Genomic DNA, 119108 nt, shown 5'->3' with positions numbered 1-119108 from the left:
ATCTATTAAAAAAAAAGAGACAGTGGATTCAAGTCCCAACCTGAGTTGTGCGGTTTCAGTCTTTAATCTACGCCTAGTTTGAGACCAATAACTGGGGGGAAAGAAACTATATTTGAAAACCACATGTCAAAATTTTCAAAAGTCAGAGAATTTTGCACATAATAGAGCTTCAAATAAATGCAAGTTGTTACCATTTTCACATCACACAGGACTGTCAGTGTAAAATATACAACTTTTTAAGAAATGCTTCTAAGTCATTATGGTTCTGAGGTGAGGGAAGCACTTCACCTCTCTGAGCTCACTTTATTCATCTGAAAACATACTTTACAGGTTAACAATGAGCGTTCATGGCATGATATCTAGATGTTCAATAGATGTTACTTGAATCTAAAATGGAAACAGCTAACCCTCAGTTTTCTTCCTGCCATTGTCCACCCCCAAACCATAAAATACACAGAGCAGGAACCAGAAAAGGAACTCAAGTCAGTCCACTCAACCGTTTGGTTAGAAGGTTTGGTTGAGACACAAGATCACGACTCTGGATTTACAGGTGGATAAACAGCCCTCAGTAAGCCTGGCCCCATTAACATGACAAGGAGTCATGGCTATATTTAGAAAAATATCTGCCTTTTCTTTTGACATTTAGGAAAGAGAATTTGCTGATTTTTAGGGTTTCCAAACTGTGTTCTATGAAACAATAAGATTTTGGAGGGTTCCCAGGGTAGTAATATAGGGCAAAGAGGTGGGCTTCTGTGTCCCCCATCTGTGGTTCAACCTGAAAAGCTGCATTTTATAAGATTTTATTTGGAAGGCAAAGTTTCTGCTTTAAGACAACTTAAAAAATATGACCAGGCTAGACCATGGCCCTCATAAGGCCTGGTGGCAGGTCCCATCCTGATTAGTCGGGCCTTCTGACATGTTCCAGAAGTGGCACCATGAATGCCAATGATTGGTCTAATCAGTGAGGACTGATGAGGCAAAGGGAAGAGCTTGAGGAGAAGTCTCCCGGAGAAATCAGTCAAGCAGCTGACATGCACTATATTACTTTGTGCCAACCAATGACTAACGCCCAAAATTAATTCAGCTGATGCTCATAACAACTGTGACTTTTGGTGCCAAAGATTGCACCCTTAACCTCTGTGCTGTACTGCTTAACCATACAAATAGATCGTGTGAATAACCGAAACTATAAAGAAAGACCATCAGCTCTAGTGTTGTCAGGAGTGTCACATTGGTAAATGAGGGATCATAGGCCACTACAGGATGGAACATTTAGTCTGAATACATTTCCCTAAATTTCCTACTGAGGAAGCCCTAACTGTGAAAAGGCTATCGTGCTGTCCCTACAGCAGGCCACTGCAAGGGAGAAGTTCTTCTGGAAGATTGTTTTAGCCTAAAACTTCACATGTGGGCTTCCCTGGTGGCACAGTGGTTGAGAGTCCGCCTGCCGATGCAGGGGACGCGGGTTCGTGCCCCGATCCGGGAGGATCCCACATGCCACAGAGCAGCTGGGCCCATGAGCCGTGGCCGCTGAGACTGTGCAAAACTTCACGTGAAATCATAATTTATAGATGGGATTTACATATTTTAAAAAATATTTCAAAATTAAAATGACTAGTAACTTATCAGTGAAACTACCAAACCCACCTCCCCTTCACTCTTCACCACCAGACATCCAATAAAGTCACCATCCCAGACTCTGCCGTGTTCATCCCATGGTCTCATGTCACCCCTGTTGGGGAAATACAACTGCCCAAGATGGGAAATCTGTCTGCCATGGCTTATTGGGTATGTTTTGGAACTCTGTTATATTAAGGTGTTCTCCCAAACAAATCCCACACTGCTGGACCTCCTTTCCCTTCAATGAACTAAGGGTAGGGCAGAGATATCTTCGCATTCTAGGAGAGGTGGATTTTCCATGGAGTTTATGAAGCTTAAGGTTCAGGGCCCTTACTTGTACAGTAATGTGTCAATGTAGTCATAAGATTTGTAAAGCTTGCAAAAGAAAAATCGTTCAACCCCAATCAGTTAAGGCCTCTGTCTCCTTTCCAGTCCTAATTTCCCTCTGATACATCTCCCCTCTTGTCAGAGGGCAGTGGCGTGGCCGTGGGCATTTGGGGTCTGGCTAAGGGGAGGTAGATCCAGGGGCATGTGATCTGTGTGAGGTGTATCCCTGTGGCTTGCAGTCACTTCTGTGCGTGGTAGTTGCTGTGGTTCACGAAGGGCTTCCAGGAAATGCCCGGCCCTCTCCACGCTGACCCACCCTCCAGTGTTGGGGTGTGAAGACGGGAGGGCAAAAGTCAAACGAGATATGAATGTGGTTCCACAGCAACCAGTTTTTAAAGTATTCATAGTGGAAATGAACAAAACCAGAATTTTCTCTGTGGAAAATTCTTCCAAATCTTAAAGTTCATATTTCAAAGAAATTTTTGAGATTTTTTTCAACTCTGAGAATCTTGAAAATTTACATGGCATAACCAAAAAGAACCAAAAAGAAATTTATAAACTGTCAATAATATTCTGCTCAACGATGTTAAAGGAAAGACTAAATTATCTATTATCTCTATAAAAATATACCACCAGAGTCGTATGAAGAAGTAATCAAAGAGTATGTAGCCAAAACTACAGGAAAAACCTATTTCATAGGTGTGTCGGGCAGTTAATGAGTATAAATGTCTTTATTGGACTTTGATGCTTACACAATTTGTCAACTTTTACAATTTTGTCATTTCTTGGGATTTTTATTCACATATTCACTTTTGTATCTAATTTTATATTCTCTCTTAAAGCGGGTGGCTAATTTTCATAAGCTTCAGACCCCATCAGTCTGCATCTGCCCCGATTGTCTCAGTGCCTTATGACCCAATTTCCTCAGAGCATTTATATGCCCTTTCCTCTGGAATAGTCTTACCCTAGAACGTTGCCTGTTTCACTCCCTCACTTCATTCATGTCTTAGCTGCTCGAGCTGCTATAACAGAATAACATAGGCTGGTGACTTCTAGTCAACAGAAACTTATTGTTCACAGTTCTAGAAGCTGAGAAATCCAAGATCAAGGTGCTAGTAGATTTGATGTCTGGGGAGGACCCACTTCCTGGTTCTTACATGGCTGTCTTTTCACTGTGTCCTCACATGGTAGAAAAGACAAGGGATCTCTACGGAGTCTCTTTTATAAGGGCATTAATTCCATTCGTGGGGGGCTCCCCTCTCACGACATAATTACCTCCCAAAGGCCCCATCTCCAAATATCATGACGTCGGGCATTAGGATTTAACATAATGAATTTGGGGGAGACAGGAACAATCTATGGTAATTCAGGTGCTTCCTCAGACGTCACCACACTCAGGAATCCTTTCCTGGCCACCCTATCTAAAATAGAATCCCCTTCATTTCCCATCTCTCTCTATCACTTTACACCACTTATTTCACAGCACTTACCACCTGCCACATTTGTGTGTAGGATAATATACCACCTGCCACATTTGTGTGTATGATAATATAAGCGCCACAAGAGGGCTGACATGTGTCTCGTTCACTGCTTTATCTGCATTGTTGATATCAGTGCTGTGGATGAAAAATGTCACCTGCCATATCAATAAACAAAGGATGTTGTGGCCATCAAGCAAGCAGCCACTGCAGTCACCACCAATTGTGCACCCGGAGGGGATTCTGGATGGAGAAAAGCAGGCTACTGGCCCTAGTAGTTAGGGTGCATATCAAAGGGATGATTTCATTGAGCCCAGACTCTTGCATCTTCCCATCCAGAGAAAAGCACTAAATTCATTAACTTAAGATGTCTGGTTTTCCTTCAATTAACAGTAATCTTGTTTTATTTTTTCTTTTTTTGGTCATGCTGCACGTCTTGCAGGATCTCAGTTCCCTGACCAGGGATTGAACCCAGGCCACCATGGCAGTGAAAGCCCAGAATCCTAACGTCTAGGCCACCAGGGAGCTCACAATCTTCTGATGTTCTGACTACTTGGTTTTTGTGGTAACACTTCTGTAACTCTGGCTCCTCCCTTACCTCTTCAGAGAAATCCCTCAGAGCTATCTGAGAGGCTGCCATCCAGGATTAAGTCCTCAATTTTGTCCACCAAATAAAACAATTCTCACCTTTTAGGTCATATATTGCTTTTCACAATGCCTAGCTCATAGTGGGCAATCAAAACATATTTGTGGGTTGAATGAATAAAAATTGTGTGTGTGTGGATATAAAGACAGAGATATATGCCCAAATCCATTAAAGAGTTTATCTGCCTGATGGGAAATCTTTGGGCTCAATTAACATTGTAAAATTCCAATTCAGAGGAAGAGGAATCCTCATCTTTCTGTGGGCCCCATGCCTTTGCCCAGTTGTGTCAGTTGCTTTTTTTTTTTTCATTTTAACAGGTGATAATCTACCTTCACCCTTCTCAGAGAAGCTCCAGGTGAAAAATCTTAAAACAATAAGAGAATTATTTTAAAAACTGGTAATTTTTAAAGGCAAGACCCAAATGTCTTGGCAGTCACTCGCCTCTCCCACAAAGAGAGTCAGTAATCGTTGCAACGAAATCCCCCAGGCAGATTGTAGGCGGCTCATTAGCTGAGGAAACGTGGAGATGCCTGAGACAGGACAGCTTCTCTAAGCGGGCAGCGCAATCCGGGACAGTCTCCAGGCCGCCGGTTAGTGAGCTGAAGCGTTCCTAAATCTACTCCCGCGCAGAAAAAAAAGCCCTAAAATAGGGTGTAATCATCTGATAGAGAAATAAGGACCTAGATTCTCCACATGGCAACAGCCCGGATTTTCTCCTTATGAAGCAATGATCATTTAAATTTCCTGTTAATCCTTCAGCCGCTCTCCTGTTGGACTTAGCATTGGGGTGTGCCCAGACTGCTAATACTGGACTGATCGGTGATTTAAAAACTAATCAGAAAGTTATCAAACATGAAGGGGAAAGGAAAAAAACAAAACAAAAAAACCTGGTGGATTTTTTTTCCCCATCTTGTGCCAACACTGCCACCTATTGTTAAAAATACATAAAAGGAACGCTGCAAGTAAATCCTTCCAAAGAAATGGGGAATTAGGAACATAGTTGCACTCTCAGCTGTTATTTATTGTTGATTTTCTAAAATTGTGTCAACCCTGTATCATCCCAAAGCCGAAATCGAGTTTTTAGAAGATTGATTATTTATTCTTTCTTCCAACACTCAGCGTTTGCCATTCAGCTGAAGAGCTAACGTGCATTATCTGTTTCTATTGGCAAAAGCCACTTTCCTAAGGGCATTACGTGAATTGACTTGGGACTGTTCTTGGTCACAAGAAGCTCATGAGATATAGATTATTAGTAATACTCATATTAACTTTGTTTTACACATAACTGAGGTACGGAGAGGGAAAGTAAGTCACTCAAGGTTACACCTCTGGTAAGCAGGGAGCCACAGACCCTGTGACTCAGCACTGTTGTTTTAACCATCACAACGTCCTGCCCCTCATTCTAAGTGCTAATTGCCATGAAGGTGATACAAAATATTTAGAACACTTGGATCCAACCATCAACAAGTTGGGGGACAAGTAAATACAGCTCTTAATGGAAAAATGCAAAATTCAGGATGAGACCGAGTGCTTTATTTGATCACTAAAGGCTTTTCACACGGCGATTTGTGTCTCTGAAAGTTCAAGTTTCTACCCGATGTGTATTATAACCAAACAATAGAGTGAGTCCCACTGCTAACGCTCCAATTCTCCAACAGATGTGTGTTTTAGTGCAATTCCCTTCACCTGGAGTAATTTTAAAAATACATTTAATGTAAAATAGATAGCTAGTGGGAAGCAGCCACATAGCACAGGGAGATCGGTGCTTTGTGACCACCTAGAGGGGTGGGATAGGGAGGGTGGGAGGGAGATGCAAGAGGGAGGAGATATGGGGATGTATGTATATGTATAACTGATTCACTTTGTTATACAGCAGAAACTAACACAGCATTGTAAAGCAGTTACACTCCAATAAAGATGTTTAAAAAAAAAAGATTTAAGATGGGAAAACCCCAAACAGGACAAGACCTAAGTTCCAGTTCTGGTCTGAGATACTTTACTTCTTTCGGTTTTAGTTGCCAGAACTGTAAACATGTTTATTTTATTTTATTTATTTTTAAATAAATTTAGCTAGTTTTGGCTGCGTTGGGTCTTCGTTGCTGCACAAAAATAAAGCCTTTCCTCCCTTAAAATGTTTATTTTTCTAGATATTTTTATGAACACAATATGACTGAATATTCTGACCTTACAAAATATCTTGATTGGTGATACAAAGATTGGAAGATTTTGTCGTGGACTAATGTACAGGCATCCTTGGTGTGCATGGCTGGCACAAAGGGACAGGTGGAAGGAGTTTGACCCTGGCTGGTTTACTGAGTCACACTAAGCAGCTACTCATTGCTCAATGGCATCTACCATTTAGGTAGACGTTTTGTTAAAGATGAGCTTGGGGCTTCCCTGGTGGCGCAGTGGTTGAGAATCTGCCTGCCAATGCAGGGGACACGGGTTCGAGTCCTAGTCTAGGAGGATCCCACGTGCCGCGGAGCAACTAGGCTCGTGCGCCACAGCTACTGAGCCTGTGCGTCTGGAGCCTGTGCTCCGCAATGAGAGGCCGCGACGGGTGGCCCCAGCTCACTGCAACTAGAGAAAGCCCTCGCACAGAAACAAAGACCCAACACAGTGAAAAAAAAAAAAAAATATATATATATATATATATATATATTTTTTTTTTTTTTTGCGGTACTCGGGCCTCTCACTGTTGTGGCCCGTCCCGCCAGGCTCCGGACGCGCAGGCTCAGCGGCCATGGCCTACGGGCCCAGCCACAGCAAAAAAAAAAAAAAAAAAAAGATGAGCTAGTTAATTTCCATCCCACTACTTCCACTCACTGAGTCCTCTGCCTTTTGTGTATATTTAAACAAATTGGTTCAAATTCTGCTAAAAATATATCACTTGAAAATACTGTTAAACATTTTAGTTTCTGATGAGAAATGTGTGTAATATTTAGGGGTTTTTTTGCAACAAAACCATATAATAATGGAAACTTTTGACACATTTAATTTTCAAACTGTTCTCTCATAGCATATGTTTCTTTCAAAAGGGGTTATGCATTGTATTTGTTTTTATCACTTTTATTGTACAAGAAGATTATTAAGCTTGTTTTTGTATTTTAAATATCTACTAGGAAAACTACAGGCAGCCACCTTGGGAAAAGGTCAACAAATTTGAAACCCCCCCTTTTTTTTTTTTTGCAAAGGAAAATCTGCAGAATATCTTCAACCACTGCCAAAGTAATGAAAACAAAGCCATCAAAGGTTGTTGCCATCAAGTGTAACAAAAAAATATTTTCATGGTCATTCTCTATCTCATTACAAAATGTTATTTTATTCTAGTAAAGATCTTGTTCTGGTTTTTTTTTTTTTTTTTTACAAGTCTTTAATTAAAAAGCTCAACAAGGGGCTTCCCTGGTGGCGCAGTGGTTGAGAGTCCTCCTGCTGATGCAGGGCACACCGGTTCGTGCCCCGGTCCGGGAAGATCCCACATGCCGCAGAGCGGCTGGGCCCGTGAGCCATGGCCGCTGGGCCTGCGCGTCTGGAGCCTGTGCTCCGCAACGGGAGAGGCCACAGCAGTGAGAGGCCCGCGTACCGCAAAAAAAAAAAAAAAAAAGCTCAACAAAAATATATAATCAAGCATTTTACATAATGCATACATTCTTAATATCTGCAGGTAAGATAAATAACAGAAGGCAAAAACAGATATACTAATTGTATTGCTTCTCTTTGGCAAGTCACCAATATTATCCCCTGCAGAAACATAGGATATGTGTAAAAAATAAACAAAAAGCAAAAATACCCACTACAGTCATAAAATAATTGTCCCTTAGTAGAAACAACAAAATATTTAGCAATAATGCAGTAGACAGATTTTTCAAATTGACTAAAATTTATTATAATACTTTATTTATACCACAGGGGTGAAAGTAGCCAGCTGCTTTCCAAAATTAAGGCCCACAAGCAGTAGTTAGGAAAAAAAAAAAAAAAGACACCCTTTTTTCCTGGTTGTATCCTGGCTACTTTTCATTTAATAATGTCACATTCAAATTCTACCTCTCAGCTGCCACTCCTAAGGAAAACAAAATCCTTCCCTAGACAAAAGCTGTTTTACTTGAAGGTCAGTTGTCTGACCACCCCCCAACCAAATACACATTTTGTTATGAGGCATTCAGCTTTCTTAAGTCAGTATTTACCATCTAACTCAGTGTCCCAGAATGAAAACATTCCTTCCACTTTACAGCAAAGATACATATTGTGGCTCTACTGAAGCAATGTATACATGTTGGAACTAAAAATTAGAAAAGCAAAAGGGTCCATTCAACACACAGCAGCTTATATCGAAATATATACATGTATGTATATGTTCTCACAGTTACATTTTAGAAAAATATTTACATTTGATATGTTCAGAAATATTTCTCCTAAGGCCTATAAATAATATTTTAAAAGCTCAACTGATGAAAATGCAATACAAGAATGTATCAAATTAAATAAATCTCCTAAACCTTGAAGTCAGTAAAGCTTGAGGTTTGTGTAAAGTGTGTTGTCAGTCCCTAATACTAGGGAAGACAGCAACCTCTAAACACGGTAGGAGAGGAACTCTAAAACTTTGGAAGGAATCGGCAGCTCCTGGACTTCTTGGGTGGACATCACTCTTCGGATTGATATGCGACATAAATGTTGAAGGCTAGGGACTTGCCTTGGAGTGGCCCCAAAATACACACTTCCATCATGTGTCCCAGCGGCTAAAACACTGCCATCAGTAGAAAAGGCACAGCAAAGACCATTGCTCAAAGGTGTAACTTGTACTGGATAATCTTCATCAATTCTCCAGAACCTCACCATTTTATCATCAGCAAGGCTTGCAACATGCAGTCCATCATGACTAAACGAGACAGATCGTACCCATCGGTCATTTGCTCCTCCAGCAAATATTGGAGTGGGTGGGGAAAACAGGTGCCCAAATTCCATCAGAATGTCTCCAGTGTGTGGATCCCTGATATAAACTCGAGTATCGTAAGAGGCCATAGCCAGTAATGCTCCATCAGAAGAAAAGTCACAAGCTACAACATCATGGTGATGTCCTTCTAGTTTCCGTATCATGGTATATTTATCCATATTCCAAAGGAAAACTGCCTTACTGGCTCCCACTGAACACAGCATAGAAGAGTCAGGAGAGAATGCACAGCTGTACACCCAGTTCTGATGGCCCCTCAATACTTTCATCATGTTTCCGTCATCTTTCAGGTCCCACACTCTCAGAGTTTTTTCTCTTGAAGCTGACACCAGGATCAAGCTCCCATCTGGAGCAAAAGTTAAATCTCTGACCACTTCAGTATGACCTACCAAGTTAAGGAGGAGTTTTCCTGTATATACATCCCATATTTTGATACACCCATTGTTTAACCCTGTGGCAAGGAGTAGCTGATCTTGTCCAAATCTGAATCGATGCCATTCTATGTTTACACAGCGACTCTGTTTTTCTGGAACTGAAGATCCAAAAGCAAGACTCCAGACTATATCGCCACAGTCTATAATATGTTCACGAGGCTTATTTTTTTGACCACCATCACTGTTTTGTCCTGACAATCTTAAACTGCTTGAATTGGTGATATTCTTGGTGCCATGCAAGAGAAAGTTCTTAAGGCAAAAGCAACAGTCCAATTTTCACGACCACATTTCTTGTCAAAAGGAGCTGCAGGAGCTAAGAGTTCACCTGTAGTACGTGATCTCACGATCTCTTACTCGTTGACCATCGGGGGAAAGCTGGCCATCTATGGGGCACCGTCTGATTCCGGGGGCGCGATGCGGCGTGACGCGGGCTGGGTCCCTCCCCGTCCCGGGGACGGAGGGGAGGGGCGGGGCGGTCGCGGCGTTTTCTGCTGACCGCCCCGGGAAAGCTCCGGGAGGCCTAGGACCAAACTACGGAGTCAAACACAGACAATAGATGCTGTTCCCTTCCTCGCGCCTACGGACCAAGACGCTTCCCTCCACACAACCGACTGCAGACGAGAGACTGGAGCAAGATCTTGTTTTTAAAGAGTAGAAGAGTGGTTGCCCAGGGCTGTGGGTGGAGGAAATAGGGAGATGTTGGTAAAAGGGTATAAATTTTCAATTATAAGATGAGTAAGGTCTGAGGATCTAATGTATAATATAGTGACTATAGTTGATAACACTGTATTGTATAGTTGAGATTTGCTAAGAGAGTAGAACTTAAATGTTCTCACCAAATAAAAAGGATAACTGTGTGAGGTGATGGAGGTGTTAATTGACTCCATGGGGGAAATCCTTTCACAATGTACATGTGTATCAAATCAGCCCGTTGTATACTTTAAATATCTGGCAATTTTATGCGTCAATTATACCTCAATAAAGCTGAAAAAAATCCTGTTTTTTATAAAATGAACCACATTTGCTAATTTCTGACTACAATTTGAGACTAAAACTTGTAATAAATGATGCAGTAAAAATAATATAGTAATATTATAGAGACTCTGTAACTATTTTCTGGAATCTCTTTTTTATTCCAAAATAGTCATTCCATCAATGGGTAAATGTACCCAGTTTTACCATAAATTGTTTTTAAATTTATTTATTTTTATTTATTTATTTTTGGCTGCATTGTGTCTTCGTTACTGCACGCGGGCTTTCTCTAGTTGCGGCGAGTAGGGACTACTCTTTGTTGCGATGCACCAGGTCTAGGCACTCGGGCTTCAGTAGCTGTGGCTCGTGGGCTCTAGAGCGCAGGCTCAGTAGTGGCGTACGGGCTTAGTTGCTCCACGGCACGTGGGATCTTCCCAGACCAGGGCTTGAACCCGTGTCCCCTGCATTGGCAGGTGGATTCTTAACCACTGTGCCGCCAGGGAAGTCCCTTGTTTGTTTTTTTTTTTTTTTATTGGCAAGTCTTATTTTTTAATATAGATGTAAACATTCTAAACAAAATATTACCAAAACAAGCCCAAAATGTATTTTTTTTTTTTTTTTGGCTGCGCTGGGTCTTGGTTGCTGTGCGCGGGCTTTCTCTAGTTGCAGCGAGTGGGGGCTACTCTTTGTTGTGGTGCGCAGGCTTCTCATTGGGGTGGCTTCTTTTCTTGCGGAGCACAGGTTCTAGGTACGTGGGCTCAGTAGTTGTGGCACACAGGCTCTAGAGCACAGGCTCAGGAGTTGTGGCCCATGGGCTCTAGAGCACAGGCTCAGTAGTTGTAGTGCACAGGCTTAGTTGCCCCGCGGCACGTGGGATCTTCCCGGACCAGGGATTGAACCCATGTTCCCTGCATTGGCAGGCAGATTCTTTTTTTTTTTTTTTTAACATCTTTATTGGAGTATAATTGCTTTACAATGGTATGTTAGCTTCAGCTTCACAACAAAATGAATCAGTTATATACATACATATATTCCCATATCTCTTCCCGCTTGCGTCTCCCTCCCTCCCACCCTCCCTATCCCACCCCTCCAGGCGGTCACAAAGCACCGAGCTGATCTCCCTGTGCTATGCGGCTGCTTCCCACTAGCTATTTACCTTACGTTTGGTAGTGTATATATGTCCATGCCTCTTTATCGCTTTGTCACCGTTTACCCTTCCCCCTCCCCATAACCTCAAGTCCATTCTCTAGTAAGTCTGTGTCTTTATTCCTGTTTCACCCCTAGGTTTTTCATGACATTTTTTTTTTTAAATTCCATATATATGTGTTAGCATACGGTATTTGTCTCTCTCTTTCTGACTTACTTCACTCTGTATGACAGACTCTAGGTCTATCCACCTCATTACAAATAGCTCAATTTCGTCTCTTTTTATGGCTGAGTAATATTCCATTGTATATATGTGCCACATCTTCTTTATCCATTCATCTGATGATGGACACTTAGGTAGTCCCTTGTTTTTAATAAAGAAGTAACTTACTGTTGAGTATCAGTCTCCTAAAACATTTTAATGGCTCATAAATAGTTCTTTTTGTATTTCATCATTGAAACAATTTAGCAAATACCGTAAGCTGAGATACGATGGAGACACCTGTATTATGAAGCAAACGTCTCACACCGAATTATTTGTTCTCATTCTTGTTTCTTCTCTACTTCAGTGATGTTTTCTGTGCCTCTTCCAGCAATATTTGCTGACAAAGGAATATACTTGTGTCAGTTTCCATGTTATTTCCAGTATTTTATTTCAGCCATTTTAACCTCAGTAAGAAGAGCAAGGGGATTTGCCGTTATATGCATCTGCTATTATGTAAGCTCAGAAGATGCTTGTAAACATTTATTACTGTATGTAGTATGTCAAGGAGAGATTAAATCTTACTTGACTTTAAGCATCACTGGAAAAATTGTAGATGTTCTTCTTCGTGTTCCTCATGTTTCTAAAAATCTTGCTTGCAAAGTGATGACATAAATAAATTGTAATATATCACAACATGCCAAATGAAGAAACCATTGCGGGGTGGGGTGCTCACTCAGCCCTCAGGACATCTACGTACTACACTGTGCGTTCTGCACTGCACGTGACTAACACAGCCATAACGACAAGCGTGTCTGTGCCAACCCTTCTATGAAATACCAGAAATGCTTAAAATGTTTCCTTTCAAATATAAAAACACATACAAATAAATTTTCTAATATGTTCTTCATACAGCACAATGGATCATCTTGCCCATCACTGTAGAGACTGCTCCCAAAGAAATGAGGCAAAACGGGCAACGCAGAGGTCACTGGAACCACCACTATCCCACTGAAAATTAAGCCTACTGAGTCGACAAATGTCATTTTATTACACCTTTTAGTGATGAGCACACATTTATAAATATTATTTGAGAAAAAACTTTAACATTTTTAGTCAGAATCATCCTAATGATCTCTTTTTAAATAGTGGCAAAAGGGGAGAATACTAACTCCTGGTTTTAGTTGGTAAATATCAAAGTGACTGTGGTATGCCAAATAATGTTCCCATCCTAATCCCTGGAAGCTGTATGTTTCCTTATGTGAAAGAGGGACTTTGCAGATTTGATTCAGGATCTAGGGGCAGAGAGGACCTTTGGCTGACAGAGCAGACCTGTTGACCCAAAGAGATGACCTGCCTGAGATGAAGGGCTGAGGGCTGAAGCTGAACACTGGGTGACCTGTGCTGCATGGTCCTTCAAGCCATGGATCAGGTGGGAAAGTTGACACCCCAGTGGATGCCATCGTGAAGGGCTAACCAAGTAGAAAGACCAGACAGGATGCTAGGTGCTGCAGTGATCACTGGCATAGCAATGAGGTGCATAGAACAAGGTGCTTCCACAGGTCCAACACGGGGCCATGACTCTGTCGCCATGTAAACCAAGCCAAGGTCAGACAACAACTGTGGGGCAGAAGAGGGGTTAGGGAATATCCTGATTTGATTGGACTTAAATCTGAAAAAGCTGGAGAGAAGAAATGGGCAAGATTAGATTTGAGTTTTCTTGCCTTCAGGTGGAATGGGGCTCTAAGTATATATTAATTTTGACTATAAAATTGTAAATAATTTTAATTATAAAAACGTTAATTTTCATAGCTGAATTCATAGTTATTTTGTAGTATGAAAATACCACACTTGTACCGTGTCCCTAATACACCTGGCACACAATGAATACTCAATAAAGACTTGTTAAGGTGAACTCAGGTCATGGGAGAGGCTCTTTCTTGGCTTCTCTCTGCACTTCCATTGGCCTCCTCTTCAGCTGTGAGCTATATTCCTGACCCTAGAACTTACATGTATTCAGAAAGAAGGCAACATGGATATCCTAAACCTCATTATACATCCGAACTTGAAACTGACACAAAGTCAGTATTTTACGACTAAGGGCTCCCAGGAAGCTAGTCTGATTTGGAGGTAGAAATGGATTTAAGAACACAGAGGACTTGCAAGCTTGACCCAGGAGCTCTCTTGGCCATCTGTGATGGATGTTTTCCTGCTGCCGTAGAACAGGTTGAAAGGGCAAATGAGCTTCTGACAAATGTAAGAAGAACTCTCTATTTAGCCTGAAATGGCAACAGGCAGACCAACGCTTCCCATGCAGGTCTGTGACAATGAATTCATTACAGATCTAATAAAGCACTTTAGCTATCAAAAATACATAAAAAAAATTTAAGTAACAGCAAGTAGCACACAAAAATATGTAAGTTAAAAGCCTGGATGTAACCTAGAAAGCACTGCTCCATCCTTTTCCTGATTCTAATAGGTCTCTCCTATGGAATTTTCAAGAAATCCTATTTTTCCCAATCTAATTTTAACAGCAAGGAGTTTTGATAACCTTTCACAGGATTGTGTTATAAAACTGGTGTTGAAAAATACTCTCCATGACGAGCTTTGAGGATCTTTACAGTGTAAGCATTAAAGAGCTTCACACAGAATCGTCAAACGGAATCATCAAGAGAATTACTGGGTCACCTAAATGTATTAAATGATCTCATGGGATTACAGTACCTAAAACCCACAATCTTAAGTTTCAAATTTAATCATAAGAAGATGAGCATTAAACCCACCATTCCCTTTCATGAATTTTTACAGAAAAAACCTGAAAAAGTATGAGACTATTTTTCACACTTTATATTCATAAAGTAGTCACAAGTATTTACAAATTATCCAGGTTACCAATTTTTCACCTCATCACCACCATGATCTCTTCATGATTGCTTGACCAGAACAAATTTTCTCAAGTACTCTCTCACATGATCCTTGGTGGGTACGACAGAGGAAATATTCTTGTCCTCTCCCCTGTGCTCTCTATATTGTTCCTTAAGAAACTCGCGGACTTACGAGGTTCTAATTTTGAAAGACAGGGTCTCACATCATATTGATACAAGTATGCAATTTTTGAGAGAATTCATCAAGGCTAACTATGGTAAATGTTGTGGTTAACCCCGAACATTAACTCCACCAAACTCCCATCAGTCAGCATCACCAGGTGATTCTCACTTAAGGGGGCCCCCTGGTTCAAAACTGGGCAAATAACCCAAGGCTGGCCTATGAGAAGACAGAAGTTTGGCCAATGGCCTCTGGAAAAGGTCCCTTATACGCTGAAGAGCAATGAGGGCTCAGCATCTCTTCCAGTGAATATGAAAAAAGAAGCATGGAGCCTGTCTGCCATCTTGCAACCGTGGTAAGAAGCAGCCTTAGGAGCAGCCAGCGTTGTGATGGCCAAACAGCCCGAGATGAATGATAGGGGTCTTTGATGACACTATTAAACTGCTGGATGAACTGACCTTCTTGACTTTCTCTCAGGTGAGGAAATAAACTTATATCTAAGTCAATTTGAGCTTGCAAATGAACCAACTCTAATGGATGTCGTTTCTTTCTAGTTAAACCCAAACCCCTATTTCCAGCTACCTTCACCTACTTCTTCTCTATGTATGTCAACCCTGGAGTACTGTGGCATGTCCAAAACAGAACTCATTTCCTTTTTCAACAATATCAGTCTCTACACTACCCAGGCTTGGGGTCCTACAGTTATTCTTTTGCTTCTCTTTAGGTCGTGTCATGTCTTTGAGTCATGATCTCTCATCCATTGACTTATTCCTTTTTGCGGTCTCACCACCCTACGTCAGATCTTCACCACTCCATGGAGACATGATCCCACATAGTGTAACTAGGGATCTCCTCATTCCTCTGCGAAAGAGGCCCAAGTGTGTATGCTTTTGATGGAATACAACGTAAGGGAGGCACCTCTGGGGATTTGATCCCAACTCAGAAATGGTATTTTGTTCCTTCTGCATGCTCTATCTGCTAAGATTATGTCTGCTCTTAAAGATGTAGTTCAAATATCAACTTGGCTGTGAAGTTGCTTCACAACTGAGTAAATGTAAATGCAAATGTCTCATGGATTCTCACACACTGGATTTCTCTCATAGCCCTGGTCTTTACTACCAGGCACTAGAATCCTTTGGGTATGTGCCTTTCCCCTCCATGAGAATAAGGATTGCTTTGTATTCATCAAATATTCCCTCCATGTTTTATGACATTAATCTGAAAATTGCTTTTTTCCTGTCCTGTACACACGGATTTTAAACACATACTAGGGTTTTTAAATGCCATTTTTTAATGTCTTTATTGGAGTATAATTGCTTCACAATATTGCATTAGTTTCTGCTGTATAACAAAGTGATTCAGCTATATGTATACATATATCCCCATATCTCCTCCCTCTTGCCTCTCCCTCCCACCCTCCCTATCCCACCCCTCTAGGTGGTCACAAATCACCAAGCTGATCTCCCTGTGTTACGTGGCTGCTTCCCACCAGTTAGTTATTTTACATTTGGTAGTGTATATATGTCCATGCCACTCTCTCACTTCGTCCCAGCTTACCCTTCCCCCTCCCCGTGTCCTCAAGTCCATTCTCTACATCTGCATCTTTATTCCTGTCCTGCTCCTACGTTCATTAGAACCGGTTTTTTTTTTAGATTCCATATATATGTGTTAGCAGACGGTATTTGTTTTTCTCTTTCTGACTTACTTCACTCTGTATGACAGACTCTAGGTCCATCCACCTCACTACAAACAGTTCAAATTCTTTTTATGCCATTTTTACTGGTATAAACTGGGACTTGCATTAGCATACCTTAACACCTCTTCCAGATTGCAAGGATTGATGTTAGAGCAGTAAATAAAATGAGTAAACTCCCAGCCCTGGCATACACACTATTAGAGATGTCTCTCAACTAACAATCAGGCAGTAGTTTTTATTCCAGGCCTATTCCTTGGAACCCAGCTAGTTTCTTTCTTTCTTTCTTCTTTTTTTTTGCTACTTCTCACACCGTGATAGAAATGAAAATTAAGTATTGAATAAAATGCCTAGATTACATTCTTGAATAGAACAAATTTAATTTTCATGCTACTTTCCTTTCTGAATCTAGCACTGCAGAGGCTCCGGGTTTTAATGACTACAGGGGATAAAAGCATCCTCTTCCCTCCTCTACCAGTCATGCCTACCCATAAAATAAAAACGTTTGATTTCTCAAAAATATTGAAGAAATCATCTCTTCCTTCTACTCCTCTCACTCACTCACTCCTCCCCACTACCTCTTTGGGACAGACTGGATGTTAGAATTAGCCACTCACAAATGGCCTGGCCCCTCAATCCTTCCTTGGCCTTGTCCAAGGAAGCTGCCTGTCCACCGGCCATGTGCCGTCTTCTCCCCCCATGTCGTTCTCCCACAAACACAGAGGACAGAGAGCTCTTCTCTTGGCTACTCAATGGCTAAGCTCAATTCAAGTGGGAGGAAGCAGGACGTGTACCAGCAGAAATGACGGTGGTATTTTTTGATCCCGGCCTCTTGTAAAGGTTCCAATGGACCCAGCACTCTGATTATTCCTCGCCATACACACACAGATAATTCTCATGTGTAAACAAAACAAATGAAAGGCTAGAGAATACACATGTGCCTACTGCCTCTTTAAGTCGAGATTATAAAGGGTAACTTTAAAGAATATTTACGAAATTTTAAAACGCAGAACTTTCTTATGTCTTAATATGGCATCTAGGACTTCCCTGGTGGCACAGTGGTTAAGAATCTGCCTGCCAATGCAGGGGACACGGGTTCGAGCCCTGGTCCAGGAAGATCCCATGTGCTGCGGAGCAACTAAGCCCATGCGCCACAGCTACTGAACCTGCGCTCCAGAGCCCGCGAGCCACAACTACTGAGCCGGCGTGCCACAACTACTGAAGCCGGTGCGCCTACAGCCCGTGCTCCGCAACGAGAAGCCACCACAATGAGAAACACGCACACCACAAAGAAGAGTAGCCCCCGCTCACCATAACTAGAGAAAGCCTGTGCGCAGCAATGAAGACCCAATGCAGCCAAAAATTAATTAATTAAAAAAATATATGGCCCCTAGACGGCAGTTTCTGACTTGGCCTCTCCCTGCTTCCCACAAAGCACACATGGAGACATTGAAAGGGATGAAAAGCCTCAACACTGAGATCTACCACTGGCAACGCTAGACTCCGGGGGTGGGAGGGTACAGAATTTCAATCAACTACCATGAAACTCAACTGTGAATCATAATTTAAGGACCAAAGCTTGTCTGTAGCTTGAAGTAAGGCAGAGCGACCAAGTCCGGGGCCTCAGCCGAGAGACCCAAAGTTTGCGTCTCAGAACACGGCAGAACAGAACCCAGCTGGCTGTCTCTGCCTCTGGAAGCAGCCAGTGCACTCTAACCCCAGTACCTCTGTTTCCAGGACATTCCGAGAGTCCCCCAAAACTACAGGGCAAGTGGTGAAGGGGAAGCAGCACGCGTGTCAAGGGAACTCACTCACAGCACACTGGGAAGTGCAGCTCTGATTCCTAACATACCATGGGCGCGGGGCGGGCGGTACGGACAGAACGTGGCCTGGAGATGGCTTTCCAAGCTCTCCCTCAGTTCATCTCACTGGGTAAATAGACGACACATCAGGACACTCAGAGGTTGCTAGGCACTGGAAATTGGGCTGGGTGCTGTGTACGTGAAAGACCGCCCAACTGAACATCTGAGGTGGTCAATCCACCAACACCAAAAGGTACATGATCTCCAGTCATCGACTGGCTTCTCATCTTACTGCATCACTGGGTAGCCTTTGACACAGCAGCTCCCTTCCGCCTTGAAATATGCCGTTGACTTGATTTCCAGAACACCAGTGTGTGGGTTCTTCTCCTGCCTCTGCCTCTCTGATCTCCAATGCTGGAGGACCCCAGGAATTGGTCCTTCTGAGATATTCTTTGCTCTAATTACAGTCAGAATCCAGGTGATATCCTCTTGATTCTCAGCTTAAATTCCATCCATATACTGATGACCCTACACTTACGTCCCCAGCCTGGACTTCTGCCTTGAACTCCAGATTTGCACAGCCAGCTGCCCACTCGACACTGTCATTTAGTTTATCTAATACTGTTCAGACCTCACCATGTTTAAAATCCAAACCCTGATCTCCCTGCCCCACCAACCCCAACTGGGCTCCACCTACCACCTTATCCATTTTAGAAAGTGGTGGTTCCATGTTCAGCTCCTTAAGACAACACTTGAGACTTGGACTCTTCCCTTCCTCTTATGCTACATCCAACCCATCACCAAATTCTGTCACTTCATCTTCGAGATACATATGCACACTGCGTAATCTGTCACCTCCTTCCTCATCACCTCCCCTGCTCCCGCCCTTCTGAAGGGAACATCTTTCACCTGGACAATTTCCATAGATTACGAACTCGCCTCCCTGCTTTTACCTTTACTCTTCTGCAACCTATTGTTTATGTGGTGGTCTGCAGTCATTTTAAAACATAAGTCAGTTCATTTCACTCCTCAGCTCAACCCTCCAATGTCTCTGTCCTGCTCAGCAGACCTGCGTCTTCCTGCCCACACCTCCTTGCTCACATCACTCTCACTTGATCCGTCCTAACCACATGGTCGCTTTCTGAGCACACCCAATATTCTCCTGCCTCAGGACACTTGAACTTGCTATTCTCTATATCCGGAATGCATTCCCCTCAGATATCTGTAAGGTCTGCTCCCTCTGTCCTTCAGGCTTTGGCTCAAATATCACAGAGGATGTCTCTACAACCCATATAAAAAGGCACCACGGAACTTTCACTTCCAACACTCATGGAGCCTCCTCGCCCCGCTCATTTGTGCTTCAACCCCCTTACCTCCACACGCATGTTACATTTTATTGCGTTTATCACTGTCTCCCCCAACTGGAAATCTAAGCCCAGTCAGAGACAAGACTTTGTATTTCTTCATTGCACTATCTACAGTGCCTAAAACTATGCCTGGCGCATACCGCTTGAATAAAGAATGTTGAATGACTGAATCTTTCCTTGTTCCTAAATGAAGTTACAAATTCTCATGGGCATATACAAAGGTGCTATAACACCGGTGTCTCAAAAGAAAATCTCTGAAAGCTGTCCTAACAACTTGTACTAACAAAATTATTATCACTTAACAAGATAATATGAGAGATGAGGAAAAAAGTCATAAGAATGTACAGAGAAGAAGAAAAACAGTATACAACGTTAAGATGAAAAGACACAGGATTTAGATGAAAAGGAGTACTGATCAGTAAAGATGTTGGATGAGAAAACTAAAACTGTGAGGTAAGAAATAAAGCTTGTACTAGAGGTAGGAACAAGCAGAATTAACAAGACAGAAATTGAAGCAGTGGTTTATTTATTGATTTATTCAGCTACTGCATACTGAGGGCTACTGTATGTCAGGCAGAGAAAAAGGCAACGGAAATTCCTGTGTGGTGCTAGTGGGAGTCTAAGTTGGTAGCATCTTTCTGGAAACCACTGTGGCAATATGCATCGTGACAGCCTTAAGATGCATAACCTCTGAGCCAATAATCTCATGTCTATGAAAATAATATAAAGAAATAGATATGATCATGGAGAGTCCATCACAGACTTTATACTAGAAATATATGCATACATATAGTATATATAACCATGTTTTATATATCACAGGGAGCTCAGCTCGGTGCTCTGTGGTGACCTAGATGGGGGGGGGGCGGGGGGAGGGAGGTCCAAGAGGGAGAGTATACAGGTATACATATAGCTGACTCACTTCATTGTACAGCAGAAACTAACACAACACTGTAAAGCAATTTTACTCCAATAAAAGATAAAAATAATGGGGAAAAAATAAAAGTAACTTATATCACTTTGAAGAGAATAAAATCTATTTGTTTAAAAAAAGTGTTAAATATTAGAAACAATTGAGATGCACGCAGTAGAGGAACTATCAGGTAAGTATTAACAGCACCAAACAATGGAGCGTTATGCAACCATTAATAAAAATATACAGAAATGGTTTTAAGAACATGGAAACATTCACAAGCCAATGTTAACCAGGAACACAGGATAAATAACTGTGTACGGACTGAGTTTAAACACAGAGCTCTTGTCTTTGAAGTTTGGAATTGAGAATTATATTCCTTACGCTTTAGGTACTTGATAAATTTTCATCAAAAAACACACATTACTCTAATAATCAGAAATAAAGAATACGAAACAAAAATAAAAACTGGAACTAAATTTTTTATGTTCTCCCACATTACAGCTTCTTATATACTTCTAACCTATCCCAGTACAGTTCTCATATCCTAGAATTAACCACTCCAGTTTCCTTATTATAAAGGATTCAAGCAAGCTTATATTTTTGCTCAAAACATGCTAAAGTCTTGCGTTCTTGCACTCTCACTCCAGATTTCTAAAACATTATAGATTTTTTTTATCCTATAGATTTTCTAAACTTATCACTGAGGAAGTAAAAGAATATGTAAAGATTCTATGCACATCATCCAACAGTTCACCATTCACTTCACCTCTCACCATAAAAACGTATTGCATTCAAAAACAACTTTCCATCAAAAATAAAGTTTCTTGTTAAAATTTTTCAGGAAAAATGATATCAAGATTGCAGTCATAGTTTCATAGGTATATACACATGTCAAAACCTGTCACTGTGCAGTTTAAATATGTGCATTTTATTGTATGTCAATGTATTCCTCAGTAAATATGCTAAATAAAACACAGTATCAAGAAAAGCCACACACTGAAACATAATTAAAAGGCTTGGAAGGTAGACAAACACAGACACACACAGAAGAAAAAGAACCACTCTTTAAATGCATCAGCAAGTTTATTTACAAATGCAGTTGAACAGAAAGGCTCACTAGTTTCTGGAGAAAACTTCTGGCATACAAACCATGATGATTTTCCATGAATGAAAAGAAGCAATTTCTACTGGGAATTGCTTAGTGACAATTCTGGTGAAGAAAATAGAGCTCCCCTCATCAAGCAAATAAAATGTCATATAAGCTAAAAAAAAATTTAATAATATTACATAAATGAAAAGAAAGATACAGAAAGCAAATTTGGGGGTGGATTTTAGTGAAATTTTCCGTATTGTTCTGCATTAATTTAGAATACATTATAATAAACAGAGCAAATGCAATTACATATTTATATTAACTATTTCAAATAATGTTTCCAAAACTTTAAAAAAAAAAAACAATAAAATAACCCTCCTCAAAACACCATTAGAAAGTCAAACTAGATCATTATCAGCATCAAAAAAATATTTCGAAGTTCTTATTTTTCCCCTGTGCTTTTATAATGCTGAATTCAAAAAGGAAATACTGCACTTTTCCCCACACATAATTACCTTCTTATAAATAAACAACAAAAATACAGGTTCTACCAAGACTATAATGCTCTGATGTAATCTAAAGAGGCCAGAAAAAGTATTATTCTTTTTAAAAAAGAGAGCAAAAGGACATACAACGTGTATTTATAGATCTATACCAGCAGCAACCACCTCTTCTTCTATCTGCAACAGTGCTTTCGTGTGGAGGCTTACATCACATGGCGGTTGGCCGTCCAGCTGATCAGGCAAGGAGAGAAGAAAGAAAAGCGCTTAGATTCAGAAACACTCGAATATCGCCACCTGGGATACATAGCAGGAATCGTTCAGAGAATGACCCCATGAGGTAGAAAGAGTTACCCTGTTACTCACTTAGGATAAAGCTGGGCAAATCACACCTCTGGGTTCTACAAGTCTTTCTTTGCAAAAAAAATGGAGTAAAAATTAACTGCTGATATAGAAACAAGTTACACTCAACTCTCTATTATTTGTACTGGAGGAGAGAAAAGGCATGGGCAATTTTTCCATGATGATTCCAAAAATCAATTATATTTGGCTTTGGAATTTTGACTAAAGAGAGAAAAGCTCACACACATACACACACTCCCTCCCCATTCCATGCCCAGCCTTGACACTCTCCCACCTCAGTGCTGGCATCCAGGAAAGGTCTGGACCAACGGGGTGAGAAGGCTCAAAACACGGTGACAGATAAGAGAGAGTTGACTGGGCTGAAGCCATTTCCAAAGCACTCTTCACATAAAGGCCATATAAATACCTCAGAGCTCAAAAGCATATGGTTTGGCTGATACCACTTGTAACAAACACCCTTTCACAATAAGGAAGAAACACACGTTACCAGCATCAAGGCTCAAAATATAAAAAGGAGGAATGGTTGTCTTTATGTAGCTATAAACGATATGCAATCTACTTACGCTATCCTATGTTTATAACACACTTACAGGCAAAAACAGGCTTAGACACAGAATAGCATGTGAAGTTTTCGAAAAACGCAATTTTTCCAAAAATGACACTGAAACACTATGTCATCAGAATTAATGCTTAAATTATTGTATAATTTGATAGCATATGATTATAGAGTAACAAAGCATACGCTGACTATTCTTTATTACCTTTTTAAACCACAGTTTTTAAAGTTGGTCATATTCTAAATCACATAATCAGACCCCATTAGTAAATAATAGAAATCAGCTAAAATGATGAGAGTTTCTTAGCCAAGAAACTGATGAGAGTCTATACAGAAGATTCATTTTGACTGTTGGTCTTGGTTGGTTTTTATGCTTGAGTCATCAGAAGTTTCTCCAGACTCAGCAGACTGCACAGCACACCGTCCTGACTCCTGGCACGCATCCCTCTCTGGTTCCTTGGTCCCACACCCACCCTTGTGTGGCTGGAATCCTGAGCACTGACCCACTGACCCGCTCACCGGACCCTCTTTGAAGGGGATACTCTGAGATTCCTGAGGCCTGGAGCTCTGGGGCAGGGAGCTTGAAGGGGAGCTGGTGGCAGGTTCAGGGAAATGCATGGGAACCCGTGGTCTCCGTAAAAGACAAGAAATTTTCTCCCTGATTTGCTCTCTTACATTTGAATCTGAGATAGCAGTCGTTGCAATACAGTTGGTTGTTTCGGATTCTGACTTCGGCTCCTGAGGAAGAGCCTCCGAGGTCACGATCACAGGCCACACACTGGGAGACAAACAAAAAAAAGCAAAAACAGGAAACGTCCACACTTAGCTCAAGAAAGCTTGGGGCACTCCCAGAAAAAAAAAAAAAAAAAAAATTTGAGCAAAATGCAGCTTCTAAGCTCTTAGATACATTTCAGCAAAGGAAGAAAAAAAAAAAAAAAAGGCCCAAAGATAATTAGATGAAAAGGAAACCTGCCAGATGAGACATTAAAGAATTCATAAAGCCAATTTTAAGAGCCAAGATATCATTCTAAATATACCAAAAGAATAGAAATGATTCGTTGATTGGTTTAAAGAAATTGCATCTTCCTTTCTCCCAGCGGAATGGAGAGGATAAAGCACCACAGGAAGGAACGGGTGAAGGGCACCAAGACTGGGTGTCCGGCTCTCTGCCCTGGGGTGGGTCACCACAGGCATTCCCCCCAGCACCAATTCGGTGGGGTTCACTCACAGTGCTTTCCCTTCAAGGCTGGGTATTTTGGTTCCATGTGCTCAAACACTAATAATTTTGACTCATTCTGCTATGCCTAGGAACAACCCAAGCCAGAGATAGACAAGCTTAAACAAGCTGAGCTCTAAAGGACTCCAGGATCAACCACCGGAATCTCTCTCTCTGGCCCAACGCAAGTTGAAGAATCAAACAGATGTGTCTCTAAAGACATACTGCAAACTAAGGGAGTCATAGAGCCCTACTTCTTTCTTACGTGCAAGAGCCCCTGAGGTACAAGCAGACTGTGCAACTGTAAAAATACATTATTTTTCCTTTCATACTCTCCCTATTCAAAGCTAGGGTTTGGACACTGTTATAATTCATGTCCCCATGCTGTTAATAACCGTGGCAGCATGTCAGAGAAAGCATTTACGCACGGTAAATTTTACTTATAGAATCTTAGATTGGAAATAGGAAGTGCATAGTGCTTCCGGCTTTAAGTTTTGAAGCCAGGTTCAAGGTTTGAGAACCTAGTAGCAGTAGCAGGCCATTTGTGATTCAAAGTGCAGCACAGACCAACAGAGGCAGCACCTAGCTTGTTAGTGGCAGGTCCACACCCAGCGCTGCAAGAAGCCATGCTCTCTCCAAGCAAAGCAATGCGGGCCTGTAGGCTGTCTGGCTCAGTCTCACCTTAAAACAATGCAAATGATAACAAAGACCCAGGGACTCGATGATCATGGCGGCTCCTTTGCCCAGAATGTTATGACAATAGGAGCACATGCGCTTCCCACTGACCGACCTAGACGTAGAACGAGAATGGAAGGGTGGCTTTCATCCGAGTAGCTCAAAGCTCTTATCTAAAAATCACACTCTGGTATTAACGTGAATCATAGTTTACGAAACTCTTTATTTTATAAACCTGTGGCAGGAAAACTTTCACCAGCCAACCAAAGTATGCCTTGATTATACTGTACCTTGACGGATCTCCACGACGGCTCTGGAACCCTTGACACCTAGTCACATACATGAAGGATTTCCGTGTAATCAGTCCATGCTGCACTTCGCGGTGCTATCACCCTCAGACCACATCTGTACTCGGCAACAGTCCCCCTTCCTCTAATGCAGCCGACATCATCTTGCCAGGTAAACCCTCCAAGGCACAGCTCTAATCATGTCTTCTGCTCATCGAACACCGAAAGAGCAGCCCCGCTTCGGAGAGGTGTTGCAAGTCTATTCAACCTACCGCCTCAACCTTATTTTCTCAACCTCTTTCTCATTCACCCGATATTCTAGGTCAACAGAAGTATCAGTGCTTTCCTGACTGTACCTCTGGTTTACAGGGCTGCCTCTGCGGAGAATGACATGAAAACTGCCTGACAGCTACCATTTAGATAGGTAAGGCAAGTTTCTACTTCGCTTTATTTACAAGGCTTATCTCTTCTCCCAGGCCGAAAGGTGAAGGCTACTTCTTATCTTTGCATCCCACTGGACTGGTACAGCACTTCAGTGACATTGGAAAGGGCAGAGCTGTTGAGTGCCTCACGTGAGAGCACCACGTGCTCTAGATAGAGACCTTTTCAGGGCAGAGAAGTCCACAGCCCCGTCTCCTTTCTGCTATCCGAGGGCAGGGTTCTCAGTAAGGAAACAGGTACTCTCTCCTCTGGCTTCTCCCCGACTCTGCAGTCCCTATCTTCCCTCCAAATTTACCAAAAATCCTCATCTCTTCTTCTCTTAATTTAAGCTCCCTGATACACATTTTATAAATCCTGGCATAAGCAACATTTTTAGCTAGATAAAAATATCTTCTCCGAATGAAATCCTTTAGCTGATAGCTTAAAAAAAAAAATCCAAATATTAATCATTGTGTTTCTACTTTTCAGTATTTCAATAGTGATGAAAAGTAGCATAGGCCAGTAGCACTCCCTTCAGGTCTCAACAGAAACACTGCTGTATGTGGCTTTGTGAAGCATCAGTGATCTGTGGAGAAGCTACACAGATATAGCACCCCAACACAGGCTGATAATCTGAGCTTTAACCCATACCAAAAGGCAAGTGTCAAGACCCACCATTATAACTCTCACACAGTTCCCGCGGCATATGACCTGCAGAATTCAGTTGATGTAGTCTGAGTAAGATGTTGGAAAACCAGATAAGAGACAAGCGATGGTCTTGGAAATCAAAAACCCAAAATGCCATATCTAACTTAAGGATTTTTTAAGCCAGCTTGTTCAAAGTTCCACAGACGATGGGTCTGGGTTATAATGCTTTCCTTTCATACTCAGTTCCTATAAAATGATTTTATATTACAGTCTCATCAAAACAGTCAAACATTTTACAATACTGCTTTTACTCATCAATTTGTCATGCATTCTTGAGCTACTGTATATTTTTACGATTCCACAGTGAGAACTGTTCAGGTCCGTCTGCATCTAAGACGCTGACCACAGGCCCAAGTAAACGAGGCAGTGGCAGTGAAGTAAACATTTTAAAGGTCTCCAATGGCTTCATAAGACATCCATAAATGCCCTTGGGTTGGCATGGAAAGATAGCAAGGAACTGATTTGGGAAAGGAACACTGAAACTGACACACTCAAAAAGCCTTGTTTTTCTTTTTTCATTGGAAATCTTGGACAAGATTCTGGGAAATTTTTAATGAAAAACAACCCCTTGAGACGAAGGGAAGAAGAGGGAAAACCCAAAGGGCCTCACCTGTTGCGTGGCTGGCAGCCGGGCTGCGGAACCGCAGGGGAATGGCTGCGCAGTATGGGGGACGGGGTGGTGGTCTTCCCGGAACCCGCTGAGGGAGGGGGTACGCCGGAGGAGGGGTTCCGCATGTAGGCACGGTTCGAAGTGGACAGCAGCTGAGGTGGGGGGCGACTGAAGTCTTGGACAGAGGAAGTGGCATAGACTCCTGAAGGCTGGTTGAGCCAAGGGGGCTGTCGCCAAGAACTGGCTCTCGGGGAATCCAGGTTATCTAGAGATTCACCTCTGAAACACGGAGAGGGTTCATCCAAGTTATAGAACACATTCAACTAGAAATCCACTTAACACCATTACAGTCATTAAAATATCCATGTATTTGATAAGCAGGTATGAATCTAACAAGGCCAGTTACATATAAAATTACCTTTAACAGCTAAAGTTCCTTTTCATCAAAGGCATCATGATGTTTCATATTCAATTAACCTTCATTTATTTTTTTTTAATTTTTTAAATTTTTATTGGAGTAGAGTTGCTTTACAATGTTGTGTTAGTTTCTACTGTACAGCAATGTGAATCAGCTATACGTATGCATATATCCCCTCTTTTTTGGATTTCCTTCCCATTTAGGTCACTACAGAGCAAGAGTTCCCTGTGCTATACAGTAGGTTCTCATTAGTTATCTATTTTATACACAGTATCGATTGTGTTTATATGTCAGTCTCAGTCTCCCAATTCATTCCACATCCCCTTCCCCTTTGGTATCCATACGTTTGTTCTCTATGTCTGTGTCTCTATTTCTGCTTTGTAAATAAGAGCGTTATGTACTTGACATTAATTCTGACCTACAAAGATTGACTCCAAATTATGAGGGTTTTTTCCTACCTGGTCAATTTTGTTGTTATGACTTTTAAAACTTCCTCTCTTATCCCAAGTTTGAAATATGTATTTTTTTCAAATTATAAAAGTATTATATCATCATGATGAGAAAGACCCAAGCAATCCAGCAGGGTATATACACTTTTACTTACAATTTACCTGCCCTAATCCCCAGAGGTAACCACTGTTGACTGTGTATCCTTCCAGACTCTTTCCTCACACATGCAAGTATATATTTACATACATATATAAATTTACATATGTACGTATAACCATGTCTATATACATATGTAATGTGTTCATATGTTTAACATGCTTAAACAAATGGGATTATTCTACAACTCATATTCTTCATAACTTGCTTTATTGCATGTAATATACCTTTTCTTAGAACTATCTTCATGTCAGTTCAGGTGATAGAAGGTACTTTGGTGGCCCCCAGTGGATCATCTTCCTGGTATCCACATCCTTGTGTGGTCCCCTCCCACTGATCCTGGGCTTAGCCATGCGACATGTTGGTCAATGGGACATTAGCAGACATGAGACAAATGGAGGTTTGATAAGCACTTGCACATTAGGGCTTATACCTCTTGCAAGGTTTCCTCTTTAAATCCAGGTGCCAGGTTATGAGGCAACCCAAGCAGCTATGTGGGGAGGCCTATTTGGAGAACAGCAGCTCCCAACCAATAGCTCTAGCTGAGCTCTCAGTGGAGTATCAGAGGTCAGCAAGTTATAGCCCACTGCCAGGATACGAAAAATGCATGAGCTAAGGTATTTTATCTTTTCAGTCATTAAAAAAAACAACAAAAAATACATGACGCAGACTTGGGTGGCCTACCAAGCCTAAATTATTTACAATCTGGTCCTGCGTGCAAAACAAATTGCCAACCGCAGCTCTAAATGACTACAGCTGCCAAGTGCCCCAACCAATACATGCAAAGACCTGCCCGGCCAACGCTCAGAATTTTGAGAGTAGTGAATTGTTATTTTAACCCACTCACTGTTGAGGTGGCATATTATGGAGTGATGTCTCTTTCACTCTTTAATAGTTGTATAGTATTCTACTTATCAGGGTGCCACTATTTATTTAATGAGCACCAAGTACACTCTTATTTGTACATATTCTAATTATTTCTCTTTTTTGCTACTGCCAATACTATCTTTGCATACTTATCCAAATATACCCAGAAGATAAAGTGTCAGAAACTCAAGTGCTCACGGGGTATACGCAAAAACTTTTGCTTAATAAACACTGAGAAAACTGCCCACCCGGTTGGGAACAAGAATTCCTGTTTCCTTATACAATTGTCAATACTAGATTTAATCAATACTAGATTCAATCAATACTAGATTTAAGTTAATTTAATCAATACTAGATTTAATCAACCTTTTAACTCTACAAATCCCACCAGCGAGGCATACCACTGTTGTTTTAGGAGAAGTGTTGATCTGTCATATGCTTACTGACTTTGTTTCTTTTTCTATGAACTATCTGTTCACATCACTTGTCTATGTTTCTATAAAGTTGTCAGGGTTTATTTACTGATTTTCAAGCGTTACTTTTACATTGAGGTAATTAGCCCTTGGTCTGTAATGTGTTGTCAGTAATTTTCCTTGGTTGGTCAGCTGTGGAAATACTAAATAGAAGTAGCTTCAGTATTCACTTACCCAGGAAACATCTGTTTAGTTCATCCTCTCATCTCCAATTAATTTATATCTCTGTATTTTCCTTTAAGTTACAAAAATTAGGTGTCCACACTTTGTGAACACTACCTTCATGATTCCAATCTAACCACTGTCTCATTATAAACAGAGGTTTAATTTTTTTTTTTGGTTCAGCATCATTCACGGAAACACTAAGAGCACATCAATTATTTAAGTACCTGAATCACACATCAGAGCTCCACAGGCAGCCTGGCAACCTATTAGCCGTGTGGTTTTGTCCGAGTGCACTGCTTGCTCTAGTCACAGCTTCTTCGTATGGAAAAGCAGAATTACTATCCCTGCCTCAAGACATTCTTTCCAGATTAAGTGAGATGATGTAGACAAAGCACCTGGCACGTGTCTGGCACTAAGCAGTGCTCTGTGACAAGTGCCCAATGACATCTGCTCTCCTTCTCTTTCCCCCACTAAATCTTACATAAGAAAAGAAATGATGACATCTCTTCTGTCCAAAGCAGCCAGCACGTCTAGAAATTAAATATCTGCACCTCAGTACAGAAGGAGAAATAATTCCGAAAATGTCTCTCACCTTCTCATAATCCCAGGCAGACAAATAGGCTCTTTATTGACACTGGAACTGCGCTGTCGGATCCAGCTGTTGTCATCATAAAGGGACGTTCTCTTCCTCATTTCTTGAAGGATTTGCTGTCTCTCCAACTCCGCTCCTGATGGGACTTGTTCCTTCTTGGAGCTTTTCTGCGATGAGCTACTGCTCCCAGTTCGGTCTAGATATCTATTGCTTCCTAAATTAAAAACATCAAAAGCTCTGGGATTAGCACATTAAAAAAAGGCATAGTGGATAAATCTCCAAATACAGTGGAGCAAAAAAAAAAAGTGACATTGGGCACATATGCTCACATTATCAATTCTCAATGAGACTACTGCCTCAGAACATAAAGGAACAGTCTCCTGTCCCTAGAAATTCCAATTCCACACCCAGAGGCATTCCAGAGAGCTGCCTAAAAAGGAGACAACCAGCCTTCATTTCAGCAGTATTACATTACAAACTGCTCATCTAGAAAGTTTCTCTTCCACTATTTCCTTCCTTCCTAAATTAAAATCAATCAAGCACCTGCTCACTGAATGCTTGCTGTGACAACTCTGCAAGGGAACAGGGCACTCTGTTCTTTCAAAAAACGTACTCTCCCCCTGCAGAGAGAGCGAAGACAGAAACGCATGCATCTCCAGCTAACATGGCTCGAGTCTTCATGGTATAAGTCATGACCAAATCATAGGAATGAGAGCATATTCAATGACCGAAATGGCTTTTGTGAAATTGAAAACTAGCCAAGTAATCCAAATGATAAGCAAGGAATGTTATCAGACTTGTATCTCCTGTAAAGGAACTGACAGAACTATAATTTGGATGAGTGACAATTAAGTCAGGTTTTATCCTGAAGGCGTTGTCTCCTTGGATTTGCTGATTAATTCCTGATATGGGTAAAACATCCCTAACTTTGATGTATCCTCCCCATCTCAATTTGGATTAGAAAATTTCACCTAAGGATTTATTTTCTTTTGCTCTCCAGATTCACTGCTATTGTCTTTCTTTCAAAATTCATTCTGCCTGTTTATCTTCCAGTAAGCAATGAACAAGGCCACCAAAGGTTTCTTATACACGCCTATGTTTACATTGGTGTATGCACACAGCTTATCAATTTGGTCAGATTTGGAATAAAATGTTTTCTATTTTAAAGATGCCTTACTGGCATAGCCAAGTTTTTCAATAAGATATTTAATAACGTCTACCGTGTGCTATACAAGAGCTTACAGTTAGTAAAGGGGAGAAAACATACATAGAAGAATAGCCAGATTAATAACACTAGTCACAAATATTAACAAAACTATTTCTGAGAGTCACACTTGTTATTGCTAACAGGTCCCGTGTTTACGTTCAAGAGAGAATATGATCACTGCAGGTTAAAAATGTTTCATGGCAGATTCAAGTACTTAAACATTAATTTTAATGGTGGCTTAGGGGCAAATTCAGGGGAGAAGAAACTGGAAATCCAAACAGGTGAGAGCAGAAGAACTAGATCAGAAAGCATCTGATAAGTTGGAAAATGAGAGAGAGAACAATTTGGTTATAGTTAAGGGCCCCTAATGGGGAAAACAGCAAAATACGCTGGAAAGTTAAACTAGGACCAGACGATGGAAGGTCCTCTGTGTTAAGGGGAAAGGGGTGATTACAAACCTATTAGAAACTGTAAATTCTACAAGCTTTAACCAGAGCTGCCATCAGACCATTGGGGCCTGTGGATGTTGTTTTGTTCACAGAGGGCTGTAAATTTTTTTTCATGGCTCACAGGCCCAGCCGCTCCGCGGCATGTGGGATCTTCCCGGACCGGGGCACGAACCCGCGTCCCCTGCATCGGCAGGTGGACTCTCAACGACTGCGCCACCAGGGAAGCCCCATTTTGAATTTTTTGAATCTTGTCATTTAAATGTCCAATTTCAGGTTTATATGCAATTTCGGGTTTATATACAATTTCCCTGGTACTCTGCAGAAAACTTTTCTGTCCCAATTCTTTGGAGGCAAGATGAAATTCACTATACAAAATCGTATCAGCATCACTTTGCAAAATTTCCACAGATTTCCTTAGCTATTTATAATCATTTTAATCTTGCAGTACTCCCTCCATCATAAAATAAAGCCAAATTAAGCACAAGATAATTTTGTTCTTATACACAAATGGGAAGGGGTGCTAAAAATCTGTTGTACTTTAAATATGTAATCTTAATCAACCTGAAATACCTTGACCTTAAAAATACTGATCATAGGGTGTGATAGCATAACTAAGCAATTGCGCTGAAGAATTCTGAAAAAAATTCACATTTACCATTTTTGTTTGTGGGGTAATCATCCAGTTCAGTAGTGGATTTGGATTTATTCCTAAAACACAGAACAGATTACATACATCTCATTAAGAACATCCTTTTCATATTTATGAAGTAAGAACCCCCAAAAGATTACTTTTTAAAGCAGCTGATTTATTTCCCATGTCTGTTGAGAGCCATATTTATTTTCATATGAAGGCATTTTTCATGTTGCACAAACTAGCAGAAAACAAGACATCTCTAAAGAGAAAAGAGCTTGATGCTAGGAACAGAAGCATGTGAAAATCCTCTCCAAGTTGATGTCAGTTAAAGCCTATGATTTTCTGACCAGCTTGAATACTTCGACTCTCTTCTATTCCAGACATCAATCTTCCCAGGCTGTACAAAGCATCTGTCATCAGATCACCTAACATCAGACTGTCAGCACTTCCTTCACGCTGCCCGAGGGTCAGGAAGTCATCTTTGGGGGCATTAGGGTCCTACTCTGAAACAGCAACTCACCAAATGTTATCCTAGCATTCCAAAGAGGTACTGGAGCACACTGGCATAGGCAACTTCTGAAAAGGCCTAAACCTTGGGGCCATATACCAATCCATGCTCATCTCTTTCTCACTCTCCTAGGCACAATAACTTCAAATACTAGTAATAATAATGAATAATAATATATTATATAATAATAATATACATTGTCATACATAGGTATATGCAAACATTTATAATATATCAATACAACATATAATTATGTGTAACACACAATATATCACAACTGTTAGCAACATCCATGAATGGTTTCATTTGTATTAAGGTAGAAGAAAACATTTTTAATGCATGATGTCTAGCTACGCTCCTTAATGCCTCTAGGACATGCTTTATCACAACTACCTACGAGCGTTTCATACTTTCCAGGATTCCTTAAGTTTCCTTTCCCTAAAATCTACTTATTTTCTCAAGGTAATGAACCACATACATCAAGCTTATTTCTATATATATAAATAAATCAAAGCTTTAAAAAAGAGAGATACACATTTTAATGATCTAAAGTTACCCAGAAACATTCGCTATAAATAAGGTTATCCACCACTAGAATTTTTTGTCAAGCTTAATGTCAGCCCATTAGTACTTTTATGTATGTTGTTTTTCTTTTCCCTATCTACTCTGAGCCCTATTTAGTCATCCTGATTGCCTATAGAGATGAGTCCTTCCTTATTTCTAAGGTGAACTTCCTAAAGGAGAAATTTTAGCTGTGAAAACACAGATTAATGGTCATACACTGGATATATATATAGACAGACTTTTCAGAAGTCCTTAGTGATTTCAAGAGTGCAAAGCATTTTTTAAATTCTTTTAAAATATTAAGTTTAATGTTTTAGGAAATATATAACTTTTCAGGTATCTGAAATCCTATCTTCATTCCCTGAAACTGACTAGTAGTTCTAATCAAACTAAGAGGAAGGCTACAATTCTCATTTCAGATGTCCGCATGGAACTTTTGGTAAGCTTATGCCATTGCTTATAACTTCTTTAAAATAAAGCTTCAGGTAGATCGCAAAAATGAACACAAGTCTTATTCTGTGTCCATTACCCTTGCACTGTGGCTCCTCCCACAAAGAGAGAGGGTTTTTCTCCTCTCCGTGAACTTGCGCTGGCCTTGTGACTTTAGATAACAGAATGTGGCAGAAGCAGTGGTGCACCAGGTCAGACCTTAGACTGCAAGGTGCCTCGCACGCTTTCTCTCTTTAATTCTCTCTCTTTTCTCTGTCCAGCCACCATGTACAGAAGACTGCACTGGCTTGCTGGATGTTGAAAGACACATGGCTTAGTTGTTCTCACTGTCCCTGCTGACGGCCAGTCAACTCCCCAAAGCAGAATTGCTTAGTAAACTGGTGGTAGATGCACTAGGGACCCAATCAATTAAAAGAACCACCAGTTGAGTTTAGTCTAAAATGCTGACCCACGAAATCGTAAGTCAAGTCACTAAGTTTAGGGGCAGTTGGTTACACGGCAAAAGCCAGTTGATACAAACATCAACCAGCAGGATATCTTTGCATCCCACAGAAGAGCAGGCGCTAAAGCAGTCCGACGAAACATCTAGGCAAGACCTCAAATATTCTTCTGAAGCCAATTACTCCAACCAAATTACAATTAAAGTGCTACACACCTGTCACTAGGAAGCAAACCTGAAGATTCTTCTTCTCTCTTTGGTATGTCATAGGAATCAACCGGCCTAAAAGATGGAAAAAGAGTTTATGCTCAAAGTATTAGACTTTAATGCCTGCCCAGAGTTTAAGAAATGGATATCCAAGTAATGTTATTCCAGCCTCTTTATGAGAATGGTCTCTGAGTTGAAAACTAAACATACAGAAGTATTTCAATCCATCCCTACAGAAAACAGACCTACTACCGCCCACAGACATTTGCAATTCATTCATTCCACAAACATACACTGAGTGCCTGCTATGTTCTGGTACTATTCCAGGGCTGGGCTACCGAAGCCATCAAAACAAACTTACTGGCCTCATAATACATTTTAGTGGGATGGGGCAGGTTAACAGACAAGCAAATAAATGCATAATGTAAAGCAGGCGAGTGCACACTAGAGAGAAAGGGTGGGGGGAAGAGACGTGTTTCTGATGAGGTATTCTGCAACGTCTGAGAAGGTGACATTGGAGCAGAGACTTAAAGAAAATGAGTAAGCCACACAAACGCGCGAGGGAAGTCTTCTCCAGGTACAGGGACTAGAAAATGCAAAAGTCCCGGGGCAGAGTCAGTCGGACATTTTCATGGAAGGAAAAGGAGGCCAGTGTGACTGTAAGCGTCCAAGTGAGGGGAAGAGTGGTTGGAAGCCGGGTGGACAAGAAGGCCGAGATGCAATTCATTCAAGCCATCGGGGCCACGGCGAGGACTCTGGATGATGTTGTAACGTGACAGGGAGCCATGTGGGAACTTTGAGGAGGGAAGTTAGGTGACAGGATCACTGACAGTGAAAAAGGTTCACCTCTGCTTGTGTGGCCCTGCGTGGAGGACGGATAGCAGGGAGCAGGGGGGCCAGTTAGCTGTATCCATTCCCCACTTCAGAGGCACCCAAGTCAGATCAACTGAAAAAGCACACGCGCCCTTCGGCCGTGGGGACAGACCTTCTGTACTGGTATATTTGGATAGAAGTTTCCCTCTCTCTCTCCGCCTGGCGCTTCTGCTCGTCTGCCTCTGCCTCTGCCTGGCGCCGCTTCTGCTCCTGGTCTTTCTCTTGCTGCTGCTGCTGCCTCGTTTCCTCCTCTGCCGGGGTTCCTTCGCTGTCAGGTGCCTTGGACTCTTCGCCCCGGGTGGCCACAGCAGGCTCCCGTGTGGTCAGAGAAATGCTGTTTGAGTTTAGGACCATTAGCTCCTACGCGACCAGGGAGAAAAGAAACCCATCTGAATCTGTGCATTTCTGTACTATGCACAGATAGGTCTATATTCAGTTTTAAATGATACTTATTGTAGTTGGCCCAGAATTCCACTTGAAATAACGTTAAAAGTTTTATCACTAACAAAAATCACACATGGGTGGTGGAGCTGTAACACAGAAGAGGAAGAGGCACTTCGAGCCTAGCGATAGGATTATTTAGTGATACAACAGAGAAGCTAGGAGAAAGGCTGAAACGTCACAGTGAAATTGACAAACCAGAGCCTGGTATTTTCAGAGAACTACACAGGTGAAGGTGTGACAAAAGCCAGGTGAAACGGGGTAGCTTCCAGCTTCCAGCGAATTTCACCAACAAGGTAGAGAAGTTAGAAGAGGGCGTGGGCCAACACTACCTCATTCAAGTACTTGGAATTCTCTCTCTCAGCCTCCTGCTTAGCCCTCTGCCACTCTTCCCTTAGCTTCTCCTGTTCACGTTGATATTTTTCCTACAAGATGAGATGGCATATTAATTAGTTAATAGGTTAATGATGTTAATCTCTCATTTGCGTTTTGCCAGTTCTACCCTCGACCTCCATCTTTAAAGACAGAGATATTGGTTTAACCAATCAGATTGGCACCCCTAAAGTAGATCATAGCTTATACTGAGCTAAAATGCAGACTTGGGAAAGGGCAGACATTCAGAATTGAACCCATATCCACTCTTTACTGTGGCTGTAATTCATCGACGCCCCTAGCTAACTGCAAGGGGCACTGAATTACGGCGCAATGGACCAAGCACACAGTTTATGCAGGTGGAGGTCCTGACAAATCTCTACACCTCTCATGCATAAGAAAATCCATAAAACGATGGTGCCACATACTCTAAAAATATACAAAGGGTCTAACAAATAATATTAAAAGGAGGACTCTGGAACTTTTCAAAATGGAAAAGTATTTCATAAAAAATGTGCTACAGGGGCTTCCCTGGTGGCGCAGTGGTTAAGAATACGCCTGCCGATGCAGGGGACACGGGTTCGAGCCCTGGTCCGGGAAGATCCCACGTGCCATGGAGCGACTAAGCCCCTGCGCCACAACTACTGAGCCTGCGCTCTGGAGCCCGCAAGCCACAACTACTGAGCCCACATGCCACAACTACTGAAGCCCGCGCACCTAGAGCCCGTGCTCTGCAACAAGAGAAGCCACCGCAACGAGAAGCCCGCGCACTGTGACAAAGAAATGGCCCCCGCTCGCCGCAAGTAGAGAAAGCCCGTGCGCAGCAACGAAGACCCATCGCAGCCATAAATAAATAAATAAATTTATTTATTTTTTAAAAATGTGCTACATATCAAAAGATTTGTTAATTATGAGGTTATTGGCTTTTAATTTTTTTTAAGTTGCTTCTTAATATAGGTTGACACTGAGCAGGAAAAGCTGTTAAAGCAAACTGTGTTCCTGCTGACCCACACTACCCTGCTTTACCTGCAGCAGGCGGTCCTGCTCTTTCTGCCACCTCTCCTGCCGCTTCCGCTCCCCTTCCTGATCCCACGTCCAGCGACTCGGGGCACTGATGGTCGGGACTGGAAGCTGCCGAGTTACAAGAGAAAAGGTGCAAAGCAGAGAAGAATATGTTACTTCATTGAGTCATCTACTGAAGTACTTTTTTTTTTTTTTTTTTTTTTTTTGTGGTACGCGGGCCTCTCACTGTTGTGGCCTCTCCCGCTGCGGAGCACAGGCTCCGGACGCGCAGGCTCAGCGGCCATGGCTCACGGGCCCAGCCGCTCCGCGGCATGTGGGACCTTCCCGGACCGGGGCACAAACCCGTGTCCCCTGCATCTGCAGGCGGACTCTCAACCACTGCACCACCAGGGAAGCCCTACTGAAGTACTTTTGCATACATAAATTATTCATATCACCCTTGGCCTACGCTGTACTAAAGGAGGGTGGGCTTTATATATCAAAATAGGTCTCTTACACAAATGAACTTATCTACGAAACAGAAACAGAGACTCACAAACATGGAGAACAGACTCGTGGTTGCTAAGGGGGAAGGGGGCAAGGGGCAGGGGAGGGTTGTATCGGGAGTTTGGGATGAGCAGATGCAAACTATTTTATATAGAATGGATAAACAACAAGGTCCCATTGTATAGCACAGGGAACTACTGATATATCCAATATCCTGTTATAAATCATAATGGAAAAAATATGAAAAACAATATGTGTGTGTGTGTGTATATATATATATATATATATATATATATATAAAAACTGAATCACTTTGTTGTACACCAGAAACTAACACAACATTGTAAATCAGCTATACTTCAATTTAAAAAAAATAGGTCTCTTTATCTTGGAAAGATACTCCTGGATAAACTCTCATGCAGCTTAAAATAACGGTAAGCGATGCTACTGTGTGCTAATTCAGTCCCACCCAGGCCTCCTTGTTTATTCCAAAACCAAATGAATACTACTTACATCAGGCACCACAGAATCGGAACTTCCTATATTACAGCACGTGGGCAAGGAAAGAAAAAGAAAACAATATAAATCTTCATTTCTATGAAATAATTCCTTTCAGAAAGTTGTATCACTAACTGTCTCTATGCCAATATACTAAGTGACATCAGTTTTTTCAAACAACAGTACATTTCTCTCTTTAGTTCCATCTGTTTGTTACTCATCTTCCAAATTCAAAGTCAGTAAAAAGAAGAGAAACAGTGGATGCCAAAGTTTCATCTTATCTCTAGGTGCTAGAGCTGAGATACTGGTGTACTTATTTCTAAGGGTTCAGGGTTCTTTTATTAATAAAGTGGATAGTATTCTCATAACTTGGCCTAATAGAAGAAAAATTGAATTTCAAATATTACAACATCTACCAAACCCAATTTTTTTACTTGCTGCTATTCAATTACATTGTGACAGGTGTAAGTCACATTTTTCAGGCCTTACTGCTAAGGAGCTACTTTTCTGAAATAAGCCACCAACAAACATATTCAAGAAACATTTCCCTTTCCACTCCTATTATTTGAAACACAAAATATTCAGACTTCATGTGTAACCCTATGGGCAGAACGTTATTCTTTTTATTCTTATGGGGCCTACATAATTGTGTGTGCCTGTATGTAGTACAATGATTATAAACATGTAAGCAAATTTCATAAAAAACACTATCGTGCTGTATTTTTAAATTTTCCTGAAACCTCAGCTGTCAAATAAATTATTCACTTACACAATCAAATTTTTAAGAAAACTGCTTTGAGATTTAAGAAAATATTCTTCCCTAAAATAGTCTGTTGAAGAAAAGTGCGTGAAAATGGAGAAAGAAAAGGAATTGCTTTATTTTAGCCAATTTGAGCTAGGCGTATCACACAGTTTCAATTAAATTACCATAGAATAACAAGAGTTGAACAAAAATTATCAAAAACACAAAGGACACTGATACAAATGGACCCTTGTACATGCAGAGCTGGTAAGCTACTTCTATTTACAGTCAAAAAGAAATCTTAATTCACCAAAAAAGACTACGAATAGATTAACACAAAATACACAAATCCAGTAAGTACCATGTTATAAGGCAAGTTTGGAAATATTTTTGATAATCTTAAAAGTAAGAAATAATAACATTTTAGACACCAACAGCACACCCCCTACTGACTGTGCCATTGCATCTCAAATGTTGGATATTACTTTTAAGCTCTTGACTGCAAAGCACAGAGTTCAAACTGCATTCATGAGACAGAGCATTAGACAAACGTGAAAAGGGAGGAAATGCCACATGCACGGCACATTGTAACGCAGCACTGCCCGACTACACCAACAAAGAGAATCTCAAAATGTACTTGTTTACAGATGTGACCAAATTTACAGAGTGGTCCTATTAACACTCCAAAGCCATCATCCCAATAGCAATCAACAACTCTGTTCTTTATTCAGAGCATTTTCCAAAACCCAAAATTTGACTCTAAAAGTTGGCCAATTGTATGTTGGTGTAATCTACTATTATGCAATTTGTAGGAAGCAGTAAGGCATAAATGAAATTCCTCATTTCTTACTGTCACCCAGTGGCAAGTAGTGTGTGTTTAAACAGCATCTCAATGTTTTTAATTAAAAAAAAAACAAAAACTTCAGAGGTATACAAAGGACACACAAAGACCCATTACCACAGAGGTAGACCCATGAACTGTAAGAAAAGCCTGATGACCCTAGGGAAAGAATGGAAATGGGTTATGTTGCTTGGTCATAATGATGGCCAAATAGAAGAGGCTCAGTGCCCAGCACCACAGATTATCAGGAAAAGAGTGGAGAGTGGGAACAATTCCATGAAAGTACATGAATTGTTAGCTTGGCAGTTTACCTTGTTCAAAAAATTGTGATCGCCTTTTTAAGTTTTTCAAAGAAATAGGTTCAGAGGCTAGTTGAAAAATACAAACACAAAAAAAAACACATCAATACCATGTCATTCATTTTACTCTCTCACCACTGGAAAACTAAACGATACTTGATACATCTTTCCATTCTGTAGCAATATTATTTTTAAAATGATAAAACTGATTGCCATAGAAGATAGGGATTATTTCAATGCACAAAGACACACATAGTTTTAGTAGTCTATACTACATTCAAATTAGTAAAAGGAACTAATATTTTGATTAATAAATTTTAGCAGGTAGCATCACAGTTTCAAAGTAGCTGAAGTAACATCTTCCGTGCTAGATCGCACCCCTTTAGGGAAGTGGAAATTAAAATGTTTTTGCTTAGGTTAATCAATTCAAAATCTTTTCTAGTACAGGAAGAATTGTTTGTAACTAAGATTTTTCATAGTACTAGTAAGTAAAAAAGGAACTAAAAATAATGGGGAGGAGGACAAGAAAATAAATATCCAGAGAACAATTCTAAAAAAAACCCAAATGCTAAAATTAAAATATTCTTCTAACTAGACTATTTTGCCCTAGTTTCCAAGATCTTATAGCCCCAAACTTTACATAAAGCACATAGAGTTCAATCAGATAAAAAAGAAAATATTCTGACTTCTACAGATCTGTCACAAGATTATGGCAAATGATTATTATACTTCAGTTTATTCATAAAATGTAAATGTAATTATTATTTGACACTAGTTGATATTTACTTATCTAAACAAAACCCTCAAATGACAGGGCCCGTGTATCGCCCCATAGTCACTAACAAGTGCTCTGCTGAGACACAGACAGAACGGGACCCGCACATCTTAGATTAAAATATCATGAAGAAAAAAGCAGTCAAAGAATGCAGTATCAAACAATTAAAATATAGTCACATGATTATCAGAAATTAAATACATAAATAATCAATAAAGGAAGGGAAATTTATAAATTTGGTTTGATTTTGACGTAAGGTATTATGAACTGACAAATGCAGATTCAAAACCACCAAACCACTGAGAAAACCCAGACCTGTGCCTGGCAGTCTAGTTTCATGCTAAGAGAAGCTTCATCCTCTTTGGGTTTCTTTCCCTGCCTATGTGGACCAGATCTTTCTTATTTATTTTGTGTGCCTAAGCTATAGCACACAGCATGTGGTAGCTCAATTATTTGTAGATAGACAGCAGAAGGAAGGGAGTGATGACTCCATAATGCAAAATTTCCCTAGATGCTATGTCTGCTTTTTCATTACAGATGGGCACTTCTGCTAACAACTGTTACTGCCACTGGCATTTCCTTATTACTAGCTGCTTCCAGGCTTGTCCCTTTCACAACATAAAAGGGAGAAAGGAAACCTCGTATTTAACTAAGATTCCCTTTGCCAGCACACCATAGCGAGAAGGCTGATGGCCTCGGGAAAACCAGTCTTTCTTATTTGGATTAGACACACAGGCACTCAAAGCTCCTGGACAGGCTGCCAAAGCTTTGTTTGCAGTTCCTGGACTATTCAACACTGGAACTGAATGCCCTTCCACCTGGCTGCAATTGGATCTATGCGCTAACCTCTGAGTTTCAACTTGCAGTAGATCAGTTTTGCTTTCACTCACAGATATTAATTTTTATAGTAGCAGAACTTGAGTGCAATGACTTCTCCTATATTATAAATGTAAGCTATTATGGTAATGTTTACCTTTTGATTCAAAAGTATTGCTTTCATCACGAATTCCATTAATTTCCTTTGATTCAGTATTCTAGAAAGGATAAAAATGCCAGTTAACAACATTCTCTCCAGTTGGACTTCAAGCTTAAATAATGCATTTCTCATTAGTGAAAATATCTTCTAATGACATGAATTTTTCACAGTATTAATATATTCTTTACAGCCTTTTACATATAATAGAAACATAATTTTTTCACTGTTCTTCAATATTTGTGGAAGAATTAATGACCAACTGTAAGCATGAATAGCTTTAAGTTCAATCAGTCATTAATTTTCCAAGAAACATGATGGGCCAAATAATCATTGGTCCATTCGGTTTATATTTATGAGTAAGCAACACAGTCATATAGGATTCTCTAACATTTAAACTTTTCTTATACAAGGTAGCAGGATCTCCTTATTACATGAAAGGGAGCATCTTGGGATAACAGCCATTATATCTAGGGAGTCAATATAAACACATTTATTTGCAAATTTAAATTTAACTATTACTTTGATAATTAGAGATTTTCTACATTATAATTATTTTAAATCAATTAATGTAACTGTGTATCTCTTAACCACATATGTAAGTCTACCCATCACATTCATCCACACAAGGACTAAAACTGCTTCATGAGGTTTTAAAACTGCACACAATTACTATATCTATTTTACCAGTAAAGACTAAGGAAAGCATAGAAAAGTTATAGTGTATAATTTTACATAATTAACTACTTCACATTCACAGAGATCTGAGAGAGGGGTATAATGATGAAGGATTGGTAAGAAACACCTGCAGGGACTTTCCTGGTGGTCCAGTGGTTAAGAATCCACCTTCTAGTGCAGGGGATGTGGGTTCGATCCCTGGTCAGGTTACTAAGATCCCACATGCCACGGGGCAACTGAACCTGCCCATCACAGCTACAGAACCCACGCGCTGCAACAAAGAGCCCACCCGCTGCAACTAAGACCTGACACAGCCATAAATAAATAAATAAATAAATAATAAATAAATGTATGTTTAAAAAAAAAACCCTACAAAACATCACTATGGGGTCTTTTGATTTTTTTCATTATATAACTATTACTCTAAATTATTAATGAGTAGTGCCTTACGATTTTCAAAAATATATTTTATTCTCATTACTATAAATTACCTTATTCAATTATCTGTTTTTAAAACAGCATCAAAATTGTTCAAAGAAAGCAGATTCTTTCCCCCCACAAACACACTTCCTATAGTTGCTCTGCTCTACCCAAATACTCCCACTTCTCGAAATACTTACAGAATTCTGAAGGCTTTCTGAGAAATCAGCTGTTATTGATAGATTTGAAGATTTGTCTGAGCTGTAAATTCCAGAAGTTGCATCAATCCACTTTGTTTCAGGTGAACCTATAATTTTGGTAGCCATACTGGTGAGATTGAGGGTTTTATGCCGTGTAAATGGCAGGGAAGGCTGGTCTTTGCCCCAGTCTGATTGGTACACGAAGATCAAGAAATGAGTACATGTAAATGTTGAAGTTGAAAGAACGAAGTACTGAATGTACATATACAAAATACACACACAGAAGACAAACAAGTCAGATAGTGTGTGAAAGAAATGAAGAGTTTAGGCCTTTTACCAACAGATCACCTTCCAAAAACAGAGGGTTAGAGCATGTTAATAGTGAAAAGACTGGCAAATTTGCTGAATCTTCCTGTAAACCAGGACTGGGTACTATATTTTGATATCATAAGTTGGTAGGTCTGGAAGGCTTAACGCCCTTCCCCATCTAACCTCAACAATTAAGCAACACAATAATGAAATGTACATCGAAAGTTCTTCGCGAATGAACAACTGCGATATTGACCTACTGTGCTCTCTCTTATACCAGTTACAGTCATGATGCTGTAGAGGAAGTGAAACCATGGTGTAATTCTTAATATTCAACATCATCATATGACTTCCAAATGCAGATATAATTACAAGAGCCTTCAGCTGATATGTGCATTCAAAGCCAGTCCAGCATATAAATCAGTCAATAAATAATGCAGAATTCAGTAAATTTGCTAGTGAAAAGCTTTCAGACAGAACATCCAAAGAAGCATCATTCAAGACTTGTCTCGACATAACCACAAAACATCTTTAAGCCAAAAAATAAAAAAGTGAAATGAAGAGAGAAGAAAACGTTATTGAAGCGAGCTGTTATAACCACTTGCCAAAGACCAGTTCCCAATTTAGAAAGCCAAACACGGTGGTATAACCAACTCACCAGACTTTCCATAGCGCCTGATATCCATTACTAGGTTTCCAGTTTCCTGAGCATTAGCCATGGTTTCCTCCCACTCTTTTGTGTCCTTATGTGAAAACTTAGTGTTGTTGATAGCAATAATTTCATCATCTACCTGTAGCTGAGAAAATTCTGCTGGGCTACCTAAATAAAGCAAAATAAATTAAACTACCAATAAAAAATAAAAACATGTCCTACTAGTCGCTGCTTATTTAAATTAAGAGAAAAAATGACTTCTTAATCTCACCTAATCACTTCTCATATTCTTTTCAGGTGCAGATGAGTCACAAAATTTCTTAAAGTTATCAAATATCTGAGTAGCTACAACATTACAAAGCAACCAAAGGCATTTTTTAATCCTATAGAATGTATCTTCCTTAACGTTTAAAGGGAAATGATAAACCCATTTGTTCAATAAAATTTCTTTATTAACCCCCTAGGAAGAAAATTTTTAATTATTTTTAAATTAAAAATGTGAAATCTATATTCCGCTTTAGCTGAGCTTCCAAAGCCAGATGCACTCTAGAATGGAGAAAAAAACAGAGCCGCTTAAAATGGCTTAAAATTACTACTTACCATTATCTAATTAAAGCAGCCTTGAAATTTCGAAGAAATAACCAAAGTTCACATGCATTTTTATATAGCTAAAATATGTAAATGAGGAACTCCTCATAAATACAATAGCTTTCGTTTTCATTTTAGGTCTTGTAATATTTTGCTAAGAGTTTCTGGGCTTGATTTGGTGGAGGAGGGGCAGTGCTTTTGTAAAAGTCCCAAAGCATCCTCAGGAGTCCTTGGGCAATAGATACATTAGGACACTCCGAAAACACTGATTATATAGCACCTATGTATCCATCACAAACACAAATGATCAGGGAAAGTTCTTTCTGGCTCTTCAATTTAGCGTTGTTTGTTAGTATTTCCAAATATTAAGCCTGAAGTTTTGATAACTGAAGTCTGTAAAAGTCACAAAATTACGACTCTTCAAAACTAAAATTAACGAGGCAAGATCAAACAATATGTAATTTGTAACTCCAACTATCAGCCTCTGGGAAGAGGATGCGCCTCTTCACTTTACAGCTGCATTTTTCACATGTGTTTTCTCTTCCTCTATCAAATAAACTAATTTCTCTGGGGGCTTTTTGAACAGCACAGGACAACAAAGGAGAAGAAACTTCAGGAGAGCTCAATCTATGATTTACCTGGTTCGACTGATGCTACGAAGATCCTGGAAAAATCCCATTTTACTGTAAATCCAAAGTCAAGGCTGTTCCCAGGCGTCTGGTTTATGCTGATTCTCATATCACTGAACTGATCCTGAAAACAAACATGAAACGGTGGGATCAAGTGTCCCTGGCACCCACGTGGAGGAAAGTCTATCCGTGAAAGAAGGGAGGCTGCACGCAAGGTACACTTGAATTATTTCATGATAAACCGGAAGCTTCATTCTTTTCCCCTTGGGTTTGGTAAAACCTTCACTTACATAAATATCTCTGAGTTTATTATTTTGCTGCTAAAATCAGGGAAATCGTCATATCCATAGATATTTTTCTTCATGTGCATACTATAAATCAGTTGATTTATATTGATAAAGCTTAGGCTTTTGCCCACCATACAGTTGGGTCTAAGTTACAGACCATTTTTTATAACCCAGGAATGAAGCTGAGTGAGATGTGGGGGGTGTGTGTGTGTGTGTGTGTGTGTGTGTGTACACACACACACACACACAATGGAATTCAGCCATGAGAAAAAGGACATCCTGCCATCTGTGACAACATGGATGAACCTTGAGCACATTATGCTAAGTGAGGTAAGTCAGACAGAGGAAGACAAGTACGTATGATATCACTTATACGTGTAGTCTAAAAGCCAAACTCATAAAACAGAGAGTAAAGTGGTGGTTACCAGGGGATGGGTGTGAGGGGACAGGGCAGATGTTGTTTAAGGGTACAAACTTCCAGTGAATAGTAAATGAGCCCTAGAGATCTAATACACAGTACTGTGAGTACAAACAATATCTTATTATAATGAAATTTGCTAAGAGACTAAAACTTCCAACCACTAAAAAGAAAGGATAATTATGTAATGTGAGAGATGTTAATTATCACTACAACAGCAGTTACATAACAATATATAAGTGTATCAAATTAACATGCTGTACCTTTAAAATTTACACATATCTCAAATACATTGCAATAAAATGGCATCTTTGAAAATGCAAAAAAAGATTTAAATCATTTATTTTTAAAATGTCACAATACTTAAACTACCTCCAACATTCAATATATTTAGCCAAATAATTTTGAGGGGTTCATAGACACAAAATTCAGCTACCAGAATCACTCATCTAGGACCGGTACCACCCCCGAATGGGTATCTGAAAGTTTGACAAGGCATTTTTGCTTGTCCTACTGCTGCATGAAGGTCGAGCAGTAAAGGCAGAGCTGCTACATTTGCTACAAAATGCAGAACTGGGTCATGCCTGAGGAACCACCAGTAAGATGCCAAGAGGGCCCCACTGAGACACCATGAGCTCCAGGCCACAACCTCCTTGAAGTAACAACAGCCCGCAGGCCCCAGAACTTGGACAACAGGCAGACCTCTATTTTCATCTCCATCCCTACAGTCCACAGCCACAAATTCTCAGTTTCACAGACTTTCTTAGGCCATTTTCCAAAAACAAATATTTTAAGTTTTACACTCTAGTATACTAGGTCTGTGAAAATTTTAATTAACTTCCATAATTTACATTTTTTGTTTTGGGTAAACAGCAGACATAAAATTCAGCATGTGTTTCCCAGACTAGTGTTTCCAGTTCTTTGATTCATAATTATCAAGAACTTAGACTTAACTGTTTAAAAAGAAAAATTCTTCCTAAAGCCACTTTATTTTCCAGAAAAAGGCCTATAACTCCTCTATTTTAATTTAGCAGTTAAGTCCAGCCCTAGGACCAACAGGGCAATTCATGAGTTTTTCTACCTTTAGAACAAGTTTGAAATCTAAGTGACTATATTCTAAGAAACACTGTGATATTATATAAGAATTAGAAGACAAGGAAGGCATTGAATAAAGGATCAAGAACTTACTGTATTGTATGGAGATGAGTAATTAGTGTTGTAACAATACACACTTGCTCATTTGTTCAATGTACATTTATTGTGCATCTATTCTGCATAAAACACTTGGGAAATAAAGATGAATTAGGCATGGTCCTTGCTCTCAAGAAACAATTACTGACTCTTCAAAGTGGGTATGGAATTTTTTAAGAAAAAAATTGTAGCTAGTAATATAGAAACGTTTTCATCAGACATCATGTAAAGCAGTTGAAATATGGGAACCCAGATGTAGACAGTGAGAACAGTCATTAATGATCAGTCTGATGGATACCAATCTCCAGAGTATATCAAAACTCTGCTATGAATAGAAAAAATTACTGGTTAGTTCTACTCCTTAACCAAAACCACCACACACTTAAATTAGAGATGACTCAATGAAAATAAACAGTCATCTTCACCACTTTTACCCCACTCTACTCCCCCCACCAAATTCTGACCTAAAGCCAATTAGAGTGCAGAATCTATTACTATATAAGGGCACAGAGACAAATGATGGGTTAGAAATTCCAAGACACTAATTGAGGTTTTTTTATCTTGAAGAATAAGAGACAGGATGGAGTTTTAATAAATAGTTTCAAACTACAATAAAGAATACTTTGTGGGAGAGAGCAAGTGAACAATATTACCCTTTTCCACCAAACACAGGATAAAAGAGAATGAGCTTAAGCTCTAGATGGCAGAGTGTCACAATTGTATTAGACCAGAAGAACTGTCCTCCAAAGGACTGCTCTTACCTTGGAGATAAATCTCTACTTGAACATAATAAAAAGGCAAATAACCACCTCTCTGAAATAGTTAATAGAGGAGGTCAGCCTTACTATGGCTACAGCCTGGCAGCCTGTTACGTGGGTCCTGGGAGTGCACACAGGCAAAGGAGAGAGAACCATGTGAGCACTTACAGGACTATTTCTGTCAATGGCCAGGTGGCCTCAGGCATGTCACTGAGTCTTCCACAGAATTTTCTCTCACAATGACATTAATTTTAAAGCTTTCTGTTTTCAAAACCCTATCTTCCAATGCAGACCATCTCCCTCCCACATCACAGAAAGGATTAAAGTAGGTGGTGGCAGTTCAGGGAAAGGGCCCCAGAGGCCCCTCTTGCATGGCCTCCCCACCATGACAGTCTCTCTGGCATCTCTGTGGAATCCTGGGTTCTTGAATTAAATTATCCTTGAGACTTTTTGCAGGTGAATATATCTATAATTATAGTCAAGCATAAACTATTCAACAATGATTAGGATTTCTACTTCCTTATTTTTCTTTGCAAGATATATGCTATGTGTGTATTCTACAAAGGGTCCGTGTTTCAGAAGATGACACTGTGGGAATTTCCTTTTGAACTGGATGGAACCAGGAATATAAATTATTGGGAGAAATCTAGATTCTTGATGACTGATAAAGAACTATCCCAAGTGGTTACAGTTGCCTATTCTGGGAAAGATAAAATACAGTCACCAACATATCAGCATCTAAAATAAAAATAACTTCCCTTAATTTAGGTACAATTTAAACAGAAATATACACTTAAATCTGAGATTTTAAAATAATGGCATGGTGATCTGGCATAGCAATGGTAAGATTTATTTTTATGAGATCTGATGAATTAAGATTCTCGTATCAACACAGATGGGAATCAATAAACAACAGGGTCAATCAGATGGCCATTCTCCTCAAACTTTTTCGATTAGATAAACATGTTCCCTTAAAGAAAGCCTACTTAAGTTGATAAAACCAAATAACACTGAAAGTAGATTCAGGCTATAAAATCACAAATAACAGAGGAAATACATAATCTTTGATTTTTGTTACACGGCTCTTCAGTTTCTTTTTTCAGCGTCTTAGTGGAACGAGAACATAGTGAGTAGCCCTCAACTCATGGTGCAGCTCTGGCACTGGAGCTACTCTCCTTCACCAAAGATGCGTCTATACCTACTTGTTTCCCCTCTCCATTATCCGTTCCAAAGAAGCAGGTGGTGTTTCCAGCTCTACCACTTGCGTCAACCCATTCCCCAGCTTAGCTCTTACCTACCAAATCCATTTTCGGCCCTCATGCCATCAGGCACTACAAACTATTCTTGCTTACGGGAAACGGTCTTCCAAGTCACCCATTATTCCATTTTCTCCTGCCTTTTTCCTCTATCCCTCTGGCCACCTCTCAGCTTCATTAGTGTGTTCCTCTTTATTCTATTTTCTCTTTGTTGCTCTTCTTCACCCCTAGTCAGTCTCCCACCTTCCTGACCGCATGTTTTCCTGAGTCAACCTCATGCATTGTCATCAACTACTATCTACGCCCAACATACTCAGAATTAAATTCATTATCTTCCCCCCCAAACCTGCTCTTCCACCTCTTGCTTTTCACATGTTGGTTAATCACATCACTGTCTAACCAGATACCCAAGCTAGAAACATCAGGTTCTTTCTGGGCCTCTTTCCCCTTCCTTCCCCTAAGTGCTCCCCACACAACCTCTACACAATGGTCTCCCAAGCACCACCACACACATGCACTTAATAAAGTGTCAGCAAGTCCACAAGCCATAAATCCATCTGGAACCATCCCATCCTTCCATTCTCCTTCAGGCTCTCATCACGGTTTCCCCTCTAAATTGCTGTGGGTCACCTCCGAACTGGCTCTCTTGCCTCCAGCACTTCTTTCCCCCCATCTTGCTCACATCTGCCAGAACTTTAGTTATAGAAAATACCAATTATTATATCATACCCTGTTTTTTTTTTTTTTTAAACATCTTTATTGGAGTATAATTGCTTTACAATGGTATGTTAGCTTCAGCTTCACAACAAAATGAATCAGTTATATACATACGTATATTCCCATATCTCTTCCCGCTTGCGTCTCCCTCCCTCCCACCCTCCCTATCCCACCCCTCCAGGCGGTCACAAAGCACCGAGCTGATCTCCCTGTGCTATGCGGCTGCTTCCCACTAGCTATTTACCTTACGTTTGGTAGTGTATATATGTCCATGCCTCTTTATCGCTTTTTTAAAATTGCTGGTAGCTCCTTATTGCCTGCTGGGTAGAGTTTGAAGTCTGCACCTCAGAATTAGATTCAGTTCGGGTGAGTTTTGATAAATATCTACCTTTCCTCAAAATAATTTTAAGAATGATTTTCTCTTTATGAACCAGAAGATATTTCAGTCCATATTGGCTCTAAAATTCTAGAGACATGGCCAAGTTAAATTAAGTCAACATTTGGTGTTTTAAGGCAGTTCTCAAATTTAAGCATGTCACATTTCAAAAAAAAATCGGGGTCGGAGAAGTTGCAAATGTGGCCTAAGCATTTAACTAGCCTAGGGTGTGTTACATAACTTTCAACTCTCAAGTATTTCACTGGTGAAAGTGAGTATAATACCACCTACTTTGCTAGGTTATTGAGAGAATTAAATGAAACATTTTAAAAGGTGCCAAGCCACATGGTTGATGGCCAGTAATTATCTTCTTTTTCCCATGGAAACAATGTTATACATGTAATATATGCTGGTTAGGCAGTTTCCAGATCAACTAAAGAAAATCCTATTTAACTCTCACACATGTAGCTCTAAAGCTAATAGAACTCGGTCAGCATTCAATGTATAATTACAGATCCAGGCACCGTACTAACAGTGAGCACAACAGGCTTGCTTCCTACCCTTAGATAGGGTAGGGGTCTAGTGAAGGTGACAAGCAGGTAAAATGCACAGGAGGTAGATGTGATAAGGTAAACCCTGGGTACTCTTAAAAGAGGTACTCTCGTAGACTTGGGCATTAGGAAGTGTAAAAATCTTCCTTCCTTCCACATGTATCATCCTATTTCTGGGTTCTGATTTAAAAATCTGGGGCAAAGGTCCTGAAATGTGGATTTGGATGGGATTTGGGGGCAGAAGGCTTGGACAAGACAAAACAAAACAAAACCCTGTATGCAACACCAATTTGGGGGAAAAGCCACATCTGTGAGGCAGCTGGAGCGGGACGGAGGACTCTGGGAGTCCCACTGCCTCCCCTTGTTCGGGTGCCCCAAGAATTGCCCTGGCAGCCCAGTCTGGCAGGGGAGGCTGGAAAAGAAGCAGTACCATAAGAGAAGTCTGTGAGAAAAGGGAAGAGAGAGAAACAGAACTCCAGACTAGCAATGGAGGTGAGAAAGAAACTCCTGGGCAGATTTTAAACGAGGTCATTTAAGCTCTTCCCTCATTAAGTCTTTGCTTCTTTATGCCATGAACTCCCTTCTTACCACAATTCTGTGAGAGGCTCCTAGCCCATCTCTGCCCCCAGATTTCGCCTCCTTCAAATAATTCTATATAGCATCACAGTGCTCACATTCCTAAAACACTCCTTAATATTAAAGAACCTATAAAGACCTAAATTACCTGCTGAATCAAGTTCATACTTCAGTCTAGTAATCAAGGCCTTGAATGTAATTCAAGTCAATAAATACTTAAGTGCCAACTATGGGTAAAGGCTATGGAGGGTATAAACAATACCAGAGAAGGAGAAACGAACATATGGAAAAGGAAGCATTCAGTGAATGAAACTTGCAAGGGTAGGAAGTTCAGTTCCAACAAGGGGGAGGCGATCTCTTGATCCATGAAGGAACCGAGCCTCCTGTGCTTTGAAGGAACAGGAGAACTTCAAAACACAGAGATGGGTGAAATGAACATTTTTAAATAGGGCAACAATAAGAATAAAAATATATATGATGTGTTCATGAAAGTATAGGGTATGTTCCAGAAATATCAAGCAGACTCATGTGGCTAGATATCACCTACTTCCGCTCTCTTTCTCACAACACAGGGCAGTGAAGGCAATCTTGAGACAAACTAACTGAGTTCAAATCCTGACTCCACCACTCGCTATGCTGCATGGCCTTGGGCAAGTAACATGACCACTTCATGCCTCCATTTTCATGGCTACAAAACAGCAATAAGAGGGTCACTGTGAGGATTAAATAAAACAATGCCTTGCGAAGCCTGGCCGGCATAGCAGCTACTCAGTAAACATTAGCCGTTTCGGCACTACAAAGGGAGTTTGGGAACAGTCATGAGAGACCTCTGTGTTCCCCTGAGTGCTTTGAACTTCACTGAACAGACCACAGCATGCCACTGGGGGCTTTGAAGCAGAGAAATTACCCAGTCCAGCCCGGCATCATGCAGATTAATCTGGTGCCAGCCTTGTGTAGAACGCACAAAGACGTGACTATTTACTAAGTGTTTGCACGGATGAGGGAAAGGGCTGGAATTAGGGGAGCGGAAGCAGGGATAGAAAAGGGTAACAACATCAAGGGAGATGCTGTAGGAAGAAATGAAAGGACACTGCCAGCACAAGTGTGAGTAAGGAAGAGGACCTGAAGAACACTCTTCTACAAAGCTACCAAGACGTCTACCTGAAACTAATATAATATTGTAAATCAAGTACGCTTCAATTAAAAGAGAACGACATCGGGCTTCTCTGGTGGCGCAGTGGTTGAGAGTCCGCCTGCCGATGCAGGGGACACGGGTTCGTGCTCCGGTCCGGGAAGATCCCACATGCTGTGGAGCGGCTGGACCCGTGAGCCATGGCCGCTGAGCCTGCGCTCCGCAACGGGAGAGGCCACAACAGTGAGAGGCCCGCGTACCAAAAAAAAAAAAAAAAGAGAGAGAGAAAGACATCTAGATGTTCAGCCAGACACCATGTTTTATTTTTCTGAACTCCTAGGACTAGGTAGTTTGGAGGAGTGTTGCGTATGCCCTGGCCATACTGGTCCTAGGCTGTTTTGTGCATTCCCAGCTCTTTTCCCAAGTCAGTCAGCTCCTTCTCAGTGACAAGAGCAGGGTGATGCTACATAAGCTACTTTCCTCAGAGTGCAGACGTGGACACACCAAGCATCTCAGGGATAGGCAAGTCACCATACGATATATACATTCGTTCAAGAATTCCAATTGCTCCACTTATTAAGTCAAGCCTAATTTTGCCCGGTAGCATTCCATTTCAAGTTGGGTGACTAAAGAGCATAAATCCACTAATGATAAAACCTGAAACCACACCATGTTAACTCACATTCCTCTGAACTGCTCTAACCTGGAAGCCACACCCACACCCTCTTTTTCTTAATCCACTGATGCAGCTAGTCAACTGCCACCCTGAAGGAGTTACCACCACTGAGCACACAGTACAATAATCAGGCTGTTTCGTGGGATTTGCTGTTTGAAAAGGCGAAGGCAAACAGGCAAGTCCATAAAACAAAAGACACCTTGCTTCTCTCTTTATTATTCATCCATGGTACCTTATGTTCCCCAAGCATAACAGAGGCTACAGTCCTCATCCACTGAGACTGATGATGCTAATTACGTATTCCCAATTCTTTAAAAGTGAAGTTAAAAAAAAAATTTACAACCAATGATTTTAGCAACCTGGAGAGACTGGATTTAGATATGTTTGTAAATATACATGGGAAAACTGAAAGAAATATATCTAAATGCTACAGAGTATCTCTAAATGATGGGATTACCAAGTCATTTTTATTATGTATGTTTTCCTGCATTTCCAAGTTTTCTCAAGCACAGAGTACTTCATAATCACAACGAAAAAAAGCTTACTTTAAACTTGTAAAGCTTTCCTGTACTAATAAAAACTAACGATACTAAAATATGCTGTATCATATTTTACACAAAGATATTTCATTAATATAACTTGGGCCAAGTTACATACTTGATGTTGTGCCTTGGGAAAAAAATACACTTTAGTAAGGCATCAGAAAATGCTAGACTAAGCCACAGAACCATAAAAGCATCTCCACACTAAGGGGTTCATACAACTATCAAATTGCTTATTGAAGGTTTTTCTCTAAAAGAGAAAAGTTTCTTTCTCTTCTCTAGACAAGCAACAACTCTTTAGCCTATGTGTAAAACATAACTAAAAGAACATTCATTACCTAATAATTCTCTTAAAGTCATCTGTGGGATTTTAAGTAGGAAAAACTACAAATGCCCCCAGTCCTTCTTCATCTGATGGTATATTTTATTTGGACTCCAAATGTTAAAGAACGCAATTGTCATACTGTAACTAAGCCTCAATATTCCCCTTAAAAGAAAAGGAGTGGTACAAAATTCTAGGCTTCCCAAAGTACAAATTAGTATTGAAAGTCACTAGGATTTTTCATATGGTAGAGAAAGAAGTTCCCCTCTCATGTGTACCAGTTTCTCCTTGTGGTCAGTTCACTTCCCTGAGAAGGGGCTTTTATTGCCCATTTTCTATTAGACCTGCATCTAAAACCTCCTGAGTGACTCCTGCACCCAAACCCAGACTACTGAGTGCTAACGGTGCAAGGCAACAGCTGCTGAAACGGGGAGTAGAGAGCAAAGCCAGCCAACTCCAGGGAGACTGGTCCAAAAAGTCTCCATACACCCATATCACAAGGGTCATCTGGATCCATCAACTCAGAGTTGGAAGAGATCTACTTCCGCCAAGATCTGTTACAAATAAAATGCAATGTCATTTCTACATTATCAGCCCAGACTGTAGTGCCTAGAGGTTAGAAACGTGATTTCCTGATTTAATTACTTATGTTTCTGGGCAGCAGGTGATTGAAAAGCCTTCCCAAACCCACCTGTGATCTTGAGACCTCTGTCTGTGGTGAGCTTCTCCCTTCTCCAAGCTCAGACGTTAAATCAGGGCTAGATGTTGAAGATAACGTGTCTTTCGAAGTGGCAGCCTGGCCCTGGGAAGGAGATGAGAAGGTGGGTGTAGGAGAGAGCAGCCTCATCACACTTTCTCTGGGTGCTGATGCCTCTGTTTCGCTGGATGACCTGGACGCAAGCTGGCTCGTGTCAGGTCTTTGCACAGAGATGCTGACCGAACTGCTTTGGGTTCTCTTAATTTCTTCTACGTCTCCATTATACTTCCAAGAATCATCCATCTAAATAGGAAACATCATTTTAAACTTCGTATTCTGTTAGATTTCTATTTAAAAAGCATATACATTAAATTAATACTTTAAAGTAATGAAAGTAATATATACCTCCCTCAGCAAAGTAACTCCTACTAAAAGCTTGGCGCATGGTTTCACACTAACAGATCCGTACATATGAAGTGGTAGGAGTAGTTATTTTTTACAAAAGTGTTTATTTTATAAACAGACCTCTGATACTTGCTTTGACCATCCACATCACTCCAGGTCAACAGACAGAAATCTAAACTAGATCAATTGAATACTTCACACTATGGATCTCTACAATTTATTCATTTGATATGCATTCAATGTCATTTAAAGTGTACCAAAAATATTGCACATCTCTTTATAACCAGAATATTTTTATAGCACAGATTCCCAAAAGTAGACTTGCCGGACGAAAGAATATTTTATGTATGTAGTATAAAATATAATTTTTATATATATATATATATATATGTCTTTAAAAATTGTAGCAATGCACTCCCAAAGTAATGTATAAGAATGTCTCTGTCCCTGCATCCTTGCCAACACTAGACGTTTTGAATGTTTTAAATCTTTGTCAATCTCATGGGTGAAAAGTTGTACAGCTCATTCTTGCTCTAATGAGACTGAACATGCTTCTATGTACTTTATGTTACCAACCATTTAAATTCCCTCTCCCTTGAACTATTCATTTCTATATTCATTTTTCTACTGTTTATCTTTCCTTATCAATTTGCATTTTAAATCTTAGGGATAGTAAACCTATATATAAAATACATTTTACTAATATTTTTCTGAGCCTACATAAATTGTCTTTTGGACTACATTAATGGTGTCTACCATATAAATTTAATTTTTATGTTGTCAAATATGCCTGTATTTACTTAATATAATGGTCAGCGGTTTTTCTGGCTAGTTTAGGCAGGCTTCCCTCATCTTGAATTTTTTTAATCAAATTTTTTCTATTTTCGAATTTTAGGATTCCTCATTGGCAGAGGTAAAAGGAATTTGAACACCAATGTGCTCAAGACTGTATTGCTTCCTTTTAAATAATTCAAAATAATACACTCACTTTCAGCCCTGCTTCATTCTCAGGGCAAATGAGTCTATATCCTTTAAAACCCCAATAAAAATATGTATTTTTTGAACCATGAGATACATTTTAATAACTATAATCAAATATATCAAGTTCTAATGAAGTGGGAAATCAGGAAAAATAGAACTTTGTGCATAATCACCTGAAAATATTTAGGTTAAACCACATGAAATTGCTGTTTTGTAGGTCAAAAAGAACTGACTATTGGCAACTTCATACAGTGCAACCTAATACTTTACAAAAGATATATTTGAGAAAATATGACACTAAAAAATAAATGCTCTGCCTTAGAATGTAGATTACTTATTTTTTAAAATGTATCAGCTCGACTTTCATTGAATTTAAAGTTTAATCAGTTCTGCATCGTTGCTATATTTTAAGCATTAAATGTCTATTGAATCTAAATTGGTAAAAATACAATTGCTTTATATACAAGTTATATACATTTTACCCATCAAGTATCTGTAACTCAAACCTCTGCACAAGTTCACCGGTATTTTGCGCTGGCGAACAGACTAAGTGAAGTAGAAACACGTTTACCGTGTAGGATCTCGGGAGTGATGAGATTCCCCTTGACTGAGATCCAAAAGGTCTTGGTGTGACCACAGACGTTAACCTGGCCGCATCAGTTTTCTGGTAACTTCTAGGGAGAGCAGCTGAAACTCGAGTTGACTCCATTTGTCGTGAATGCCGAGAAGACAAAGAGGCTGGGCGTTGTTCTTCCACGGGGCTTTTCGAAGGAAGCTGAATTTCAGCTGTGATAGTAGCCTCCCTTTTTGCAAAAGCTGTAGAATCTTGCTTAGGAATTTCCGTCGGATAAGTGGTTCCCTTCTCTTCTACTCTCTCACTCTGGGAACTTACTTCGGACATAGTCAGCATAGGGGGAAGTTTTTCTTCATTCACTCCATCATCAGAAGAATACAGTTTCCTCCTCGATGTCACTGTAGACATCTGATTTGGGGATTCCCTTAGCAGAAAGAAACACCAAAACCACAAAGTTAGGCATTTGACACACAGAGGTGGAGAGACAGATGTTATTTTGGTCATTAACATTAAAAAATGGGTGGGAACAAAAAGACTACTGACTTCATATCATAACACAATATTAAGAGAATGTGGGAATAAATACATGCAAATTTTTTAATGTCACACTAAGAAAGATTAAGAGCTTGACTTTTTTTTCTTAAAGAGGTTAAAAAAAAGTCCCTGAAGTATATGCAATTGTAAAGAAACTTTAATAAGAAAACTTTAATAAGGGATTATTCAAAATTTCATCCACAAGTGTATAACGCTTCCAAAATTAACACACTATAACGATAACTAATTGACGACCAATTTGAACCCTCCAAAGATGTGGATTTCTTAACAGGGTTGAGAGTTCTCTTGTACACAATTTATAATAGCTTCGTAAAAACAGAAGACCACAAAAGACTCAGACTTTCATTAAGATCAAGTTAGTCTATAATTTCACACAGCTTGATAGAATTTCCATGGAAAATTATTGCAGATTAAAAGTCACCATTCCTGTCTATAGAGAGGCTGATGAAACAGCCTCACGGCTACCATTTAGTAAGGAGTACCCCTCAAGCCAACTGCATCGCGTTTAAGTGAATGAAACTGTGTTTACCACTGGCTTCTAGGGGACAAAGGAGCTTTGCTTAATTTCACCTGACAGCACATTTCCTTTTTGACATTATCCTTAGAGACTATTTGCCTTCTCCCTGACCTGTAAATATCTCAAGGTTTCACATAGTAACTGCTCCACAGGCAAGTAAAAATTGGACCTTTATCCTGTTATGTTGCAATGAAAAAAAACAAACCCTCACACTGATGTTTATATAGTCTTCCTTTAAAAATACAATTTTAATTGCACCACGAAGACGTGAAAAAGAACTTTGCTATACTTTTACACAATTTAGTTAAGAGTAAGAGCTGGTTTTATCCGACCATTCCATTCCTAAATTTACTTTAAAAGGAGAAAAAGTTGTTTATTTTCTGCATATATAGCCAATCCTGCATGTGAATATACAGTGCAAAATGAAGAAATTAGGTACACCACCCTTAGGTACTCATTTCTTTCATTAATCCAAGTCACTACTTATTACAGCAATGCTCCGCTTTTTCACTGCAGAGCAAAATGCTCGAAGGTTATGCACATTTAATGACAGTTTAATATTGGTGCACATGTACATCCCACTACACTTACACAAAATATCTATTTCTAACACTGGTATCTCCAACCCTGAGATGCATTCAGCCTCATTACCTGTCCTGCAGCATTTCGTTAAATGTCTTAGATCTTCTCTCAGACTTCTCAAGCGACTGCTTCTCAATCTCTTCCCTCTCTTCTTTTTTCTTCTGCAAATCTGAAGTGTAGCTTTTCCGACGATCTTTCCATTTTGCAAGGTCCTGACAGAAGAAAATCACATCAGCACAGGCACACCTGAATTTCTACACACCCTCTCCAGCAGTGAGAGCGCACCAGAGGATCCCATTACATCGCTGAAACTATTCACTACAACTTTGATGCCAAGGTGCCCTAATTTTGCTTTTTATAGCCAGCGTTTCTGTACCAAGCCTTTTATCTCATGTATCTGTCTAAAAGCCCTGACCTAATAAGATAGGCCCCATTTTTGTTTTCCCAGGTAGCCTGCCTCACTTGCCCATTTCACAAAGAATGCTAAACGCTTGTAATTAGATGCCAGGTCAGAGAAGATCAGGAACTGTTTCAAATTCATTTCCATCTCACTCCAATAATCTGGCTCTTACACAAAATGACATGTTTCACTAGTCAGACTGGAAGAGAAACGCGATTGTAAAATGGCTAAACGTAGAAGCATACATTTAACAAATACTGAGTTCAATCCCTACTTTGAGACAAGGGGGCCACAAACACAGATGAATAAGGTGCACTTCCCCTCAAGGAACTCTCAGTCTAGAGGGAAAGACAGACAGGTAAATAAAGTTCAACAATGAGTGTGATAGGATTGTGTGAGAGAGCAGGGATCCAAAGGAGAAAGTGATCACTTCTATCCCAGGCAGGGGAAGGCGGAGTTTGGAAAGGCTTTAATGGGGAAGCCAGCCTCAGGTATGTGATTTCAAAGCGGGTCAACTCCTCATAAAGACAGGGCAGTAAGGAGGATTACACGGGAACAAGTGGACATCTGCTTTCCATACATCCAGGAACCTAAGTCTCACCTAGCTGGGTGACCCCAGGACAATCAACCTAATTCTCCTTTAAAATTAGTCCTAGCAGCCTAAGCTGGTTCTGACACCCAGGGGTTAAGACAGTTTGGATGGTACCAACTTTTCTATGTCATCAAAACAGAGAAATCCCATGCTTCCTAGTGGCACTGCAGCCCCAACAGAAGCTCATGTAAGCTTCTCAAACTGAGAGGAACCTCATCCCCAGGGCACATAAAGTAGGTGTGGTTTATACCCTTTGGGAGCAGACAGGGCCATTCCTGCTTCAAAAAACAGCCTGAAATCCATTTGAACTATTTTCAGAAAGAACAAAAGCAGTGCACATTAGTCCTACAAGGTAACCAGCGTGAATTTTCTTCTGACTTAACCTAAGGGATAAACCCTCCATACCTCTCATTTTCAGCCTCAGTCATCATGCATTTTGGCAAACTGACACTGAATTTCTGTTTCTTGACAATTAAAATGCGTTCCCAAATAAAAGAGGAACTGGAATTTAGAAACATGGCCAAGGCAGAGGTTTCATCTGTATTATGTAATCTTTAACTCCTTGGAAAATTAAGATTTACTATCTCTAGCCCTTTTGTTTATGCTACCACTCAACCCTCTTACCAAAAGGTTGTCCTCAGACTTCTTTGGGTCTGCTCTGTGTAGTTTATCTATCGTATTTCTTTACACTCCTTTGGTGTAAAACAATTAACGCTTTTTAAAAGGGTAGAGTTCCCTTCTGCCGGGGACAAAACTAAAGGTTAAATCTTTATCCAAATGTCATTGCTGTAAAAACACCTAATTTTGATTCACATTAGATAACTGCTTTTTCAACCAAAATATTACTGAGTTATAATTCGTATTTCTCCCCAAACCTCCTCTATTAACTCTAAGAACCCTTTCCTCTCTCCCTGCTGATACCCAGTCTCTGGGCTGGACCCTCTGCTCCCCTGTTCTCCCTAAACCTTGAGCAAAGTGTTTCCTTTCATGAGCATCGGTAACAGTCATACGCCAAGTTCAACCACCAAAGCAAGTAAACAAGTTACCTATACTGCACAGAAGCAGCTTCTCATTTTTGAGAACTCACAGAAAATATTAGAAGACAAACAGCTTCCGTTTTACACAATGGCCTTTAAGATATGTAGCAGTAATAGACCAAAATGGTTAAAACATCACATTTTCTACAGAACTGAAATCTGGAATAGCAAGGAAAATCGTCCCTTGAGTATACTGACCCTCTTTTTAAAGAAGGAAGAGTCAAACAAATACATCCTCCCTGCCTCCCCATCTCCCAATAAAAATAATACTCACATCCTGCCATTTCTGATCTTGTTCTTTTAACTGTGACTTTATTTTCTGCATCTCCTCGTAACGCAGCTGACGCAAGTTCTGAGCATCCTCTGCGCTGACATCACTCATGGACTTGCTCCTACGACAAAAATACCCATGGTAACCAAGGTTCATGTGACCGGATTTAAGGTAAAACTGGAAGGTTGGGCTTATATTTGGAAATTCCATCTAAAATTCTGCAGTACTACCTAGATGCTTTCGTGATAATATCACAGAAATAGCACTACAGAGATAAATGGTGTTTTTCCAAAACGCAGAAACAAGAGCCTAGCACTCAAGTCAAGCGTGAATTCTTTCACAAAATGGCTAAATGAACCCTGAACAAGTCTGAAAAAATAATCCAATGTTCATATTTAGGTAGTCGATGCAGAAAAAGATTACTTTAGGAAAAAAATAATTATTAGTCTCTAGAATCACCTGTCTTTATTTTTCTATCTCCCCCAGAGATAATCTTTTAAGGTTTGGCTGCCTTTTCTGAGCACTTATTAAATAATTTAACGATTACCTGATATTTTCTCCTCAAGTTCAATACCAGGAATAAATGTGCCACTGCTTCTCAAAGATTCTATAACATCCGCCCCACTACTGCACTGGGCTTGGTCTCAAAGACCACAGGTGGTTTCCAATAGCCAGTTACAATATAACCTCTATTATAATCCTCTTTTTTGTTAAGGCAGCTTTCGTTTTGTCCATGTGTGACCCCTGCCGTGAGGACGTACTGCGGGTTAGGTGTCAAAGAGTTCAAGTTAGGGTAGTTTGAGGAGAGTGGGGTGCCGCCCATGAGGCACGTGTGCTGTACACGCACACAGAAGGGTATGGTGAGCTACACCAGAGAAGGGAGACTGAGGGAGGCCTCCAGGAAAGAGAGGTGTCAGATCTGAATACTGAGTAGCAGCTAGGAGGAACGAGAGAAGAAGAGAGAGACACAGAGCTTTCAAACGTGGGGTGCCCAAAATCTTCTTTCCTACCAATCTTTCTAAATTTTTATTTCACTGTAACTGACTCCATTTTTAGTTATTTAAGTAACTCTCCCTCTCTTTCTTGAGCCCCTAAGTTTGCCTTCCCCAAGACTTTGCCATCACCACATTTTTTTAATAACATGCTTGCCCTTAGCCAGCTCAGGAATTCAATTACATTCTCTATGTAAATGACTCCCCCAAATCCACGGCCTAGGCCCAGTCTGAGTCAATTCCAATTGCTCATTAAATAAACATCTCTGCACGGCCACCGTAAAAGGATAATGGAAATAATACCTAGAAAGGATTTTGTAAATGGTAACTTACTGAACACATGATTATTGTTGATGTAGCCAAACTCAATTTTGTCTCCAAACCTGCTTTTCCTCTTATCAGTGATGCTACCTGCCCCCAATTACCCACATTTGAAACCGAAGAACCATTTTTCACCTTTCTCTCTCCCTTCTCCCTAGTTATCAAGTCCTCTTATTCAGTGTCTTTTTCTTTCCATTTCTATTGCCAACACCCTAGATCAGAGCACAGTCAACTCTTACCTAGACTTTTTTAAAAGCTTCTTAAATTATCACCCAGGCTCCAAATCCAGTAAAGGTCTCTCCTGAACTCTTCCCTCCAACTTAGAAACCCTTCACCAGTATATATGCCTTTTTAAATGCCACTCATTCCTCAGGATCCCTGCAAGACTATAGTCTGGTTGGGTGCATGCAACTTCCTGTTCATTCTCTGCTTAGAAGTCTCATGGGCAACTCAAACTTAACTTGACAGACCAAAAACATGGTCTCACATCTTCCTCATCTCAACAAAAGCCAACTCCATCCTTTCGTATTATGGGCCAAAGATCTTTTTTTGTTTGTTTGTTTTTGTTTTTTTTTTGCGGTATGCGGTCCTCTCACCGCTGTGGCCTCTCCCGTTGCGGAGCACAGGCTCCAGACGCGCAGGCTCAGCGGCCATGGCTCACGAGCCCAGCCGCTCCGCGGCATGTGGGACCTTCCCGGACCGGGGCACAAATGTGTCCCCTGCATCGGCAGGCGGACTCTCAACCACTGCGCCACCAGGGAAGCCCTGGGCCAAAGATCTTTAAGTCATGCCAGATTCCTCATTCTCTTATACATAACTGATCCCATCAGGAAATCCTGTCCCTCTACCTTCTAAATATATCTAGGGGCAACCACTCCTCACCACCTCCACCACTGCCATCCTGATCCAGGCCCTCCTATCTCCTGCCCGGATTATTACAATAATCAGTCTCCCTGCTTCCACCACTTTCTGCACAACAGCGTATTCTCAACATAGCAGCCAGAAGGACCTTTTTGAAATTGCACTCAGGTCGTGACAGGACTCCACTCAGCACCCACCAGTTTCTTCTCATCTCACCTGAGTTAAAAGCAGGTTCTTCCAAGACCTTCAATGTCTGACACTACCTGGCCCCTTGCCTACCTCTCTGCTCTTGTCCCCACTGAGCTCCCCTTCACACACTCTGTTCCAGCCAACTGGCTTCCCTGCTCAGGCCCAACCTCTTCCCTCCCTGCTCTTAATCTGCCTGGAATGCTCTTCAACCGAATATGCACATGGTTTATCTCTCACTTCCCGTCAGCTGCTTAAATGTTACCTCGGGGGTTTCCTCCCCTGACCACCCTACAAGACGAGCTAATGCCCCTCTCCCCTGACTCACATTATCCCTCGTTTTCTCCATAGCATTTATCACCATCTGAATTGTATGGTTATTTACACATCACCTGCCTCGCCCTGTAAGACTATACAGCAGGAATTTTGTCTGACTTGTTTGCTGCTGTATCACCAGCGCCTAAAAAGAGTGCCCAGCCCCTGGTAGGTGTTCGTAAATGTCCTAATGACCTAGATAATCTTCTCCCACTTTGATAAAGTCTTCCTGCAAAAAGCGATGCTTTAGTTATACCATTCTTGTGGCACTTAACACTCAGCATTATGTCATATGTAGTGTGCAAGCAGGCATGCATGTTTAGCTTTCCTCCCTCACAAGTTCACATGCTGCCTGGAAGGAAAACACATTAACAGGGCATGCAGGACACACTCATTTAACATCTGTGGTAAGAATGAGGTATGATTTAGCATATTTAATCATGCAAAATAAACTAGCTATGAAATGTTTCTAATTTTGTAAGAAATTGTGGCTCCTCCCCAAAGTTTTATACAGAAAGCTTTATAGGATTTATTCAAGAATATTAAGGAATTACATATATGAGTACATATATGAAATTATATATTGAGCTGTTAACATCATATATAATTAACTAGGTAAGACTATATAAAAATCATCATATGATTTGAGAATATAAACTCAAGTCATAACTGCAAAGAATAAGGCTATATGAATTAATACAATAACAGACTCACTAAAAAGAAAATTTTTTCAGGACGAAGGTACGAGGGGAATGTGGATGCCCAACACATGAGGTTACATAAATTCCAGAACAAAATTGGAAATGTAAATATTTTAAGTAATCTTTTGGTGGGAGGAAGGCTGGACAGTCTCAACTGGTCCAGACCCTTTCAGCCCTCACCCTCCTGCACTATGAAACCTTAACATGTGTCTTTTCAGAAAACATGGTATCACCATGGGCAAAGGTTGCATCACCCTCCGGGGAGCCCAAAGCACAGAGCCTGGCACACAGGAGGTCCCCCCAATATGAACAAAGTCAGTCAAACAACAGCTGGAGTAGACAAGTCCCTGTGGAAGGCAGGAATATGAGCCCCTTGTGTTCCCTGGGATCGATAAAGTTACCTCTAGAAAGCCTGGCACATTCCATACAGGTTGAGCCAGGCACCAGAATAAGACAGGAAGTAAGACCCAGCAGAGGCACCAATTTTCACCCCCACCTAACACCGCTTAACTTTTCTCAGCCTCAGTTCCTTGTCTGCTAAGCCAGGAAGGAGTCGTTAGGAGAAATAATGGGTCAGGTTATGTTGATGGCATTTCAATAACCATCTGGTGCTATACACCAACTATTCTTATTAAGGCAAATATGCTCATTAGAGATCTACTGAAAAGTAACTCCCAAAGCAGTTTCAAATTAGAGAGGTCACCCCAGGCCACACTGATAAAATCGAGAACTTTTTGAGTGTAGGAGTCTTTCAGCCAGATCATGAAGAATTCTTTCCTTCCTTATCAGAGTTAACAGCATAATATTAAACTTCTGAGGGCTTACTGTGTGCCAACAACAACCGCTGAGCAGTCTCCATGGATTACCTCATTGTACGAAACCCTAGTCTGATTCTAGCAACTCAGGAGCTGCAGGTCCTTGGGAAAGCTGTGGCATCTGTTTCTCTTTCTCCACATCTCTGAAATGCACATAACACCTACCTGTCTACCTCTGCAAACTGAGATACTATTTACTAGCAAATAATTCCCTTGCAGTTCATTTACCCTTGTATTTCCTTATTTGCAAAAGCTCCAATTTAAAACTGCATTTGGATTTTTCCAAAAAAATACAGGTCTATTATGTTGCATTTTCAGTTGAATAGAATTTTTTTAAATAGCATGTAGGGTGAAGAAAGAAAGAAGGGGAAGTTTAAGAAAAAGGGAGTAGATTATAAAACAAGATCACTAAAATCTTATTTTCTTTTCCCACAGTGCAGGGACTAGTGTTACGATATTTTTTTAGAACACAATCTCAGGAAATTTATAGATGAATATCTAGGAACTAAGGGATCAAAAAGGAACAACATGTAGCAAAATTTCCTAAATATAAAATCACCGATAACCTTATATGGCAAACAGAAATTCCATGATGCTAAGTTTGGGGTCCCCACCTTTCAAGGGAAGATAAGAATAGACCTATTTATGCACCTCTAAATATATTTCCATTAGGTGTTGTAGGAATTCTCTGAAGAGTAATTAATGCTAAAACCAGGGTAAGAGGCTTTAGAATTACCATAAATTATAATGATAAGATAACATAAGAGACTTTTCCTTTATAGGTTTAGAGTCTAAATCAGTGTTTCTCTATAGCTGCATTATTGACATTTTGGGGCCCCAAAATTATTTATTGTAGGGGGCAATCTTGTGTACTGTAGGACATTTAGCAGTATCTTTGGCTATAAAAGCACTAAATACCAGTAGCAACGCTCCCCTCAACCCACCCAATGTGACAATCAAAAATGTCTACAAACATTGCTGAATGTCCCCTGGGGGCAAAATCTTCAGCAAGTAACTCACATCAACTTTGTTTTTCCTTCCTTCTTGTTGTCTTACGTGTCTTAGAGTTCTACAGAATTTTTTGGCCAAAACCCCTTAAGTAAAATATACATGTCTTAGTTGTCTTTGATTACAACTTCACCTTGAATCAATGTTCATTTCCTGTTGCTACTGGCAGTAGACTCAATGGCTTAATCATATTACAAAATTATAGCTATATACCATTACAAATTCTTTGTCATTAACAGCTTCTGCCAAGAGGCATCATAACCAAATTTTCAAATGTCACAGGACCATAAGACAAATCATGCAACACAAAAGCACATGTGAGAAAATGACTGCCACATACAAAGCGTCTTACTAAAAATAAAGTGAGAAGTATTAAATGCCAAATAAAAAGCAAGCCAGAAATGAACAATCGAAGCCTGCAAAAGGTGATGCACATTTCTCTTTAACCTGGTTCTTACCAAAAAGAAAGCATTCATGTTATAGGCAGTTATTTTTCCATCACAGGATGTCGAGCAATAATGATTTTTCCAGGTAAGTGTTCCAAGCTTGACAACATACACGATGTCCAGAGGAATACCACCCAGAAATATCACTTGTTTCATGTTTATAATCATTTACAAACATGTTTATAAACATGAGATGAATTCTAGATTAAATGTCTATACTCAATCCAATTTAAATCTTTTTTTGTTTTCACTGCAGATCAATTTAAGAAAAACATTGGTAACTGAGAGAATTTTTTTTAATCCCAAATAATATATTTTAATTGCAAGTGGTCTAAAATGCACTTCAGTTTTCTGAAGATATAGCTGCATTACTTTCCATTATTTGACAAGTCATGCATTATTCATCAGTCTGCATTTACAGACAACCTTGCTTTATTTGTGTTACCTTGGCAGTAAACGGCATGGGGAACAGCCTTTAAAACAAATAGTGTACTATGCTAGCAGCAATCTTGAAACGGTCTACAGAAGGCATTTGCTGCTGCTGGCTCTGGCCCAGGAAAACCCTTAGCTTGCTGAGCCTCAGCATTTGGGTTTTTCTCTTCTTTCCTTAACCCAGTCATACAGTGTGTTCCTGGGAGGGAACAGGTAGAGCCATTGGACTAGCCGTACAGGTTTACATTCGCGTGAAGCACTTGTACTCAGTGTATACGTATCCCCGTCAAGAAAAACAACCTGCTTACATTATAAAGCCTTATTTACCAAAGAAAATTCCTCTGAAACTTATCATTCAAAATGTTTGATACTGCAAAGATTTGTTTATCAAGTTAAAACAGCTTTCCCATGATGAACTGAGATTAGCAGATGCTTAAGTGTCATGCTAAAAATTGCCTTGTTCACCTTCCCTGATGGAAACGCTTTAAGCACACATGAGAAACTGGATAGGAGATAATGTGCCTTTGCAAGGCACACTTAAAGCATGCTGGGAGCCTGATTTTTAAAATCAATGGCTGAGAAGTACTTGAAATTAGTTGCCCATCGCTCCTTTACATCTTTGACATCTAGAATGGCTATATGGCTTTAAATAGTAATTTTTAGTAGCTTCCAAGATCTCCACATTATCAAAATTATCCAAAGCTATCAAAATCAGAGAACCTGGGACTTCCCTGGTGGCACAGTGGTTAAGAATCCGCCTGCCAAACAGGGTACACGGGTTCGAGCCCTGGTCCGGGAAGATCCCACATGCCGGGAGCAGGTAGACCCGTGCACCACAAGTACTGAGCCTGCGCTCCAGAGCCCGCGAGCCACAACTGCTGCAGCCCACGCAACCCTAGAGCCCGTGCTCCGCAACAGGAGAAGCCACAGCAATGAGAGGCCTGCACACCACAATGAGGAGTGGCCCCGCCCCCTCGCCATAGCTGGAGAAGGCCCGTGCGTAGCAGCGAGGACCCAACACAGCCAAAAATTAATTAATTAATTAATTAATTAATTGAAAATTAGAGAACCTTAGAGATGAAAAGGCTTAGGCAGATTAAAATATTTGACATACTTAAATTTTCTTCTCGATCAAAAAGTATTAGCAGTTAGGTTCACAAAGTTACAGAAAGTTTGATATAAAATATTAAGATGTAGCCAGCTGGTTATTCTGCACTAAGAATGACTAAGTCTACATAGTTAGTGTGTACTAAAAGTAAAGAAGTATTTATTTTAACTCAGTTATTCTAGAAAGGGAAAATATTTCCAGAAAATTATTTTTATCATATTTTATGTCTACCAGGTGACTAGAATTAAACAACAGGACAGTCGCCCCTCCGTAACCGAGGGGGATTGGTTCCAGGATCTGCATCCTCAGATACAGAGGACCCATGTAGACAAAAACTGGGAATTAGTTCTAAATATAGTTCTTGCAGCTATATTGGAAACTACCAATATTTTAATTTTTTTGCAGTTTTGGAAGTCTGATTTGCCTTTATAATACAGCCATGTTATAAAATCTTACCCTAATCAGGAATCTTGAAAGTGTTTCCAAATCCTACTAAGGGAAGACTAATGCCACTCACCATCCCAACTAACAAAGCTCCCCTTGAACTGAGAGTACACAGATAATGCCAACTGCATGCATTCCAACCTCAGAGTAAATGCTAATACTCTCTTTCCATCATAGATATTCTAAAACATAGTTATTTGGGCTTCAACATCCAGAAATGAGAGGTTTGGTCTATGCAGCAATCAGATAACAAAATAAATACACCTAATCTCAGGCACGTGTTTTTGTGACTTTTCATCAACTCCTTAAGGAAAAAAAAAAAAAAAAAGGGCCTGAATTTTCGACTTCTAATAAAACAAACTGTTGCTGTCCTATAGGACTTCATGCACTGGGCACTCAGACAGAAATATTACCATTTGGTTGCAGAATTAAGAAAGATCTCCCATTTTTTAAGTCTCATGCACAGCACAGAGCACCCCCATTTAGTGGCATGCCAGGACAGAAGTGCAAGGACGTGTTACAAAAAGGACAAAGAAAATGCAGATTTTTTTTTTTACTGTGAACCACAAAACTTACCCATTCTCACCATAAATCTTTTGAAAGAGTCTAAGAAATCAGAAAACCAAAAATTAAAAGTCATTTTTTCTAGTTGTGTTAGTTTCTAAATCAGCATCATTAAGAGTTGAACTAGGGATGGACAAATCTCAAAAGGTTGTTTCTTCAGTCACATTCTTGATCATGTCTCAAAATCTCATTGATCTCATATCTCAAGGAATTCAGATTAAGATAAAGAATTTCCTGATTCCCTCTGAACCAACAAACCCATTTTTAAAAAAGCTTCCTGTTGCCAGGAACTAATAAGTTAGATTTAGATCTACTAATTTCATTTAACCCAATATTTGTCAATCCCAAAGTTCAACAAACTGAACAGTCATGAAAACAGCAAGTTGCATAACACATAAATGCAGACTCATTATCAAAATGGCCATAATTACATACATGTAAAGTGTAGCAGACAGCAAATAACATTCATGCATTTTAATAATGTTTGCACTGAACTTTAAACCATAAATTTAAAAAGTCACACATCGATAGTCCAAGAAGTCTAGGTCAAAATCAAAATCAAGTTAAATGAAACTTGCAATGCCATATTTTAAGGGAAATTTTTACACAAAAATCATGTACTCCGAAATATGAGAAACATGGAAAACCAAACAACCAGACTGTTTCAGAAATGCCTGGACGTGAGAATAAAAGTCTGTAAATACAATTGGAAAACATTTTCGTGAAACGTCAATGTGGCAGAATAGTATCATAGTCATCCTTAAGGCCAAGGGCAACATTTGTGTATACACCTTCTTAAACAGGTCTCAGAGAGGGCATGTTGAGATGTGCAAATATGGAATTGCACTTTTTCCACACAAAGACTAAAGGTTTCTCAAAGCAAAATCAATGTTTTACAGGGAGCTTCCAAATGGCTCATGACATGCAGAGCTGGGCAACACGATGCCACTTTCTCACACAAGAAAAGTCACACAAGACCATCCATGACAAGCAAATCCTTGCAGAAACACACTCTGACCTCTCCACCATCAGCCGCTTCCTGTGCCTAAGTCTGCTGGCCTCCCGGATGGACTCCCACTTCTGTAAGTCGGCCTCGCTGCAGGGACCAGGGGTGAACCTGACTGGAGGCACAGTAGTTCCCAGCTTCCAAGACTGGATCTTACGAGCCAACATGTCATCTTTCTTCTGCCTCCAGGAAGGAACTAACACTCTACAGCTATTACTTTTTTCTTTAGGTGGGCATGTCCTTTCAAGTACACAGAGAAATTTTGCTTGAATTTCCGGAGGAAGAGTCCAGGGTTCGGGGAAAGGGACTGGCTGGTATCTATCTGGGGCTCCCGACAGAGGCACCTCTTTCTTCTGTGCTGGAATGCGGCGAACAATCATATCATCTTTTTCTAGGTCTGGAAGTACAAGTTCACCTTCCCTACACTGCAGTATTATATCTTGCTCTACAGGATCGTCTTGCCCAGAAAGCCTTCTTAAGTCTTCGAAAGCCCGAAGAACACATGGGTTTGCATGGAAAGCCCCAGTCTTTCTGACAAAGAAATCATCATTCTCTAAGTCAGGATCCAGGGCTGGCATCTCCAGGTCATCTGGTCTATATCCTGGTGTATAAGAGAGATTCTTTCTGCGTGTTATGAGCCTTGGGCCAGCAGTGGGATCAATTTTGATATGTGTTTCAGAAGACAAGATGTCATCAGAATATGTCTGGAGGGCCTGAAGTAATAAAAACTGACTGAAGCATAGAAAAGAAAAAGGAAGGGAGAATCTTATTAAATTTGGGGAGAAAAGGTAATTAGGTAGCAGACCAACTAGCCAGTCACTGTGGGTGAATTATTTTGGGGGGCCATGGGAGGGACTCTCGCTGGGAAGAAAGACCAGCATTTAATGCCGTAATCCATGACTTTCCTGGATACCATTTAAAGGAATAAGAGCAGAGTGTATCTCTCAGTGGGCACCACTGAGGCCAAGGGATGGGGCCAGAACGGGAAGAGAGTGAAGCTCCCTGATACACACAGTGTTCCCTTCCACCCCTTCCTCATCCCATTGGCCACAACGGCCTAAGTCCACTCCCAGAGAAGCAGCAAGGATCTTCAAGAGCTGAGCAACAAGCACTTTATGCAACAGGCACAGGTGGTCAGCAGATTAAATAAAATGCTCTGAAGCTTTATTAAAGACGCCTATGAATCTTCTCTTTGCATCTTCCCACCAGTCTCGCCTGTCCCAGTGTCTGTCTATAAGTTATTTCCTTTCTCCACAGCTCCACACATAGCACAACTGTAAAATTAGGTCAACTGCCTAAAAAGCCTTTTCAAAACGGTTTTCCCAAGAACTGTCTATGCCACATGTAACTATATACTCTCTTGTACGTGACTGTGCTAAAGAATATTTAATCCTATAGAATTTCAAGCTCACATGCTTGTACAGAAAGCACGATGTCACACGTTATGCTTTTATAACTAAACATGAAGTGCCTAAGTGTTCATGACTCAGCACGTCATGGTCAGAGGTTAAAGTAGCAGCAGAAGCTAGCACAGGCGTCACAGGCCAGACTCCCAGCAGGCGGGCTCATGCAGGCAGGTACACCTGGGCTCATCTGAAGCACCACTAGTTCTCCTGGCTGCATGGGTGTCCCGGGAGTTTCTGGTCCATTTCTTAGCCAGTTCCAGCAAGAGTGAACATCTTTGACAGTTGCTGTCTAGCCTATGATCTGCTTTTTGTATTCTACTAAAAATGGCGGAGCTTCTGTCAGAGCCTGAATCCTCATCGTCAGAGTCTGAATTCCCTCTACCGTGGAGTGACATAGAGAAAGGAAAGAGAAAAGAAGACAAAGAATTGGAGAACGATGCGACTAAAAATAATGTCAAGCTCCGGCTATGGAGAGGACTTTTTACGATCCAGATCCTAAAGTTTAAATTTAGACAGTAGTTTTTTTCAGTTAGCAATTCTACAGATGTTGAAGGGAAATTAACCTCTCTCATGGAAAGCACACATAGAATGTACCCAGCCAGGGTCCTGAGCGGACACCAGAATAAAAGAAACATGCACAGAGACAAACCTGAAGCCCTGAAATTCTTTATACCATGGTTTATAAGTTTCCCTTTTTATTCGCTTCCAGTTCACATCTTCTGGGATCCAGCATTTGGGAAGAAACTGATCAAAAGCATTCCCTGGGCTTGGCATGATGGGGCTTAGCTTTCGCACATAAAGATCATCCCTTACAGTGTTGGGTATGCTTGTCTTTTCTTCTGCCTCTTCCAAATAACAAGAGGAGTCTGAAGTTTCTTGTACTGTTGGCCAGTTCTCCACGTTTGTGCCCCAAGTTCTCCTCTCGTTACTGTTCAAAACATCCAACCAGTTAAGACACCGCGTGAGCAATTTGTGACACAGAACACAAGAGGCATGCTTTCTGTCTCACAAAGTTTACACTGTGAATGCAGCCAATTAGTTCCCATTCTCATCAGTCTCATCATTCCAGCTCCTACAACAAAGTTAAGGCATTATAATAGCATCTCATTTTAATTAGAGAAGAGCTTGATACAGAAGGGCCAAAGACAACTACAAAATGTGTTAAAAGAGAGAGACAAATTGCAAACCATCTGGGGTGTTACTTTACATATTAAAAATCAAGAGCATAATAGACATTCCAATCCAAGAGAAATTTTTCTGACCTCGTCATTCTGTATAGCTCAGTGGCTAATGGGTCAGCAGGAGAAAAGACTGGTGCACAAGACTTAGGAGAGATGCTTTTCGAGATGAAACCCTCGGGCCTCTTTTTCATTTGGAATCTACGGTTGGCTAAGTCATCCAAAACTATATCCGGCAACCTCCGTTCCTCCTCCGAGTCTGATCCACTTTCAGAACCATACACCTCCTTCTGATAGGAATCTGGATTCGAAAAATCATGCTTTGCTCTGCTGATTTGATGGGAAATAAAAGGATTCTTTTTGTGTCCACTGAGCTCAGTCAACACAGAAAAAAAATAATGGAAGAAAGTAACACAGCAGAGCTCACAATGAACAACGTAAGTCATCCAGGAAGCTGAAAGATAACCAGTGAGCTAAAGGCATGCATCTAAAAAAAGAACCGGCAAATCATACGCTGACATTCTAAAACGGAAGAAATCTCTTCAAGATACGGATGACTAAAAATATAGGTAAGTAAAAGAAATACTTCATTAATGAAGTTCTATGTTATCTGTGAAATACACTTTAAGGACCATTCCTTTTTACCAAATTTAAATATCCTGGCAAATTCACAAAGCAGACTGAATTTTAAAATTCAACAATCAGCTCGCATCCCAGTACCTTGGAAATGTTCCATCGGCTTCTATGCAGACTGGGCTTGTCCAGCTTCTTCTGTTATCCTCATTTTTGTCCAGCTTTTTCTTCCTTAAGGGCGCCGGCACATAGGATGGCTGTCTACCCTTGTTGGGTAAAAAGCGATTAAATGGTAAAGCGGACTTTGGTTCAATAGCCGAAATCCTTCGATATGACATATCATCTTTATTATGGTCCTGCATTTTGAATGTAAATTCAGAATCTGTGTCACTTTCACAACCTATTAAAAAAAAAAAGGCACAAGAATTTGCTTTACTCTCCAGATTACTCGTCCAACTGAAACCCACACAGCATGCCTGCTTTTGTCTTTCCCTTGGAAACCCAGTGCTCTACTGCTAACTGCAGGGAATATTTTTAGAAATTTGTCATGAAGTTGTGATAAGACCCATCAGGAGGAACTTGCTTTGCATACTGGAGATGCATGCAGTACATTCTTTCACTGTTGCACATTCTAAGCAGAAAAAGTCCCGGTTTATGGCTGAACCCCTTTTCTTCCCAGTCTTCCTTGCCCTAACGATTTGTCATAAAATTTGTTGATGGAATACATGTGAATAAAATCTAGCAATCAAGTCAAAGGTGGCTAAAACGAGATCTGAATGTAGTTCGAGGGAAACTCAGTCATTTAAAATAAATCATGCAGTCACCCAAAATTTCTGTGAGGCGAGAGACAAGGGAAGACAAAGAAAGAGATGCAAAAAGCACAAAGAAGTTTGATAGATCCTTGTGAGACCCCTATGAGCAAGAATCACACATTACACATGAGGTTGGACCAAATGACTTCTAATGTCCCCCCAAAATATTAAGAGAACACAGAACTCGAGGCTTTTTCTGATGGTGGTCACGGAAATATTGGGAACCTTGTATTTTGATTCAACATCATTTACACACAAATTTGAAAGAATACACTTTGATACACCTCAAGGTCAGATAGATACAAACACTAATCTGTTCTCAAAAAAAAAAAGTCAGTTTGTTCTTTTAAATACATGGGAAGAAATGAGGGTACAAAACATTACAATAGATACGATATAGATACGATAGATACAAGCTTCAGCTGCCTCCCATTCTGCCCTTTTCTTCCTGCCTCTGTGTATTTGTTAAGAAACTTGGCAAATGTTGCATGCTTCCCGCCGGAGCTCTCAGAGGCTGGCTGTGCACGGTACCTGAGGACCTGGGAGCTGTGGGCTCTAGGCAGGAGCACACCTGCAGGGTAAACCTGAGCCAAAGGCAGTCTCGTCCCCTCCACCGTGCCTGGCAGGAGTCTACAGTAGTAACAGAGAGGAGGCTACAGGAAGCGGTTGAACACACAGCTAGGAGACCTTGAGACAGGAACAGGGAAAGGAGAGTCATGGAAAGAAAGGAGGAAGTATAGCAGCTATGACCAGAAGGATTAATAGTCAATAATCTCGTGCTTTGTTTTTACTGCCTCCTAAATTAGTACATTTTTTGAAAATCAGAGAGAAATGTCAAGGATTCTTGCTAAAGTCTTGTACATGTGAAATTTGTACAAAAGATCCTTCTACTTCGGAATTTTTAAAGCTACTTTTTTTTTTTTTTTTTTTTTTAGTCCAGCACAGTATGCTGCAGAGTAGGCAAATATTCTTGATCTGGTAAGAGATATGGATGAAAAATGCCACCAGCCATATCAGTAAACAAAGGATATTGCGGCCAGCCAGCCAGCAGCCACTGCACCTGTCCCCGACTGTGCACCCTGAGGGGATTCAGGATGGAGAAAAGCAGGCTACTCACCCCATATAGTTAAGGTGCATGTCAAAGGAATGATTTCAGTGAGCCCAGACTCTTTCATCTTTCCATACATAGGAAAGCTTGAAATTCATTAACTTGAGATGTCTGGCTTTTCTTTAATTAACAGTAATCTTTTGATGTTCTGACTACCTGAGTGAGTTGTTTTTTGTTTGTTTTTTTGTTTGTTTTACAAAAACTCCTATTTATCCCGGCTCCACCCTCACCTCTTCAGAGCAGTCCCTCAGAACTATCTGAGACACTGTCTTCTGGGCTTAAGTCCTCAGCAAGTCTGCTGAATAATACATAATTCTCAACCTTTAGATTGTGTTTTTGCTTTTTTTTTTTTCCAGTCAACAGAGGCTTCATATAAAACTAAGGAATATGACTTTGCAATTCTGTTAACCTAAAAATATTATCTTAACATCAGTATTATATTGATCATCAATTTGGGATTACAACCTGGTAGGTAGCAGAATTTCAACATACTGATCACAAAAATGTTTTATCATCCTGGTGGCCCCCAGGATTTTCTTTTTTTTTCCCCTTAGTTGTAATTACCAAGTCTTCACTTCCACCCTCTTCAAACATGGTCTGCAACTCCTTTCCCAAGATCAGGAAGCAGCGTGACAGTAACCCTCTGCTTTTCCTCACAAGGGCCAGGAACCCAACCCAACAAGTATCTGAGGACAGTGCTTCAAGTCACACCACTGGATCAGTGCATTTGAACTGACTGGAGTCTGTATACTCCCACATGCCTTCAATACGGGTCCCTTTTATTTCTGTTGGTCAGATATGAATTCAAACATCACATGTGTTAGGTTCTTCAGTCAGGACAAAGTAATGTAGTGGGTTGAGAATTTCAACCTCTGCTTTTACAGCTTTAATCACTCAGATGAATTATGAACTCATTCACTTCCTTAAAACTATTATAAGAGTCATCTGGGCTATGAAAACATTAAAGCTAGACAGCAAACAGCCAACAAATACAGCAGTAATTATAAAGGTTAACGCAAATAGCCATTAACTTTTTAAACGCTTAAATGCCACGACTACTCAAAAAGCTAAAGAATTTGGGGTTTTGTTATAATATTTGTGGATTCATTCTATTTTTGAAAAACAAATTCATTGTACATTGCTTTTATGTAAATTTACATTAAAAGAACAACAGCAAATAGGGCTTCCCTGGTGGCGCAGTGGTTGAGAGTCCGCCTGCTGATATAGGGAACACGGGTTCGTGCCCCGGTCCGGGAAGATCCTACATGCCGTGGAGCAGCTGGGGCCCGTGAGCCATGGCCGCTGAGCCTGCGCGTCCGGAGCCTGTGCTCCGCAACGGGAGAGGCCACAACAGTGAGAGGCCCACGTACCGCAAAAAAACCCCACAAAACAAAACAAAACAAAACAAAAAAAGAACAACAGCAAATAAAGGTTGAATTCTAGCTAATGATTGCATGCTGAAGCATTTAGGACAAGTGTAATGTTCTCTGAAGTGCCTCAAAAAATAAGATGGATAATTAATGCATAGAGAATGAGAGCTTGGTATGTGATAAAGCAAGCACAGTAAAATGTTATGGTGAAACTAGCTGGCAGGTACATGGATATTCATGTAAAATTCTTCCAACTTTGCTGATGTTTGAAATTTTTTATAATAAAAACATTAGGCCTCAAAAAAAAATTAGGAAAAACACTTAAAATAAAGAATAATAATCAAAATAAACAAGCAAAGTAAACTCTCTAACAATCCGGCAAAAACTCACAACCAGAACTCTCAATTTTTCATGCTGATGGTGGAAGCACAGAAATAGTTCAAGAAACTTCACTTGTGGTTTCAATCTAGTCAATTTGAATTGCTAGAGGCATACAGTCAGAAATTTCTGACACCACCCAATAGCCAGGGGAAAAAGACTTGCATTTAAATAACAGATTTGACCACAATATTGGGATTTTGAAAGAAAGTTCCTTCCCACAACAGAAACTTTCATTAACACGTTCCTTTCACACTTGTCCTGGGTTTACTCTGACCCTGAAAGACGCAAAAGATGTTTTCTAACACAATGCCAGTGTTGTTACTTAATCAAAGTTTAGCATAATATTCTATCATGACAGATATCAATCATTTCTTTTCTTAGGTAGAGATAATTATTAAAATATTTTCCTGTTTTTTCTTAGAAGTTTTTTTTTTTTTATCTTTTGCAGAAAAGTAAGAAAAGGAAAGAAAGCTTATTCAGGAGCTAGAACAGACTTTTATAGAATCTTATTTACTTTCTTTTTTATGTTTAGATATATCAGTTACTAGGCCTCAGAGGCAGAGATTATTAAACCCGAATCTGGAGAGAAAAGAATTAGGATAGATTATCGCTGATAAAACAGGTCATAGTTAACTGTCTCTTCCCCAAACTCCTCTAAAAACAGAAGATTAAAAGAAGTGAAACTATCACCCCTCTAGTGGCAATATAGTGAGGAAGGAACAAGAGAGACAGAGAGACAGAAAGAGAGACAGAGAGAAGGAAGGAAGGGAGGGAGGGAGGGAGGGAGGGAGGAAAGAAGGAAAGAAAAGACACCCCCAATTATATTTCCATCTCTACAAAAATATACTTCTTGGCGAAATTTTTGCCTCAATAGTTTCACTCCATTTTTCTACTCTCTCCAATTCCCAATTTTCTCTCAATACACAAAGAAATAAAAATAAACCGTCCAGTCCAAAACGTAACTCACCTTCACGTGCCCCCCTCAACGTGATATCAGAGGAGCAGCTTGTGAATGACCTAGACCCCAAAGAGTCCAAGCTTTCAAATGAATCTTCTCTCTTATAGTTGCCTGGAGGAGCAAGAAATTCTCCACGCTCAGCGCACCAGATATCACCGTAACCACTGTCTCTGCCACTCCTCTTCAGGAAGCTGGACTCTTCAAGTGCCTGAAGAACATTTTTTAAAGACTTGTAAGTTAGCATAAACTTCCAAAAATGTAATCAGTTATCGCTTATTGATTTGCAATAGTTCAAGTTGTGCTGCATTTGCTGGTGAGGCAATGAGACTGCCCCATTAAATATCAGAAAAAATCTGATAAAAATCAGAATATACATCTGTAAATGTTTTCCCACAACTAATACTTGGCACTCATGTGACTCTATGGAGGTATTCAGTATTATTTAATAAGGTAATAATAAGGGGGAACGTTTTAATAAAAGAAAAGCTAATAATTAGAGTAACATTCAAAGGCTATAATCAATTATTATCTACAGTTTTCTGGCAATAAACATGAAAGGAGGCAATGAGAAAAGCCAACCTTAATTTTGATATCCAAAAGGAGAAAAGTTAATAAGATTATATTCAGCCTACCTCCAGGAAATATTAGGGCTCATTTTTATTAAATAAACAAAAAAGCCATAACAAAGTTCTTTAACAGAAAGAAAAGTTTTAAAAGAGAGAGGGGCAAGAATAGCAGGCGTACACTTCACAAATTCATTTATTTTCACTCAAAACCTAGATGTGAACCAAGGAAAGTAGACTTGTTTGTTGAATATAAAACATTTTCCCTGGATCTAAATGAAATACTTATTTAGCTCATATAACAGCTATATAGAAATATGTAAATGTTATTAACCATAGGTTTGTAAATCATATAGAACTTACTAAAATAAGCATTTTTAACTAACATTCCTCTAGGAAAGTTAATAGCAAAATACAACCAGACTTTTTAAAGTTAGCATGTAAGTAGAATTTATAAAGCCTTTAGTATAGTTCTAATACATAGTACTCAATGAATAGCTAATAACTATAATTTTTTTTAATATGGTGAAGGTAATTTTGTTACTATAGTAAAAATCAGAAATGTTACTTTCAGATGATGATACTAATACAGAGATAGGAATTCCTAGGTTCTTTTTTTTTTTTTTTTTTAAAGCAGAGGGTTTTCCTTTTTTTTTTTTCCTTTAATTTTATTTATTTTTGGATGCTTTGGGTCTTCGTTGCTGTGTGCGGGCTTTCTCTAGTTGAGGTGCACGGGCTTCTTATTGTGGTGGCTTCTCTTGTTGCGGAGCAATGGCTCTAGGCATGCGGGCTCAGTAGTTGCGGCACGCAGGCTTAGCTGCTCCACAGCGTGTGGGATCTTCCCGGACCAGGGATCGAACCTGTGTCCCCTGTGTTGACAGGAGGATTCTTAACCACTGCGCCACCAGGGAAGCCCCAGGAACTCCTAGGTTCTTTAATAACCAAATGTAATATGTCAACTTTCATTAAATCATTATTCAGAAAAAAAGCTATGAAAGAGAGTTGGGAGACAATTGGGATGTTCTGAATATAGACTGGATATTAACTAATGTGGAATTCATGACTGTTCTTTGGTCTAGTAGACATCACAGGTATATGGAAGAATGTTCTTACTGTTAAGAGATGCATGCTGAGTATTTAGGGGTGAGTTGTCTGCAATTTACCTTGAAATGATTAATTAAAACACAGATGGATACACAAATAAAGCCAATATGGGACATGTTTAATGATTAAATCCAATGGAACACAGGTGGGTATTTGTTGTACTATTCTTTCAACTTTTAATTAGGAACATTCTCAAGATATGATAAAAAGCTGAAGGAAGAATGTTTACAATGAATAATTAGCAGCTGTCTCAGGCATACTTTTGGCTAAGACTGGATGTTAATTCGTGGTTGAATTGTTTGACAAATGTTTAAGTGCCAGTAGGGTCTAGTAGACTTATGTGAGATTTCATATATTTTGGACGCCACACACACCCTGGAATTAGAGTTGACATTCTAGCATGAAAATGAAAGTGCCTGCTTTGTACCCTATTTCCAAGCGGGTAGGGAAGCTGGGCTTAGTGCTGGTACCACCAAAATACTTCTTAAAAAATATAGGTTTTAAAATTCTAAGTAAATCTTTAGATTTACCAGGTTTCTTAGACACACACTTGTTGAAGCCTTAGAGTTCAACTCAAGGAGATGATTTTTGGCCTCGTAAGTGTTAAAGATAATGATGATGTGCCACCGTGGTTATAAAAGAACCTAAGTGTGGCCCCGTTGCCTGGTTCCTCCCCCAAACCCCCACCAAGGACTTTACTCTGACAAGTCACCTAAAATGAGTCACCTACAACTTATAGGATGACTAAGGGTCAACAGCTTACTGCAAGTATTTTTTTTAATATATATTTTGGATTGGCCATTAAGCGTTATCTAGTTAAGGGAGAAAAGTCTGATGAACACAATGATTTTGATTTTAACAGAACAGATGCAAAACAGCTCATATATTCACGCACCTCTTATGGCTCTCCACACTCCACAATAATGGAACGGAACCACAACTATAGTTTTACCTATAAGAATTTTTTTTTATATAAATTTATTTATTTACGGCTGCATTGGGTCTTCTGCGTGGGTCATATGGCTGTGTGGGCTTTCTCTAGCTTCGGCGAGCGGGGGCTCCTCTTTGTTGTGGTGCATGGGCTTCTCATTGCGGTGGCTTCTCTTGTTGCAGAGCATGGGCTCTAAGCACACGGGCTTCGGTAGTTGTGGCATGCGGGCTCAGTAGTTGTGGCCCACGGGCTCTAGAGCACAGGCTCAGTAGTTGTGGCGCACGGGCTTAGTTGCTCTGCAGCATGCGGGATCTTCCCAGACCAGGGCTCGAACCCGAATCTGGCAGACAGATTCTTAACCACTGCGCCACCACGGAAGTCCCTGAAGATTCTTTTTTATCTACTCCGATTTTGATACTGGTGATAGGAAGCAGCCTCGAATAAAGCATTCCCAGCACAAACACTCTACTAGGATGATTCAACCTGAGTCAGACTGCCATAAAAAGAACCAAAGGCTGTAATGAGAACACTAATGCAAGAGCCAAAGTCCTATGTTATTTTTAACTGGATGTTTTCTTAGCTGAAATACCTGTAAGGCAAGGCTTTGCCCTTGCTCAAATCCCTGCCACATTCATCCTTCAGAGCCTTGCCCTCCTCCATTGCACTGACCTACCTGTTCATCTGTCTACATCAGAGGGTTGTGCTGTAAGGAAGGGTCATCAGCCTTGTATGAGTGTTTTCTCAACAACTAGTACAATGCTTGTGCATGGTATTATCTCAACTGTTATCTGAATTAACTGTTTTAAGGAATTTAAATAGGGTATTATCAACTCTTTACAATTAGAAAATAAAAATCCAGAAGGAATACCCTAACCTTCTAGACTATAATCCCATCTCCCTATAATGTATGTGGCTGGGTTCAGGCAAAACTATTTAGAGATCCGAGTAGTTACAAGGCAAAGTGATCATTTTCATCCTCAAATTTCTATCTTCCAATTATAGTAACTAACATTTATTACACCCTTACAATGTGCCAGAGACTAATGTTAAATGCCTGATTAATCATCATCAAGACCAAGCAAGCAACTAATATTAATTAGATGACCATATATTATTTTGATGACATATTTTCTTCTGCACACAGCAGATTCTCCTGCATAAATACCCCCATAGTGAAGTTAATTTTCCCATTTGAATATTATGAGTGAAGATTTGGCCAACTCTGGTCAGCGCTGGCATTTGAGATACAATGACTCATGGCAAGACAGTAAGATAAAGAAATGAGTAACTTCCATATATTTTAATAGCCCTGAAGCACCTCTCTATTACAGGTTAAGTTCATAATGAATATAGAAAGAGTTAGGTTATATAAAGTGCCTAAGAAAGAAAGTAAATTAGTATTTTGTTGAGTTACCTAAAATTAAGAAATAAATACGTATACCTATATCATATACCCTGGAAACTGCTCTGAAATACTTACTCACTCCTTGTGGTGGCTTACAAAGCCAGAAAATGAGTAACAATCCTCTCCACCCATCCCAATCAGAGCCGCCATATATCATAGAGGGAGGAGAAGAAGGCAGAGGGCATGTGGAAAAAAGAGACGAAGGGGAAAGGGGAAGATGAGAAGTAGTACTAGTTAGAGTAGTTGTCTCATATAGATAGAGTTTCCTTACCTTAGTCAGAGCTTGCCCTAAAAGATTCTCAAATGCTTTCAAATTAAGATAGGGACCATTATAGTAGGGGTTACTTTGTGCTTTTCTTCCCAGCCAGTACAAAGTTATCAAAACCTTTAAAAAAAAATTCCATGAAACAACAAGATCAGTCTATTTAGTAACTAATGGCAAGCTCAAATGCAAGTGAGCACTCTAGATAAAAGACAGTATCTATGGTTGAAAAGTAGATTTTCTTTTAAATTATGTAAAGGAAAAGGGTCACTAAAAATGTTAATTCTTCTTAGATTTCCATCTCTGAGCACATTCTCAGAGCAAAAGCCTAGACCCCAACAGGTATTTATACTCTACCGGTACACATGAAGAAGGAAAGAATTTACAGTAAGAAAACATAAATTAAACTTTTAAAGTAATAGTTTTCCAACAATCTTACAGACTGCACACTTAAAATCAAAAATTCTCAGCTTCCCTAATAATGATATTGAGCTCTTATGTTTTTCAATAAAGCTGTCACATTTTTAGAAATTCTTCTAATATGCAGAACATTATAGATATAAGTCTACATTGGGCAATTGCCCAGAGTCCTTAAACATTTAGTGTTTTTCCTTAAAGTCTGATTTTGGTGGTTTCTGACTTGCTCTCCTAAAAATCCTATAGCCTATTCATTTGCCTTTACCACATCACTAACATGTAAGGACCCACTCCCTAGATTTAACCCACCTTCTTATACTATGAGGTCAGAAAATACATGTTTCAACCATATTTAAACACAATTAGAATTTGTTTCTAGCAAAACTTAGAAAAAGGATAGAGAATATATCAGATATTTTTAGATCCCACTACCTTTTCACAGAACATGTAAGTAAAAAACCATTTATAATGTCCCATTAAATATATCTTACATTTTTCACTCTCCTATCAGTCTCTTCTCGCCTGTAAAGAAAAAAGAAAATATCCATTAGTAATATCTATGAACCTTAAATTGTTAATTATTAACTAGAAAAAACTCATTTGTATTCTAAAGTTCTATGAATATTAATAATACCTGGAAGTTCAGAAACCTTAGTCAGTATATTATCCATCAGAAGGATTTTTCCATATTCATTGATTTCATGAAATATAATTGTCAGTTTTCTATAAAAAGCAAGGTTGTCTTTTTTTCATTACTTTATTCATTACAGTCTGATTTTTTTTTTTTTTTTGGCGGTACGCGGGCCTCTCACTGTTGTGGCCTCTCCCGTTGCGGAGCACAGGCTCCGGACGCGCAGGCTCAGCGGCCATGGCTCACGGGCCTAGCCACTCCGTGGCATGTGGGATCTTCCCAGACCGGGGCACGAACCCGTGTCCCCTGCATCAGCAGGCGGACTCTCAACCACTGCGCCACCAGGGAAGCCCCAGTCTGATTTTTTAAATGTGTTATTTGCATTTATAAGTTTTCATTTTAAACAATGTTTAAACCCAATCAAAAGGGGGAAAAAATCAATGCGTGCTCACGGCAGAAAAAAAATCAGGAAATGGGGGAAAAAAACCTTAAATAGGAAAAAACAAAAGTAATTTTGCCCCGAGTTTTCTTTTCCACTTTGCGTGAGGGATTTTTCACTCAAGTTCCCCAGAGAAAATTGCTCAGAGACCAAACCCTGCAGATGTTGAAAAGTGCAGTTTAAAACATAGCCATGAATCTCTGCCTAAAGAGATTTCACTCTATTATAAGCATCATGGGTTTTCCCCCCACCTGTAAAAGGGCATGACATTTGTGGCAAAAGTTAAAGAGGCAGATGTCACCGCAACGTTGAAGACGAAAAAACATAAGCTAATTAACAAAGCGATGGATGACCCTAAACTATTGGTGCTTTCCATCAGAGACTTAAGCAGGATCATTGCTAATTCAGAGAGATGCAGGAGCCTGAGCTAGATGACCTCCAAGGTCGCTGTTCAGTCTAAGAGTCATAAGTAGTACCTTTACAAGAAAATATATATGTATACACACACATCATGTGTGTAAGACATATAAAACACACATATATAACATATATACACAGGGAGACAAAGAAAAGGGGGAGAGAATGAGCACACAAACGGAGACAAACATTTAACTTCACTTTCAAAGAATCCATGAAGACAGCTACAACCATTCCTTCCCATAAGATAAACATGAACTGAAATGAACTTAAGAACAACATTTGCCTCTCACCTACCCCCAAAACAGCATAACAAAAGTAAAATCCACAAACTCTCGCCCTACTGTGGAACTGTAAATTGGTACAACTACTTTAATACATTCGGTAGCAACTATTCAAGCTGAATATACAGTATATGCATATTCTGTGACCTAGTACTTCCACTCCTCGATATATACCCAACACAAATGCTTACAGATGCTCACCAAAAGTCACATGAGAACCTTTATAGAAGCACAATTCATAACAGAATAAACTGGAGCTACATCTCCGTCTTTAACAGTAGAATGGATAAATTATGGAATATCCACACAATGCAATATTCCATAGCAATGAGAACAAACAACCTGCAGCTATATGGTTCAATCTGACAAACAATGGGAAGTAAAGGAAGCCAAACAGAGCACAGACTGTCTTATTCATTCAAGTCGAGAACAAAAACAGGCATAACAAAGATATGATGTTAGGAGTCAGGATACTGTTCACCCTGGTGGGGGAGGATGGAAGTGACTGGAAAAAGGTGAGGGGCTTCTAGGGCGCTGAAAATTTCTTATATTTTGATCTGTAAGCTGGTTATTTAAGTGAGTTCCATCTCTAAAGTCTGTGAATTGTACACTTAAAATACACATATAGAAAAAGATACATACTTCAAAAAAGCAAATAAATTTTACAGCCCAAGTACTTAAATCACAGCTTCTCTCTTAAGTAAAAAAGAAAATCATCTTGTAAAAACAAAATCAACATTTTTCAAAGAAGTGGGGGGAAAAATCACTAGAAACTGACAATTTAAAAAAATAAGAGTTATACTGGGAATTCCCTGGTGGTCTAGTGGTTAGGATTCAGCACTTTCACTGCCATGGCCTGGGTTCAATCCCTGGTCAGGGAACTGAGATCCCGCAAGTCACACAGCATGGGCAAAAAAAAAAAAAAAAAAGGTGATAAAATATATAGCCTCTTTTTATATTAATGACCAACAAACACACTTCAGACATTAACCAAAGCACAAAGAACCATCAATACTCAATGAAAAGGATACATTAGGCTGAAAATCACCACACTCTTAACAGTCAATGCAAACCACCCCACTTTTCTCATAGGTACACTGAGGGCCGAAAGAGGAACAGAGCTCTCTTGAACGCCTGGCCTCCTTTCCACAGCCCTCTCTAAAGGTTTCTAATCCAACACACTCATTTACTTTGTATTATGATAAAGCAATAATTGTAAACACCAGGTATGGCCTATTTTGGAATAAACACTCACAATAAGCAGTGACCTTGGCACTACAACCTTTCCCTCATTTCACAATCCCTTCTGAATATGAGCATTTATAACATGCTCTTGAACACAGTGACACACGTGCCAGCCAAATTGCTGTTCTATCACTGAAATGTAATGCCAGGAATTCAAGTAGTCAATGATTTGCTGGAGTCAATAGAGGTCAACTTCTGACACACAACAAACACATCTCATTGTATGCAAGTCAGTAACCAGGCGGCTCCTTTCCCTGCTGGGGCCACAGGGCACAACCCCAAGGCCTTCCAAATAGAGCAAGCATGAGGGCAGAGGAGAAACTCATGGTATCAGTCTCTCTATGAGCCATCCAAGATATTGCCTAACCCATCAGAACCCAAAATAAGACAGTCTGATCTACAAATAGGCTAATTCCCTTACAACAGATATTTCAACAGTTGACATGGTATAATTCCCTGTTCAAAAGCATGGTCTTTGGGTCAGATGTAGGTCCCACTAGCTATGTTCATTTCGGCAATTTACTTAACTCTTGACGCTTCCATCTCCTTCTGGAGAAACTGCAAATAATGGCCCTTATTCCAGGACATCATAAGAAAAGTACACAGGTATTTAGCAGAGTCCCTAGCCTCATGGTAAGTGCTCACCAAGCAGCAGTTATCATTAGACTGTAAGCTATGTGAGGGCAGGGCCCAACTTCTTTACCAAGCTACCCACACAGGCTTCTTAGTGACGCCATGCTGGACCCCAATATTTAACTTGCAACCAGCCTGCCTGACACTCCCCATCTGTCATCCCTGCTTTATTTTTGTATTTATAACCATCAACTGCATGCATTCGTTTATTATCTGTCTCTTCATAATCCAAAAGGAATTTTTGTGATTTTATTTACTGCCATATCCCAAGTGTCTTAAGACAGGGTCTACCACCTGACAAGTACGTTAAAATATTTTATTAAAAATGCCTAGCACATGGGACTTCCCTGGTGGTCCAGTGGTTAAGACTCCATGCTTCCAACGCAGGGGGCGTGGATTCGATCCCTGGTCGGGGAACTAAGATCACATGCCACTCAGCGTGGCCAAAAGCCACAAAAACCAAAACAAAACCTCTGAGTTCCTGGAGTTTTCTAAATTAATTATTTCCATATTTTTTTTAAAAAATGCCTAGCACAGTGCATGGCACACAGATGCTCACCAATACTAATCTGAACACATTTATTTAGCTTACAGAAATGTAAGTCAGCAAAAGAAATCCTGAAATGATAAAAGCTCAGGAGATTCCTATGTGATGTCAAAGGACAGTTAAATTACATTAGCTTACTTAAAACATCCAGTTTTGACTCCAACTGTATTGATACTCATAACTGGGCTTCTTTTTTAAAGCTATTTTCTTTAAAATTGCAATAAAAGGAATTCTTTATAATCATAGATCAATAACCCAGAAAAGGCACAGGTTCAAAAACAAACGGCAGCTTCAAAGTGCTGGGTACAAAGATTAAGTGATGGTCTCTGGGATAAAAAAGCTTCCCAGCAGAGCTCTGAGAGACAAAGGCCAAAGAATCCAAACCTTCCTTGAAACCCAAATTTACCATAAAAAGGGACAGAGATGAAACATTAATAGTTTGAAAAAATGACTATGTTGAATATGTTGCTAGCCTTCTCTGTGTATTACACACTAATTTAAATATTAATATTCAAGAAATAGCAAGTATGACATAGATATCATCTTCCACTCTGTTAATGGAGTAGCTCTGGTAATTCTTCACTACCTGACAAAGGACCAGAAAACATGTGCTCATCACAGAGCTCTAAACTTTCTGCCAGAGGCCAGGAAGAAAAGAGCCATAAACCCTCAAGTAAGCCCATCAGTGAACAAGATCCATCAGTAACCACCTTATCCTAACTTCAAGGTATACTTACAGCCAGGAAACTCTAGGTCTGATCCTTTCTTTATTCAAAGCTGTTTTAAAATACTCGTACAAATCCTCCGTCAAAGAGCACCATCTCTAAGGAAAGGACCAGGGAAATAAAATCCATGTGGACGCTCTGGCTCTCATCGGGAGAGCCCATTCTTCCCCGAGGCAGCAGCGTGGCTAGGAGGGCAGGCTCTGGAGTCAGACCTCCTGGGTGCGATTTCTGGCTCCACTTTTGGGAGCTGTGAGAATGTGGCAATGCTTATCTAACTCTTTGCCTCCACAGTCTCACCTGGAAACCGCATACCCATTTCACTGGGCTTAAGACAGACATTTGAAAAGTACTGAACCCAAGCAGATCAAGTAAAGGAGACACTTCAAGACTATCCTCCAATTACCTATCTCAACCACACAGTATGGTGGAAGGGAAGTGGCGAGAGGACAGGCAAGTCTCCCCACACATAGTATTTTCCCCCTAGAAGAGACATTTCTGTGAAGCACAATTCAAGACACTCTTTCATGTTCTTCTTTCCTTTGTCTCTTTCTCTGAAAGGCTTTGAACAAGAAATTGTTTCTAGAATAAGGTCAAACAAAGAGCAAAGCAAACTAGTGTGGTATGACCCTTGTTGGCCAAACATCCATGTTGGCCCCAAGCCAGCCCTCCTCACCCGCCCTTTATCTACCAGGGCCTGCCTAGGCCAACACCCTTCAATTTCCCAAAAGCTCAAAATCTGAGAGAAAAAAAATGTGCCTACATTGCCAAAGTCTATCTCTCTCCTATCTGACAGCATAGTTTGGGAACAGAGTGTTAAAGGATGAGATTCTAGTTTTATTATAGCTTGGTGCGGCCAGCTGTATTCTAGGGCGTCATCAAAAATATTTCCAAAAACGTTCTGTTTATCCAAAGAGCTAACCCTGGGCCCACATGCATGCACCCACCTCAGCCTCTCATACAATCTCTCCTGGTGGACAGCAGAGAGCTGGAACCACACCTGACTCACGACTGTACCCCTGGAGTAAACCACAGGCCTGGCTAAGAGCTGCCCAGCTTCCAATGTTCCTATATAAGTCACCTAAAGCCACTCACAGAGCCAGTCCCGCAGATCAAGGACAGAGAGTTGGAGGAAAACTCCCCCCCAATAAGATAAAGCTTCACAGAGCTTGAAACCGACTCCCAGTTCTCTCTTTATGTTCTTCCTCCATACCTTTTTTTTTCTTCTTCTTCCATATCTTGATACACCTTTTCCTCAAGGTACCAACTTCTTCACTGACAGCACCGTAAGCTCAATCTTGTCATGTTCTGCCCTAAGATCAAAATCCCCTAGCACTGAATTCTCCATGCTCCAAAATCATCCTTCCTCCCTAAATCCCAGCCCACACCCTGCCCAATCCAACCTCGGTTAAGATCAAATACAGTTGTCTTACTGAAGCATCATACAAGGAAGCGTGTGATGAAAAACTCATGCTGGAATTTCTGATAGAGTGGGAATATCTTTGCTCCAGATACCACGGGGGAAGACGCCCTACATCCTAACAGGAGAGATGAGACATGTGGTACCACCTGCCACTACCCCAAGCTTCTCTGGCTACAAGGAATCTGGAGTTCAATAAGAGACTCAAGTATAACTTCCTACCCCACCGGGTCTCCTCCCTGCCATACACACTCACCCCTCTTTCTATCCCTAATCCGATCGCCCCGATCATCCCCTTTTCTTGGTCTCAAATAAGCTTTTACCTTTGTTCCTCAGAACAACTGCAACTCACTGGGTGATTATGTCCCCAAGCATCCACTTCCTGAGGCTACTTCCAGAGTAGAGCATGGACCCCACCCTTCCAGAGTCAGTTCTAGCCCTGCCCTGCCCTGCCCTGGGTGGCTTCAGCTGACCGGGATGTGCTGCTTGGGAAACGGGGTTGACATTAGAGAAGCTGGGCTCACACAATACTTGGTCCTCCTCCAAGCCACTAAGTAATCCCTGCCCTCCAGTTGTTGCTTATGTAGTCTGGCCACCTGTTCACAACTTTTTAAAAAATGTCAAGAAATGAGGTCCTAGATCATGATTTCATAAGCGGTCACCAGTAGAAAAAAGTGTGTGGACCGTATCTGCTTTCAATCTGTCGGGTATGCATGAGGTTAGGGAGGAGGCATGTGTGTGGCCAGGGGAGACGGTTGAGACCATTCAAAGCAGATGCCCTTCTCATTACAGCCGCGGCATCGTTTTCTATAAGAGACAAGACAGTCTGCCTCCAAATGGGAGGAAAGGGTTGCTCAGGATACTGAGTGAAATTTTAAGAAGCATAGTGACATAATAATTTCTGACGCTACTGTCTCTGAGGGAAGGGCCTGTTTTTATTCCAAATGCAGGAAGTGAAGAAGGAATTTAGGAATCTATCAGGTAACGGCTCCTTTTTCTACTAACAGACATTATTCATGGAAGCTCTTCCATTGCATTACATAAAACAGAGCAAACCTTTCTCTAATGACTGGCAAATAGAAGGAGGAAGAAATGTGTGGATAAAAGTTAAAGACGAATTCTTGGAATACTGCACTCAAAAAGTAAGCTGCATTTTAAAAAATGAAGTTGAAATTCTTCCTTTCCTCCCACCTTCATCCCTAAAAATGAAACTGTATTCCATTTGACAATCTGCCAGTAATGTGAGACACATGTGACTCATAGCTTTTAATCTGCCATTGCTACAAAATGCAGCTCTACCTGACTGGAAATTGTAAAAATGGCACTTGAGAAAATAATACCAAATCTGGAGATATTAATGAGCAAAAATCGATAAACGATGATTTCTGTACTTACCTGTGTGAGACAAAACTCTTGGAAATTCAACAGTTTTTGCCCTAGGAACATAATGCTTATTCCAAACATGACAAATGAGTAAGTACCCTCTCGTTAAAAATCATTTCTTATTAAATTTCACACCCCACCCACGCAGTACTGAGAATAGCTAAGTTTCACTTAAAGAGAAAGGAAAAAACAAACCCACATGCATTCGAAGACACCGGCACACAGTTCCACTTAAATAATGAACCTGAGGAGCTGCTGCAGGAGCTGAAAAGTGGGTTTTGTTTCTAACTCTCTCAACCACAGACTTTTTGCAAATCTTCTTTTCTACTTTTTGGAGAATGTTTGCTATTACATAAAACTGATTTCACAATTTGAGACTCACACATGTATATCCCCTGTTAGATGGTAACCCAGAAACAGACAATTCCTGAACACAGAATTTAATATCCATGATATATGCTCCGTGTACTAAATGGAGTTATGACCTTCAATTATATAAAATGTGCTGGGGAGAGACTACAGGGGGTGTCAATTACAGGCCTACCCATCATTTTACTTCTGTAGGTAACAATGCCAGGTAGCAGCAGCAATGGGAAGAGTGGGCTTGGTTTTAGACATGGGAAGTTTGAGACACATGACAAAGTAGAAATGTGAAGTGACTGGTAATTAGACATACAAGTAGGATGTTCAAGCTAGAAATCTAGGTTGGAGATATAATCTGGGGAGTTGTCAGCATAGAGATTAAATATAAAGTCATGAAGCTACCATGAGACCCCCTTAGAAAATAAGTGTAGATAGAGAAGAGGTCTAGGGATTGAGGGCTGGGAAACCCAACACATAAGGGCTAAGAGGTGGAGGAGAAACCAGCAAGGCAGACACAGAAGGACCAGCCAATGTGATGGGAGTGGCACGCCGGAGGGAAGGAGAGCGAGACGGAGGGACCAGTCAAAAATGTTGTTTAGAGGGGAATGAGGATGAGCGCTGAGGAATTACTGCTGTATTCTTTTCTTTTCTTTTTTCTTTCTTTTTCTTTTGCTGTACGTGGGCCTCTCACTCTTGTGGCCTCTCCCGTTGCGGAGCACAGGCTCCGGACGCACAGGCTCAGCGGCCATGGCTCACGGGCCCAGCCGCTCCGCGGCATGTGGGATCTTCCCGGACCAGGGCACGAACCCGCGTCCCTTGCATCGGCAGGCGGACTCTCAACCACTGCGCCACCAGGGAAGCCCTGTATTCTTTTCTTAACCCTTATAATATCTTACACACATGTAATACACACTCACTCAATTACTAATTACTTCTCCTCAAAGAAGAAAAAGAAAGAAGTATTAACATCAACAAAAATCTCGTCAAAACCACCGATGTTCCTAAACATACAATTTGGGAGAATACTGAGCTAGATGGCTCAGGTGCCCTTCCAGACTTCTGAGTCCACACTTAGCAAAGCCAACAAGAAATTCGACTATAGGTATAAATCTTCTAGTCTTTAGCATCATGATATTGGAATAATAATGTGCCAGGTGAGGAATTTTCCAAGTCAGTATTTGTCAAACTGTGTACCACGAAGCATGAGAAACTGGCAGATTGAATGGGGCTTAAGGTCAAAACTTTTCACAAAGTGTTGCATATTTTCTCCTCAACACAGAACAGAAAATTGAAGTTGTGAAAAGCCCTACAACAAGAGATCCGTTTTACTTATACTTTGAAAAATTCACTTTCTCATAGTTTTTGGCAGAACAGTTACTAAAATCTTAAGGAATTCTGGTGTCGATGAAGTATTTCCCAATTGTGTCCTGTTTAAGTCCACTTTACGCTTAATTGTATCATGTATATTAATAATAATTACCTTTATTAAGCACTTTATATTAATCATTACGTTGACCGTATTGCATTATTATCTCCTTTAATCCACACAACAATCTAATGATTTACAGATTAGGAAATTGGGACTCCAAAGGCTTAAAAACTTCCCCGAGGTCACAAAACTATTAAGACTTGATGTGATCCGTACTTGCCATACACTAAGAGCTATGGACTAAAACCCTGTTTTAGTATTAGTGCCGTCACCCTTTCTACCTTAATATATTTTTAATAGTTTGCTTCTTTCTTAATCCTGAAAAATAATTGTCTGTAATATCCTTGAGAAGTATAAATGTCTCTCAATACTCTCTCCAAGTGTTGGTTCAAAACCTATCTATGGCAACAATAATTTCCTGCCTAAATCTGTCTCCCAAAGACAATGGCAGAAGTTCCCCCCTACCTTTTCTGGCAAAATTTAGATTTGTACTGTACTATCTTGCACATACAACCCGTTATGGGATTCTGCAGATGGAAAATTGCCAAAGCATTTTTTAAAGGACTTCCTTCTAAGTAAATGAAATATATCACAATAATTCTCGTAGTGAGAGAAATGCAAGGCAGAGATTACCTGTTCTTATCACTGCTAAGCCTTTATGAGTATAGTTTCTTTAAGGCAAGTACCCATCGAATATAAATAAAAAGATTATAAATTAAACACAAACAAGATTAACTGGGAAAACATTTTGGTTAGTCTCCTGAAGGTACATTTTCTAATCTAAAAAAAAAAAAAAGAAAGCTAAATCTACCTTTAGGTTTGTGAAAATTAAACAAAATATATTTAAAGTGCCTAGCATGTAAATATTTATTTTCTTTCTGATGAACATGAAAGCATAAGGTGTAAATTATTAGTAGTAAGTTATTATATCATTACACCAATTCCTTAGCTGTAGTTTATATTAAATGTGCTATGTGTGAATAGTACAAACCTGTATTGACAAAGTAGTGCATACCAAACTATTGATTCATGCTACACATTCAGAAGTGTCCATATTGCTTTTAAGCACATTATTCTCCCTTGCCTATAAGTGAGACTTGTTTCAAAATTTTAATTCCACCATGGGAAAAATCAGCACCACGGCCTCCTCAAAAAAATCCCTAGCCCAAGTTTTTCATAAATCATTTTTAGTCCTAAATTTTGCCTGTTCTAGATTAGCCTCTCTTATCTTAGTGTTTGTTAAAAAAACACCAAATTTTTCACAACTATATTTAATCCAAAGGTTCATAGGGGCAATATATATTTAGAACAGAGTTTCTTGACAATATTACCATTTGAACCTTACAATTCTTCATTGCAGGGGATTACCCTGTGCATTGCAGGATGTTAAACAGACTCCTGGCCTTATTCACTAGACACCTCTCCTCACCCTAGTCAAGACAATCAGAAATGTCTCCAGACGTCACCAAATATCCCCTGGGGCACAAAATTGTCCGATGTTGAGAACCACTGTTTTAGAGGATCTAAGAATTTAATTAATTCCTCTTCATAAAGTATACTCAAGTTTCCATGGGCCTAAAATTAGCTGAAACCAAAACCAGTCTCATGAGTAGTAAATGAAGTCTGAGGAGTTGACTCACTCTCCAAGAATGACCAACTATTAAATTTAAAACATACTATGACTTACCTCCCTTGCAATTTGTATAAAGCTGCCTGTCTTTCATGAGAGAGTTAACACCACGGATCATTTAAAAATCTCCATGTACATGTACCACCTTCCATAGATGTGCCACTTCCTTCTTAGCCTTCCATATAATGCTTCAAATTTCAGAATCTTATCAAAGTATCACCAATCACTCTGTATAAGTCATTGAGAAAGAATGGACATGCTTCAAAGGAATAACATAATTGGTTTTCAAATTCAGATTAATACAACACCGCCTTCTTCAACTAACTTTCAAGTTCAATACACATTCAATCCCGATGTCCTTCAGAGTAGTTTACCTTTCTTGCAATCAATTTCAATTTTCCCATTTTCTGTGAATACCTTTTTGAAACTTCCAAGACTAATGAATCGAATGAGTTTTTTCTTCTTCTTTCTCCCCTTCACCATATTTACTCTAAACCAAATTCAAATAATACTTCCCAGGCAACTTTTCTCAGAGATGCCCTTTATATTCCCACTATCACCAGTTCAGAATTTAAATTGAATAAGTCTTCGTAAGTGCATGCATCATCTAATCCCTGAGCCTGTTCATTCTTCCACATGCTCTGCACTGGTGAAGGGCCCCAAATTTCAGAGTCAGAAAACTAAGGCCTAAGCCAAACAACATCTCCCTCGAACACTCACTTCCCCACCAAACAAGTCCTATCAATTCTAGTCCCTAAATCTCTCTGGAATTCCTTGCTTCTTTCTCAGATGTATTTCCTGTCTTCGGTCTTCCCCCTGGTCCTCCTCCTCCCCAGAGATTCCTGAACAATCGTCCTAAAATGGAATCCTCTCCATGTCTCCTATCTTTTTTTTTAATAAATTTATTTATTTTTAATTTTTATTTTGGGCCGCATTGGGTTTTTGCTGCTGCGCGCGGGCTTTCTCTGGCTGCAGTGAGCGGGGGCTACTCTTTGTTGTGGTGCTGGGGCTTCTCATTGCAGTGTCTTCTCTTGTTGCGGAGCATGGGCTCTAGGCGCGCGGGCTTCAGTAGTTGTGGCACACGGGCTCAGTAGTTGTGGTGCACAGGCTTAGTTGCTCCGCGGCATGTGGGGTCTTCCCGACCAGGGCTCGAACCCGTGTCCCCTGCATTGGCAGGTGGATTCTTAACCACTGTGCTACCAGGGAAGCCCCAAGTCTCCTATCTTGACATTCTTACCTCTTACGGTTTATTTCCCTCAAGTAAAGTTCAAACCATAGCATTCACATTCATCATCTGCCCACTCTCGGTCACCTCGTTTCTTGACCTGCCCCAGCATAAACCCAACACTCTTTCTATAAAACAGCTCTAGAACTCTCTCAACAGCCCTGATCTCTCCCACCTCCACATAAGAGACAACAGGAACTTTTCTCTTCCTAGAAGGCTCTTGACTGTTCTCCCCCACTTTTGAACTGTTCATCCTTTAAGATTAAACTCAAATGTCACCAGCCTCTGAAGCCTTCCTATCTTCTAGAGGCCTCTCTCATGGGAGCCCATGGGTGCTCCGCACAGAGTGCTTTTAAAGCATTCCATTAAATTATCTTCCTAGTCTCTCCCACTGGACTGTGAACTCCATGAATTCAGAAACAGAATATTGTTCATCTCTGGCTAAGTACTTAAAATATAGGCACTAAAATATTACCAGAAAGAAGAGATTAATCTTCAGCCTCTTCTAAAAATCTATCCTACCAATCATCTAGAATCATTTTTAAGGGGCCATTTACTCCCTCTCATCCCCACTAAATCATAGGGCTCCCCATGCTTTATCTTGAACTTAATTTTAGTTACATCCCCATTTCCGTCTTTCAGCCATTTCCTGTTGCATCCCACTCTATTCTGCCTTTAATCAAACAAGTCTAACACAACAGGACCTGTTTACTCTCACTCCAGAGCTATATATTCCATTCCTTCAGCCTAAAATGCCCAGAATCTGTCACACATTTAACTCTTAAATGTCAATTTCCAGGAAACTCCCATAGGACATTGCCAAGTCCCTGATACACCATCCCTTTAGAGTCCCAATCACTCATGCAAATATAGAGCCATACCACTATTCATCCACTTATATCCATTACTGACGTTAATAAAATACATTTTGTGTATTTGTCTCACTACCTCCAAAGGACCTTTGAGGATTATTTTCTTTCCACAAACATTATTCACTTACAGTTGACCTTTGAACAGTGCTGAACATGTAATACCATAGTACGTATTTAGTGAACAAAGTCCACGTGTAAGTGGACCCTCACAAGTTTAAACCTATGTTGTTCAAAGGTCAACTGTACTGAGGCTTTTGCTGAATATCTATACAAGATGAAGTAAAAATATTCTTAGGATAATAATGTCACATACCTTCTCTTTGAGTAGTTCCCATTGATTCATCCCCTAAAACAGAGGTTCTCAAACCACGGTCTCCAGACCATCAGTATCTACAGTACCACAGAACTTGTTAGAAATAAAAACCCTCAGACCCTACTTCATACCTCCTGAACCAGCAACTCTGGGGTTAGGAGTCCAGGAATCTGGGTCTTAGTGAGTCCTCCGGGTGACTCTGATGCATGCAAATGATTGAGAGTCAGTGCCCTAGAAACATACCAAAGTTAAAACTACAGCTTAACCGAAGCTACAGCTTCAACTCCTTTAGCTACTTCTCTGAAAAAGGAAGTTAAACTGAAACATAATTCCTCTAGCCTTACCCAACTAGAATTAAAAACAAACAATAAAAAGCACAAAGAAACTCAGAGTTAAGTGAAAAGCCTGGAACTGCTGCCAATGATTTTCAAGTGTTGACTGAAAAACTTCAATGTGTTTCCCTGGGCTTGCGTGGGCTTAAGAGAGCACCATAAAAATGCACTCGATTTGCTGCTGTCGCTGTTCACTAAGCTGTCACTTAGGATGTCTTGGTCCAGGGATCTAAAGGACGGGGAAGATCACTGAGTTCACTGCTTAACACTCCAAAAGCACCAACACTCCATGGGATCCAGAAGAGAACACCCAAACATAGAACCACACACACCATGTCCACAGAACACAATGTTTCAAGAAGGACAGAAATGATTTCTCCTATAAGTTTTCTGAAAAGCCAACCACTGTCAGCTTTAAAGGAATGAATGCTATTCAGAAAGTTAAAGTAAGTTAATTTTGTTACAGTCATCTTATAATTTCCTCATAATAGCATACATTCCTGTTATATATCTCTGAAAAAGGGTAATTGGTGAGAAACTGGCCTAGACCTATTTTTGTATTACCTAATCTCTAATTTGTTTTCCCCAGTTAAGAAGAAAGTCTGGATTAGGTAACACTGGAATAATGCATCTGGTGAAAGATTAAATGAGCATGAATCTAAGACCACGTTATCAGAAAATCCTACACACAAAATTATAACACCAAAGTAGCTTACATAAAAATAGTTGTGTATATTAGGGTTGTAAGGCACCACTAACAAACACCAACACAGACCAACTTGTTGAAAACAGGTACAAAACATGGATAAAGAAAAGTGGATAGCGGTTGCACAGACCAATTAAATTGCCATTGGTAAATTTCCTTCTTTATATTCTAAAATGTGAAATAATGTGAACATATTCAGGTCTACTGATTAAAGAAGGTGGTTGCCTTTGAAATTTAAGTATAGTCCTTATCTTATTCAAGTTACTAAATCTGAAGTAGAATAATAAACTAAAATGTAGACAAAGTATCAATATTATAGACAGTCACTCACTGAAATAAGAAAAGGTTAAAGCCAGGTGAAATTAAGTGTTATTCTTGTTCAAGTCTTCTGCTGCCCTGGCTAAGCTGGGCGTAAGACACGGGGGGAAATAACTACACCCAAACCAGAAGGTGGGACTTAAGTCAGGATACATGTCCTGGCTCACGAGTGGCCTTGGAATAGCATTTTGACCTCTTCTGGGCCACATTTTCCCTCTCATGTGAAAGGAGGACTGCACTGGATGGAGCTGTCTCTTTAGTACCTTCCAGCTCCGATAGTCTGATTCTTACCTCTTATAAAGGAATATTCCCACCACAATTTTTAAGTTGATATGAAAGGCAGCAGAGAGACTCCCTAGAGAGCTTTTCTGGTAAGTTCAAATAAAACAGTGAACACTCACATCAACTGCATGATGTGACTAAGCATTTTGAACTAATATAAATAAATGTTCCCATGTATTACCTTCATTACGATTGTGGTATAAACGTGCTCCAGAGTTGAAGGCTGACAACTTTTGAATACAGTATTTATCTCCTCATAACTATATGCCAATTTTTAAAGGCTTATGAAATTAAAAATGCTTTTGAAATCACAAGTGAGTTAATTGACAGCAGAAAATTAATAAGTTTTCAGAGTCATTCCCTGAAAGCAATTCTCAGACATGATAAAAAACAACCTTTCAAATAATGTAACCCCAAATTTTGTCTTAAACTTTCAATAGAACACAAAAAAGGGATCAAACACCAGCCTGTCAAATTATTTACTTAGGAGTGAGGGAGGATGAAGAGAATCGTGAACAGTGTATTCGGGAGGGAAATGAATACATAGAAGTGTAAAAGTTTACTAAGGTAAGTTCTTCCTGATTGCATCATTCTGTTTTATGAATGAACTAGTAAGACTTGAGACCTTTAGCAAAATGATTTACTACTAACTTCTTGGTGAGATAATGCCCTTCTTACTTTCATAGTTTTCTTTAACACAACTGTTAGTCAAATTAAGAGGACAAATTATCCACTTATAAGTCTTTAAGGAAAGAGTAAAAACAATCATTCCTAATAATAGAAGATTAAAGCAAGAATAAATCGTTAGTGGGCTATTCAATTATTTTTGCTTTCAACTTTTTCATCCTAAGAACACTGTTGGATATTTTCTGTTTATATAAAATAAATCCAATTGCTTATAGTTGTTATCATAGTAATCAAAATATCCAAGGACAGGGCTTCCCTGGTGGCGCAGTGGTTGAGGGTCCACCTGCCGATGCAGGGGACACGGGTTCGTGCCCCGGTCCGGGAAGGTCCCACATGCTGCGGAGCGGCTGGGCCCGTGAGCCATGGCCGCTGAGCCTGCGCGTCCGGAGCCTGTGCTCCACAACGGGAGAGGCCACAACAGTGAGAGGCCCGCGTACCGCAAAAAAAAAAAAAAAAAAAAAAAAAAAAAAAATCCAAGGACTATGGAGAGATCATCAGTTATCCCTAGATCTGTAGTCTTACATTTCTTAAGAAAAACTATCCTCTTCACACATAAGGGTAAGAGTAGAGGTCCTTCCTTTCCTATTATTGTTTGTCGCACATACTGAGTCTACAGGAACGTCACCTGGGTCACACTTTTCTCTTCTGGCAGAGGGAGTCACTCTTGTCCCTCTGCCACACCTCTCCTTTCTCCATATACACAGCTCTTTCTCCCTCCTCTATCTCCTTATATGGACAGATCCTTTATTTTCCCTTCTGCCTTATTACCCCAAGGGTAAAATCATATTGCTTAGTTCATTTAAGAAACACACCCTTACAATCCTTTCTTAAGACTCACCTACTGGCGCAGTGGTTAAGAATCTGCCTGGCAATGCAAGGGACACAGGTTCAAGCCCTGGTCCGGGAAGATCCCACATGCCGTGGAGCAACTAAGCCCGTGCGCCACAACTACAGAGCCTGTGCTCTAGAGCCCACAAGCTACAACTACTGAGCCCATGTGCCTAGAGCCCATGCTCCGCAACAAAGACAAGCCACTGCAATGAGAAGTCCACACACCGCAATGAAAAGTAGCCCCCACTTGCCGGCACACAGAAACAAAGACCCAACACAGCCAAAAATAAATAAATTTATTTAAAAAAAAAAATCACCTACAATTTTTAACCACAAAGTCATCTCTACTGCATCTTATTAAATGAGATATTACTGGGCATTGGAGACTAAGGTTTTAAACTGAGGAAAACATACAGAATTAAGATTACTATGAGACAGAATAATATTGTACATAGCATGTAATGTCTCATATTTTCTTTATCTATTCATCCATCGATGAACATTTAGGTTGTTTCCATATCTTGACTATTGTGAATAATGCTGCAATGAACATGGGGGTGCAGAGAGCTCCTCAAGATCCTGGCTTCAATTCTTATGGATATACACCTGGAAGTGGAAATCCTGCCATCTGCAACAACATGTATGAACCTGGAGGACATTATACCAAGTGAAATAAGCTAGTCACAGAAGGACATGGTTCCTCTTAAATGAGATATCTAAAATAGTCAACAGACATAGAGACAGACAATAGAATGGTAGTTGCCAGGGACCAGGGGAAGGGGAAACTGGGAATTGCTTTTCAGTGGGTATGTAGTGTCAGCTATAAAAGATGAATAAGTCTAGAGATCTGCTGATACATTATGCCTATAGTTAACACTGGCTTGTGTACCTAATGATCTGTCAAGAGGATAGATCTCATGTTAAGTGTTCTTACCATAACAAAAAAGAAATTAGTATGAGAAAATTTGTAAATTAACTCATATCTAAGACAGTCAAGAAAGAAAAACGGCAGCAACTCAGCAGTACTTTCTCTCAGCACCTTGGGTCCATCCCCTCCTCTCGAGCATTTCCTCTAAGTAGACAAGGGCAATAGACAAGGACCGTCCCTAAGTGTTCTTTGCTCCCTCCATAGGGTTCCTGTTCCTACCTGATCGTCAATCACCAAATACGTTATAATTCAATCTAGCTCGAGATATATTAAAAGTTAGGAGTTTAAAAATCTACCATGAAGGTAAAAAAAAATGGAGTAGGAAATAAAAAAAGCTATCATGTAGATCATACACACCATATTTAGAGAACACAGTAGTCTAAAATTTTACGTAAAGTATCAATAGTAGTTAACGGCCAGTGTATAATGGATGTGTGCCATGTGTCAGGCATCTAAGCTCTTCACCTTTACTCATTTAATCCTCACAATGGTCCCTGTGCAGTAGGTACTAGTGTTGTCCTCTATTTCGCAGGTAAAGAAATGGAAGGACAGAGAGGGTAAGGGAAATGAGCAAAGACCACAGTCAGCACTGGCCGCCTGGGACTAATAACCAGGCATCTGGCTTCCTCTCTTAGTGAGGGAGGAAGGGCTTCCTGGATGAGGCAAGATGGTGCCTGGCCTGTAAGAATGGCTGTCCAGGGGAAGAGGCTGGCCCGACTGGTTGACAAAGCTTGCGTAGAAGGGAAATAAAAATGCAAGTAAATAAGCCACACATGATTAGACGGTAGAACTCCATTAAAGTCTCAAGTGTGCTTGGACTTGACCTGTGGGTAAGTGGGAGCCACGATGGGCTCATGAGTGGGAATACATGATTCAAGTACACACATGAGACTTGAGACTAACAGAAAAATACGAAATCTTTTATGAAAAGCAGGAGTCAAAATACCATAAGTAGTTAATTATCTGATCAAAGCAAGCTTCCTTGAATTCAAACCATATAAAATCTTAAAACAAAAACTGAACCCTTAATTCATTTGCGAGGGTGAAACCTAAATGCAAAGACACAAGCCCTGCCAGCCAGCAGGCTGCCAGGTGGGAGTCAGGTGCAGAGGAGGGGAAGCCTCGTGTGCAGACGCACCCCAACCTGCAGCCCGACCTTCAGAGGTTAATGGGCCTCCTTTCTGATGCTTCACTTTAAAATACACTAAAGCTTCAAATCAGTGAGCTTGTTTTAGGAGAAAAGTTTACCAAAACTCTTTATGATTCTAATAAAATGTAACATTAATCCCAATAGCTAGTTTTATTAGTACCTTTAAAATCTACTGAATGTAGAATTTTATCTAAAACTATGCTTAAAATATCATATCAAAACGAACCTTCCTGACGTGCTCTCTCCACCCCTGATTTATTTTGTTTCAGAGTCCTATCACCACCTCCCAACATTTTATATTTTTATTCATTATTGTCCTCCCTAGTAGAATTTATGCCTAAGAATGGCAAGGCTTTGTCCTTTTCACCACAAAACTGGATCCCCAATCCCTAGAACAGTGCCATGCACAGAGTAAGAACACAATAAATATTTGTTAAACTCATTCATTTATCCATCCATCTAGTTATTGAATCAAATTCCCTGGTGTTACACCTGCCCTAAAATACTGTTATTTTTCCAACCTTGATGAACAGAAGTGGAAGCAGTTTTGGTTTATAAAATTCCGTCAGGCTGAATGAGATGTTTTGCAGACTCCATAGTTTTGTTTTTCAATGCTGTTGTTTGGGAGTAAGGTTTTCATGGGTGGGAGAAAAAACAAGGAGATAAGTCCATTTTGTTGTACGAATTTGGACACAATGTGGTTGAAATGGTCTATTCTATGGGGAGTTGTACATATTCTTGTCTGGAACAGTTGCTGACAAGAGACACAGAGTTTAGATTTAAAAGATGTTGACAAGAAAGACAAGGGACAACTTTTCTCAGGTTGTAGGAGAAAATACAAAGCAAGTGAGTGGGGTTAGTACGGCCAACACTGGCCAGATGGTGGCTACCACGCAAACAGGGGTATTTATGATTTAAGGACCCCAAGGCTAGGACACACAGTGATGCTGGATTCGCTAAACTGATCTGAATATCCACCTGAGCCCAGAGGCCAAGCCCACAGTGTTTCCTGTGAGGGCATGACATTCCCACTGCCCTTACTCCGAAAGCAAAGTAGTTCCTAGGACAAGAAATCCGGCCTAACACTTCCAGAAGGCGCTACAGAAAAGAGATTTGGGACTCAAATAATAATCCCTTCTTTTTGTTGGCATTTAAAAGAAGGAAAAAAGACCATAATTTCTGATTAAATGCATTAACAACTCCTACATTTCCATTTGGATACTCTACTGTCATGTCCAGTGCAGTGTGTTAAGACCTCATTTCTATCTTGCCCCCAAATTGGCTACCTTTCCCGTTTCTGCTAATAGTTGCACAAGCTCAAAAGCTGGCCCTTCTTGCTCTTTCACTCTAATCAACCCCCATCATGTCTATTTCAAATATCTTCTCCTCTTTTACATTTTTACTGCTTTCAGCAGTTTGCATCCTTATCAAAACATCCATGAACTGCAACCATTTCCCAACATCTGTCCCAGCCTCCAAGCTAGTTCTCAGTCAGTCCATTTTATATACTACTTCATTACCCCACCTTTCTAAATCTCTGATTTTAACATTGTATCCTTCTGCACCAAGCTTTCGGTAGTAATCCCACTACCTAAGAGATAGCTCAAACTCCCCCAGCCAGGATACTCGAGGTACCACTCAAGCTGGTCCCAACCTACCTGTCATCCTGCCTCTAATCTGCCAACCTAGACTAGAAACTCATGCCTTGCATACATACCCTTCTCCGCAAATAAGTTCAGGCCTCAAGAGCGGAGATCTTACTTAACTTTACTCATTGCTTTGCATCTAAAGGGCTCTCTAAAATGACTGATTAGAACTTCTCACCTCTGTGCCTCTGGATGTACCAGTCTTCCTGTAGCATTCTCCCACCTCACTCAAATCCAACTTACCTTCCAGATCCACACTAAAGCCTTACATCTGCCCCAATATCTTTATTAAACCCTCACTCCAGTATGCGATCACTACCATTAATTGCCTAAATACATGTAACTCAGAGCGTGGTGCTCACAGGCACAGCCTGGGAGCTTGCTAGAAATACAGAATCCCAGCCCTGGCCAGACCTAATGAATCAGAATCTGCATTTGAATCAGAGCCCAAGGTGTTTTACGTGCACATTGAAGTTTGAGAAGCACTTGTTTGAAGCACTCTCGCTCTCAGTAAAGTCTGGGTAATTTCTCACCCACAGCTTCTAGAAATGACAAATTCTTCTGTATCTCCAAAACTTCCCTCCTATCCAACCAACTTCATGGAGCTCGTGTCTGACAGATACACGTTAACACGTTCAAAATTCCTTTGTTTGACCTTCCTGTCTTTCGTTAGGATACACTTGAAAGCAGAATTATTATAATGGAGAGAAACTGGGTTTGGAGTCCTAATGAGGGTTCCCACTTGTGCTAGGCACATGACCTTGAGTGAGAGGCCAAACCTCTCAGCTTCCATACCTGTATACTCAAGCAGCCACTCTTTCTAACAAAGAGGGTGTAAGATTATACAAGGCATTAAGCAAAGCATTCAAATGTTACTTTCTTTCCACTCTCCTCCACTCTGTCTCTCAAAAGCAGTACTTTTCCTCCTTTTACATATTCAACAGCCTTAAAACAAGTGTTTTCTATTACTGCATCTAACCCATCCCACTAGTTATTTAAAAGGAAATTTTTCCTTCTTTGTATTCTTCTCTTATACGTGTATCTTAGGCTACTGTTAGTTTCAACTATCTTTGGCTTTCTAAAAACATCACATTCACAACATAAAAGTTTAATATTTTTTCCTATGAATGAAAGATTTACATTCAACAACTAGCAAGAAATAACTTCTAATGACTTGGTAGAAGAAGTGATCACTCCACTTGTCATAAGTCTTAGTAAAGGAATTCTTAAAGTGTCTCTGTGCTTGAGTCATTTCTTGGACTTTGCTTTTCTGAGTCACTATCTGATCCCCCAGGAGTTTCATCTTACCGAAATTAGACAGTGTTATTTACTGTTACACTTGGTGCTTTGTACTTACCACCTGTTTCAAACCCTCCAATGGCTACACTGATAGCAGGACTTGCAGTGATGTACTGAAGTAATTCTTCTTCTTTAATTCAATAAGCTAGGTAATATGACTATAATTTATCTTCTTGCTTTTAGTTTGAGCTTTCAGACAGGACTTCAAATTATCAAGCATTAAGGTTCTACATAAGATTTAATACACAATAACCTAAACTGAAATGAAAATATTATATATATATATTTATATTATATGTATATATATAAATAATTTATAAGCATTTATTCCCAGCCAAGGATGTTTGGAGGAGGGAGTCATGGTTTAGTCGTTTTTTTTTAAGATAAGTTAATTTTTAATTTTTTTAAGTTTTTAAGGATAAATTTATTTTTAATTTGTTTGTATTTTAAAATTTAATACATTAATAAAAACACAGTATTATATTTCATATTTGTGTTTCAGAACTATTTTGACAACCATGTTTCAATGTAATTGGTTTCTCTTGTGATTCTGTGTATTTTATTTTATTTTATCTTTTATTGGGGTATAGTTCTTTTACAATGTTGTGCTAGTTTCTACTGTACAGTGAAGTGGAGTTCCCTGTGCCATATAGCAGGTTCTCATTAGTTGTCTATTTTATACATAGTAGTGTATATATGTTAATCCCAATCTCCCAATTCATCTCACCCCCCTTTCCTCCCTTGGTGTCCATATGCTTGTTCTCTACATCTGTGTCTCTATTTCTGCCTTGCAGACCGGTTCCTCTGTACCATTTTTCTAGATTCCAAAAATATGCGTTAATATACGATATTTGTTTTTCTCTTTCTGACTTACTTCACTCTGTATGACAGTCTCTAGGTCCATCCACGTCTCTACAAATGACCCAATTTCGTTCCTTTTTATGGCGGAGTAATATGCCATTGTGTATATATATCACATCTTCTTTATCCATTCCTCTGTTGATGGACACTTAGGTTGCTTCCATGACCTGGCTATTGTACACAGTGTCGCAATGAACATTGGGGTGCGTGTGTCTTTTTGAATTATGCTTTTCTCTGGGTATATGCCCAGTAGTGGGATTGCTGGGTCATATGGTAATTCTATTTTTAGTTTTTTAAGGAACCTCCATACTGTTCTCCATAGTGGCTGTATCAATTTATATTCCCCCCAACAGTGCAAGAGGGTTCCCTTTTCTCCACACGCTCTCCAGCATTTGTTGTTTGTAGATTTTCTGATGATGCCCATTCTAACTGGTGAGAGGTGATACCTCATTGTAGTTTTGACTTGCACTTGTCTAATAATTAGTGATGCTGAGCAGCTTTTCATGTGTTTTTTGGCCATCTGTATGTGTTCTTTGGAGAAACATCTATTTAGGTCTTCTGCCCATTTTTTGATTGGGTTGTTTGTTTTATTGATATTGAGTTGCTTGAGCTGTTTATATATATTGGAGAGTAATCCTTTGTCCATTGATTCATTTGCAAATATTTTCTCCCATTCTGAGGGCTGTCTTTTCGTCTTGTTTATGGTTTCCTTTGCTGTGCAAAAGCTTTTAAGTTTCATTAGTTTCCATTTGTTTATTTTTGTTTTTATTTCCATTACTCTAGGAGGTGGATCAAAAAATATCTTGCTGTGATTTATGCCCAAGGGTGTTCTTCTTATGTTTTCCTCTAAGAGTTTTATAGTGTCGGGTCTTACTTTTAGGCCTTTAATCCATTTTGAGTTTACTTTTGTGTATGGTGTTAGGGAGTGTTCTAATTTCATTCTTTTACATGTAGCTGTCCAGTTTTCCCAGCACCACTTATTGAAGAGACTGTCTTTTCTCCATTGTATATCCTTGCCTCCTTTGTCACAGATTAGTTGACCATATGTGTGTGGGTTTATCTCTGGGCTTTCTATCCTGTTCCATTGATCTATGTTTCTGTTTTTGTGCCAGTACCATACTGTCTTGATTACTGTACCTTTGTAGTATAGTCTGAAGTCAGGCAGTCTGATTCCTCAAGCTCTGTTTTTTTTTTCCTCAAGATTGCTTTGGCTATTCGGGTCTTTTGTGTCTCCAAACAAATTTTAAGATTTTTTGTTCTAGTTCTGTGAAAAATGCCATTGGTACTTTGATAGGGATTGCATTGAATCTGTAGATTGCTTTGGGTAGTAGAGTCATTTTCACAATATTGATTCTTCCAATCCAAGAACATGGTTTATCTCTCCATCTGTTGGTACCATCTTTAATTTCTTTCATAGTGTCTTATAGTTTTCTGCATACAGGTCTTTTGTCTCCCTAGGTAAATTTATTCCTAGGTATTTTATTCTTTTTGTTGCAATGGTAAATGGGAGTGTTTCCTTAATTTCTCTTTCAGATTTTTCATCATTAGGATATAGGAATGCAAGAGATTTCTGTGCATTAATTTGTATCCTGCAACTTTACCAAATTCATTGATTAGCTCTAGTAGTTTTCAGGTGGCATCTTTAGGATTCTCTATGTATAGTATCATGTCATCTGCAAACAGTGACAGTTTTACTTCTTTTCCAATTTGTATTCCTTTTAATTCTTTTTCTTCTCTGACTGCCATGGCTAGGACTTCCAAAACTGTGTTGAATAATAGTGGCGGGAGTGGACATCCTTGTCTTGTTCCTGATCTTAGAGGAAATGCTTTCATTTCTTCACCACTGAGAATAATGTTGGCTGTGGTTTTGTCCTATATGGGCTTTATTATGTTGAGGTAAGTTCCCTCTATGCCCACTTTCTGGAGAGTTTTTTGGTTTGGTTTTAACAAGTAAAATGAAGCATCAAAAATTGGTAAATTAATAACTTATTTAGAATAATTTCCTGCCAGTTCTGTTTTTAAATATACGTTTCATGCCAATGCTGTAAAGGTCAAAGTGTGGTAGTATGATCCTGAGCAATTTAGATTAGTAAGGTTTTACAATCCACAGCCTCTAACAGGAATGTTCCATTAGAATGGCAAATACAACTGAACATTCATAACTATCTGTGTAAAGGTCATAAAACCTACAAAGGCCTTTATGTGTGCATATCAATAAAATCCAAATACTCTATTTACTAGACAGGGAGAAAAGACCACACATGTAGCATACTTCTTCTATTCTAAGGTACACATGTGTCTATTTAACATTTCTAAAATAAGGAGATCTTAAAAGCACTGATCTTAGATTTAATGGCACATAGTAATATTGTATCTATTTGAAGTTACTTAGCTCACAAACTAGGGGGAAATTTTAATTATAATATAAAGATATTGGCCATATATCAAATGAGGTAATATCAGTCATACACACAAATCCATCTGGGCTATAGCTGGCCTGGTTAAGCAGCAACTCAGACAATTTCAGTCCCATAGCACTAGAAAGAATATTAGCAAGTTTTTAAAGTCTGTTCAAGTCTGTTTAGACAATACAGTGGAAGCAATCCAAGCTTTGAAGGCTAAGACACCCCCTGAATTTAAATCCTAGCTCTGTTATTTGCCCAAGATAAGCTAAACAAGTTACTCTTCTCTCTGACTCCCTTCATTTCATGCATTGGAAGCAAAATGGCTGGCTGGGCTGTTACTAGGTTAGAAATAACTAATGTAAAACACCTGACAGATAGCTAGCTGTCTGTCAGGTGTCTAAACCTGATGGAGTAGTTATGAAATATTCCGGACACTGTAGTACAGTGATGCCCTCACCTAGTTGATATTCATCAGTCCAAATCCATCGTTCCCTTAGAGTTGTAAACTGTAAATCACTGCAATGCTCTTTAAGACACAAAAGCAAACATTAAGACTGAAGAATGCTTTTTTCATCTTCCCCATTTATGGGTTTAAGAACAAGGTAGAGAAAGAGTAGGTTTTTTTTCTCTTCTACCCACCCAGGATTCAGGGTCTGTACACAGCACATATTAAATATTCAATGGCTGCGGCTGACAAGCCACAAGATAAAAGGTGTACAGATGAGAGAACTCAGTACCCTTAGGCTAAGCCTCATGTACCTGTCCACCCTCCCTCTTCAGCCCATCAGGACTGTGCTGCTTCTAGATACCCCAGCAGCAGTAATCTCTGGCTCTAGCAGCTCAAGGCTTACATCAATGGATATCAGTCTTTACGGGAATTTTTTACCCTGACTCTTTCTTGTAAGCAGAATGAAAAAGAGAATGAAAAATACGAGAAAGGACATAGAGCTCTATTTCTTAATCTGGAATGGGCATGCTTTAGACACCAATATTTAATCATACTATTCCTATTTCTCCTCCAAGACAGGGACCAAGCCCTTCTGGTGAAATGAATTCTTCACTAAAATAAAAAAGGATCTAGGGACCCTCAGGGTCTGGTGCCTCACTCTTTGAAGCCTTTTACAAATTTTCACATATGTTCTTAGTGTGTGTGCACGTGTGTGCTCTACTGCACACTTTTGAGATGAATACACATTATACACAAAATAAAGTCTGAGCTCCCCACTTAGTAGAGAATTTTTCTTCTCAATATTAAGTCAAAAGAAGCCTAGTAACATGTCAGCCAAATTGTCTACCCAGACATAGATTCTTTTGAAGATTATTTCCGTTTATCTCAGTAAAAGTGAAAGAAAAAATACAGAACAAAAGCATTTCACAAAGTCTAGCAGCCATCAATGTTATTATAATGTAATGAAATGGTGAAATGTAATAACAGTGATACTTGATATCTAGGGATTTCTCCCCAAAGTGCTCAAAATACACAGCACAAGCCCTTCTTAAATTTATGGTGGTTAATGCAAACAGAGCTTAATTCAAAGCAGCTGCTTTTTCCAGGCCACCAAGATCCCCCACTTTTTCCTTTTTTAACTTAAGAAAAACTGGCTTACCTGAAGTGTGTTCATTCAAGTATGTTTTTAACCTACTTATTTTTGAATGGAATTTTATTACACTATCATATGCATTTAATGTGGCAAGTATCCTTAATTTATACAGCAGGTGTACACTTTTCCTTAAAATTAAAGGTTTCTCAGTAACACTTTTGGAACATGTTTTCTTAAGTTTACTGTGTATATTTTGGGCAGTAGTATCTGAAGCAATGCTTTTAAGCTCTTAAGAAAAAGTGACCATCACCCTGCCTCTCAGTTCAGTAGGGATACGCAGAAGGTATGTCTCTGAAAAATGGAGAATCAGTCCATCAGCAGCCAATCCCACCTGGGATGGCTGCTCAGCATGACAAATTATACCAGTGCAATTACCCCTAAAATATGACTACTCCACTAACCTAGACTCTTTAAAATAACCAATAAATGATCAATATACAACTTTTATACCTATTCAACATTTGATAGCGAGTCTCTTCATTTTAAAAGAACCAAGCTATAATGTTATGTCAAAGCATCAACATGAAAGTATACTTCCTAGTTTCTTGATGTGTTTCACCACGTACAACTGGAAGTAAATAAGAACCAAGGCTTATGACCTCACAGACAGTGCCTATTGCTAGTTATGATTGTTCATGTCCAGAGTTAAAACTGTTAAAACAAAAAAACTGTTAAAACAAACAGAGTTAAAACAAATATTTTAGAGAATATAATCAAGACCTTTATGCTATCAGTACAGTAGCCTTTTGATGGACAGCACAGATGGGAGATATCCAAAAGGAGCAGCTAAGTTTTCTGTCTGGGGGACAACATAGCTGCAGTGTGCATTTGAATTCTGTAAACATTATGAACACCTATCCACCCCCCCCAAAAAAATTCATAAGGCCTACAAAAGCCTTTTAGAGAACAGCATCTGATCTGATCTTGCCTATCCAAAGGATAACCACCTCTCCTCTCCTAATCACCAAAACGATAAGAATTTTCACAGAAGAGGAAAAATGGGATGAAAGAATTAAACCAATCACCAAAGTAAAGTTTTGAATTTGGATTTGTGTTGTGGACTGCTTGTGGTTTCATGTCTTTTTTTTTTTTGCTTTTTTAAATATGGAAATAGAAACTTTTTAAGGAAATAAATCCAAATCAAACTACAATATTTCTAACATTTCATAAAATACACAGAAAATTGAGGTCTCAAAAAGTTAATAAAATTATGTTGGTCTCACATAAACAGGAGGAAGAGTAAATAACTTAGATATATGTTCTATGGTTTCCAGCTTTGCTATTCTAATGAAACAGATACACTGTAAAAAGCTGACTAAACATACATGTCAGAAAAACATCTGTTTTAATATCTGCTCCTAATTGAAAGAAGAGATGTCTAAAATGGCTAAAATTCTCATAAAAAAACAAAGAGCCTATAGCCAATCATCACAATTTAAGTAGCTGGGGGCCAACTTTTTCCCTCCATGTTCTTCTACAGAGCACACATATCTTCCCTTCATAGGGTCAAGAATCTGGATATATGTATATGTACAGCTGATTCACTTTGTTATAAAGCAGAAACTAACACACCATTGTAAAGCAATTATACTCCAATAAAGATGTTAAAAAAAATAAAATAAATGATCACAACTGATAATCCAGTACCACTTATTGAGCACTACTATATGTCAAGCACTATACACTTTACATACATGACTTTATGAAAATCCGTACAATATCCTTGCGGGGTAGGGCTATCCCCCAAATGGTATTATTTGCTAAGCTCCAGGATATTAGCCATTCCATCTCTCTTGTTCACTGAGCAGTCAAGTGATCACAGGGAGGAAAACTAACCTGTCTAAGGTCATTCAGACACCAGGTGACTGAATGGGATGGGATTAAACCCATGTCAGGCACCTAAAGTCCCTGCTATTGTTAGGATGATCGTCTATTCATGACAATTGATGCACATCAACTGAAATTCTATTCCATCCTGGGTGAGAAAGAAACCCAGCCTGGGGTATACTAGAAACAATTCAAACGAACTGCTAAGAAATCTTCATGTTTCTGTGCGCTCATATTCTTCAAATAGTTTTTATCATGCTAAAGTCAAAGGCAATTTGTGACTTTTTTCAAATGGGCTTTGGTGTTTAATGCTAGGCAAAGGTAAGAGGTACCAAGGCAGATAGCTTGACTTTGGAAGAAACAAGGCTTACTGTAAACTTGTTGGTAAAACTTATTAAAGTAACTTTAATGACTTCCCGTTAAGTTACCTCCACTCTTGATTCCTGCTTTTAAAATTTTCTGTCCCTTGCCCTTGAGCTTCTACAAGATATTCCAACTACCTACGTAACAACTATACCTTTCCACCCAAGCCTTAAGCATACATTTAGATTGGTGATGGTATGAGAACATTAAAATGTTTCTAAAGCTTCATATAAATATAAGCATGGAACAACATCCCTCAAATGTCAGTTAAAACAATATTAGCATTTATCATTGGACATCAGCATAAGGATTAAAACTTCCACCAAATACTTTGGAAAGTACATGGCCCAACATTCCAATTTTAGTTTTACCCACACAACTGAGAGGAAACACACATTCTTCTTTTAAACTGTATAAGTTTCAGATTGTGTCGCAATATTCTGAAATGATAAGTAAAAGTCTCACCCAGCAAACCAAAAGTTTAGTGACTGCTTTCCCAGATCTGCTTTGCAATTTTGAAAGATGAGGAAGAAAGATAGGAGCACTTAGCAAAGAAATATTCAGTTCTCATCTTCGAAGCCTGGTTTTAAGATTTCCATATCTTCATAATTAAAATCTGATTTTCAAATAAGTATTTAACACCTAAGGTGTCAGGAGGAGATTAAATGCATTATCTCTGCCCTCAGATAGCTTCAAGTCTAGGGAAAAATTAGATGTAGGTAAAAACAAGAAATGCTTTGAAAGCCCAGAAGAGAGACCAACGTCACCTTCAATCAGAAGTGTTTCCTGATTAAAAAGCTGAAATGACTGTTCATCTCTATAGTCCCAGAGAGCCCTGTGCATTTAACACAACGTATTCTAACTTAACTTATGAGGACATTTCCTCAATTATAATGTGAACCCCTCTAACGGCAGGACTCCATCTTCTTTATGCCTGTATAAGTACCAGCCACAGAGAAGATGCTGAATCAATGCTTGCTGTATGATTGGCAAGTGAATGAAACCAAAATTTCCCCATAGCTGGATTAACTGCCACTTTCTACTCTGTAGCTCCAGAAACAGATGCAAGCACACGCACCTCCCATGTACACCCTTCACTCAAACAATCAGTTAAATCAGACCAGAATATAGCATGAAATTCAGGGAAAAACAATGCTTAACATCTCCAGCGACCGGTGAAGCTCTCATTTTCAAAAATGACTGACAGGACTACAGATATTACAGTGCATGTAACTGTCAAAGTTTGATTAATTCAACATAGGCAGCCCTACAGATAATTAGGTGAAAAAAGAATCTCTTCAACAAAAATATCTCTTTGGTTTAACCCTTTGAAGGACCACGTTATAAAACAAATGCTATCTGATAGGCGAAGCAAATTCTACCACCTTCCCATGAACTGATTCATGACAACTGCTAATCAAGATGAGATTCTTTGGAGCAATGAATTTAGGATGCGTTACTTTTGTAGATAAAGATCCTAGCCATAAAAGTCTATAACATGAAGTCTCACCCAGCAAACCAAGACAAAATCAGACCCCATGGCTCTTTGGATTTGAGGGAGTGGGGAGCTGAGGAAGGAGACTTGGCATCCAGAAAGTGTTGATCTATCGAATAAATAAATTAAGAACTAGAAATGGAGAGAAATAAATGCCAGGTAAAACTGCTAGTTATTCTATAGTTTGTCCCTGCAGCTCATATCCCACCACCTTCTCTGCAGTTGAGCAGACTCTTAGAAATTCAAACTTTGCCATTAAAGATCATTTGAAAGATGTGACCATATATTTTTGCTGCTGGCCTTAAACAGGACTTCGGCAACCCAAAAGAATTAATGTCCCCCTTTCAGTAACTACCTAACACCAGAGAATGAATGGGATAGAGATATATGTGATGCAGTAAACTTCCTTTCTCTTTTATTCTGTTCTAATTACTTGGTAGGAAGGGAGGGAACATTTTAAAATAGCAACATGAATTGACAGGTGGAACTCCCCATACTCAAGTTACAGATCCAAGTTTGGATATCATTAAGGTTGCTTTTTTCCTTTTCATTTTTTTTAAACAGATTAAGACATTGAGAAACTCATTTGAAAGACACATCTGGAAAAAAAAAGTAGTATAATCAGGTTTAAATGAGAGAAAGTTGAAAATCATACAATTCAAAGTAGGTATATTTTTACTTACATGAATAACAACCTTAAAAAATACACATACACATTCATATCTCAAGTCAAATTTGGCAGACTGTAAAAGAGAGCCATCTGGGAACTTAATTCCTAAGACATGACTTTACAGTATTGCTGCAAAATCAAGCACCTTTTGAAGCTTTAGAGATCAGCTAAATCCTTAAAATATCATTTTGAGCCTCCTTTATTTTCACAAGGGAAATACGTGAACATTAATTTCGCTTCCAACTACTGTTCCTTTGGTAACTAGTACATGTAAAAAGAACAGATTCTTGATTTCTCCACCCTCCATTTGATAAACAGACCTTTTAAAAAAATTCAGTCAATAATATTTCAAGTCACATTTTAGAACTAAAATATTAATATCGTAAATAACAAGAGAGTAAGTGTACACTAAAAAATACTTTTTCTTTGCATGACAAATATTGTGTTCAAAAGCATCGCCATCCTATAATTGTATTATGAACAGAATGCATCTAAGGAAGTGAGAAAAACTGGATTGGAATGGTAAGGGGGTGGAAAGAGAAAACATGTTTATAATCTGTTCAAATTCTCAGCTTAGAAATTTCAATATATAATTTGGTTTAGAGCAATGGTTTAAATGCAGGACTTAGTCTGAGTCAAAATGCTAGACACAAAATTAAAACCTTTAATGTTCAACTCTACCTTTCTGTCAACTTCAATCCTCCAATACGGGACGTCTGGGCTGCTCTGTTGAGTTGCTTTCCACAACAAGTCATTGTTCTGTGCCTCTTAATGACCAGATGCCACCAAAGACCATGACACTTGCTGTAGGAGCTCTGCAGTGTGCTGTGGTTGCTCTCCCACAGGCCTTTTAGAGAAAGTGTGCAGAGATGGCCCTGTGGGAGTCACACCCCCTCTTCTCTGCAGATTGTGTGTGTTTCTAAGCTCAGTATGGATATTTGGTAAATGGTTAATAATACGGTGCAGTTAATCATTGGTGCAGAAGCTAAATTTCATGGCCTCAGTAAACATCTCAACTAGGATAGGTTCAATCTCAATCTACCATTCATGGAGGCTAAGTCCCCAGTTTGCTTACTACCCTTTCGGGAAGAAAAGGAGTAAAGATACACCCTGTCCATCAAAGTCAGGAATGTCAAAATTAAAAGTATCAACTGACTTTTGCATATATGTAGTCCCAAAATAAGTGGAATAATTCAAACATATTTGGAAAAGTTCAAACTATTACTTCCTTCAAATAAAATAATTCAGTTAGAAAATTAATATGTATAATTACAGAAATACAAAGAGTACCCTAGCTTGTTTGACTAGCGAAAATTGTTACAAAGTAAATGGTAAATCTCAAACTACTGGAAAATAAGATTTGTACTTAGAGTCTGGATTAGTGAAGTGATTCAACAGCAGTGGATCTTTATATTAATTGCTTCTGCTCTTGCCACTCATTCTCACCACACACAACTCTCCTAGGCTCTGTGTGTCATCTATGCTTTTAATAACATAGATAGTGGACTGTCATCCACTAACAAAAAAAAATACCTCACATTTGCCAACATGTAGTTCTTTGCTCTCAGTATGTTCTGCAAACGTGTATCTTAGATTACATGTGCAGGAAGACCAACAACAGGTCTGTGAACTGTTAATGCAGTATCTTAGGGGTTGAATTTTGATAGAGCATTTAAAATAATAAATAGTTTGCCACACATCTGCTAATTTTTTTTTTTTTCGGTATGCAGGCCTCTCACTGTTGTGGCCTCTCCCATTGCGGAGCACAGGCTCCAGCCACGCAGGCTCCGCGGCCATGGCTCACGGGCCCAGCCGCTCCGTGGCATGTGGGATCTTCCCGGACCGGGGCACAAACCCATGTCCCCTGCATTGGCAGGCGGACTCTCAACCCTCAACCACTGTGCCACCAGGGAAGACCCCTGAGCTTTTTTTTTTTTTTTTTTTTTTTTACTTTTGCTAATTTTAATGTACATGGATGGGCACGGTAATGTCCAAGTACTCACACCTTACTGCACGCTCCAAATACAATGAGCCTTTCCGTAAAACGAACAAACATACTAACACAGAAATACATGTTATTATATTAGTAAGTAAAAAGTCACACTTCAGCTGAAAATTTATGTCAGTATCCTCCCTTCCACACAATTATCTTGCTGGCAGAGTGGAAATCTAAAAATTTGAAGTCAAGGCCTCTCAACCTCAGCACTACTGATATTTGCGATCAGAAATTCTTTGTTACGGAGGCCACTAAATACCCTTTTGAACTGAAGGGTATTTGGCAGCACCCCTGACCCCCAGGATGGCGGTAGCACCCCCATCCCAGCTATAACAACCAAAAGTATCTCCAGACGTTGCCAAATGCCCCCAGTTGAGAACCACCAGCCTAACCAACACCAAGGCTTTTAATCTACAATAAATATAGGACAAGATCTTTGACCTACAGAAGCCTCCACATTACATAAGAACTGAAACTAAAGAGAAATGCATTATTATTTCATAAGGAATTATTTGCTTTCCTTCACATTTTCCCTTCCTTCTATAAAAATGCCATCTCAGGGCTTCCCTGTGGCGCAGTGGTTAAGAATCTGCCCGCCAATGCAGGGGACACGGGTTCGAGCCCTGGTCCGGGAAGATCCCACATGCCGCGGAGCAACTTAAGCCCCTACGCCACAACTACTGAGCCTGCGCTCTAGAGCCCGCGAGCCACAACTACTGAAGCCCACGTGCCACAACTACTGCAGCCCGCGTGCCACAACTACTGAAGCCCGTGAGCCACAACTACTGAAGCCCACATGCCACAACTACTGAAGCCCGCGCTCTACAGCCCGTGCTCCGCAACAAGAGAAACCACCGCAATAAGAAGCCTGCGCACCGTAACGAAGAGTAGCCCCTGCTCGCCGCAACTAGAGAAAGCCTGCGCGCAGCAGTGAAGACCCAACGCAGCCAAAAATAAATAAATAAATAATTTTTTTTAAAAAAAAATGCTATCTCAGGGCAGAGGAGCTCTGGCCAACCATTTAAAGAAGCTGTCTGCCAGCTTTGTCACTCTCCACCCTCCACTTCCTTTGCAGCAGTCCCACGATCGACCCCTGTGCTCTTTGGTCCAACAAGACGGAGCTGTCGGGGCGATGCTCTTAATTAAGAGTGTCGAGGTCCTCATGCAGATGTTCTCACTAGGACTGCTTGGACACATCTTGCTTTTATGGACTTGTGGTTTCCACTGAAACAAGTTGTTCTGCATACTTCCTACTACGGCTGTAACTACGTGACCTCCCGGTTTCGGTTTGTCACTAACTTAATTTCATTGAAGGCTGAGCCCAGATACTGATTTTTCCTGAACACTTTAGACCCAGTGTCTCATGAAACAGGCTCCAGGCAAGTTTCACTCAGGGCACTCTTGTTATTAGAAGCCAACAAACATGTTTTATTAAGTTCATAGCCTCCTTGAACATCGGCTACAGAGTTTCAAAACAGTATGATTTTAAGGGGAAAAGACATTTCTTCTTAATAGACAGCAACAACTGAAGAAAAACACTTTGAAAGTTAAAAATTTCTTTGCCCATCAGATAGGTCATATGAGAGAATGCTGATTAGGAAAAATAAATTCATCCATAGTTATTTTTCATGGAAATTAAACATGACCTCGAATACTGCAGAAGTAAACATGCCATTTTGGTGATGAAACTTAGCATCTCTCAACAATCTTCCAATTAATCAGAAATGCTAACAGACCCATCCCTGCTATGCACGTATCACTGCTGTGTCGTTTAGAAATGCTTGTTCAACAGAACTAGAAGCATATAGATATGAAATGGCTTGTTCATTTAAACATATATCATTGCTTTTAAAAGATTAATCCTACCCAGGTTTTTAGGTTATATGGCTAAAGACAATGTTTACTATAAAAAATATTTATAGACAGGGTTATTCTTCTTTAGAAAAAAATCCTGACCATATTTAAGATTTTACAGTCATTTTTTAATGACTTTAAAGCTATTACAACAGAGATATTAACTCTTCAAACTTAGTCTTTGAATTGGTAAAAGCTGATTTTTTCATTTCTATTATTTCTATAGATAGAATAAGGTGTTTATTTTTTTCCAATGGAAAAATGCTAATTATGTTTAAGAGCCATGATAAGGAGGAAGTCATTATAACAAAATTAAATCATTTTCCTGTCACACTGAGCTGGTAACATGAGTTTATTCTGATTCACTGAAAGCAAATTTAGATTTATAAGAGAAAAATCTTACAAGAGTTTAAAACCAGATTTCCTGAAACCATATACTCAAACACAAACAGCATTTTCCATCTAAAACACAACACAAACACCTGCGCACATGTTTTCACACACACACACCCCCACTTTCACTTTCTCATCCATACTATTAAAAGAGTGAAAAACAGTTCATTTTTAGAAATCAGTCAGTTGACAAAAGTCATTAGCGGTACATGTTGGTCCCAAGCACCGCTGCTTTCCAAATATTAAGTCTCTTTTATCACTGTCCCACTCTCATTTTTATGTTAGCAATCATGTCTTAATTTCAAATAATTTTTACTCTGTAAGCTAAAATATAACCTTCTCCATTTTCTTTATAAATATAATGAGCATCCTCACCATTAGCAACCAAACACTGTGATGTTGGACAAGCATTAAAATATAAACCACCATTTTGGCTAATACAGGAATCTAAAATAATAAGATACCATGGTCTCAGTTACAGACAGCTTCACACTCACAATCCCTAAACTATTTCTTAAATGGTCTGTTTTGGAATGCAAACAGAGGAAGACGGAGGGACAATTTTCCTGTAATCAGAGCTCTCAGAAATTATTTACACTTAAGCCACAAGCCCTAAGTTTAAAAAAACATGTAACAAACCAGTGAAACTTACTTGACAGTGACTCGATTTGATAAATCCTGTAGATCCCCGGGATGGAAAAGCTGGGCTTCTTTCAATCCAATCTGTTCACAAGCTTTCAAAAAAACGTTTATATTATCCTGTGAAAAGAAGTGGAAAGTGACTGCTTAGCCGAGCTCTGTCTCAGACAAAGGTTACCAATTTTTATGATATAACTTCCAAGCTTCAAAGTCCAATTACAGCCAGCCAAAAAGGAGGAAGCAGGACCAAGCCACTCATGTATGTAAAAAAAAATAATATTAATACATGTGCACGTATAGCCTTTCAGTTTTCCAGAGCATAAACGGCAGTACTCTCTCATGCCAGGCATATGCTGTTGCTGTGATCTTTGTGACTGACACGTTAAACATTACCTGTTATAGGACAAGTGCCCGGCCACTGAGCAGTAATCTACACTTGGATGTCAGCTCTGCTCTGCAAACAAACGCCCTCTTCCCAGCTTTGCACGACAAGCCTCACCTCTCCTCTTTAAAAATAACTCCAGCTACTGACATTCACCCACCCAGAAACTGTTGGCAGGGAAGAAAGAAGAGGAGGAACATTCTGTTTCTATGATTACAAATTACAGAACGACTGTGGAATACCACACCTGGAATCTGGGTTTGGTTGCTAACCCGGCTCCTGACAGACAGGGAAACCACACTGTAGGACCCAGGAGAAGCCCAGTGATCACTGGCTGAGCCGCAGAGTTGAGGTGTGGTCGTTACTCATGTCCTGCACCTGCCTCAGGAAGGGCCTCCACAACGTGAA

At 39.8% G+C, this 119108-nt stretch overlaps 1 protein-coding gene and 1 pseudogene across 15 annotated transcripts; both read right to left on the bottom strand.

The window, feature by feature from the left end:
• Positions 1-7998: 7998 nt before the first annotated feature.
• Positions 7999-10076, bottom strand: LOC132508615 (WD repeat and SOCS box-containing protein 1-like; annotated as a pseudogene).
• Positions 10077-21660: 11584 nt separating this feature from the next.
• Positions 21661-118853, bottom strand: LMO7 (LIM domain 7). Of its 15 annotated transcripts, none has more exons than XM_060129623.1 (31): positions 118332-118438; positions 82974-83004; positions 82075-82188; positions 77810-78008; positions 74515-74670; positions 73319-73571; positions 72683-72928; positions 72070-72348; positions 71598-71798; positions 70027-70746; positions 69021-69050; positions 60819-60936; positions 58585-58727; positions 56859-57285; positions 54896-55204; positions 45412-45526; positions 44192-44353; positions 43225-43412; positions 41927-41987; positions 40191-40247; positions 38312-38337; positions 37316-37420; positions 36250-36342; positions 35589-35836; positions 34613-34678; positions 32457-32509; positions 30146-30359; positions 27025-27303; positions 25006-25114; positions 23784-23886; positions 21661-22423 (listed from the first exon to the last, which is right to left on the bottom strand). In XM_060129623.1, the coding sequence occupies exons 6-31, from the start codon at positions 73531-73533 to the stop codon at positions 22401-22403; spliced, it is 4590 nt and encodes a 1529-aa protein (XP_059985606.1). In that variant the 5' UTR covers positions 73534-73571; positions 74515-74670; positions 77810-78008; positions 82075-82188; positions 82974-83004; positions 118332-118438; the 3' UTR covers positions 21661-22400. The 15 variants fall into 15 exon arrangements, with proteins under 15 accessions (XP_059985606.1, XP_059985608.1, XP_059985607.1 ...); XM_060129625.1 differs by lacking the exon at positions 40191-40247 and adding an exon at positions 39997-40038; XM_060129624.1 differs by having other exon boundaries at positions 72683-72925.
• Between the last annotated feature and the right edge of the window lie 255 nt (positions 118854-119108).

The sequence above is a fragment of the Lagenorhynchus albirostris genome, chromosome 18, assembly GCF_949774975.1.
Source record: "Lagenorhynchus albirostris chromosome 18, mLagAlb1.1, whole genome shotgun sequence".
NCBI lineage: Eukaryota > Metazoa > Chordata > Mammalia > Artiodactyla > Delphinidae > Lagenorhynchus > Lagenorhynchus albirostris.
Note: the sequence above shows the minus strand (reverse complement) of the source record. Positions and strands in the feature narration are given on the sequence as shown.

Bases quoted from the DNA above. Each gene is read 5' to 3' on its own strand.
- LMO7 (XM_060129628.1), bottom strand. From the start codon at position 73,533: ATGCAGGACCATAATAAAGATGATATGTCATATCGAAGGATTTCGGCT. The intron at 72,929-73,318 runs GTACTGGGATGC...CCATCAAATCAG, and splicing joins GCCGATGGAACATTTCCAAG to CAGAGCAAAGCATGATTTTT. The intron at 57,286-58,584 runs GTAATGAGGCTG...CTTTCTGCTAAG, and splicing joins AACGAAATGCTGCAGGACAG to GGAATCCCCAAATCAGATGT.